General features: G+C 44.8%; 3 protein-coding genes across 6 annotated transcripts; 2 read left to right on the top strand and 1 right to left on the bottom strand.

The window, feature by feature from the left end:
- The first annotated feature begins 3,900 nt into the window (after positions 1–3,900).
- OSTN (osteocrin) lies at positions 3,901–21,302 on the top strand. 2 transcript variants are annotated; one of them, XM_009514622.2, is made up of 5 exons: positions 3,901–3,966; positions 11,402–11,500; positions 14,334–14,551; positions 18,152–18,248; positions 18,553–21,302. In XM_009514622.2, the coding sequence occupies exons 2-4, from the start codon at positions 11,402–11,404 to the stop codon at positions 18,234–18,236; spliced, it is 402 nt and encodes a 133-aa protein (XP_009512917.2). In that variant the 5' UTR covers positions 3,901–3,966; the 3' UTR covers positions 18,237–18,248; positions 18,553–21,302. The 2 variants fall into 2 exon arrangements, with proteins under 2 accessions (XP_009512917.2, XP_064311936.1); XM_064455866.1 differs by having other exon boundaries at positions 18,152–18,231.
- Positions 21,303–23,111: 1,809 nt separating this feature from the next.
- UTS2B (urotensin 2B) lies at positions 23,112–32,404 on the bottom strand. Its single transcript, XM_009514621.2, has 5 exons — positions 32,264–32,404; positions 29,910–30,011; positions 26,923–26,960; positions 25,464–25,557; positions 23,112–23,715 (listed from the first exon to the last, which is right to left on the bottom strand). Exons 1-5 carry the CDS (start codon positions 32,385–32,387, stop codon positions 23,690–23,692), a joined length of 384 nt encoding a protein of 127 aa, XP_009512916.1. The 5' UTR covers positions 32,388–32,404; the 3' UTR covers positions 23,112–23,689.
- A 12,496-nt stretch (positions 32,405–44,900) lies between these two features.
- On the top strand, positions 44,901–89,570 carry CCDC50 (coiled-coil domain containing 50). 3 transcript variants are annotated; one of them, XM_064457594.1, is made up of 12 exons: positions 44,901–45,113; positions 62,333–62,395; positions 63,706–63,835; positions 68,738–68,828; positions 71,852–71,969; positions 75,739–76,443; positions 79,136–79,242; positions 79,840–79,884; positions 80,428–80,532; positions 81,481–81,560; positions 82,557–82,654; positions 83,691–89,570. In XM_064457594.1, exons 1-12 carry the CDS (start codon positions 45,065–45,067, stop codon positions 83,705–83,707), a joined length of 1,608 nt encoding a protein of 535 aa, XP_064313664.1. In that variant the 5' UTR covers positions 44,901–45,064; the 3' UTR covers positions 83,708–89,570. The 3 variants fall into 3 exon arrangements, with proteins under 3 accessions (XP_064313664.1, XP_064313665.1, XP_064313663.1); XM_064457593.1 differs by lacking the exon at positions 44,901–45,113 and adding an exon at positions 47,276–47,333; XM_064457595.1 differs by lacking the exon at positions 75,739–76,443 and having other exon boundaries at positions 44,905–45,113.
- The last annotated feature ends 52,846 nt before the right edge of the window (positions 89,571–142,416 follow it).

A 142,416-nucleotide genomic window follows, 5' to 3' on the forward strand; every position in this document is an offset into this window, starting at 1 on the left:
TGACAAACGTGTGACCTTGTGTGAGGAATCGGTGATCAGTGGAAAGGGTGGTATAATTTGAAGGTAGAGTTCCCATAGGACACAAGTGGGAGATTTCCGTGGCTTAGACCACAGTGATCTAACAGTACTAGTACATGTTTTAGTGGGAGGAGAAAAAGGTTAAAAGTATGATACAGCAAAATGAGCAATCATGTGTTACCATATTCACATGTCATTACTAAGATTTTTAAAGATGAGGTCTGACAAACCCAAATATATTTTCCACAGGCAAGGCTGATGAAGAGCAAGATTGCTCAACACACTCAAGCGACCTTTGCTAACTCCTGTTCACTGAATAACAACTTGTCTACTAAAGGAATTAAGGAAAACATTGAGCCAGCTCAACTGATTTGCAAACTAGTGTTGAAAGAATGAAAGAAAATACTTGAAAGAGCATGAAGGCAGCAGGGAGACAAATTTGTCTTTCTCTTGGATGGTGACATAAAGAGCTTTGTGTCTTGTGTCCTTACCTCCTCCAGTTTTTTTGCTTTTGTCTTCAGAGTTGAGAAAATCACATTATGTTTGTTTATTCATTTATGTTTAATAATAAGGATTCCTTCCTAACTCTTGGTTGCCCTAACTTAATTATACTTTAAGTGCAATTAACAATAGTTGTGTTGAGGATGCCTGCTCTTTGGGCACTCTGCCAGCTAAGTAACCACCATATACCTTTTTCATTATAGAATTACAGAATGGTAGGGGTTGGAAGGGACCTCTGGAGATCATCTTGTCCAACCTCCCTGCTTGAGCAGGGACACCCAGAGCAGGGGGCACAGGAACGCATCCAGGCGGGTTTTGAATGTCTCCAGGGAAGGAGACTCCATAACCTCTCTGGGCAGCCTGTGCCACTGCTCTGGCACCCGTACAGTAGAGTTTTCTCTCATGTTTAGGTGGAACTTCCTATGTTCCAACTTGCACCCATTGCCCCTTGTCCTGTCATTGGGTACCACTGAAAAGAGTCTAGTCCCATTGTCCTGACACCCACCCTTCAGATATTTATAGGTATTGATGAGATCCCCCCTCAGTCTTCTCTTCTCCAGGCTGAACAAACCCAAATCTCTCAGCCTTTCCTCATAAGGGAGATGCTCCTGTCTCCTGATCATCTTGGTAGCTCTCTGCTGGACTTGCTCAAGCAGTTCCCTGTCCTTCTTGAACTGGGAGGCCCAAAACTGGATACAGCACTCCAAATGTGGTCTCACTAGGGCAGAGTAGAAGAGGAGGATAACCTCTCTCAACCTGCTGGCTACGCTCCTTTTAATGTAGCCCAGAATATTGTTTGCCTTCTTGGCCACAAGGACATATTGCTGGCTCGTTATCTGGGAAGCTTCAATATTAGTCTTCTCCAGGTGTCAAAAAGGCACCTGGAAGTTGTTGATCAATCTAAGACAATTTAGAGCAGGAAATTAAATGTTTACACTCTAACACTTTTTTTTTCTTTCCAGAAAAAAAACGTTCTGTGCTGATGATATATTTCCTATTTGAGGTCAGTAGCAGCCCATGAAGATGGCTAATTACTCAGATTCGAGTCTTTCACACCCAGTCAGAGATGATGATAGTTGTGTTATCAGCCTCAATTTCTGAAATATCTTAGATTGTATGTTTTTGTAGGAAAAGCACAGTGATAGATTTATTTTTAAATAGAAAAAAGTGTATATGAATTATCTAAAAGGAAAAGCTACACTCTCAGAGTGGATCCAGGTGGTACAAAAGTGGCTGGAGCGTTGTTATAGGATCACCAATCAGTGGAGGCCCTAAAAGCAGATTTTAGTACCAGATCTTAGACATCCTCTCAGAGTCAAAGGAGATTAAAATATTGCTGTGTTTCTCCTCCTGCTTTTTCTGCAGCCCACCATCCCACTCATTCCTGTGAGGTGCTCAGCTTCAGCCGGCTGAGTCTCGGCCATCCTCCAGGCTCCACCCGGTGTTGTGAAATACCAAAATGCCTACGTTACAAGCATTCAGTTGTCTGTTGTCAGCTTACTCACAGTGGCACAGCCCATGCCTCCTACCAGGCTCATCAACACCAAATGTGGTGGCACAGTGGAGCCCTACAGAGGTCCTGCTTTAAAAAGCTGAGATAGGACCTGTAAAAACTCCTGACAAGTTAAATGCCTTAGAGTGCTGCCTTGTGTCTTTCCAACAGAAAAAAAGAGAAAGAAACTGAGTGCCTAGGACTGCAGTAGCTGGTGAGCAGCACCTCATGGTCATATGTAGCAAAGGTACCCCATAAATCTAATAATAGCTAGTGGTTAGATCATGGTTATCTTTTTCCTGAGATCGTCCTTGCATGTTTTATACACATCAGTCAAATGCTGCTATATCCCTGGACTTCCAGCAAGAAGCCGCCCTCTAAATGCAGGTAGCACTATAAAACAGAGCATGGTTCCAGTTCTCTTCTAGTGGCAACATTTTGAGCTGTGTTTCAGCAGTCTGGCATTGTTTGGCTCTGCCCTTTTGGTTCTGCCGCAGCTCTAAGTAACCACAGAGCCCATTTGGACCTTTGCAGCTGCCATCACCGTTCTGCTACGCCCTGCGGCAGAAAACAGTCCCAACCTGTCTGCTCCAGCCTGATGTCGGTGTGGGTGCTCATGTGGCTAATGCATCCTTTTGCAGCACTACACTAGGCCATTCTCACATTTCTGCCTGTACTGAGAGATGCTATAGAAATACTTGCTTTGTCTCCCTTTGTTCTCTGGGGCTGTACATTTGTGTTGTGCTCGTGATCAAAACCAGCCTCTCATTTTCCATTAACTTTTTTTCCCCCTGATACCTCAGTCAGGGAGTGTGGCAAAAACATGTTTTGCAATGAACTATCCTGATTTGGCACTCTGTGTCAGCTCTGCAAAATTCTACGGCCATCTTCATCTGTGAAATGAGCTGTGTTACAATAGCATTAAACTCTTGTCTTTCTCTAATCACTCTGATCAAGACAGATTACGAAATCAAAGCATTTGCTCTCTGGCTGGCAAATTTTTCCCACCTATTGCAAAGCTGCATTTGAAATTTCCTTTTAGTGTCCATTGCTCTTCAGAAGAGCTTTTGGCAAGTCAGAGTAAAAACTATTTTGAAAGTATTGTGCCTATCTGTTTAGAGAATAAAGTTACTATGAATTAACTCTTAAGGAGTCTGCCCAGGTTAGAATTTTAGATCCCAAAATGGGTCTACAATTGTTGTGTGGATCAATTAAAAACTGAGATTAAAAAGAAAGGGCAAAAGAGAAGCTAGACTTATTCTAGCGAGGCAAACAGGGAAAGAAATAGGTCCTCTGGTACCGCCTAGGGAAGATGGGCAGCTTCATAGTGCACACTTTACAATCACTTCAGTAACTGAAATGAAGTGTCTGAAAGACTTAAGTTCTTGTGACTTGCTTTACAAAACACTCCTTTTCTAATGCGTATCTTACAATATCATTGGTCTACTAAAAATGCACTAATTAATTTCTTCCTGAAGTTAATGCAGTCCTTCTAAAGTTATTCCTGTTGTCCCTGAGAAATAAAGAAAAAAAAATTAATAATTCAGGACATCAGGTTTCTGTACTGCAGTTTGCAAAAGTGAGAGGTTAGAGGAATGTTGATGCTGCTGAAAATCTTCCTACTCCCATGGCTGTCTGAGTCTTGAAAGAGAAGAATTAAAATACAACAAAACCCTAGACCTTTAATTATAACCTAATCATCTTGATCAGAGCAATAAATATCACAAATGTGAGGCAAGTATTTGTGTGAGAGTGCAGGACAGAGAAAGGTTTAGGGCAAGGATCAGTGGAAAATCTTTAGAAATGATGTAAGAGAAAGCAAAGGCAGGGATTGGAGTTTGTAGCCTACAGCAGAGACTATAAAAACTCTGAAAGAAAGCTGAACATTAGGGATAAGTTAGGAGGAAGAACATAGCAGGACCATTAAGATTGGAATTGTTTGTATCCAATGCAAGGTAAGAGGAGTGAGGACAGAGATGGGCTGGGGATGTTTTGTGTCTTCTGCTCTGTTTACAGAAGATTTCTTCCCTTCTGTGCTTTCTTCCTTTCAATTTTTTTTCAAGTTTTTTGTATTAACAGGCATGCACAAGGTATACACATGCCCATGTCTAATGGGAAAAGCACAGCTTCTTTTTCCAGTTTGAGATTAAGATAATAAGATGCCTATCACCTAGTATTTTTGGTACTAAAACTGAACTAATAATATTCAGTGGAAACTGATTTCCTTCAGCTAATCAGCCAATATTTAAACAAGATGTGTCGGTGCATTTTAAAACAGTGACTAGTTACTTTCATGCTTCTGCAGTGCTTTGCAGTAAACTGCTGTCTGGTTATATTGTTATGGATTCTCCTCTGTATTTATTATTGTCAAATGCATGTTACCTCTTAAAATAAGCTGAAGAGCTAATACAGAATAATTCATTTGCATTACTAAATACTATATGTGGTAGACAGGTTTGCTGCATGTAATATATTGTAAAACACAAGATAAATTATTTAGGAAAAGTCTTTAATTTATGGTTCTGCAAAAGGGTTTTATTATATCCCATATTAGATAAATGTTGATCCAGATTCTGATGCATTCCTGCAATTATAGAATAACCCTGCAAAAACATTCCTACACTAACAGGGTAATTATCATTATCCAGGGATCTGATTACTTCAGCTTTGTACCACTGTAAATGAAGGCAGACTGATTCAGTGATAGTCATTGTCGTTTCTCCATTCTGGCTTCAAAATTATTTCACTGTTTCTTTTTGCCTCCCAGACGGGAGTTGTACAAGTAAATACCTATGAATAACCTTTGGTTTAGATGCCCAGAGGCTACAGAATCCACTAATTTTTGAAACACAAGCACAGAGTGCCATTAGCTTCCCTTAATGTTCTCTTCAACGTGGAATGACCGTACTCTCATGGGGAGTGTGGAGCTGAAAGCTGAGGAACAGCGGGGTTGTTTTGTGCCTCTGCCCACTGATTCACTCAGAAAGCCTGGGGCAAATTATTACATTTATCTGTCTCTGCTCACCTGTATTCAAAATGCAGCTCAACCCACTTTTCTTGTAAAATACTTTGAATATAATGAGGAATAACAGCCACAATAAACCCCAACCCCAAAACAGGCAAATCTATGGTGTAAATGATGGGAAAAACTGCAAAATATATCTGGCTGGACCAGGTATTCTTCAGTATCTATAAATACCTGCCACACTGATTTCAGCGGATTAGGGCTTCATTTTCACTCTTTGAATGAATGACAAGCGTACCTCTCTGGGCTTCTTACACAGCAAATTAAAAACTTGAACCAACAACAGTTGTAAGAACTCTCTTGATTGACCCTGACAAAGATTACAAGTGATTGCAGCTTTCCTTTTCAACCCAGAGAAACAGATTACTCTCTAATTTCCATTTGCAATGCATGTTCTTCAGTTAATATCCTTGATCGGAACATTTAAATGTGTTTATCCAGTAAATCAGCATGAGTGTTTGATTCTCTTGTTAGAAAATTCTAATGCCATTATTGTCTCTTAAGAGCTTGCCTTGAAGGCATATCTTGAAGGATATTTTTACTGGACTTTGAATGGCCTATGTCTTTGTATTGATAGCATATTCTGATAATATACTCTTCATACCAAGTATGAAGAGCTTCCACTTGCCACTCCAGTGCTGTTAGGAAAGGAGATGATTTTTTTCTGAATGTAGAAAACCACAATATATTTCTTGATTTTTATTGATAGAAAAGTTTCTTATTTTTACTTCAAATGCTGAAGATGGCACTCTAACACGAACAGTTTTTAGTTCTCCTGCTAAAGATGAAGGAAGCAAGCTAAATGTAAAGTTGTTAGAAACGTTGAGAGAAGTTGGCATGTTCAGTCAGTACATATATAAATAGTGTAAGGTTGAGAGTTTGTTGGCAATGAAGAATAGTCTAATAATGTTTTGTTTCCACTGTGCATACCAAGAATATGGTAGCTCGCTCAATTATCTCACTTAGGAAAGGTGGAAATAGGTTCTCCCCATTAAGAGATATTTTCTTACACTTCATAGCATCCTTCTTATTTAATAGTCCGTAGGCTTCTAGATGGATTTTATGACTTCTGTTTGCGTCTCCTACTTTTATGGTATTAATATGAGTTTGGGGTTTTTAATTTCTAAAATCTGCTGCTAAAAAAGGGTTTATTACACAGCGTCGTCAGTTTTGCAAGATGTTTAACTTGTCTCCTTTCTGCTCCTTTTAAGGAAAAGTGTCCCCATTTGTTCTGCACGGCCATTTGGTTTCATGCTCTTTATTCAGATGAAGAGATGAGGACCATGACTGGCTGGTCTTCCACAAGTGTTTGTTCACCTTTGTCAGTATATTTTTTCATGATTCGTGCTTGTGTCTGTTAAGCAAATGCACCCCAGCAAAGCTGTGTTCATTTGTACCCTTTCCATACTCTGCCACATTTTCAGCCTTTCTTCATACGAACTGTGCGATTCCTGTGCTGCTCCCACAAATGGTGCATCTTCCATGGCGAAGGTCAGTGCAGAGTCTAGTCAAGCCCTGCAGGGACTAAGCCATCACTGAATCTGTTTTATCTGAGTACAGACTGCAGGAACAGTTGTACACTTGAGCATCCTCTGACAGCACGTGTGTCTACCAAAATAGCTGAGTCAGCATTTACAATAGATACGTCAGTAAGATACAGGCAAAGATGACTATCATGGTGATATGAAACCACATCAGGATGAAACACTGGAAATCATATTGTTACAGTGGATGCAATCACTGAAATGAAGACTTTGAAAAATGGTGACTAATCTGAATTGCCTTCTTGAGAAACCTTTAATGAACTTCATTTTCAGAACGTGGAACATTCTTGGCCTTGAAATACTGTCAGACAACATGTTTCATCTGGGACACAGATATGCTTAGGTATTATCTCAAAATCACTTGTCTTATGCCTCTTGCATAAGTTCATAAATTTTAAGTTCTCTCTGGTTACATCAGATGAAACCTACCTGCATCTATTCATCTACATAGTTGGGAAACTGAAAATAGAGGGAAATTTACACTGAAGAAATTGACAGTGTCGGTACCATATATCTGATAAAATATACGACATTGTTAAAAAATCTACACCAACTCCAGGAAACATATTATTAATAACATAAAGAGCCTGGCACGGACTGCTTCCATTTCATTTTGCCACAATCCCATGCTTCAATGTCTTGCTTCAGTATCTTTTTAGAAAAGAGTATGTAAGAAGTGCTTCCTATCTCGTCTGTGGGATGAGAGCAAAACCACCACTCTAACCTATTTTTGGACTCTGCTTTTTCTTCTGAGGGTGGGTTTTGTTTCAATTTTTCTCCCTTTTCTTTGATATTTACATGACAGGAAATTACACTTGAGATATACACAGTCCCTTAGGAGTTTCTGAAGTCACTAGGACTGCTGGTATGGGCATATTTTTGGCTTTGGGGTAATGAATATGCTCAGAGGATCTATCCTACAACTTTCAGAAGCAGAGAAAAACTGTTGCAGCAAGAGCAGACTTATTCTCAGAGCTCCACACAAGCTATTTATAAGTTGTTCTTTTGGTAAGATATTCATCCATCATAACTTTACTGGTCATAAGGTAAATTCCCATCAGGTATCCAATCCAAGGCTGGTGAGGCCAATGTTAAGGCTCAGTGGTACCTTTGATTAAGGTAGGTAGCAGCAGTTAATTTTCTAGTTTGTGGCTTCGGAGCAACAACAAAATACATCAGTAACTGGCTTACAGACACAGCCGTGATTTCCCCCAGCTGGTTGGAATCTGCATGGTATGAGAGAAATTGATAGGGGCTAACAGGTGATGGAGGCTCACCAGTACCATCCCAGTGCACATACAGCAGAGGACTGAAGTCCTAAGGGCACAGCCAGGAGCTTCCCAGTGCCTATGGGATAGTTCTGCCTTGGCTCTGCATCAGGCCAGTTTGGGAGCATACAGCACAAAACCTCAAGGGCTTCTGGGTGCAGCCACACCGTGCTCATTGCAAGAGCAAGGTTCTCATTTGCAGGTGAGCTTGGGCTCATCCCGTGTTGCAACGAGCAGAGCATAGTCACCAATACATAGTGGCAGCTGAAGTGAAAGATTATAGTGCAAGGCATGATGTCTTGCCTCGGTTCTCTTGCTAACAGGCCAGCAAGAAAAATAAAGCTCTTGTGATTTATACTTGAGGAGTAATCTCCACAGTAATGTGAAATATGATAGTTCAAATGGGTAAGAACAATGACAGCTGTTACCATTTTTGACAGGCAATGGGTTTGGAGCTTGGTGATGTATTGCATGCTGTCTGGAGTTTGTTCAGCCCACTTATCTTCAGGATGTCATTTTGTTTTTTGTTTTTCTCTTTAAAAGAAAAACATCTTTTAAGTCCTTTGGTTTGATGTTGGAGACTTAACAGTTTCTGTTTGGTAAAGAATTTTGCTTTCTTGTGATCTTTTCTTGGAAAATGGCTCTGCTCAGATTCCTAAGAAAAAGTTTTGAATGTTTATCCTGCTTTGATAAGGTAAAATAATGTTCTCTCTTTTATCTTTATTTTTATTTTAATTGGACCTGCAACAAAGATAGCTAATTTTATGAGGAATTTTGCTTTTGACACATTTCAAGCTAAAATATCACTAAAACATAAATATGTCTGAATTTCAGACTTGCAATTACATTTGGAGAAGGGTAGACCATATTTTATGTCAGATAATACCAGACCAGACCCTGAGATACTAAAGACATGGAAGTATACCCCAGTCCCTTGACCTATCTCTGTGAAATTGGTGGTGAAGAGTTTTCTAGAAGAAGGGTGGAAACTCAATACAAGTGAGAAGCGTGTGTCTTGCAAAGTCCCACGGGGTGGTCAGAGCTTTATTTGTTCTCCTCCAGTAACAAACAGAACAAACCTGCTTCTTTCTCCTGCCTTGGTCGTAACAAGACGTGAAAATCAGCACAACAGGATCTTGCTGGACTTAATTTTGCTCCCTTTTAAACCAGTGACATTGCTTCTTAGCTACTCATTTCTATGGGAAATAGAGCCAAGCTTTAAGTCCTTACAATTTCCTCTGCTTCTAATTTCACTGGCGTCAAGTTCTAACCAGTTAATCAAATGTCTTTTGTGTTGCAGGTGCCTTAATGTTTATTTTGATTAGTGTACCAGTTGCTATTTTTAGGTCTTTGGTCTTTGGGTTGAATGAATGCCAGCACAGACCTTAAACCATAACAAATGTGTTTTTAACCTTGCCATTTATTTTTATGTCTCTATATCCAAATAATCAGGATGTGGTTACCTGTGAAGGTAGTAGACTACTACTTCAAATTTCAATGCACACCCACATATAAAAATATACATTATAGAGGGTTACAGCTTTAAAAACACCAGGACAGACTCTTGTCTGACTTTAATGGCTGTTGCCATTGGACTTGAGAGACAGTAGTACCACCTGGTTTACTGCTTTGTCCTAGTCCTTTGATTCCAGTGAATTTAGTCTGCTTCACCCCTACAGAATAACCATCAGCTTTCTTCCTTGCTGCTGATCCCTCATGGACAATATATAAATATAAAAAAAATTATAATGGGGTAACCAAATAACAGAAGAACATGTAAAAAGTATTGAAAAAGCCAAGCAAGAAACAGTTTCAAGAAACAACACTACAAATTTTATATCTTTACTTTTTAAAACTGGACTCCAAACACTTTTGTGGCTTTTTTCTTTTGTAATGTGGGAAAAAGTACAAATCCAAATGGTTTTTACCATGTTTTCTGCCTGAGCTAATGGGAAATTTTCTATGCAGAGGATAAAGCAACTATCGTACATCATAGAAATGTATTTATATATACTTTTTATTTCTGCTCTTGCCAAGTGGAGAGTCAGCAAAGAATGGCAGAATCAGGCTGGAATTATACTCTGGGGCAGGACTCAGAGACAGAGTTATCAGCAAATTAGCAGATACATTCAGCACTAGAGGCCCCAGCCTAGTTCTTATTAACATCAGCTGAAATATTCCCACCTGCATGAGTTAGAGTCACATCAGGTTTTAAGAGCTAGATCCAAACAAGGGCTTAAACAATGTAGCCTAAACCCACAGCCAGAGAAACTCCTGCAGGAAGCAGCTTCCTGAGCCTGTCATGGTTTAACCCCACCTGGCAACTAAGCCCCACACAGCTGCTCACTTACTCCCCTTGGTGGGATGGGGGAGAGAATCAGAAGAGTAAAAGTGAGAAAACTCATGGGTTGGGATTACGACAATTAAATAGGTAAAGCAGAAGCCATGCACGCAAGCAAAGCACAGCAAGGAATTCACTCACTCCTCCCATCAGCAGGCAGGTGTTCAGCCATCTCCAGGAAAGCAGGGCTCCATCATGCATAACAGGTACTTGAGAAGACAAACGCTATTGTTCCAAATGTCCCCCCTCTTCCTTCAGCTTTTTATTGCTGAGCAAGGCATATATGGTGTGGGATATACCTTTGGTCAGTTGGGGTCAGCTGTCCTGGCTATGCCCCCTCCCAGCTTCTTGTGTACCCCCAGCCTGCTCACTGGTGGGGTGGTGCGAGAAGCAGAAAAAGCCTTGACTTAGTGTAAGCACTGCTCAGCAGTAACTAAAACGTCCCTGTGTTAGCAACATTATTCTCATCCTAAATCCAAAACACAGTACTATACCAGCTACCAGGAAGGAAATTAATTCTGTCCCAGCTGAAACCAGGACAGCCTCCCAAAACTTCACCTTCCCTGCATTATTTAAAGGCTTTGTCAGCATCTGCAGTTCTGCAGCTGGGGAATGTGGTCAGAACATCACCTGAGCGATGGATTTCCATGTAAGATTTTCCCACATATGGGAGCTGGATAACTTTACTCCAGGTTCCCAATAAGATCCTGGAAGTTGTGGCTACCATTAACTCATGTTGAGGACTGGTGAAATGCAGCCTTGCTTTCGAACTGCTGCTGGGAAGGTATGTGATTTCTGTAATAGCTTTAGGTGCCTGTCCAGCATGTGGGAAGGTCAGGGGCAACCTGGGTGGTTATGAGCCAAAGTCTCCCTGCTTACAAGTGAGTGTCTAGTTCATCTGGTTTTAACACGAGTTTGCATTCATTAGTTCTGCCTCTGCAAGGACTGGCCCATTGTGCAGAAAGGAATTAAAAGATTTGGAGGGCTGTAAAGGAGCAAAAAGGAGGGAGCTGATTCTCCACCCAGAGGTGAAGGGCAGTCAGCTGACACTATCTGGTTTTTATGCAGTGACTCTGTAAGATAAAACATATTAACAGCCATGGGAGCAGAACCTGCCTTAGCTTTCACTTCTTAAAGATCTCTGGAGCAAGGTTCCTCTGCAAACTTGGGAATGCATCTGTGAAACCATTAATAGATTGTTCTCCTTTACAGATGCTGCAGTTCCAGCTTGTTGTCGTGCATTTGGCCCTTGCGACTACCCTGCTGCTGTGGCACTCTAGCTCAGTGCTCCACGTGGAGGCAGTGCCAGAGGTAGGTAAATGTTTCTGGTGGTTGTCACATAACCCTGCTCTTCCTCTGGTTGTTCTTGGCCACAGAGTGTGGAAGACACCATGATCTCCAAACTGTGTTGGAAGGTGAACAGTGGGTATTGACTCTCTGAGGGCAAAGCAGGAGCAGGACTTCCCCAGTGAAGAGTGATGCAAGTTGCATGGCTCTGGGAGGACAGGCAGAATTAAGTCTCACTCAGATTCATGCAACTTCCCCTGAAGCATCGTGGGATTTTCTGTGTGTTAAAACTGTTGTCCAGTGACTTTGGATAGCGAACTTCCTCAAGAGGGGAAGAAGGTGATGGGGTGGGGAGGAGCAAACTCTTCTAACACTGAAGGGAAGGTTTCCTCCTTCTTCTTAAAGACAAATAATGCATGAGAAGTCTGCAGCTTTCAGAAGCCACAAGGAGATCCCTGAGAGAACACCACCTGCACAAAAGTTACAAATTATAGGAGACAGAGAGAGAAAGAGAGGGAAGCAGCAACGTAACTTGCCTAAGCTTGCAAAGGAAAGCAGCAAATGTCTCGCATTTCATCCAGTACGATATGCAGAGGTTGCACCTGAAATTACTTCTACTCTATCCTCTTTTTTCATGTCATCTTGACACAAAACAGTTCTGGCAGGAACGTTATTTATGTAACAGTTTCATGCTATAAAAACATCAAGGATCTAAAAGTTTTATCAAAGTAGCACTGTTTGGCTGTAGAGTCTTTACAGAGGTTTTTAAGATCAGCTTAGAAGTTAGATGCGTAGTGAAGAATGTTGATGGATCCTTCTACCTTGCTTTCTGTCTTCAAATAACTATGCCCTGATTATACAAAATAATATTTGTAATAGAAAATAGGGCTTGGGGGAACCACTCCCCACATCAGTGCTGCGGCAGCTGCTGTTCTGATGCCACAGAGACCTGGCATCCTGTCTTTACCAATGATAGATTTTTTTTTTTTTTTTTTTTTGGTGAAAAGAATATAACAACAGAACATCTTCAGAGACTTTCTGGTCCAGAGACCTGCGCTGGACCAGGGCATGTTTTAGCTGCTGCTGAGTCTGAATGTCTTTGAAACAATTTAAAATCTTGGTATCCATGATGTCCTTTCGCGATGTGTTCCACTTCATCTATGTGCTGTGTTTAAAAAGTAGCTCCTTATATTTATTTTAATCTGCCATCTGATGACTTCACTGGGTGGACTGGGGAGCTATTTTTCTTGAGGAAAATATTACTAGTCGTTATTAACCTCTTTGCTGCTTGGAAGTTTATAAACCCTCCACTGTACCCCCATCCCCACTCTTAACTATTTGCTTATCTGTGAAGTTGTGCTTTGTTGTTGACCATAGGAAAACTTGTCTCCGACTATCATTTTAGCTGTCTCTTTAGTTTTTACAATTCTATCATATACTTTTTAAGACCAAGTAAGTGGGACTGCACAAAGTACTCAAGAGCAGAGGCTCGTTTTTACCTTCTAGTTTCAAATGTTATTGTAGATATTTATCCGCACTAACCAGAGGGGAGAGTTCAGTCTTTTTAAAGGCACAACTTTGTTGCAAACTTATATGAAAGTTTTAACCCTGAAAGGGAACAGAAAGGATTGCTCAGTGCATTTGAGGTTCATAAAAAGTAAAGTCAGAGGACAATGCGAGATCCTTTACAAAAGTATTAACAGTGCTACATCATTTGTGTGATCATTGTGGTCATATGCTCCTTGTTACATAAGGAGCACATTTTTATACACTCCATCACCGGTTATGTCACTCGTCAGTAGTGGGGAATGTCATCACCACAACTACAGTGTGGACCACAGTAGATACAAGCATATTACATCATCCATGTGATGGCTTCCTTTACATTTGTACTAAACCCACTGTGTATGAATAAGACGGGCAGTGGTGTGCTTCTAAAGAGAGACAAAAACATGCTTCAAGGCATATAATAAAAGTTTTAGTTAGAAATTTTTATCTAATTCCGTGAAGATCAAGTGGAGCAAGAAGGAAAACGTTTCAGCTGAAGAAAGAATGATTTGAGCTTGACACCTGCTTTTGTAGACTAGCTGCTGCCCTATATTTTTCTCTTATTTGCAAACCAACTATTTCATTTTGATTTGTTTCATTTCTCTCTTGATAGACCCCAATATCCTCAGCTATTTCAGATAGCAAAGTAGAGTTTGGCTTTGAAAAGGTGTTAAAAGGCTGATATCTTAACTAAGGTTCAAAATTCTGTGTCGAGTCAACATACTGTTCTTTCCTTTCCTTCTCCTCACATAGTGTTACTGCGTAAATTCTTTGAATGTCAGTGCTGAGCAAGTTTATCTTGGATATGTTTTGCGTAACAATTAATATGTCAGCTTTGGATGGAAAGTTCTGTATAAGTTTTCATTACTATTTATTAGCATTGATTTAAAAAATGAAAATCAGTTTTCTGAATATCAGGATGGATATTGGAGTCTAGTAATGGTGATTGCAGTTTTAAAAAGGATTAAATTACTGAGCTCATGCTATAAGTGATAACTAATAACACTGCTGACATAGGGATAGTGGGCTGGCCTACAAAAACAGGCTTTGTGAAGTAATAAATATTGATAATTCTTGCAATAATAATAAAGGCAAGTTCAAGTCTATGAAAAAAAAATCCCAACCTTTTATGGCAAACTCCTGTGAGTGAAAAATGGACATGTTTCACAGAAGGGACTTTGTTTTTAAACATTGGCCTACGTTTAGTATCCTAGTGATTATGTATTTATAGGACTGCTGCTGTGACACTGGTTGAAATGGTTTTTCTGGAACTGGAGCAGCAAGCAAACATACCTCCTTTCTTTTGCAGCCTTTGGAGCCTTCTACTGCTCTGGGCATGGGAGCACATCCTATTGCCAGTGAAGACAAGTCAGCTACCAACCTGGCAGCCAAACTATTCCTTCTTGATGAGCTGGTGTCTCTGGAGAATGAGGTGACGGAGACCAAGAAGAAGAGAAGTTTCCCAGGATTTGGCTCCCCAATCGACAGGATTTCTTCGACCTCTGTGGATGCTAAAGGCAAGCAGAGGTAAATTCTTAGATGCTCCTACCAGTGATAAAGTTAGAAGTAAGGCTCTTGGTAGGTGTCCCAGATACATCTGGGTTAGCTTTAGCCACCATCAGGTTTATTGGTCAGTTGTGAGGTGCTTGTGATCAGGGTACCAGAAACCATTCTGGTTGCATGGTGTGTAATCCTTCAGCTGTGAGGAATAATACACGTACTAGTTCATTTATCCCTGCAGTTCCATACAGCTAACAAAGAACATTCAAGCATAGGGGGGTTTTTTGGTATGTTTCTTTCCACTCATGTGAACCAACATTCAGTTTAAAACTGCCATTTTGGTCATGAGATTATTTAAAGCAAAAATATGCCTGTGGTTCAAAAGCAGAGGGGGCAGGACTAGGTGTCCCCAAGGCTGGGGTGAAGGGAAGGTATGGTGGTGTGCACGTCTTGAATAGCAAGATGAAGAACATGTCATGAAAATGGGCAGTTAATAGAATGGGTTTGAAGACCTCAATCAACTTATGATAAACCAGAGTTTAATCAATACAGCAGTACAGCAATACCTTCACAGTACACATTTGAAGATAACCATGATTATAACAGGGCTAAGCAGTGATGTTTGGTATGGCTGGGTGAGCCAGTGAGTTCGGGGCAAAGCTCAAGGGGCTGGTCGCTGTATCTGAAAGAGCTTAACTGTCTTGTTCCCTTCTTCTGGTAACTGTCTTCTTTTGGATGGAATCCCCAGTGCCACAAAGTATTTAATAACATGCTTAAAGCTTAATCTGGAAGTGGAAAGTTTTTGCAAGAGCCAGTCAACATTACAAGTATTTTTTTTTTCAAACAGAGTTTTGCAATATTTTCATATTGTTTTTCCATTTATCTACCCAGTCTGCTACTAGGACTTTTTGACTGCAGCCAAAAGTGATAAAATATGAATTTCTTAAAACCTTGAGTAGAGCTATTCTGTTCTGTATATCTCTTCAAGAAATCAGAATCAGCTCATTCTTTGTATGCTTTTTAGCATGTTTTCCCCTTCCAGGGGAAGAAATACAAGGTAATTCTTGAAGCTGCAGTGCACTTTTTATGAAAAAGTACATAGTATTCCCGATTTGTTTTGTACTTTTTGGGTGGAAATCTTGTTGCATTCTATATGCAGTACAAGGAAAAAAACATGAAAAAGGGAATTGTGAAAATTATCCAAGTTTTCTAACAGCTTGTCTCTGAATAATAAGCTCATGCAAATGAGTGACACATTGCACAAAATTCCTCCTTTCCCAGTATCATCAGCACAGTTTGCAGTTTTGCATTGAGATTATTACTTTGGGGGAAATGATTAGCTTTTGAGTTTGGGATTGAATCATTTTTTACAACCTCTGAGCTGCCTTGATCACTGCATTGATAGTCAGATACTACCATCAGCACAGACCACAGATCAGATGAGTGCTACAACACAGTAGAAAGGCTGTACCTTTAGGGGGAAACAGGCAGAGGCCGCTGCACTTAGACGAGTAAAACAGAGGACTGTCGCGCACACAGTAGATAACAGCCCTTTTCTGTACCAGCTGAGATGGTTACCTTTAGAGACCAGGTAATGACTTTTGAAGTGCAAAAGCTGTTCAATAGATTCAGCCCCCTGAATTAATACAGTGTGTGTGGAGCCTGGCAACACAGCAGAAACTTTTGGAAAAGAGCAATTCAAATATAAGTCCACTTAACAGATTGTTGTGGCAACCACCAGTTACAGGAAGGCCCAGATCATAATCTTGCTCATCAACATTGATTTATAAAGCTTTGATAGCATGGGAAAAGCATGCAAGAAGACATGAGTCCTCAGAACATGTAGAAAGATCTACAGACAGAGGGAGAGAAGGAGACTCCAGGAATCTTAGAAAAGGCTATTTTAAATAAAGAATATCACTTTGTCTCTAGAAAGTGCTGAAATAGGCACAGTCTGGTTTGGAAGATGGAAACGGTGCAGCAGGCTGGGGAGGGAGCAGTGGCTGTCCTGTTGTGGCTCGGGATGGCCACGAGAGGGGAAGCTCCACTGCACTGCACTGCCTGCCTGCTCAGCCTTTCCCCTTGGCTTGAGGTTACAATTTCCTTCTCTGTTAACTACAGAGCACGATGGTACTACAACTTATGACACAGAATCCCCCCGCTCCCCCATCATAAGCCAATCATCGGAAATTAATTCCCGTCTTTATCAAGTCAGGTTCAGTATGACTCCAGCAGCCCAAGTCTCCCACCTGCCCCTCACCAGCTTGTGCCTACACCAGGGGGGAAGAGAGTACTGCCCTGGGCGTTCTTTCTCTTTGCTTTCTCGGTGGCTTAGCGCAACAGAGATGTTTGAGGAAGGGACAGGGAGGACTATACAAATGGCTCCCCTTCATTTGTGATGTGCTGTAGCTGCTCCAGCATGACTGATGTGGTGGTCCCTACATACGTGGTAGACTGTCAATTCCCATTTCTTGACCTCATCTGAAAAGTAGCTAGAAAAAAGGCAGTGTGAAATGGGCTGCTCATGCTGGAATGATGCCTCTGGGCTTCAGCCCATGTCAAAGAGGTGTGAGGAAAGGAGACTGCTCATATGAGCCATGGACCAGACAGATAGTCCTGGGCACGGTGTACAGAGACCCCAGCGCCATAGGCTCTGTAACCATGGCAGTGCTAGCACGTAGAGTTAGAGTGCACCATAGCATGCTGTCCTGCTAGTTACTTTGCATTTGCCAACTTGCAGAACAAGATTTCTTGTTATTTATGTTCCTTTATGAGGACAGAGAGACAAAAAAGTTCATCTTCCAGGGCTTTTCTTAGACTTGCATTTCACTAGCAAGTAGTTCCAAGGGTGAAAGTTGAGGTTATTCTCAGCTGCAGAAAATCTCATTTCCACAATTAATTACAATTTCTGCTGGTGGAAAAAATGCTCAAAAAATGCTGAATTAAGATGGGAAAACTTCTTTTTTTATATAAAAAAAGTAATAATATATTCCTGCATATAACTTCTTTCTCACTTTTCTCATGCCCTCAAATCATCACGAAATGTACCATATGGAGGAAAAAAAAAAACCCAAACCAAAAAACTCCCATTTTCATTCTCATCAAAGGGTTGCTACTATACAATTTTGAGAGCAGTGCATTGCAAGAGACACTGCAGGAAAATCCTGCCAGGGCTCCTGTGATTTGTCCCCTCTGTTACTATGCAGTATTTTCTACCTACTTGCTTATCATAGCTCCAGCTGGCTCTGGAGATTCCAGGGAGCCAGGCTAATGGGTCACCTGAAGTATATGATACTATGCATGAAACAATTCCCCTTTATACATGCAATGTATCTTCTTTCTTTTATGATCAGCAGTTAACCTGTGAAGTTATTTGCTGATGAATAAAAACAGTGAGAGTGGATCAATATCAGCCAGTCTGCAAAACAGGTGCAAATCCTGCCTATTCTTTTGTAAGACAAGTGAAGCATCTTATTTTTAAACACTCACATCTTTGGCTGCTCCTGCACAGCTGTTCTGTCTGAACAATAAGTTGTTAGTGGGATGAGTGGAGGAATCAAAGATGTAGTAACACTTTGATTATTCCTATGATGTCTTTCCTTCCTTTGCTTTTTTTCCCCCATGCAGGAAAGTGGTTGAGCTGCCTAAGAGACGGTTTGGAGTTCCTCTTGACCGGATTGGAGTGAGCCATCTTGGCAACACCAAGGGTTAGCAGTTCCTGCAAGTAAGCCAAAGTTCTCTGGGTGTGGGCAGGCTCAGAGAACCCCACCTGTTCTAAGTTACATGGAAGTACTCAAGTCATGCCGGTAGGCTTGGAAAGAGTGCCTTGGGGAATGATAGCTTCTTGTAACGTGGATTGTGACTGTCAAGTTAGCTTGAATACCCTAAATTACAACTTAGTATCCCCCTACAAGAAAACAAGTATTCCTAACATTTTCATGTCCTGTAGACCACCTCACAGTGTCTTTGTCCAAGCCTTGCATTTCTGACATGGGAAAATGTAACATTTACTGCTTTTCTGCCTACAGGTACTTCTGCTCAGAATGACTGATGCTGTATTGAAAACATTAGAGAAATATGGAAGATGCATCACTGCATGTCTTGTCATTGACTAATGATACAACACTCAAGGAATTGACCTCCTGCAAAATCTGTTTCACATTACATTTTACAAATGTTGCATTTACAAATAACAAATTCAGTTCATCAGGTCAGAACGCTCTCACAGTTGTGCACGGTGTCACTGATAGGAGGGAACAGAAAAACATGTATATAGTTTAATTGCATGGCATTTATTTCTTAAACTTGCAGCAGTTCATTATCCTAGCAAGGACTGTTAGAATTTTTGGATTGAAAATAAAACTTCCAGAGATACCAACAGCAGTCCATGAAAAGCAGACAGTTTGCTTTGCACATTTCTTTCAAGAGGGTGTGTGTTTGGTAGATGAAGGAAAGATATAACAGATATGGGACAAACCTAGAATTTATTTGAACTGCTGTTTGGGAGAAGATGTCTACTGACTTCACTAGGAGTTAGCCTAAAAAAGAACTGTGGCCTTAGACCTTAGTATTTGTCCTGATGTTTTTAGTAGTCTTTCTCTTACCTCTGTACCATATTTAGACATGTTTTCATCATGTGGCAGATCCTGAAATGTGGTGAGACTTCTAGTTTCCTCCTTTAAGCTGAAGAATACATTTCACTCCTCGCTGTGCATAACATAGGATAGTGTCCAAATATGAAGTCATCTGCTTCCTAGGCCATCTGCATCATATGCCTTATTTTAGCCTCTTGATATGTGCATGGGGCATAATCAGACATCCGACTCCAGAAGTTCAAGTATTTCTCTCTCTGGTAAAAAGTAAACATGTCCTCTCCATTTCAGGGTAAACAGGTTATCTTAAATCCTGTTTCATGCTTTTAACTTCTTTCCAGATTATAAAATACAGCTGAAAAGAGCTGTTTGCTGACATCTCAATGCTCAGATTCCTAGCTGATATTTTCTAAACCTCACATGCTCCTTCTTGGACTTTGGTCCACGTCAGCTATATTCATTGGATTGCTGTTCTTGGGTATAAATCATCCTTAGCATTGCAAAAGAAGATCCATTGAGAAAGGGATTATGCAGGACTAAGGAAAAAAAATTTTGTTGCCAAACACCCTGTGTTAGACAGAGAGTAAGGCCGGAGTTAGGAATTACATGTTAATTTCCTAATCTTATATGAGGCACAAAGCACCTGGCCTTAAGCTAGCAAATGGGGAAAAATGTAGTTAGCTTCTCAGTCAGCTACAGGAAATGAGTTGGAAAGTCAATGAATCTTTGAAGTTAAAGCTATTGTGAGGAGTGGGACTTTGGGACAATTGCCCCAGTTCAGGCCACAGTGGGAGATGAGGCTCTTACTTGGAAGGGCAGGTAGCATCCAATTCATGTCTGAGAGGGGCAGTGCTCAGCCATAGCAGGGGCCCTTCTCATTTTCCTTCTTGCTTACAGCCCTGCCCTGAGACCAGGACTGGTCCAGCTGTAGAAAATTTTCAAGAAACTTTGCTCTTCTTGTCATCTCCAATATAAGCTGATGCTGCTGAAAGCAGCTGCACAAACCAGTAAATAACATCAAGAGGTGCCCCCATCTTTCCCATCAGGTAGAGCACTCTCTAGCTGAGGTAGGTAATCATTCCTCTCTTGGTGGGTGAGTTGTCAGTGCTTGCGTGTGAGGTGAAGCACTGCAGATGCTTCCCAGACCAAGTTCTTGAAAGTCATAGAAAGAAAGAAGCACTGTTAAGTCCTTATGTGGTCATCGCGGGTTTTTGCTCCCTGCTTTTCCCCTGGTTCCGCTGCTCGTTTTCTGCCTTTAAGTTTGCAGGTGAAAGCTCTGAGAGCTGGGCTGAGTGGGTGCATGTAGACTGGCTGACTCGAGACAGGATTTTCTGTCCATGCTACAAGCAAGTCTGCAAATGCAGTCCCAGAGAAGCTCTGACCCTGTCCTCTGCAGTGCACTGCCACTACCTACCCTGAGCCTGCCCTGCGGTTTAGTAAACAGTTATCTTGCACTGAGCTCCTCGAGACAGTCTGCAGATAATCTGCTTTCAAGGTAGCCATATGTATGGGGCATGGGCAGATTATGGAAGTGATGACCTGACCACTCATACAGCTGTCTGTCAAAAGCAGCCTGGACAGTCATTGCATGACATGTTTTGGGAGGCTCAGATCAGAGGAATCCAATGCTATCACAGCGGCTTTGCAAAGACACTGCTGGATCATAAAAATATTTAACGCTTGGCAGGTATTAGCCTGGGCTTCCAAATAAATTGGGGTTTTTAAAGCCTGTAAATTGTGTGCAGAAATGCCCTCCATCTGAGGGGTGATGTGAAAGCAAAGCAGGACAGAGGTGTCTGTGGTGGTGTTGCTTGGAACTGGGAGCTGGAAGCTTCAGTCCTGCTCTTGGCTTCCACCTCACTGTCTGGATTACTTGGGAGAAAGCAACAGCCATTCTGTTCCTCTGCCCCATCCACCACAGAGCACACTGAGACCTCCTGTGGCTCAAAAAGCACTCTTTAAAATCCATAAATTGGCAGGTTTAAAATTGGCTGTTTAAAATATGATGATGTCTGAAAATCTGAACACCACAATTTGTTTTCAGAGGCAATATTGGACAGCTTCAGTCATTGTGCATAGCATGGATGTCAACAAATGTGAAATAAGGCTATACTGCAGCATTTGTTGCTCGCTAGATTTGCCCTGTGCTGCCTGTTGGCAAATCCATTCAGATGCCTGTGAAGATTTTCTGCTAATAAATCAACATGGTCTACTAGAATGTCTAAGGGAAATCCCTTTAATTATTGCCTGTGGGTCATTAACTTTAGCAAGAGTGACTGCCCAAGCACGGATAAGGTGTGAGCAGCCACGACGTGGAGATGGCACCTGAGGAAGAGAAGAGTTTCTGTTCTGTGTGTTTAAGGACAGGACCCCACAGTGACATGTTGAGGGTGAGCCCAGGGAGACCATCACTGCCTTTGCTTCGAATTAGTAAATGAATTGCATTCAACGCTTAATTATCATTCTGGCAGAAGCAGCTAACACAACAACATAGAGTGCCTGCGAGGCAATAATGGGGTAGTTTGGGTACCATGAGCACTGAAATAACTGTGCTGATAGGATGTAGCACAACGTGTGAGCTAAAAATCACTGCTAACCAGCATGGTGCATTGCACTCCAGGGAATTCCTGTGCCTAGGATCAGAGCAAGCTGTTAAATAGGAAGCAAGCTGTTAAAGGAAGACACTGTATTCCTTTTCCTGACTTGGTGATGAGTTGTCACACCGGGTCAGGAAGGCATGGCTACAGCTAGCAGGTAACAGATGGAGCCTGCTGCTCTGGCCTTTCATTGCACTGGGGTTTCCTGCAAGCTGAAAGCATCTGAGCTGAAAACCAGCTTGGGGCACTCAGTGTAGCTCTTGTAATACACCTCCCTTTCAGCTGGAGCACCAAACTCTTAAAGAAGAAGAGATCATTCTCTTGGCAATAGGCTCTAATTTTTTCCTGAATTTGGTGCTGTTGTGAGGGTATGTGAAAGTATGCTCCCACATACCTTTTCACTAGCACAAAAGCAACAGAAAATAGGAAGTGTGTTCTGAGTCACTACCAAGCAAATAACAAAGAAGTAATGTTAACAGCAAACTCTACTTTGCATGTCATTAGACCTCGCTGATATAATCAAGCTGGTTTTATTCCATAGACGCCGTCTTTGGCCTGTAATAGGATTAATAGATCTCCTGTTAATGAAGTGCATACAAAGTACTGCTGTGGTAAGCGTGCACTTCTTGCCAGAGCCCACGGCAATGAATGTGGCAATGGTAATCACAGCTTTGGGAGAGGTGAAGTTTTGAAGAATACATAGTATGCAAGCTACAGTTAAATGGCATGGCTCAACAGGGCTGGAGAGACGGTTCAATTCTAGTTAAAATCAGTCTACACATTCACAGTTGTTACCAGATTCTGCACTCATTTACACTGTTGGAAACCTCAAAGTTATTATCAGGATTCGTTTTGAATTTACACCTTTGGGAACATAGCCCTTTGTTTTTTCAAATAAATGGGCGTAACATGACTTAAGATGTGTATGTAGGAACGACTGATGGATTGTGACCTCCTCCTTTTGGACAGGGGCAGACATAATTCTGCACTAGAAAAAGCCAGCTAGCATCTGCACTGACCGGTCAGATGAGCCAAAAATCTCTGCTCAAAACACCTCTTTGAGGGGAGTAGGTGGAAATCAGTGGGTCTGGTCCAGTCCTATGAGGATGGTAGCCCACACATAGCCATGAGGAAGACCCAACTCTTAGTCTCAATTCTGGTCAAAAGGAAGGGCCTCTTCCACAGGCACATGAAAACAGGCCAGTGTTGCTATACCAAGGTGTTTAATGGGAGCTTTTTTTTCCATTGTAAACTTCACATGAACGATTAAGGTAATAAGAGCCTACATAAAGAGAAACATGCTGCCCATTGGGCCTCTGAAAGGGGTAAGAAACAAAACAGCATATGCTTCTTTGCAACAGAAAATCTTTATTGGAATGATACCCAAAGGATCCAGACTTCTGTGCCTGTCCTCCCCCAAACCTACTGTGTATGCTGACGAGACACGACAAGGAACAGCTCTGGCTCAGCAAGCTGAGGCAGGCAGCCCTGAGCCCTTCACGTTACACTCAGTCTGCCTTCCTGTCCAAACAGCGGGTGTTAGGTCATCACAGACCTGCTCATAGGAGGCGACAGGAAACCCAGACACCTCTGTGAGCAATGTCTGCAGATGTGGGCAGAGACCCAAGCTCGGGGGAACTGAGTTAGTGTTTGGTGCCTCAGGGGACCTCGTGAGAAGGGGAAGAGTGTACAGTGGCAGCAGACTGAATGGCACACATAGGACAGCAAGGAAAGTTGGGAAGCATCTTCCAAGTGGCAGATCACAGTAGGTTAAACCTGGAAGGAAGGAACAGTGGAGAGTGGTAGTGGGCTACCAACTACTGTCATGGTCCCTGTTAGACTTGGCTGTGGTGTGGTCATAGAGGATGGCATCCAACTTAGCAGCATGATGAGAGAACAGAACAAACCCTTAACACATAACCAAGCAAGGCAGTTTGGGGAAGGGCTCATCTTCATCCTCCAGTCCTGGCAAGCCTTCAGATGCAGTATTTCCAAAAGCAGGCTGGGAAGGGATACAAGAGAAGGATATTAGCATCCAAGGGACTTTTTCCAGCTTCCCACTCTAGCCCTGGAGTGGGTTTCAAAAGCCCCAAGTCTTGAGAGCGCTGGGGTGTGAGGCCAGCGTTGAGGTTCCCAGGCACATCTCAATAACCAGCTTTGACTTCACATGACACTTCTAGAAGGTGTTTCTTTTAGCTGCTTATAGTGTAAATAAGGGGTCTAAAAGTTGTTTCTGTGTTGTTTGATTTATAAGGGTTTGCTTTTCCTTTTGCTCTACTTCAGCAATATCAGGAATCAGCTGTTTCTTTCCTGTTTACTGGCCGGCAGTTTTGCTCCCTCAGCAGTGTATGCAGGGTTTTTCACCTGTGGCTGACTGGAAGAGCAGGATACTGACTTTGAGAGACCAGATCTGATCCTTACAGTTTTTTTAAAAACCCAGTCACTCTATCACTCTGCAGCTAACTGACCTCCAAACAACATTGATCTCTGTGAGATCTTCTAAGAAGACTAGATTAGGCAAGGATGCATGTTTTGGTGTTGGAAAAAATAGCTGTATCACCAGCATGCCCTGTTCTTTGAATCCTGAGTGAGTCTCCTAATGTCAAGTATGAGAAGAGATTTCTACCTCATTTTTGAAAGCAGGATCTTGGGAGAAAGCTTCTCCCAAGCAGTGCTTCTCTCAGCATTGCTCATGCTGAGACATGAGCTCCCCCCAGACTGGAAGGACTTTAGATGAAGACAAAGATCCTCTGCTTTAATTTCTGGCAGAATCTGATTTAATCCTGGCAGAGGGGAGTAGTTTTATCTACCTTTGAACCTCCCAGACTGGTGGGGGCATGAATTAGATTAGTCAAATTAATGATAGCCTCCAGGGTTGCTCAGAAATTGCAGATCGTCTAAGGATCACCTAAGCACTTAAGCAAGCCTTGCATAGCGGGATTTTCTCTTGGCTGTCTGGCAGGTTGTCAGCTTACACAAGCACAGAGCATGTGGGGTAAGGGCAGAACTAGCTCTTTTGTTTTTAGGACGGATCTGTCATCAGTGACTTCTGGTCTACAGCTGCCACTGCTTTGTAGAGGAATCCACTGAAAGCCAGCATGAACAGCTTTGGCCATGTGCTTGTCAGGGGCAGCCTTGCAGTAGCATACACTCCTGAGTCACTGGATACAGACTGGACAAATCTCGAGACCAACCGGGGGACCTGCCAGATCTTGGTTCCCTGCATCCTTTGTTGATTTCCACATCTTTTTTAGATGCTTTTCAGCAGCACAAACAAGTGCTCCTTCTTCCTCTGTAGGGAGACAGTGACCTTGGCAGAGGGGAATGCATGCAGTCCACATGCCTCATTATGCCTTCAGCACTAGCTTTGTGCCCAGAGCAAAGCGATGGGTACACTGTGGGGACACGTTCATAGAGAACTCACCCCCTCCAGGACAAGCACTTATTGCTCATATAACCCCGTATTTGTCTCTGAAAAGAGGGATGTGACACTGACGGCCTCCAGTGAAGTCCTGGGTGTGCAGACCCAGTGTATCTGCCCTGAGAGCAGACAGAGCTGGGTACACAGTTTTCAGCAGCTGCCAAACCAGTCAGCCATTAACAAGAGAGGGCAAGGACTGCTAGAAAAGCTGCCAACCTGTTTTTCACTGTATATGGGGCATGTTCACTGTCGGTGTCTTTGCTGCAGAAAGGAAGCCCTGGAGATGAGAGCTGGTCAGGATGGCTGCAGGGTTCTAACCTAAAACCTACCACGTTTTTTGGGCTGGGATGCTGAGAGACTTTCCAAGGCATAGGCCACCTCTGACCCTTCCTCAGTTGAGAGCTGATCCTTCAACTTCTCCAGCTGTTTAAAAACAAACACAGCAGTAAACAAATGTCCCATCATAAGGAGCTCCACGGTATACTGGCAAGCACAGGGTGGCTCAGATACAGAAGGAACAGGCACCCTGGCTGACAGCGTCACTGGGGTGGACAGGGTTTTCCCTGGAGCAGCACCATTCCAGAAGGATCTGCCTTTGGAGCACTCACACCTCCTCATGTCCTCCTCCATTAAGCTGCTTGTCTGGTGGCAGCAGTGCTGCGTTCAAAGTCTCTGCTCTTCCCCACCACCCCAGGGTGCAAAACCCTGTGGAGAGGAGGCAGTGTAGAAGGATATCGCACCACTAAGAGTCAAGTCAGTACTGGGGCAGGAGGTCTCCAGCCATCCACCCACTGCAGCAGAGAACATTGCTTCTCCATTGCTCTGGGCTGTCCCTGCCCTCCCTTCACCCCCAGCTCTTGCTAATGTCCCTTGTTTATAATGTGGAAAGTCCACAATATTTCTTGTCCATCAGTAGCTACAGGAACATCTACGGCCATGATCTAGACTTCTGTTCTGGCAGTATTGTTCCCAGGAAGCCAGAGCTTACTGTCCCTCAGCACTGGAGCGAGGGACTTGGGTAGGGTCTGGCAGTCTCTTGTCTGGCATGTCACACTGTGTTTTTTCAGTCTGAAGTGAAAAGTACTAAGTGGAACCCAGCAGAACCTCCAGGACCTATGCCAACAGCTGAACCTGGCCTGAGAAAGTGTAAAAGGGCCTTCCACTGCTTGTGGGGTTTGGGCCACAGTGGGACCCACGTCAAGGTTGCTGCACACATTTCCCTATTCCTGGAAGCTCAGTGTAGGATGGGGCTTCCTCTTGCTATCTCTGTGTGTGTGCACTCTGCACAGTCCAGCAGGGCTCTGACCCTGGGTGGGGCCTCCCTTCCTAGTAAAGAACCCGAACAAAAATCAGTCTGGATTAGGTGTGCAATGGCTATCCCTCTAGCTTCAACCCATCATCAGATGCAGCCAGCTGATGCAATGCCTAGGAAAGCAGCAAGACCTCCCCTTCTCCCTCCCATTTCTTCCATGGAGATTTCCTTTGGTATCTATTTTTTTCCTGGCTTAGCCTTCACTGGCCTTTCACTGGTGGCAGAGGCAGGAGCTGCCTCAGCCTTCATTGCACTAGTGTGTAGCTTTGCTCTCTTTTTATCTTTTCCAGCTAGTGCAGCTTTTTAGCCCAAGTTCTGCTTTTTACTTTGTGTGATACATGCTTACATTATAGCAGCAGAATGAAGAGTAGCAGGATGTAAAGGTAGAAGACTAGGACATAAAGAAAATATGCACAGTTGTTTAGCTATTCATGCGAGAGTATGCGGATACGTGTCCGTGCATTTATTCCTCTCACCTGTTCAAGCTCTTCAAATTTCTTTGCCAGCTCCCAGTCTGCAAGAACAGAGAGAGTAACATCAGTATCTGCATTGCTTCCCAAAGGTCAAATCCAAAGCCGTTTCTTCATTTATCCTCTTCAGTAGTTGACAAAAAAAAAGACCTAATTATAATTTATCATTATCCTGATAGTGATCTCCAAAGCTATGGTAGCAGAAACAGTGACATAAAATCAGGCTTCCTCTGCTGAATTCTATGAGACTTTACCCTAATCCTTCATTATGAGGGAGGCTGCTTTATTGTTCACCATGCTCTAGGGGTATTGGCCCAACAAGGTCATGTACTGTGTGATACCAACTCAGGTGAACCTCTTTGCTGCTCTTTAATTTTCAGCCTGATGATAACAGCAAATCCCTCACGCCGGCTTTGCTGTCACTGGCCTTTTATATGAACCTCCACTGCTTCCTTTAAGACTTGTTTACCCATACATCCCCCATACAGGCAGAAGTCAGAAGACACAGATTTAGCCTAGCAAACTTACTGCTTTGTACACGAAAAGTAACATAGCAGTGACTGCACAGGTTTTGTGCTTCTAAATGTTAGGAGAGCACAGGGGCCTGGGGACCAGCTTCATAGATCAGACATAGAGATCTCAAGGCTGAGCAGTACTGTGCTAGACGGTCAAAAAATGATGCAGAGGGGTGAACGAGCTGCCCTGAGATACCCCATCCAGGAGAAAGGGAAAGTTAGGTGCCTATCAACGGAATCTAAAACCACCGGCTGAACTGGGAAGGGCCTGGACTAACAATAGGGAAATCTGCAGGGAGGGATGGGGGATTTCAATCTCACTCCTCCTGAGGACTGAGGACTTATTCCAGATGCAAACTGATGTCACAGACAGTTGTTTTTTTTTAATAAGCTAGATGAAACAACAGAAAACACAATGAAAAAACAAGCTCAGTCAAAACCGATGACTGGACTACAGTAAGTTCTCCTGGGAAGGAAATGCAAAGTGATCAGCTGGTTTTAAGTGCCAGTTTGGGAAAAAAAATGCACTAAAATAAGCAGAAGAGCCAGGAAAGAGCTAAAGAATGTCTCTGCTGGGCCCCACAAGAAAGCCAAAAGGCAGCCCTGGAGCTGCCTCCTTTGTCTGCAGCAGGCATTGGTCTGCATCTCCAACGGGATTTAGGACATAATTCCCCCTGACTTCAGATAAGACCAGCACACAGACATATCGCCAGACTTGGGCTTTTTTTTTAAAAATGTTTGAAACTGAACAAGAGGGTGCCAAAAAAGAGCTTACTGCTTTCTCAGTTTCTCCTTTACTTCAACTGAAAAATCCTGAATATTTTCTGACAGATATTCATCCAACAGAAAAAGCAGCAGTCCCTAAGCAATTCCATTACATCAGGGCTTGGTTTGAGAGATGGGATGGGGATGGGGATGGGCTGGGAGTTAGGCGGTGAGGGCTCTGTTCCTGGCACTGCCAGCAATGACCTCAGGCAGATTCCTCTCAAGCAAGTTTTTACATATCCATAAGGCAGAGACATCCAGGCCTGCATATCTACAAGTGAAAAGTGCCACTTAAGAGATTATTATTATTAATATTACTATTGTTGTTATTATACACATTTTTACCTCTTTCAGAGTTCCAAGTGCCTATATTGGCTCGACTTTCTGCAAACCGTAAGCTCGGCCAATGACTGCTATGAATAGAAAATGAACAGTGGTCGAAATTTGGAACAGATTATCTCAGGCAGGAGGAAGGAAGTTAATTTATGGATGAAGCCTTGAGAAACTGCCTGCTGTAAATCCTCTGTCTGTGCTCTGCTCAGAGATTCATTATATTCAATTGTCTGGCATAAAATGCAGCCTTTCCTCTAGGAGTAATAAGTGCAATAATCCATAAACCAATCATAAAAATGTTATTTCTTGAATGCATCCCCTTTGCAAGAAGAATGCCTTTGTTAGTATAAGGACTTGATTTATTTGTGTTTATTTGTCCCAGGATTGTTTAACCACTGCCTCACTGCATTAACAAGGGGCTGGGGAAAAGCACTGAGTGATTTTGACGAATGGATTTTCATAACAGCATTTTTGCTGGGCCCCGTTCTCAGCTGTCTTCACTGGGAAGGGCAGATTCTTGCCCTGGGACCAACACATACGGCCCAAACCCTCCCCTGGCTGTGGTGGCTGTGGGAATTACTGACCCCTGTAATCCATATAGTGCTTGTAGTGTCTGTGCGTAGTAGCATGGAAAGCCCAAGTTTCTCTGCAGCAGGTCTGAGTTAGGAGGCTGTTGCAACATGCGGGTGGCTTTAAATTTGGTGCCTGTTCACACAGCACAGACAGGAAAGGCCTCCACGTGGCTCATCTTTGGCCTCTCTGCTGTGTGGGAAAAGTCTGTTGTCTCAACCTCTTGCAGCAGGAGCAGGGGCTCAGGCTCAGACGGGAGCTCCCACCACTGTTGTCCCAACCTACACCTGACCCCAAGGGATCTCAGCAACATGATCTCTGCAAAATCTTGATGCCGCTCCACTGCCCTATGTGCTCACAAGATACTGCTGGTTTTAGCAGGCAAGCAAGACACCGAGCTGTTTCTCAAAAGCACATGCAGCTGTATGGGGTGTGGGTTGGGGAGGTGACCCCCAAGGCTATCCCATGCCCCAGGTGCAGTACACAACGTCTCAGGGATAGCAGGGCCCCAGGGTCTCAGCAGTATTTCTTCTTGTTATTAGTTATGTACTCACACACTCCCTTGGCAGCTCAGTGTTGAATGTCTGAGGATCTAGGATGCATGGGTTTGGGCAGCTTTACATCATAGTGCAAAAGCAGGTCCAAGACCCCCATGATGTGGAACACCTGACATTAATCACATGTAGGCACCATACTGTGTACTTCCACTTTCTGACCAGTCAGAATTTCTGAGGAACTGGAGGAGCAGGTTGCTTATATTAATGCAAACACAAATTCCAGAAGCTGAGATCTCCATTTCCCTTTGCTTACCAATATTTTCTGGTCTCTGCCATGCAAGCTTCTTATTAAGAAGGAGAGTCAGCAGGGTGTCCTCATGATTTGAGTCTCCTCTCTCCGGAAGCACTCGGTTCTCTGTAGCACATAAAACACACTTTTCTAATGACAAAAAGGATGGACCCTCCAGCCCCCAATATTAAAAGAAAATTAAGAAGGCTAAGAAGTGGAAGGAAAATGTCTCCCGTCAGCATTTTGTCACTGTGGAAGGAGCTTGGGGGAAGAGGAAGATGTGTGAGCACAGAATGTCCACACAGTGAGGGCTGTGCAGTGAAAGGGTGCAGGACGGGGGAGCCCGCCCTGCCAGCTCTGGGCTGCTGGCCAGTCTCTCTGCAGCCGCATCAGCATGGCTGGCTGCAGAGAGCTGGAGACACCACCTTGATTTAGACAGTCCTGACCTCTTCTCTAAGGCAGATATAGCAGATGCCTCTGCAAAGCCAGACAGCAACCCACGAGAGCCTCTCTTCTCAAAACTGCAGGTGCTCCCCCCTCACCCATCCATCTTCCCAGGGCTGATAGAGGTGAGAACTTGTTCCTCATGATGGCTGATGTGTGGGTAACATAGCTGAAAAGCCCTGCAGCCCTGTAGTCTATTCTTGCACTCACTCAGCCGTGGGGCTGCGTTATCTGATTGCCAGTGGTATTAAAGAATGTCTCCTGAACAGAGCCAAAGCGTGGAGAAGCTCAAAGAGAGCTGCTTTATCCCCAAGGAAGCCTCTTACTGTAGCTGTAGGCCATGCAGAATTTTTCTGTTTTCTGGGAAAAAGCCTCCCCAAGCTGTTGTCCTAAAGCAGTTTGGGCCTCTCTATAAGGACCCTTTTGGGAACTTTCTCAGTGGTTTAGCTTTAGTGGTTGTGGCTATGCCCTCAAATGAATGGTTGTGAAGCTCAAGGGTTCAGCAGAAACCAACAGACGTGGGGAATGGGACTAATCAGAGCTCTGAAGGCTCTCAGACCCTCCCAGCTCTTCTGAGCAGATTTCCAGGATCATCTGAAACTTGAATGTTTCATTCATTTTTGAGAATGATAGAATGGGAGCCAGACTTTACAGGGAGAATGACCATTCCCCAAAATCTTTGGTCTGAACACCTCTGCCGCACACCCAGACCCTGAAAAGCACTAGAAGATGCCTACAGTATACATGGAAAATGAAAAAAAAAGATGCAGTGATGCTCATTTTCTCTTCTTCCAGCATCTTTAGGATTTCTGCTCACTCCCTTCAAGGAATTAAGAAAGGAGAAAATGGTCTCGTATAGCCATCAGCCCTACATATCTGTGATGGCATGAGTGCAATTATTTTTGCTACGCATGAGACAAAACATTGTACCAGATGAGCCTCAAGGATGCTCAAGAGTATGTGGGAATTAGCTCCATTAGCCAAAGTCACATAAATCTGCAGAAGCAGAGAGACCCTGGCAAAGTGCTGCTCCAGGTATTTGCCCGGACTCAACCCTGCCTCATGCTGCGGCTGAAGCTGCTGGTCCTGATTGTGATCTCTAGAAATAAACCCGAGGGATGTAGCAGAGCTACACGCTGTGTAAAACTTGCAGTTAGCATGGAGTGCTATAAACCTCGTTCCTACGTCTGAAAGACAGTTATGATTTTAAAATAGCTACTTTTAGTCATTTGGGGGATTTGCTACAGAAAAAAACCACTATAAACACTCTAGTAAAAAATAAACAGAAGCAGTATTTAGATAGAGTGGCCTCAAGAATGTTTTGGTTGTCATTACAAAAATAAATAGGTGATATAACAGGAAAAGTAATATGAAATGTGATGTTATTTTCAAGCCTATATATAGCTGCTTTTTTTTTTCTACTGCCAAGTCTCTTTAAGAAAGAAGATTAATGATTGACATTTCCCTGCGGAATAAGTTCAAGCTAAGATTAAATTAAATTATGGGAAAAGAACACATAAAGAAGTTTTGTGAATAAAAAAAGTTCAGCAGCACCCTACTACTGACATTTATGAGCTGTCAAATCTCATATGGTGCATACTGGAATTGCTACTCTTTGATATTTTAATGTTTTTTCCTTGGAAATTTTCTTTTGAGAAAAAAAGAGCTACCCTTACCAGTTTTCACCAGATCTGATATTTTTACTGATTAGCAGAATGTGTCATACGACCAGCTGCAGACCAGAAGGACAGCTTTAGCTCATGCTAATATGAACAAGTCTCTGGGTAGCCCATCTTAACTGATTGTTTAGTATAGCTCAGGGTTCATTTTATTTTCTTTCACAGATAAGCAAGTGTTGCATGGCCATGCCAAGCAGCAAAGCAGAGCAAAAAGATACCCACCTACCTGTGTCATCTATCTGTATTCCAGCTTACCTTGTAGTAAAAAAGGCTCTCCATGTGTAGATGGGACATACACAGTCATGGTCAAGATGGTTAGCACTCCAAGGGACAGCTGGATAGACCACATCTTCTCCATGTTCCCACCACCCAAAAGCATTCTTCCTTCAGGCACGGTGGAGGACTTCAATGCAACCCAGTGCCAGATGAGCTCACTTTTAAGAGGCAGTGGATGTGCCGTGATTGCAAATGGCCTTTGGAGGAGGGGAGAAAAATATCTCTTGAGATATAATTCAACCTGTCAATATGATTCACTCCTTTGGGAGTGGACAGAACAACCCAGTAACAGACGTCAGATGGAACCTGTTCAATATATCTCATATCAGACTGATCTAATGAATTCTGATGTTCCCACCGGCATGCACTGTCCACGCACGTCAATATACATTCCATACATAGATATATAAAAAATATTTTTTTAGGGCTGCTGCTTTAATGGAGTTCAGACATGAGGACTCCCACATTAGCAAGGAAGATTTGTCTAACGTACAAGTTGCCGCATGTCACCAGTTTGGACAGAATCAGGTTAATGGGTTTTTGTAATTTATCATCTCACTTCCTAGTGCCTATATTAATTAATGTGAGATATAATGAGTGCTGAAGTGGTGGAAATTGGGGGGGAGAGTTCTTTTCATTTAACTGATTGGAGGATGTTCAGCGTTTCTTGCTCACTGTGATTTATGTCTTTGTCAACGGGAAAGGCATCACACCCTATTTTGGGATTGTGTCTGAGTGGGGGAGTGCAAATTTGGCAACAGATATGGAATACATCAAAGATGGGCAACTGTCTTCAGTTTTTTCTTGGGGAAAAAAAGAAGTGGAAGGTCAGGTGCTGGTTCTGGCTGCACAGCCATATTTTATTAGTTTAGAGCAAAATATTGAGGCAGACAGCATATATTCCATGCCTTCTCAGGTCATGACTACATCTTGGTTTGGCTTCTATTTGCTGCCTGTCCATCACTATTGATCAGGGACCTGCTAGTAATTTTCTATTACAACCTTACCAAGAAAAATGTTGTAATAGTAACAGCTCTAAACTTTGTTCTTCACTTCTGCTTCTTCTGCAGGACTGAATCATCTCTACTACACTTTGGCCAAGCTCTGACTTGTACATACTCCTAGTGACTCACCTCGTGTGCTTTTTTGACACCACATCATGCCAGATTACCCAACATAGCTTCATCTGATGGTACCTACACTTCATCTTAACTAAATGACAATACCATTTCCATGTTTGGGCTTTTGGCTTCTGGACCCCTGCTCTCCCTACAACTTGCTGTTTACCTTGGATAGCTATAGGGTGACTAGCCTTTTATTATCCCTTTTAATATTTACTTTTTACTAAAAACTGGGTGGGGAGAGGCTCAGGGTTTTTTTGTAAGAAATGCCTTTGAAAATGAATGTGATGCTTCCATTAAGGAATACTTCTCTACCGAGGAAATACTCCAGAATCTTCCCTGCAGATAAAATATGTACAAATAAACCAAACATGTCTTTTCTCTCACTCTTGTGAACCAGTGATCAACCAGCTGAAGTACTCCCCTTTCCTTCTTCACAAAGTTCTGTTTGGACACCTAAGTCCTAGGCCACACTCTGCCAGCCACCTCTGTCTCCCTAAGCTGCTGGTTGCAGGCTGATCAGTAGTGACCAGCCCCCATGAAGCAGAGGCCATAATTTGATGAGCACCACCTTGCACAGGAGTCCAGGGTGGAAAATAGTTGCTCTGACTCAAAACCATATTCTTAGGAGAAGACCAAGTCTGGTTTTACTTGGTGTTAAAGGTCTTTCCAGGTCCCTACTAGACTGTCCTGAGACCTGCTGTGAAATTGGGTTTGCCTAGATAGAGATGGTGGTTTTCCCTGTCTCATCAAAGTCTATGCAGAATCCATAGATCTCAGAATGTTTTTTCCTACCCTTGGCTGTGAGGCATCATGGGCTATTGGCAAGGTCTTTCAGGAAGATGAGCTATTCCCTGGGATTTCCTCTTTCACTGTGTACAAACTTCAGTTCAGGGTCACTGCTACAGTTCAGCCCTGAAAGCAACTAACATATACAGCGTGCCAGTCCTTTCTAGTGAGGGCTGTAGTGAAGGTGAAGGTGAAGGACTGACATTCTACATTTACATGCTAGAAGGGAGATTACTGGATGCAGTGAGCAGGTGGGTGGAGAGATGCCTGACAGCCGCTGCCAGACGCTAGTGGACTTTTTGCATTTGTTGCCATTATGAGAGGACTGATTTGAAGTGTTGGGCTTCTGTAAGACTGCCACTGGAAAATTCCTTTGCTTTTAGCCCAGCTACCTGGGTGTTGGAAATACTATAGAATTTTATTGTTCTTACATATTTTATTCTTCACAGAAAAAACTACATAATCTCCATATTCTCCCCATTACTTCACTCAGCACTTGTGTCTAGAGCTCAGAGACAGCGAGAACATGAAGATGGGAGCTTCACCTCTACCTCCCGTGGTCCTAGTCTGTCTAAGCCTCTTCATGTAGAAGTTTCTCTTTTCATGAAGCTATGCAGACTTCAGGTAATGAAACACAATCAAACTGGAAAATTTACACGGGTGGACAAACCCAACAAATCCAAAGGGCAGGAATGGAGAATACTTGGCAGCTGAGATGCCACTAAACTCAGCTGTGCCAGCTCTGAGAGGGAGAGAGATGAGTACATGTGTCAGGGCCCTGAGGGTGTTAACAGTCCTGAGCAGCCTCAGGTGGGACCTCCACCCACCCTCTCTGCCCATAGGCTGAGAAGCCCCATTTCAGCTCAGCCCTGGACCACCTCTGTTTCTGCTTGAGCTATGTTGGAGGAATGCTTCTCTGCAGCTCAGTTATATCTTTGTCTGCCCATGGTCCCTACTGTCTGGACCTAGACCTGCAGGTTGACTTCCTTCCTTGACCTCAGACATATTCCATCAGTGTGGACCTGTCTGGTGTTCAGAGGGCTGTGTTTGACTCTGGTTAGTACCATCAGGCCTGATTCTGACTAGTGGATTGGCTTACAGCTTGACCCTGGATCTGCCCCATCATCATGGGCTTCCCTGATCATTGGGACTCTTGACTGAATCTGACTGCTGTCTCTGGGTCTGCCCTGCTTGCACCCCTTGGGATAGGTCCCTGTCCTGCTGGCAGCATCACTACATTTGGCTCCCTGTTCCCTAGGAAGCAGCTGGCCCTTGCTGCTCTTGGACATCTTCTTCCTCAAAATGTTCAGCTTCTTTCTGTGCAGACACTCCTCTCTCTGCCAGGTAGACTAGTAGATCTTGGAGCAGTGAAGGCTTTCAGGTGTGTTGTATAAACTCCCAACTTCTCTGAAGTCACTCTGGGCTTTCCTGTTAACTCTAATGAAGCTAGGACTGCCTCTAGAAGAGATGCAGTCCCCAAACAACCTAACCTTAGTTTAACCCCAAACCAGTAATACTTAGTCTTTCAGAGTAAGCATCAGACAAGGGGAATGCAATATGGGTTTTGGGTGGCTTGTAAGATGCAGGAGGCAGTGCTGAGCTGCTGAAAGCAGGAGAACATGAAAGTGCTACTTTCCAGAGCCAGCTTGGAGTGGCATGTTTCCAAACCACTTTGTATGCTGTACATTTGGGGTTTGGAGAGAGGAAGGATACTTTTTTCTTTTCCAGAGCTTCCTGAGGATTCATGAAAATATCATATGTGTCATGTATTTCAGGTGAGCCTCAACAGCATCCACAGGCTTTGCTGTGGTCTTATGGTCTCCACTTAACCATGGTTTTCTTGGTCCCAAAGCAAACAACCTGCTGTGGGAGGACCTGTCAGGGAAGAGCCTTTACTTAAGGTTGGGAGAAAGGGCATATGAAGTGTCCTGCAACCTCTGCACCAAGGATGGGACCTGGCCACAACTAGGTAGTCTCACCTGGTAGAGACAGGATTTTATACTGTGCAGTACATATGGGGAGACTCACGTATCGCAGTTTTCTTGCCTAGAGTGTTTCTAAGAATAAGATGAGAGTGGAGAATTACAAAAAAAATCAGAAATGAGAAGGGGACATGCCTTGTAGAGGGAAAGGCAGGTTGGGGTCTTGACAGCCCCAACAAAGCAGGTAGAAGTTGGTGAGCTTTTAGAAGGCAAGAAAGGGGAGCTGCCCTCACAGCAGAGGTGAAGTGAGCTTCATATGCAATGTCAGAAATGCAGGAGTCGTCTTGCTCCCCATCCTAGGCAGGGACTTACAGTGCACCCCTGCAACCCACTGTGTGTCCCTGTCACCACTTTCCATTCACATGTCCAACAGTTTCCGTCTTCTGTAGCCAAGACCCTTCCACAGTGTCTGTCTTTCTTGCCTGTATCACCATTACAGACCTGACACCATTTGTCTCTTCTGTCTAAATTCCTATTACATCTATGTGGCCTCTGTGTCTCCAGCTGTGTTTCACCTGATAGGAATCAGAGTAGAAGGTGCTGAAAACCACCATGTCCTCTTCAGCGTTACACATTTCATATCTGATTTCTCCTCTGCCTGTGTCATTTCTACCCTGGGTGACCCTGAGAGAACAAAACCCACTCCAGTCCCATTATTTAAAGTACCACTGGAAGGCGCTCAGATACTCTGCTGATGTGTGGTGCAAAGTCCCTGACAGAGCAGCTTGGCTGTGCAGAAAGGAATTAAAATCATGTGCACGTAAGCCAGGAGAGCAGCCCCCCTCAGAGCTCCGTGAGAGGAGGGAGTACATAATGGGAGGGAGATGTAGTTATGAGATTCTCTGTTCCTTAGGGGACCGTTAAAACCAGTCAATATTTATGAAGCTTTTAGTCTGACTCATGCAATTTGTTCCTCCTTCTATGCGCTTGTCTTTGGGACTCAGCTGTTGCTTGGCCTGTTACTGACATAAAATTAGATGTTATGGTTTAACTGTCTCCTTGCTTAGAGAAAAAAAAGGGAAAGGTCCAAGGTAGAGTGTAAAGCATCTCAAGTTGTCACCTCACTGCAAGTAACCAAGGGAGCACACAGGGAAGCATCACCGGCTCCCATCAGTTGGGCATTGTACTAAAAGGAAGCAGTTCCTATGGTTAAGACAGTGGAGGGGAAGAAGTGCAGCTGGGATGCCTGCCTGGATTTCACATCCGCTCTGGGGGCTGTTAGGAAACCATTCAGCTTCTTAGAGAATGAGCCAGCTCCAAAGTGTCTTCCTGGAGCAAGGGCCTGAAAGAGTAATGCAGGAATGTGAAAGCATGGGATGTGGGAGGAGGCAGTCGTGGTATCATTCTCCCCTTTGCTTCATAATCCTGAGCTGAAGTACCTCCCCATAGATCAGATCTCAGTCTCCCATCCTACTAACCAGGGGTTACTTGGTTGAGGTTTCTGGTGAGGAGAAGAGGGCAATTTAGAAAACCTTTCTGCTTTGAAATGTGCTGTGACCTGCTGGTCTCAAAGTAATTTTCAGTGATGGTCCTGAATGGTAGATATTGGTGTGGCTGTGGAAGGACTAACCTGACCCCTGTGCCAGGAGAGTGTCCTGAAGAGCCATAATCTGGAATGACCTGGTATACTGTCAGATTTACCCTGAGCTTTATCCCACTCTGTTCTGACTCACCTGCAGGCCCTGAGTCCATCCTGGATGATGAGTGTGAGCAGTGCCCCTGAACTTAGGAGGGACACACTAAGTGATGCTGTGGGGTGTCCTTGCAAGAGTAGCATCACCCTACGGAACCTAGTCTTCCTAAGCCCCCAGTAAAGGCAGGGAAGTAGTAAGGCTGACAGTGATTTGGAGCAGGAGCCTGCCTGGTTTTCTGCAGAACCTCTTCCGTCTGCATAATTTATAGGACATTAGAGAACAGCCACTTGTGGAAATGGTAACTGAAGTAACAAAACAGTACATGGCCAACAAGAGGTGATTTCTAGAGCTGGGACTTGCCCTTGCTGTCACAAGCCCACTGCCCTGTCAGTAGTGGCAGACCTTGGCTCATTTATTCTTTCTAGAGGTTGGATATCAGTGGTCATTGTCATTTATCCTGTGAGCACACAAAGCCAGGAGGACCCAAAGTGGTGGTCTGGCATATAGCTTCTGATGGAGATTGCCACTACCTAGATGGAGAGGAAAAGTAAGGGAAACCAAGCATGAGATGTGTTATCTCTACTGAGTAGCAGCAGGCTGTGCTGGGCTGCCTGAGCTTGTCCCTAGGGACCTGATGCGTCTCCCCAGTGAGGTCAAGATCCTAGCTTGTTCACCAAAAATCTATATGTGCATATTAGTGTGGCACTTGGAATAGGCTAAATAGCCCGGCTTCTGGGTGAAACTGCCAGAGTAGCTGTGCTGGCTCTGGGGTAGCTTCTGCAGAGCTAGCACATCTCCACAGGGCACTGCCTGCCTGCGTGGAGTTCTGTCTTCAGAAAACCCTAGTCCCCTAGCGCTTCCAAGGCTGCTGTGGTGAGGCACTGTGTCCTCCAGATGATGCTGCAGCCATCAGCTGGTAAAATTTGCTGGCTGCTGTACAAGCTGACGTGGACTTGGTAGCTCCCAGTGTGACCACAGAGGAATGAGCTGCCCCTTGGTTTTTCTTGTTGCAGATGTTGGGCTGAAGATGCTCAGTGTTACCTACATGAAGGGCATCTGCAAGGATCATTTGGTGTGGTCAGCAACCATGGTATGGGAATGAGTGTGTGAGCCCATCTGTCTCTGAATGTTTCCCCTGAATTTTGCACACTTCCTTCTACTTTAATTAGCCACTCTCAGTAAGTCTAAATTGAATGTAGCTTGTACATGTACTACTTCGGGTAACATGGCCATATAGATACGGCTGGGTGATTTCCTGCTAAAAATGCTGGTTGGGGCACTTCTAAGGTTGTGGAGGTCAGCCTTGTCTGCCAACTTTCATGCTGTCGTTCCCCTTTCTCCTTCTTCCTCCTCTCAGTTCCCATCATCTGGCCTTTTGGTTTACTGAGAAATGGTACCCATTTTTTGGAAAACTCTCATTACAGTTGATCCAAGGAAGGGCTTAGAGAGTACACAGATTTGTTTTGTTTTAGGAAATTTGCAGAGACAACCATAATCCCTGCATTTCTGAGAGCCTGTCTTCTTACCTATCTTTTCATTTGCACCCAGAGCTGCTCACACTCTGGTAACTTCTGCACATGCAAAATAGTGTTCTGTTGAGTGAACACCAATGCTTGGTGGATGTAAACTTGCACAAAATCATGACTAGAAATGAGGGATCTAACTGACACTGTAGGACATATCCATCCCTCACCTTTTGGCCTGCTTGACACTGTGCAGCTTGGGAAACACGGCTGGCAGAAATGATAACACAGGATTTATTTTTTTTTTAACCAGAAAAGGATGAGCCAGTGGAAATTAAAAGAGGTGACTTTTGGGTAAATTTAGTAAAGTTTCAGAATGGAATATAGCAAACTCACTGCTAGGCGAGAACAGCACTGACTTCAGCCCCCACCAAACTCCCTCTAACAACATTGGTGTGCTGAAGTTTCATGTAGGAAGTAATGACTGAATAACAGAACAGGCCAAGGTGCTTCACCAGTCCCTGCCACTTTTGTTGTTGTTGTTGTTGTCATTATTATTATTATTATTATTATTATTATTATTATTATTATTATTATTATTATTATATCTCCATTGTGTGGGCTTGCAGGTAGCTCCCTGCAGAGCACTAAGTGAATCACAAATACCTGCTGCAAGGTGGGTCTGTTCTTCTGACCTGCAAGAGTAAAGGCAAGATGCACAGTGGATGAGGGAAGAAGAAAGTAACAAATATACAATTTCTAGTGTTACTCCTTGCTTTCATTGGTGAAGGAGATTTTTGGGAGGCACTTGGTCTCTTTTGCTGATGTGAAACTTAACACTGTTTCACTTGGGAAAAAAAATCACCAAAACTGCAACCCTCGCAAATGTATATGTAAAATTGCGGGCAGAGATACAGAGCTAATTTGCACCTTGCAGTTTCCAAGGTAGCCTATACAAACATCTGATCTGTGCATGTAACTGAGCATGGGTTCTCTCTCCAACTTGAAAGTCCACAAAAGCCCTTGTTCTGTATATGCACAGCTTGTGATTTTCCCAGTGCCCCTCATTATATTACATGTAAGCACAAGTTTAGTTTTCTCTTTGTTCATTCTTTGCAGTCACCCCGTTCATTACACCTGGTGTGCTTTATAATTCCTTAATCTTTGCAGACTCCTGCTCTCCTTGTCCTTCAGGGAGCCTGAATTCCCACAGGCACCATTTAGCTACCTATGGAAATTGCACACCTGCTTCTTGGTACTCCTTGCCAATGCTGTAATATTTGCTTCCTCTCATTGGCCTCTTCTGGCACAGGTCTTCAAACCTCTCTTAAAGTGCACCTTAGCTTAGAAAAGCAAGGAGGTTAATGACTGAAGTGGATCAAAGAGGAGAAAAACAAAAGCATGTGTCCCCAGCTCAGGTTAAAAGGAAGTTCAGTCCCCTGGCATCAGTCACCACTGACCCACAGGTTCTGGACATGGGTTTGTGCAGCACCTGGTATCATGAAGAACATCTAGAACCATTTTTTCCATCCCTTTGCGTTGACCATTAACTGATGCACACATGCCTGCCTGCAGGATCATTATCCTCTGTGTCTATTCCCACAGCAGCCTCATCAGCTGGAAGTTAGCCTTGCTGTCATTAAGGAAACTTTAACAAAGACTGTTCTGTTGAAAGTGAGCATCTTGATGAGGCCTAATTTATTTCACAGTTGTTGTTATCCTGTTGACCTAAAATGACAGCAGGACACTTGGCGATGTGCCCAGTTTATTTAAGAAGCAAGCACAAAATTGTCTCTTCTCGACTGCAGGAAGAGCTTAGCAGCGTAAGGCACTCCTAGCTCCTGGTCCCAATGCTCTACCCTGGTGTCACCAGGGTGACAATGTGGGTACATTCCAGGAGTGACATGTATGTGAGGGCAGGATCAGATGGCTGGGTGTAGGTAGGGGAAGTGCCCAGTACTGGGGCTCCCTGGGGTTTAAGACTTGTGTAGTGGCATGGTCCCAGCTGCAGTGCTATCTCTGAGCCCCTGCTCACAGCTGTCTGCCAGAGCACATTCCTTGCTGACTATGGTGTGCCTAGTACACAGGGTCTGCCACGGAGAGTGGCTGCTGGAAAGCACAGAGCCAAACAAGGTGACAGTGCAAAGACAAGGGGCCGGGGTCGCAGGTTACAGCAAGGGGAAGTCCACCTGGATATCAGGGGAAAAATCACAATGTGCAAAGAATGGAACAGGAGCTTAGAGAGTTGGTGTGATCACTAGCCTTGGAGATTTTCAAAACTCACCTGGGCAAGGCACTGAGCAACCTCATCAGATTTTGAAGCAGTCCTACTTTGAGCAGGGGGTTAGTCTAGAGCTCTGCAAATTACCTCCTGGGTGAAGTTACTCCATGACAGAAAAGTTAGGGGCGTGTGCTGTGCACTTCAGCTCAAACTCTGCATCAGCTTCCTAGTTGCTTTTGCCCCGGGAAATGAGATAGGCTTGTCTTCCAGTAGAAGCTCCTGTGAGATTAAGTACCTGCCTTTATAAAAGATTGAAGTGGCATCTTATTATCTTGGTTGGTCTTTCCAGCTGTATTGGGATTAATCTACCCACTGCAACATATACCATTTGTCAAGCTAGATGTTGTACAATTTGTGCAGGAAAAGCTGATGTCAGTCTGGCAGAACAGACAGACACCTTCCGTGCTTTTTGCCTAGAAGCAGCAGCTTTTAGACACAAGTAAGAGTCTAGAGGGTGATTTGATATCCACCACAATGAGAAGCCTTTTGTGAGCATAAGATGTGATGCTGCTGCAGTGCTAGCATTACATCAGTAACTCATTCCCTGGATCCTGTTTAGTTCCCTTTCATGCCCAGTCCCCCTGTGGCCATTTTGGGGTTTTTGTAGCTGTCTTTGAAAGAGCTTTGAAACCTTCTATAGCCTTCAAGTGATTCATGGCATCTTCCAATTCTCAGAGATTTCATCTGAATACATCTCAAAAATCAAGGAGAGGGAACTCCAATGTCAAGAATGCAAAAAAAAAAATGTTTTGTTTGGTGTGTAGGACCCTGCCTTAAGACACATGGTTTCGCTGGTGTTACTCCTCCCAGCCTTTCAGTGCTCTGACAGCTAGAGATGTTCCCCTCATTTCCAGTGCCAAGAAAATAATATCACTTGCACTGTCTGCCTGTAGTTTCCTTGGGTCTAGAAGAGCTCACCATCCAACTGCTATCACTGAGCTTCAATAGATCTTGCAAGAACAGATACATTTGCACAATTAAGGGACGCACAGGAAGGTATGAGGAGCCACATAATTTGTGTAGTAGAAACATGAACCCAGAAACCTCAGGAGCTACTGTGCTGTGACCCTGAGCATCAGGTACCAGGTCTTGCTTTAGTGAAGCTACAGATAGCCAGGCACATAGTTCTCCTTTAACAGCAGCCAAAGACACATCAGTCCAACATGGTATCTCTTGAATACAGTGCAGATTATGACTAATTTTTATTGCTCGCTTTGGATCTAGCCAATGTAATATGATACAAATGCATTACTGAAGACTGGAGCAAAAAGCTGCGTGCATGGAGTAAAATGCAGGATCACTGGGATGGACAGATTAAAAGTTGTGTTGTGAAGTTGACTCCGTCACGTTAAAGCTACTGTGTAAATGTGAATGGTTCAGGCTTTCAACTTCTGCTGCTTTGTATCTTCATAGACGCATAGAATGGTTTGGGTTGGAAGGGACCTTTGGAGGCCACCTAGTCCAAACCTCCTGCAGTGAGCAGGGACATCTTCAGTTAGATCAGGTTTATACCTTATACTGAGGAGAAGTGCAGGAGAAAACTATATTCCGGTTTTGGAAAGTCAGAATGGTACCTTTTGTGCCACTTCTGTACCTTCCTGGTTGCTTGGCCTCTTCTTTTGTCCTCACTTTTGTCCAATAATAAATGCTTATTTGGCAATCAAAAAGCTTGATTAGTAAAGGGTGAAGGATGTCCAGAGGAATATACTGACTTCAGGAAAACCCAAGTTTAGGAGAAACTGGGAACAGACTTCAGACCCTTCCTCAGCATGGACCTGGCTGTAACTACCAGGACTATCTGTGAGCAGTCCAGTTGTACCACTTGTGTGAATGGCAGGGGGATTAGAGGGAGGAGCTGGGACTGTCATGGAAGATAATCTGCGTGAGCTGCCCCTTGGAGGGACAAGACCCTGTGACTAATCCCCATCTGTATGAATATGCGGAGTACCTGAGTGGTGGGGGTCATCCTGTGCACCACTCACCTCTCAGTAAAAGGGCACAATGGCCTTCTAGGCAGAAGGCTCATCAGCTCTCAGCATGTGTTAGCACACAAGAGGTGTGCTAGGTGCATGTGAGGAAGGATTGTAAATACAGATAATTCAGTGACTTTTTCTGTGGAGAGGGCTGAGTGGTTGAAGGAAAGGTAAAGGCAGTCAGATTAAAAACACAGTCCATGCATACCTGCTTCGGGGATGATGAAGCATCATTTGAAAGGGACAGAACTAAGGACAGACAGTTCCTGACTTTCAGAAAACAACTGGAAAATTCTGGAGTAGCACATGGCTAACCCTCTGGAAATCAATTTTTTTTTCCCCCCACAATCAGTTTCTTTAATGTTTTCACTTTTTAATAAAACTGAGATTATCGTTCACTTTGCTATTTCTTCTGAGAGCTCACATCCCACTATGTCTCCCTCTGAGCTTCTGTCCCAGTTACCCAGGGCACAGAGCTCCCTGGAGCCTGTCGGAGAGTGTGAGCGGGGGGCGGGCTCAGCCTCCCCCTCAGCCCTGCTCCCCCACACCCGCCAGTGGCACAGGGGCCGTGGGACGGTACAACGGAAGCTGGGAGCCACTCATTTCAAATGTGGTGATGTTGATTTCATCTGCTTCTTGCGTACTGCTGAGATACATGCTTATTTGTGATGAAAACACTGAACGGTCTACATGAGCGACTGTGCTGAGCACAGCCCGGAGGAGCTCAGACGTCCCTAAGTCCCAAATCCTCTTCCTTTTATCTCCTCCCCTTTTCCCAGAGGACATCATCTTGTGTTGTTTCTTCGCTGTTGGGAAACAAAGGTGGACCGCAGCTGGAAGTCCTCCCCATCCCCGCTGGGCTCTGCTGAGGGCTGCCCCTAAGCCGTACGCGGCAGCGCCCTACTGGGGCTCAGAGGCCCCGCAGGGCGCTCGGGGCCAGGCGCCTCTCGCCCTCCCGGCGGGTCCCAGGCCCAGCAGCCGGACCCGCCGCACGCCGCTCGCTGCCCCGCGGAGGGCGGGCGGCGCCGGCGGAACCGCCGAGCCGTTGCCTTGAGCATCGTCCTGGGCGTGCTGGCGTTTGCCACAGCCGAGCGCTGGGTCGGGAGCGGAAGCACCCGGGTCCGGCACGGGAAAGCGCCGCGGGAAAAGCCGCGCCGGTGGTAGTAGGGGATCTCCAGCCCCCCCACTCCCACCCCCCCCCAAAAAATTAAATAGTAAAATTAACGATAATTAAACTCGCTCGGACGCTGCCCGTCCCGCTGAACTCCGACTCGAGAGCCGCCGGAGAAAGGGAGGGTGAAACGACCGCGTCCCCCCGCCCACCCCCCCGGGCCGAGGGGCGGCGAGCGGCCCCGCCCCGCCCCGCCCCGCCGCTTTCTGTCCCCTCTCCCGCGCCGTACGGCCGGGCGCGCCGTCTCCATCCGCTGGCAACTTTGTGGCGCGGGGCGCGGGCGGCGCCGCGGCTCTGCCCTCACCGGGGGGCGAGGGGCGACGGGCGACCCCCCGGGGCCCCGGCGGGCACAGCCACCCGCCCGCCATGGCCGGCATCGGCATCGACCACTCCAAGCTGCCCGGAGTCAAAGAAGGTAGGGGTCACCCGCGGGGGGGGTGGGCGCGGAGCCCGGCCCCGGGCGGGGGGAGCCGGGGGGGGGCGCTTCGGGGGCTATGGGGGGAGGGAAGGGGAAAAACTCTATTGTCTTGTTTTAGGTTTTTTTTTTTTTGAAAAATTATTATTTTAATTTTTTCCGGCCGCGGGGACGGTTTGCGGCGCTCCCCGTGGAGCCGGGGCGGGGGGTGCGGTGGGGGGTGGCTCCGTGCTCCGGTCGCGACACGGACGCGCGGGCTGCGTGGGGCCCTTCGGGGTTTGCGGGATCCGTCCCGCTTTTCCGTGCGCCGCGTTCGGCGGGTCGGAGGGAGGGGAGGGCAGGGCAGGGCAGGGCAGGGCGGGCCGGCGGGGAAGGAAAGCGGTGCCAGCTGGGGGGCAGCGGCGGCCGCCCTCCCGCCCGGCCCAGGGCTGTGCGGCGGGGAAGCGCCGCTTCTCCCGGGGGGCGGCGGGGAGCGGCGGCAGCCCTTTGTCTGCGCCGAGGCCGCCGCTCCCGCTCCGCTCCCGCTGCCCCGCCGGGCCGGGCCGGGTGGGAGGGCTGCGAGCCCGGCGGGCCGCGCTCCCGCTCCCACGGGAGGTAAGCCGTGCGGGGAGTTAGCCCGGAGACCCTACGGCGTACCGGCGTGCCACCGTGTTCCTGGCGGTTATGGCTCGGCTGGGTTTGGAGGCTCCGCTCAGGGCACTGGAAAATGGGAGCGGAACTGTGAATATCCACAGATTCGGTGATTTGAGGGGGACCGGCGATGTTGAGGTCCCAGTTAAAAGTACTTGGGTCTACGGGGTTTTTGTGAATACTTTACCCTTCGTTGAGCTTTGGAGCACCGAGCGGCCTCTTCCACCCTGCAAACCCCACTGTGCACCCCAAGAGTGCAGGGGAAGGGTGGGCTGTAAGCGGCCCCGCTCGCTTTTGGGGTGTCCAGCTGCAGCGGCTGCCTGTGCCTGCCAGCTGAGCCCGTGCTCGGGGCACGGACCCCTCCACGGGCCAGATTGGCCTCGGCTTCCCTGTTAGGAGAGTATCTGCTTCACATCTGTGCCTTTAAGCTTAATTAAAGGTCCCCTGGAGCTGCTTCGGGTTTAAAAATCTTTGTACGAAGTGGAGCCTGTTCTTTCTGACAGTGATATAAATCTGTAGAAGCTCTGTCAAAATCAAGTTATTTTAGATTTATGCTGTAGTAATGGAAACTAAATACAACCAAAATTCCTTAAACTTGTTTTCCTTGCCACTGGCAGTTTCTTTTTCTGTTTTTAAAAATCAGTTCTTGCAAAATAGCAAACGTGCATTGGATGATTCAGAAGTAGAGTAGAAAGTGTCTGTCTGTGTAGGGAGCTGGAGGTTCCTTTTGGCCTCTTGTCATCTTTTAATGCTTTGCTTCTTATCGCTACTGGTAGAAAAGTAATATCCATGTGCTGAAGTTTTAGGGGCTAATGTTGGTCCTATTAAGTCATTAGCAAAATTGTTATCGGTCATTTTAGCATGGCCAAGACCTCGTCCTTAGCATCTGTCCACACATGGTTACTCAAGAAAATCAATCCAATTAACTTTTCTAGTAGGTTCTTTAAAGTGAATTGAATCCCTGTGTAGACACTCTTGTTCAGAATTTAAGTAGCCTTGATTTGATTTACCTTGATTAATTTTTGGAGTTAACAAACTGGACTGAGTTAAGGTCGCTTACATGCTGAATGAAAGTATGTTTACAGGGTTGCAGTGTAGCTCAACCAGTCCTTGGTAGATTTGCACCTATGGTTAGCGTAGATTAAGTTGCAGGAGTGTCCTGGTGTGACAGTCTGTTGTTACCTGATAGCAGTTGGATTAAAGTAGTGTCCCAGAGCAGCTCCGACGTGCAAAGTAGATGAGGCCTGAGCCATGTTCCGCAAAGCCTCAGGCACGTTTCACGCTTTTAGTTTAGTGACATCATTTAGTTTTTATTGTGGAAAGTGTTGAAACCAAGCTATGCTTTGGATTAATTCTTTTCGTGGTCGATGGTAATGCCAACCAAGGCAAGAAATTATTTGCCTTCCATACCTAGGGAAATATTTATTGTTCCTGATACAGAAATCACTGTTGATCCTTCTGGAAAAACATTCTTCGTTTTGGGTAAAGGTCAGCTTAGTCATTCATTAACAGTGAAGAACATTATTATGGTTCTTTACCACCTCTGCTTTGGGAGGGGACGTGTGATGTCGAGGTTCTCCCTGGCCGCAGGTAGCGGGTAGCGAGTCAGCATCGTTGTCCTCTTCTGGTGTGGTCTCTTCTACAAATGAGGTCATTTCAGTGCAGTGATGGCAGTGAAAAATCTGATAACTGTAGCTAGGTGCTGCAGGAAGCCTTGCTTCTTGTGTTTACTTTCTTTTTTTTTAATCTTTAATAGCGTTTGTATTGGCTGTAGGCCTGATTTAGGGGGGCGTTCTGCTGGTGAAAGCTGCTTCAGCCAGGACAGTTTATTTTATGGGCAGGGGTTTACTGGTGTAAAATACACCCTCAAAACACTCCTTTTCTAGTATAAACTAGACCTTGGTGCCGCAGGCTGATGTTACAGAGCCATTTTTCCATGGGCAGTGAAGTAGATGTTTTGACCGCTGTGGTCAGTAAAGCTCTTGTAAGTTATTTACTGAAGGTTTTGGTGTTAGTTGCAATCTGTGGGCAGAGTTTCTCTGCCTGTATTTCTATTTGCCTCTCAAGTGTCTGTGACATTTTCTCTTTTCACAGAGCAGCTTTTGCTGTGTGTTCTTTTGACCCACCCCAGGGGACTGCTCAGCTCTGCGTGTAGATCTTTTTTACTAGAGGTCTCATTTGTGAGCCTTCTGGGGGCAAAAGCATCCTGGAAATATTATTTTAATTAGTTACTTCTAAAGCAAATATAAGAAACTGGCTTAGGCTCTGCTTGATCTCTGTCTCTCATCTCTTGTGGTCTGATGCATTACTAGCAGCTAAAATTAGGAAGGGCTACACCCTCTCCTTGGCTGCCTGTTTTAAATGAGCTCTTCGGTGTAGCTCCCCACGCCATCTCAAAGCACTGTGTATTGTCTCTTGGACCTGGGAGGCACCCCTGCCTGCATGCAGAGCTGCATGGGGGGTGTTCCCTGGGTGGTATTTTGGAGCTGTGCAGACCTTACCTCTCCCTGGAGGATGTACCTGTGGTCCTGTCTGCTGTTGCTGCCTTTGTCGCCTTTGCCAAAGGGCTGAGGTCTGTGGCAGTAGCTTTGCAAAGGGGATGCCCGTCTGCTAAGGCTCAGTCCCTCATCCAGTGCACGCTCTCTGAGAGCCATCAGCTGTTAGCAGTGCCAGGTAGAACCCAAGTATGGGCTTTGTTGTCGGGGGCTCCTGATATTCCTGCCAGTTTGAACCCTCTGTGGGGAGAGAAAAGGAAGCGGTGGAGGAGAAAAAGAGGGACCCTGAACTCTTCCCCAGCAATGTATGGCTCTCTAGAACTGTGGAATATTGCAGTGGCCTAAGTGTTTTTATTTAATTTTATTTTTAGTAGTACTATAAAGAAGTATAAGGGCAGTACATCTGTGCCAGTCATTAGAACCAACCCTGTGACACTGCTGTCCCTTGAGCTCCAGCCTTGACAAAGGCTGATTGTGCCACCCATGCTTGGGGAGACACAGCAACAATGCTCGCACTATGGTTTCTGCTCTTCATTAAGCATCTGATTTGAGTTTATGAAGCTCCTGAGCTGCACGTTCAAATGATGCAAGTTGTAGTCTGCTGCCAGAGAGGCCAATTTCCCAAACGCGATAGGAAAAGATACACCTCTGAGAGCGGCCTCAAGGAAACAGGAATGGCTTGAATCTCTATTTTTCCGTCTTGGCAAGGTGTTCTCTGGGGCAGGCAGCCTGGCTGGCTCTCTTTTGCCTTAACATAAGTTGAATAAAAGTTTGCTGTAAGCATCAGTCTTCCTCTCAACCACAGCACCTTTCCCCTGACCTCTGCAGCTTAACATGACCTTTGCTGAGACCTCTGCAATAAAACTGCCTGGCTGCTGATTTTCCAAGTGACCGGAGAAGGGTGTCGGCTCCGAGGTGCAGTGTCTCAGGCTCCCATGGAACCAACTGATGTTACTGGCTTATATCGGGGCTTTTGGTGTCTGTGTGTGCTCGGCAACACGACAGTGGACAAGAGAAACTTCATGACTGTCAAAGGTGGAAGTGGGTTCAGAAAGTGTTGATGGCTGGCATGGTGTCTGGTGAGGAGGGATTCTGCTTTGGGAATTTTCAGGGGGCTGGTGTTGAAGGATGAGGTGACAGCTGTACTCGTGTGAAGGAAGGGTTGGCCTTTAACTGGATTAGTATAATCAGGGCAACAATTTTGAGAGCAGCTGAGGATCAGCCAGGTCACTGTGAAGCCACCTGCCCCATGCCCTTTGGCTCCAGCTGAGATGTTTCCTTGCAGCATGTTGTGCAGTGTCATGTCATGGTTTTCTGCTTCATGACTTCCTCCAAAAAGGGCTCTGAAAACTTGCATGCTGGATTGCTTGAGGGCAAGGAGGAGGTGGAGAGTGATGGGTCATAGATGCAGGCTTTTCTTTCTAGGTCACTGGTTCGTGTCCAGCTCTTCTGAGTAATAGGAGGTCTGTTTTTCCAGCATGCATGAATTCAGTAGCTGAGGCTGTGGTACTCATTTCACTTCTGGTTAAAGCTGGGTGAAAGTTTTATTATGCATTCAGTTGTTCTGGGTCTGCAGTGCTTGGCAGAGGAGATGGGCAGGATTAGCATATTTCATGCTCTTGGCTCCAAAATGCAACTCAGCAAGCAGGTCTGCCTCCTCCCATCTCTTAAGTCCTTAGCACTTATCCTCTGCGAGCTGCCGTGGAGGTTGTACCAAGGCAAAAAGATTGCTCAAAAAGCAGTCTTTGGCAGAGTGGGACTTCCAGACTCACATTGATGCCTTCTGCAGAGATGCTTCCTTAGTTGCTGACAAGTTTTTGGACTGGGATAAGAGGGGGCACAGGTTTTGCCCTCTTTTTCACTGATTTCTGGGGATGTGGGGTGGGGGGGGGGGGGTAGAAGGGCCTTCCCCCATTTGTTATACTGGGACATGGGCCATCACCTGTTGCTGCTCTCAGAGTAATGATCCCAGCTGAGCAGTGTGTTGCAGATGGCATTGTGTTTGCTGTGATCACGGGCCTCTGTTTAATCTTTAATTTCCTGTGGCTGTGAGCAACGTCAGAGTGCACGTGTGCCAGGCAGGAGTTGGAGATGGCTGCCTTGAGGAGCAGGAGAGGCCAGCTGTGCTCTCTCTGGGCACAAGGAAAACCTCGCTTGGAGAAGCAGTGGGATGTGCCTTGGGGCTGTGTGAAAATTCTCTGTTTTGCAGGAATAAGCTTTCTTTTTCTTGCTCAGAGCCATCCAGTTCACATGAACGTGTGGTGATTTATAGGATGAAGCAATGTGGTCCCTCCCTACTTCCTCATCCCCTTCCCAGAGTGTCCCCAGCTGGCTGGCATCCACTCACTTGCTGCTGCTCCTCTGTGTGGTGCTGGTTTGAAGGCTGAAGGACTGAGGAAGGAGGCTGGTCTGTTGGTAAGACTGCCTTAAAACTCGAGACGCTTAGGTGCAGTTTCTGGTGTGGCACTTGCTGCTGGCTTGTCCTTTTGTCTTCCTCCAAAGGGTGATAAAGGTATTTGCTGTTCTGCTGCTGGTGGTGGGAGCAAAGGCATTTGCTGGGCATTTCCACCAGGAGAGCAGGGCTGCTGTCTCCCCGGAGGCTGCTGTGTGTCAGGGATGCTCCATGGTCACCTTACAGTGCTGGCTTTTCCATGGGACATATGATGGGACCTTGTGGAAGTCCCCTGACACTTAATTTATACTTCCTTTTTAAAAATAGGATTTGGAGCCTTCCCACTATTTTCCTTCTCAGTACATGAAAAGATACCACATAGGTTATTGAGTGCTATATGGCCTTGGCACCGTATGGCATCTGGGAGAGACTTCTAGCAGGAGTGGAAAGAGAGCAGGAGAGAGCAGTATCACACTGTACGTATAAGAGATGCAAGGCAGGGCTGTTATCAGCCTTGCATTGCACAAAGGGGACTGGTTATGCCTGGATGCTCATAAACTCTACCTTGTAACCCGGGGCACCTTGTGAATTAAGCTTGCCAGAAGCGTTACTTTTCCTGGGGAGAAAGGTGTGGATGAAAGTCTGCTCAGAAGCCCGGCACAGCCCTTCTGCCCCTGCCCAAGGATTTTGTGTCAGGCTCTGGAAGATCAAGTGATGATTATTTTAATTGCACGCTAACCCATGGTGCCACTGCCATGATGCTCTGTCAGCCAAAGAAAAATAGTGATATCTTTTTGACTCAGACCTGGGTTGGTAGGGGTTTGGTCTGGTCACTCTTGACAGCCCTGCCTGTGGTGAGTGCTGTTCAGGACAGAAAGTCGAAGTGGGTTTGCAAGTGAGTTGCTCTTCTTCACTTCCCTTTTTCAAAGGAGGTGTAAAAAGCTGCATGAGGTAAAACTTGGAGTTCCTGTGTGTGTATGGGTATGGTTTGTTCTTTTCCTAGCCCTTCTGCAGAACCAGGACTCGGTGGCTGAAGGAATTGGCTTAAGAGGAAATGTGGGCTCAATATGTGGTATTTGGTAAGTGATGACAAAGGGGAAGAGGACATAAATGTGCAATTATTTGAAGGCAGTGAGAGACGTGCAGGTACTTTAAGGACACTGACAGGGTGGCTGATCGGAGAAGTAATGGGACAAGAGGGAGGAAGGAAGTTCATGCAAACAGGAATATTTCCTGGCAGTGAGAAGCGTGGGGGTTTTGGGGTGTGTGTGTGTTTGGGGTTTTTTGGGTTTGTTTTTTCTCTTTCTGCAGAAACCTCTCCAAAACGCATGGTGCATATAGCTTTGGCCCTTTACAGCCAGACAGGACAAGAGGCTGAAACGTGCCCCTGCAGGGAATGTTCCCTTTGGAGGAACTGTCTCACCTGAGCTGGCACACGGGCTGGGGAAGCGCTGGCCTGGCTCAGAGCAGTCTTTGCCGACGATGGAAAGCTGCTTCCTCTCTACTAGCAGAACAGCTTTGCATTGCAAAAGCACCTGATCTTATCAGCTCAGACAGCTTTCTGTTACGATATGGCTAACATTGCTTATGGGATCCTGGTGGGGAGAAATTTTTTCTCCCTCGGTTCTGAAGCTAGCTTTATTGCTGGGGTGCAGGCTGGTGGGATGGGAGGATTTATGTCCTAAATTCACCAGTGCCTCCTGGTGCCTTTGGCTGTGGTGCTGGGGGCCGGTGTGGAGCAATGGAGGACAGCAGGGAAAGATCTGGGAGCTTTCCAAGCCACCAGGGTGTTGGCTGTTCTGTGGCACGCAGAGAGTGCTGCTGTTCAGAGCTGTGCGCTCCTGCCGGCGATTCGGTCGGCGCCAGGTTTCCGAAGGAAGTTGGTGTTGGGAAGAGGCTGGGCTTTCCTGACCTTATTTGCAGCACTGGAGGGGCTGGGTCCTTGGCTAGGTCTGCACCACCCTGCCCGCATTCTTCACATCCCTGATACAAGGTGGAAAAGGCAGATTTGCCTCCAGCTCGATTACAATGCTCAGTTACCTGGTACTCCAAGCAGCTGACATTGCCCAGAGCATCAGCTCTGGCCATGTAACAGGTCAACTTGTTAGGTCCTTTTTCTTAAATTTTTCCTTTTTTTTTTTTAAAATGCTGTGAGTATACAATATCACTGAAAGGTGATTTAGGTCCCAAAGCAAAAATTTTACTTCTGCCTGACTTGGAGCTCATTTTGTGCTCTCAGAGAAGAGGCATTTAAAAGGCTGCCAGCCTGCTTCTTCCTTGTGCTTTGCAATGCACCTGAGCTGTGGGCAGAGATGCCACAATGCTCCAGGTTGGCACTGGGACCTCTGCCTCTCTGCCCATCAGGCCCCAGGGCGAGGGTCTTACTCTTCCCCCCTTATGCCACTGTGTTAAATCTGTAGTTGCTCTAAGGGCAGCGTGCCAGCACAATGCTGTGATAGGAAGGGGGATGTGTATTGTTAGTGCTGCAAATTTACTGATTCATAACTCTTGTAGATGGATGTGAAGCTTTGACTGATCTGGGGCCAGCTTTGGTACTTTGTGTTCTCCAGAGCTGACTAATAAACCTGGAGAACTTTAATGCTGGAAGTGAGGGGGTAGAGAGAATACCTGTGAGGAGCTGGTGGAGCAAAGAGGGGTTTTGAAACAAGGCAGAGCATCCTTGGTTGGTTAGATGGAGAAAAGTTGTTGTTGTGGAGCAGATTTGTAGTGCTGGCAGAAGCGGAACAGGTGGCAGACAGGAGTCCTCGCAGCTTAGCAGCTGCCTCTCTAAGAAAGGGGAAGCTGGTAGGAACCTGTGCAAGAACTGAAGCCGATTGCAGGATCAGTTCAGACACCTCCAGCTTCAACTGCAGCAGCTGGCCAGGTTTCCAAGCAAGCCTGGGAAGCTGCCCTGATGCCTATCCTGCTGGAGCTTTGCTTCTCTTGGTATCTGATCTGGATCAGTAAAATGGGGCTTGTTCTCCTGTGCACTCCAGCTGCAGTTCTGATTTAGCTACAAGCCTTGGAGCTATCTCAGGCTTGGCTCTAGTCACCCAAAGGCTGAAGAGAAAGTGGTACCTCTGAGGGACTCTTTCTTCTGCTTGTGCTCTCCAGAGATGCTTGTTCCTCTGAACGACGCTGTGTCCCTGTGATTTAAAACCACACCATGGGGTTTTGAGAGGAACTAGAACTTTTTTTGGTACCTGGCGCCTTCTGTGTGGGTGTTGGGCTTTCAGAAGTCAGCCCTGCATGAACAGTCACCAAACTGAGTCAACACATGAACTTGGACCACAAGGGCATTGAGATCTCCTTTTCTGAATCCTGTGCCCCTTGTATTTCACTACATTATCTTTTAGGATTAAGCTGGAGGAGAAGCCTGGGAGAGCTGACACTTCGAATTATCTCTGCTCCCAGCTGCCTGCCTGCCTCTCTGGAGCTGCTGTGTGAGCTTATTCACCACAGCCTGAAACTGAGAGCTTAGAAATGCTAGTGAAGCATCCAAGATCCAGGGTGCCACGGTTCCTGTAAGGCACACTGAACCACAAAGTGGACCTGCCCTGCAGAGAAACTACTGAACTGAGCAAGAGATTTATGCTTGCATTTAGCCAAGAACAGAATTTCTGCCTATCTGGGAAACTCAGCGTGTCCTTCCAAGAGTTTTGTGCAGTATAAAATTGCCTAAAATGCTGAAATGAAAGCTGAAATAAACAGATCAAAGCAAAATAGGATGATCGCTGTTGAGATGAATCTTGGAGGAAGGGAGCATATATAGTGCAAATCTCTTGAGATACAAGCTCCATGCCTGAGCAGTTTCCTGAGTGGGTGGCTGTTTTGAGTTGTGCACGAAAGGTGACTATTTTTCACTCTCCCCCCCACCCCACTGATTTAAGTTAGTGGTGTTGTGTTTAAAACTAAAACTGCCATGACATCCTGTCTGCAGAAGAAAAATGCCTCCAGGAAAGGGCAGTGTCATATGATCCATGGGACACTGCTGAAGGCATGTTTTGCAGCTACAGTAGTGCTCACAGGGACAACTTGGAGCCAGGGGTTTTGACCTCTCCTGGTGAAGGTAACTCCTGCCCTGCTCTCCACTGACATGTGTGGTGGTTTGCCCTTGGGCAAGGTGAGGGCAAAACACAGCTGTTGGAGGCAGTGTTTATTTTGCTATGTGTGATCCATGGTTGGGAGGCAGTAGTGAAAGTTGACTGCTAGGAAAACTTCTCCCCGTCTTTATTGTTGATTGTTCATTTTACACATGTGGTGTTAGCTGAGTCGACTGAAGCTGTGTCAGATGCTGGGGAGGACAACTACAGAAGCAACTTTTGTTCTCATTGATGGTTAAGATTAACTTCCTCTGCTTACAGACCCAGTTATGCCTCAGATATTGTCAGTGAAGTGTGTTTGGCTGCCTGGGGTCTACTACTTGGCTTGTGGTGTCAAACTATGCAAGCCATCCTTGACCAGTATATCTACCTTGAGGCTTATACCCATCCACCTGTGTGTTACTGATGGGTCCGCAGTGCAATGGCTGAGCTCACCAGTGAGCTTTTGGGTCTAGGCAGTCCTGTACAGGCTGATGGACACTGGGGCACTCAGGAAGGAGCTATGGAGATAAATGTTCTAAGCCTGGCAGGTAATGGCTCACAGATACTGAATTATCATAGCTTATATATCTGCTTTCTTGTTTAAAGTGGGAAAATACTGTATGTATTCAGCCCCTCAGTGCACTGACGCTTCTGGAATAGGAGGCAGCAGCTGTGGCAGCAATGTTGGCTGTGGGACTCGGGCGTTTTGGAAAGTTCTTGTGACTCAGTCAGTGGGGATGCACCTGCACCTGGCTGAAAAGGCTGAATTTTCAAAGCATGGGCGTCAGTACTCCTTAAGGTTCAAAGCCATTTTCAAGCTTCAAGTGCTTCAACTCGTCTTTTTCTTCTGGAAGTCAAAGACATGGTCTTTAACATTCTTGATCTCTGGGTTCTGTTTTAAGCTTGGGGGATAAGACAAGTTGCTCCTATTCAGAAAGATTGCAAATGAAGTGATGTAGGGTGCAATTGTCTGATGATGAAAAAGATGGCAGCCTTCTGTAATAAAGGCAGAATGATAAATTTGATCAAATTTTGTGGCTGGGGCATACTATAGGATGATCTTTTGAGATCCTTTGTGGTGCTAGTTTTTTGTGATCTTGGGTATCTCTAGCTTCCTGCTTGTACTATGCAAGCACATCACCTTCTGCTTTGGGGTGTTCAGCAGATGCTTTCTCAGCTTGAGGACTGCTCTACAGTACAGTTTGCAGGCTGTACATTCTAACTTCTACAGAAGTTAGAATGCCAAGTTAGTAGCCTCAGAGAAGGTATTTTGTGAATGCTGCTGATCTCTATTTCAAGATAGGTTAAAAAATAGACTCATGTTCTGAGGATTTGGTTCCAAAATATAAATAGTCTTCCTTTTTAAAGCATTGTTGGGCAGGTAAGAGCTTATTGCTGGAGAATGATGCAGACAGAGCACAAACCTTTCATGGCCTTGACCTCAAGGCGTTAGCTCAGAGCAGAGAGGATAACCTCCTTCCCAAACCCCAAGCTGTTCTTAGCTTCCTGGGCAAGACTGCCAGTAAAAAACCCCATGGTTCTGTGGCAATACTTTTTTACTTGGCATGTTTATGGTTTTAAGAATTAAGCTGAGACCCCTCAGTTGGTTTCCCCGGGGGGCAGCCCAGTCTCCTTGTGATGTCTTGTAGCTCCCAGCTACGTGCGATGCTCTGGCTAAGCAGAAATCATTCCTGTCCCCAGGCTGCCCAGCCCTGCCCTCCACCTGGGAGCTGCCTTCTTGTGCAAGTTTTCTGATGTCCTTGGCACTGACAGTACCTGGTGAACAAGGTTCTAGGAATGCCGCCTGTTTAACTGCAGCTGCAGCAGCTGATATGTGTCCTGGCCAGCCTCCATTGGCACCCATATGTGGTAGCAGGAGCTCGGGAATCTCCTGGTGCAATGGGAGAGGCAGGATGGAAATGAGAAATTCTGAGGTCAGGCCATGTATCTTGCAGAGCAGCTTTGCTGGGAGTGAGAAGGAAATGTCCCAGTTGCAAATTTCCTCTGGAAGCGACCCTCTGGGTAGCCTCTCACCTCCGGTTGGGTGGCTGCTTAGTCGTGTTGGCTTTGTTTCAAGGAAACGATCTGCAAATTTTGGAAGGCTTACCTGGCTTGGCATGGCCTGGCCAGTCCCTGCTGGTAAGAGTTTCTATGAGGTCCCAGCTTGTTTTCTAATCTGCAGGGGTCTTCATAACTCAGCACCTTCCTGAGACTGTTGGCTTGTAACAGGCTGCACTTGCTGCTTGCCAATTAATTTGTCAGCTCTGTAGGCCCTAAAAAGTGATTTTTAGCTGATAAAACCATTTTTTCCTGTGTCACTTTTGTCTTTCCTCTCCCTCCTGTCCTTCAGTTCAGGATTCAAAATCTGCAGATGCTCTAAACTAAGCATGACTCACACCTTCTAGTTTATTTTGTGAATTATCCAGCACATGATGTTGATGGGAAAGTCTTGGGAGTGGAGGGGGTGGGGAGCAAGAGATGGTTTTCGAGACCCAAAAGGAAATGCTTGGAGCACGCATGTGTGATCCCTGGGTCACTGAACTGGCTGATGTCCAAGAGCACAGCATAGAGGCCATGTGAGCCAAGGGGAGCCCTTGGGCCCTTCAGCAGATGTCAAAGCATGGTCTAAGACTTCAGGCAGAAGTGTTTGTGTGTGTGTGTGTGTGGGGGTGTTCTGCTGTAAGCCTTGCTTGAGAAGCCAGTGGGGTTTGGTGTCTTGCAGAGACAACGCGCACTCATGCTGCATGTTCCTGGACGTTACCTGCCTCTTTGTCACACACCTAAGTATCGCTAGCAACATCTAAGGCTGCCTTTGCACCTCTGTTGTGGTTACCTCACTCACTTTGAAGCAGTTTGGTGTTAGAAATACTGAGCTATAGAGCTGAGGTAACGCTGGAGAAAGCTAGTGAGGCAGGTGGCAGAATATAAAAAGGAAAGATTATTTAATTAAATTTTGGAAGTTGTTGTACCTAGAGACATTCTTATGTCAGCCATAACCGCAGGGCTTGCAACTGTGCTTGCAACAGCCTTACGTGCACTGATGCTTAGAAAGGCATATTTTCAGGGTGAACTCCTACCAGTGGAGAAGACCTGTATTTGGAGCTTGCAGAGAGGCTCTTCAGCATCCCTCAAGCAAGAGAGCTCCCTCTTTCATGGCACTGCATGGATTTTGCAGCCTACCACCATTGCAAAGGATGATGCTTCCAGCCATGCTTCTGCCCCTGTCCTGCCCTGCTGGCGCCTGTGCTGGCTATGGCAGTGGCTGGGATTCCTGGGCTGGCATTTCTTTCCTTCACAGCTGTGTCAAAAGTGCGTATCGCAGGCCTGCTTCCTCCTGCACCAAGGCAGATTGGCTTAATCAGACAATGGTAAACCTGTTGTTAATGTTTCACGCTTCACTGGACTTGCCAATCGTAGCTGCTGTGATTGCCCCCCTGCTGCCTGTTTGACTGTCTGATGGCTCACAGCCAGGGCCCGGAGATGGGAAGTCAAGTTAATTCACAGCAGTGAACGTAACATTAACCTTACCTTTCATTTTTCAGGCATACAGTTAGGGAATACGGAAATAGATTTCCCATAAATACAAAGCCTCTTGGAGAGGAGGAATTGTGAGTCTGTTGTCAAGCCGGGCCGTCCTGTTTCTCAGACCCAATGGACACAATACCTAATAACGAGTGTGCTGCGGCCACACTGAGACTGGGCAGGGGATGAGGACTAGCACCAATGAACCTTCATTTCAGACCGTGCCTGGCTGGTTCACATCTCCAGTTATTTCCTAGTTGCCTCGCTGGACGCATGTCTTCAGGGATGGAGGGTTGGTTTCCTTGGCCTCGTTTGCAGCTGCGGTCATGCTTGACTCAGTGCCATGGGCGCTGGGTCTAGGCTTGAGGGACTGCTCTGCACTTGCCATTGCCTCCAGGCTTGTTAGGGAGTTGCAGGTGTCCCCATCTCTTGCCACCTGGCTGGCTGACAGTGCTTCACTGTGTTTGTAATGGGATGTTCTCATCTTCCTTTGCACACTGTTCTTGTGCTGTTGGGACTTGGGAATGATGAGTTCCCAAGTCAATGATAACTTAGATGAGTTAGAGGCAGTCAGCCCAGCCAAATTTCTGACAGTGATGAAAGGTCTTCTCCTGCTGTCTGCCCTGCCAGCAACTTCAGCAGCACAAAGAGGGCTGTGTGCTTGAGCTGTCCGTTCGTGGTTTGTAAGAGCAGCTTAGTGGAGTGTATATGCGGCCAAGTGGTGGCTTCAGCAGTGCATGAATGAATCCAAACACACAAGCAAACCCTTGCTGCTCTCCTGCCAGCCTCCTCTGCAAGGTGCCCTCTGTGAGATGGGGACGCCGTGGAGCCCAGACACTTGGGAGCTTCCAGTGTGCACATCATGAGTAGCCATCTGGTTTCCTTCTCTCTGTACTGGATCTTGATGTGATAATCATCACTGTTTTAAGACCCAGACCCTGCATTCATGTCTGACCCCTGAAACTTGGTGGCTCGTCCCAGGTCATTGTCCCCCCTTGCTTTGTCCCTGTTTGCTTAACTTCAGAGACCCATGAACTATTTCCAGCAGATCTCTGGAGCATCAGGTAGAAGAAGCAGGCCCACCTATACAACACAACAGTATATGTACTTGGCCTTTCTATTTAAGGAGTCCATGCTTTCTTTAGGAAGATTTTAGTGGCCCATCAATCAAAAAGGGTGAAACAATCATTGCTACATTGTAGGAATCAAGCTCACTGGAGGAGATGAGACTGTTTTCGGGGCTGGTGCAAGACTGAAGAGAAGAGCAGCAGTGTTCTACCACGGCCCTCCCACTTTCTCGCCTGTATGCCAAGCATGTTTCTGTCAACATGTTTCTTCCCAAACAAAAGCGTGTCTGGGTGTGGGTGGAATGGAGTAATAAAAACCTCTGCACTAGTGCCTCTCTGGGGAGGATGGAGTAAAGGTCGGTCACGGTACTGCTGGTGCTGGCAGACAAGGAAGAGCTCGAACACTATAGGGATCAGAACAGTCTATGAGCCTGTGCAGAAAGGAGTTGGGAAGGCTGGCATGGAGTTTCATAAGCAAGCAATCTGTATGCAAAAAAATACGCAGCTCTGAAATGTTCATCCTTGCTCCTGTGCCGCCCGCCTTGCCTTTCTAGTACAGCTGTTCAGGCAGCTGTGCAGTGGACTTGCAGAGACCTATTGCAGTTGAAAATAACAATTCCCTCCCCTTCCTTTTTTTTTTTTTTATTTAACCTGTAAGGAGCAAGTGCTGCTTCATGAATATGTGGTGGTAAAAGCACAGTGCTAGGTTTGGGCAGACTGTGACTCTGTATTGAGGTGTCTTTGCTTAGCTCTGAACTGATAATAGGGCTCAAACCTCTGAGCTGGATGTGCCCTTCCAACAGGCCAGATGATGCTTGTTGTAAGCAGAAGGTGGCTGTTCCACAATCGTGCTATGAAGCTGAAGTAATTTCTGGGACCACAGAAATAAAGTGTCTATGGGCAAAATCCTGTTGCCCTGTCCCATAGGCATGGGATACATGTCTATGATCATGAAACATGTCTAAGATTATGAAACATGTTCATGACCGCCAAGCACCCTGATTATGTCACCTGTGAATAGCACCATTGCCTGCAACTCAGCTGTGGCTTTTCCGAATACGTGGCTGAAGGCAGTGTTCCTTTATTTATACACAAATGCTCACTGGATGTGTCTCAGTACTATTTAGTGTTTTGTGTCGTTTTTCCCTTTTCTAAAAGAAGTTGCAGTTTAAAAAAAAAAAAGCAACAACAAAACCTTAATTGCACCATCCAGAATTGTACAGGCTTAAAGTGAGTCACTATGGGATCATATAACTGTACTCTTTGTCCTCATCTCCACCCTCTGCTTGTCGATCTCCTTCCCTGAAGCACTGCTGTGGCTGTTGGGAGCTCTGTCATCTGTAAAAAGGCCTCCAATGCAGAAAGACTCAACCAAAAATTCTGTTTAATATGACAGAGGATAAAGTGATTATCTGACCTCTCAGTACACGCAACTAGAAACTCTTCTAGATATTTTGTGAAGATACCTGGGTGCAGAGGAACATCTTGATGCTTCTCTAGCAGAGCATGTGTGTCAATGCGAGGAGAGGGAATGCTTGTGGGACTGTGCCTTGGGAAGACATGGCTGCCTTCTCATTTCCTTGTAGTATTTTCCACCCTTTGTGGTGATGGAAATGTTTCATCTTGTCTGACTCTGAACCATTTCGTAAACGGGCTCCTCATAAATTTCCCTTGTAGTTTTGGTATGTTCTGGGGTTTTTGGTGTTATTTTCACTTTCTCTTCTAGGCTGTTGCTGTGCTCTGCTAAAGAGAAACCTTGGTCTTCCCCCAAGGTTTCACCTGTGGAGTGCAGTGACAGTGGCTCGTAGAGAGCTCCCTTTGCAGCTTCAGAAGCACCTTGTAGTTCTCTGCTTTGTGCTGTATGTTTCAAGTGGGAGATACTCCCCGTTCGGGTCCTGTTAAGCAGCTTAGCTTGTCATATTGAGGGAAAAACAAGTGACAGATCTCTTCAGTGTAAATTTTTCAGTGCCCCTGCCTTACACTCCGCTTGAAGCAGATGGGAACCCTGGGTATGGCAGATGTGCAGAGTGGGGCCCCATCCTGCGTTTCAGGGGCACAGGTCACAGTTTGTCCTTGGTTCACTGAGAAGCTGATGTGTACCTACCACCAAAAGGTGGAACCAGTTCCTGTGTGTCCCTGTCCCAATATGTATGTGACTTGTGTTTTGTCCTGCTGCCTAACATAACAACTTAAAAATAAACCCTGGTGTTTTTCTACAGTGTGGGTAGAGCATTCGTTTAAAAGTTCAAGTGTGAAAGTGATAGGCATTGGCAAAAATCTGCTCCTTTCAGACTGGTGCTAAAGGGAGCTCGTACCCTTCCCATTTAGCTTGTCTTTGGGTCATCTGCAGCATCTTTTTAAGAAGCTGTGGTTTTCCCTGCCAGTAACACTGTGGTTGATCCTATATCTGGGTTCTAGGTACAAATCCAGCATCTGCACTTGAAAAAGTCAATGAAGCTTACAGAAGACAACTGTAAAATAATTCCTGAGCTGGAAGAAATACCTTGCAGCGAGAGCCATGGAGCTCAGTCTGCTCAGCTCCGCAGAAGTGTCAGTGTGCATGCATCTTTGTGCGGAGAAAATACTATTCTCAGACTCTTTAACCTAGCAAAGAAAGTCATAGTAAGCACAAAAGCTTGACCTTGGCTTTAGCTGAACGTACTAAGTGTGGGTGGTGGTATAAATCTGGCTGGAAATACAGGGTTTTGTATAAAAGATCTGATCCGGTGGTGGTGTGGGCAATTCTGGTCTTAAACTATGAAGCAGAGGTGAGGGGAGAGGGGAGAGTGGAGAAGGCTGGTTATGCAAACAGGGACAGAAAAGTAAGTGTGCAGGAATAGCCACAAGTGCAGAGGGGGGGGAAAATGTACAAGTCCAGACCTTGGCTGGTAGAAAGCAAATGTGTCAGAAGTCTCTCTGCCTGTGTGTTCCCCTGACCCCTGTAGCTCTTTTGATGTTTTGGGTTTTTTTTTGTTGTGTTTTTTTTTGCTCCTGGTGCTAATTCTTTTGGCTTTGTTTCCCTGTCCAGTGTGTCGAGACTTTGCTGTTCTGGAAGATCATACCTTGGCCCATAACTTACAGGAGCAAGAAAGTAAGTAGCAATGATTTTTTGGAACAAACTGAAGCAAGTTTGTCCCAACAGATATCTGGCTTTGGTTTTGCTAGAGAAAAGTCCTCCCTGCTTTTATTTCATTTTTATTCTTTTTAATGGAGTATGGCTCGTTATTACTGTTTTTACTGTCCTGTAACACTGCTCTGCGTTCTGCCCCAGCTCACACTGTACCCTGCAGATAGTTGCATTTCATGTTTCAATTTTGTGCTCTCCTTTAGAGTTGAGTTTGTAATTTATGACAAAACTGCATGTGGGAGCGCACTTGAGGTTTTGTTGCTGAGCAAGTTTTTTAGAAATGACTAGCAATTGTGGAAGCTTCAAGTTTTATAGGCTGACCTGAGGTGCAACCAGAAGAGGTCTGTTTATTTACTTATTTCAGAATTGCTAATGCCTGCCTCTTGAAAGGAGCCTTCCTTTTAACACCATTTTGAGGTAGGGCAGCTGTAAACTCTAGGGTTGAAAAAGGAAGAAAAAAAGTACAGCCAGGAACTTCAAAATGACTCTTTTTTTAACATCCTTATCTGTTACTTGGGGTATGTTTGCATTGCAGTTTCAGGTGTGGTGGCCTCTCTGCTTTGCTGCGTGCCAGGACCATTGGTGTCTATCAGTACTAGGTGCTAATACTGCTAATACAGTTCCAGGTACTCTACCAAGTGTGCAGCTTGCGCTGAAGTTGTGCCCTTGTTGCTGGAACCTGAGACCACTGAAGTGGAGTTGGCTCTCAGCTGCAGCTCACGTAGCCATCTTTTCCTGCAGGCAGTATCCATGTATGGTAAAGGACTCGCTGTAGTACTCAGTTGCTCTGTTGCTAAATATAAAGGTTGTGAGATTCTGGAACTGATTATGTTGAGAGTGAGAGGAGTTTCTTCCTCTAGAGGTTCTTGAGAACAAATTAGGGAAGCATCCATCAGAAGTGGTTTAGGTTCAACTCATCCTCACTGGTCTCTGGTGGTCCCTTCCAGCCCCACTTTATTAATCTAGGCTAATTTCCTGTGCCCAGAAAATGAAATTTAAAGCCTAAATCTGGATGTGATTAAGGTATGCAGATCTTGGTTTGGTAACAGACACATGTATACAGCCTTGTCAGTGCTGAAATGTCAGAGCAATCTCAAGCTGCTAGCTTAATTTCAGTTCAGGACTTCCCCACCTTTAGAGATGTTACATGATGTTTCCCTACCAAAAACTGCCTTCCTTTCTGGCCTGGAATCTCCCTCCCACTTGCTTTGCCTTGTTGACACTGTGAAGTTCTGCAGGCTGATTTGGGGGTTCTTGTCTGTGTTTATTTTCAGTTGAGCATCACTTGGCAACAAACGTTCAGCGTAATCGTCTCGTGCAACATGACTTGCAGGTGGCCAAGCAACTGCAAGAAGAGGAGGATCTGAAAGCACGTGCTCAAATCCAGAAACACCGAAAAGACTTGTGAGTTTGGGATGGAGCTGTTGAAATGTTAGTCCTGTTTGATCAGAGCACTGAAATCAGCTGCTTTGATTTCAGTTGACTGACGGTATGTAGGGTTCAGGTTGATCAGCCTTTTGCTGTTGTTTCCTTTTTCCTTTGGCTCGCTCTTGCCATAAAAGTATTGATACTAGACTCGGACACAGAGTAATGAGGACAGAGTGGGGGTAGGTGCCCCTGGGGCCTGTCCAAGCCCCTGGGGCTTGGATTCTGTTGCCTGGCCACGGGAAGAAGCCTTCCTGTTTTGCTCCCTGTTGGCAAAGTGGGGTAACTTGGCCACTTGCATTGACCTTGTCCTTGGCTAAAGTTTGAGAAAGAAGAAACTGCACCACAGAAATACGCAGTATGACAGTGAATTCTCTCTCTTCTGGAAATTGCAGATATTGGTGTGTTTGCATTGTGCCTGAGTGCTTTTGAGGAACTGGGCACAATGATTTTTGGTGTTCTCCTCCACTGAACAGCTGACAGCCCCTGCTTGCACTTGCAGATACTCCAGTGTGAAGTGACCTGGGCAGAGGAGCTGCTGCCCCAGGGTCATTTGGTGGAGATGGGTGTTGGGGGACAGGCCTTCTCTTGCAGTCACTGACTTGCATAGCAGCTGTGGGAGGATGTTTAATGAGTGATCCAGTTTGCTCTGCAGGCGTGCCCAGGCTCTACACACCAGATCTAACCCTGTGACCTATGACTTGCCTGTCTGTGCGCCATGGCTCTTAGGCTGGCAGAGCTGGTGTAGAAATGAAACACGGTAATGCAGGGCAAAACAACTGTACTTTCTAATCCAGAGTTGACATTGGTGCTTTTCTTTGGTTGTTTTTTTTTTTTTCTGGTGTCCCATGTCATGTGTGTCCATTTCCCCCCCCCCCCCCCCCTTAAATCTCTTGCAATGTGTGAAATGTAACAAATGGGTCCTGTGAGAGGGCTCAGTTAGATCCTGATGATGAGGGACAGGAGCTTGCCTTCTGATGGGTCTCCCTGCAAATGCAGGGTCTGCAAGGCAGGGCACATCTCCGAGCAGCTGTGCTGCCTCCCGGCTTGTGTCATGCTCTGTGATGCCACCCACCAGGTACGGTTGGTGGTGGATCGCAAACCCTGGGTGGCTCATCTGGCAGAGGCAGCAATGGAGTAGAAGAGCTCTGTATTGCAGATGTGTGAGATATAGGACTGGCTTCAAAGGAGCTGCTCATAAAAGATTTGAAGCTGGGGCGTGACAAATCAGCCACTGTTTTCAATGTTCCCAGCGTACTCAGGCAGCACTGGTTAAATAAACGTGTCTTTCTCAAGTCTGTGCTTTCTTTCAACAGCTTTCTTTTCAGTACCAATTAGAGATGTAAGCATGTAAATAATGACAAAAATTAATTTTGTAGGGCAGAAATTTTTCCTTTTTGTTACTTGCTGGGAACTGCAAATGATTTTCTTGTTGCAGGACTTGGTAAAATGGGATTTACGAACTTTGTAAACCAAGTTACAGGCAGAACTCCTGATGCAAAATGTTGTGTCAGCAGCAGTTCTGCTCCTGAAAGCATGAGCTCTTCTGCCAGAATAGTAAAAAAAACTTGGAGACATCCTTTTGTAATTGGATCTTTTACTTCCTTAACGCTCTCTATGTTCCCACTGTCTCTTCCTTGTACAAGATCAATGTGTTCTGGCAACAAAATGAACCTTGCTGTTGTTGCTTTCTGTATTGTCTAGGACAGTTTGACACTGCAAGGTGATGGGAGGAGTAAAGGGGGAGGACTGGGTGGTGTTTAGGAACAGGGAACATACTAAAGCTCTTAAAATTTCAGGCTTTCTTCTGTCCTTCAAATCCTAAATTCTCTTGGAAGGATTTTGTGAAGATAAATGAAAGAATAGAAATAGCTTTAATTCTCTTTTTAAGAATTCAAGGAAGCATCAAACCTTACTTTCCTGCTTCTTTAAAAGCATCTCACATCTAGCTGAGCAGCCTGCACAGTGCCAAGCATAGTAGCAAGGTTGCTAAAATAACTGTTGGAAATACCACAAAAGTATGCTCTTCCTCATTCTGCTCCCAGTGCTGTGATGGTTCTGTTACACTAATATGAACAGTTCCTTTGAATGGTTGCTTTAAATCCTGGGTTTTTGTGTTTGTTTTTTTTTTCCTCCTCATCTGGCAACAATTATTTGCTACAGCCAATGTGAACAGGAGCTTTCTGATCACACTGTCTTTTTTTCTTCTCTTTTTTCCTAAACTGATGTAGAGTTTCCCTGACACTTAACACTCCTGGCTGCCCAGGAACAAAGGCCATCTAGGTGGGATGTTCAGGCATGGTGCTGTTTATGTTGCTCTGGCTGATTTCTCAGGACTGATGGGCACTTGAACTCACACTAAAGAAACTGAAGGACAAGAAGAGCTGTCAAAGTTCTTTAACCTATTTTCTTATGCTCTTTGTTTCAACTTGACTAGCTTATGTTGAATAACTAATCAACTCTCAGTATGTAATTGCCACTGAGCAATAAATCCCAGAATCTAATCCTTTGTTGCTGTTCAGTGATTCTTAGGGATTGATATGATGTATTCCAAGCTGCATGTCATCAGGAACAAGAAAATGCTCCTGCTTTTGCATTACTGCTGGTGTTCTTTGCATATGGAGAGGCAATGACCTTGTTGCCTTGGCTCTGAAAGACTATTAGCTGTTTCTGTCTCCTGTTTATCTGCAGTAAGATGTATTTTAAGCATTTAGCAAGTCAGTTGGTGTTGATGAACTTGGCACCTTAGCTGTGCTCACCGGTGCCAGGGGAACTGAAGACGTGTAATGCCTTGATATGTCTGACCTTTCTAACTTATTTTCTACCTGGATTCATGTCCTCTGAGGCTGGGGTTGTAAGGGATTCACTATCTAATGTCCACTGACAGTCTGCTCCTCAGTATTTGCATATTCAGCTATTGTTTTGATGAGGACTGGTTCTCTACTGGTACCACATTTACCAAGGTCCCTTTTTATATGACAGGTTAAAGGACTCGTTTTCCTGCTGTGCGAGCTCATGTGCCTTTAGACAGGTCTGTCCTTGGACTCAAGTGAAATGTACGTAGGCACATGCACAAAATGCCAGGTTTTGTTACCCGGATGAAAGGAACTGATCTCTGAAGGTGTTTGACCTATTGATAACTCCAGCCCTACAAACACTGAAATTCATGGGTGCCTTCCAGGACATCTCTAGACATGGGTCAATTTAGGAATATGCACAAGTGTTTGTGAGCGTGGTGGTCTGGAAAAGGGAAGAAAATGTCGTGTTGTGACACTGACATTGGGTTCATATGAATAACATGCCATGCCCAGTTGCAGGTCTGCTTCTAAGGAGCATTCGACAGAAATAAAGAAGCTTCTTTTCCCTCTTGCTGCATATTCCTTTTCCTTCCCTATTATAGGTTAGTTAATTCTTGGTGGCATTCGTCCTCTAAACCCTGTTCTTGTTGCAGTGTCCTTCCTCCCCATCCTAAGCCACATATCCACTCTTTCTGTGTCTCTTATTCCTCTTCACCTTCCGGAAAAGAAAGCTGTGTGGTGCCACTGACTGCTGCAGCCATGCCACTGCTGTTTTGCTACCAAAAGTGCTTGTCTGCACTTACTATTTTAATTTCCTCTGCTCATGTCCTAGACTTTTTTCCAGTTCTTTGCCTCCAGGTTCACTAGGTCATTTATGCCATGATCCTTGCTCAAGCCTAGAATTAGTTGCTCCAGCCCACATAGCACAGCTTTGACATAGCTGAACCTGGTTCTCTTGAAATATTTGCTTGACTTCCATAATATGCTCTTGGTAATCCTCCCATCACCTATCTAATCATTGCCAGCATATTCTTCCGAAGATTGTACTCTAAAAAAGCAAGCTCTGCCTGTTGCTGTTCCCATTCTCATCTCCTATGTCTTGCCTTTCAGTAGTCTCAGTTGTCGAGATAGCTTAGATTGATTTTTCTGACCTGTTCAGAGCTAGTCTTCGGCGCAATTTCAACAGTGCTGGAAAAAAAGCTCTTAATCTGTCTTCTCAAATCCCCCAGCCCTTTTCTGGGTTGCCCTAAGCAACCCCTGGCTATTGTTCCAGCCTGTTTGCCAGGCATCAGAGTGTGCAGCTGAGTACGGCACAATTCTTGCAGATGCTTTCTGTATGACGTCCCTGAAATACGGCCTTCCTGGTCTATCTGCAGAGTCGGTACTCTTATTTCAAGTCTCAATTACTCTGGTATCTCTCTGTCCCCAGTTAATGCAGTCTTGTGTTGCTCCCACATCCGCACTGGTACTGTGACTATGGCTCCCTTGCTCCTCATTTTGATGCATGCTGCTCTCTTGCCTCTTGGCATCGGTTCTGCTTTTGTATCTCATCCCACCTCAGCAGCATTTCTCATTCATTACTGAACTGCCACCTCCAGCCTCTGCTTGGCCTACGTACTGCGTTTTGCTATCAGCATTTCTGCACTTTCTCCTTCTTGGCTTTCGCATGAAAACCACTTCCCAGAAATGCCGGCATTAACCGTACCCCTGAAGCCCTCTTTTGGCACAGTGTGTACAAAAACTCCTCAGCAGAATTAGACTGTTTTTAGAGACTCCTGTGCACTACCTTGGCCTGCCCTATCTTGTGGATCCTACCTCCTGTCTTAGCAAACTGCCGGTGAAACTGTTCTCTCTTGCTTTGTACTTCGATTGTGAATGTTTTGGGAGGTCTTTTATGAATTTGGCCAGCAGTAAGTACAGGGAGTCCTGGTCCCTGGTGAGGATTCATAGGCTCTGCATTAATACCAAGAAATAATTCTTCTGTGTAAATCAGGTGGGTTCTGTAGCTCTTTTATCCCTTCCTCCAGGCTGGCTGATGCCTGTGACTTTAGCTGCCTATAATCCTTGTCTCCTTGCCTTCTAGAGAACGACAGGACTGCGAGATTGCTCAGGAAATCCAAGTGAAGCTGGTATTTGAAGCAGAGCAGCGCCGCAGGCAAGAGGAAAAAGACGAGGTAACCTTTAAAACTCCAGGGATGGCAGGGCTATTTGCAGCAGCCCTTTCAGTGTAGGCATTTCTTGGTTGTTTGCCACAGGACTTGGCTTGCATGGTGCCAGTCCTGGTCCTCATATCTTGGTGTGCACAGAGATTTTGTGGAGTCCTGTTACAGGAATAAGATACAGTCGTATTCCTCATGCTTGAGGGTCACAAGGGTTGTTCATGCCAGTAGCCTTGCAGACAAAGAGGGCAAGGAATAGGTGGGTCTTGTTGGGGTATCATTGCCCTGGTGTAGGAAAGTGTAATTGTTTATGCAACCTGAGATCTGCTTGCAAGGAGACAGGTGCTACTTTTGGGAGAATCCTGGGTCATGATTGCTTGGTCTTTGGTACAAAGACTTCAGCAGGACACTCAGCCCAGCCATCCATCTCTGTCTTCTCCATTACTTTCTTTCACCTTCAGTTTAGTCTTTCACAGCCTGAACACCCTGGTGCAGTTTCTTGCTAGCAGATTCCATTTGTTATTGCAAAATATTGCTCTGCTGCTGTTGCTTGAGAGTGGACAGTGTGGCTTGTCCCTGGTGTTCAAAGGATTTGTTTGGCTTGTTGACCACTTTATTGTGCTGGCCTGTCAGACTGTGTGTTCAAGAAAGCCACAGAGTGGAGGAACACCTGTGTGAGCCTGGAGTGTGGCCCCATTTTTGAATACAGTTCCTAGTTTCCTGGGAAGTATGAGTAGTCTAGGATGCTCAAGAGGTACCTAGTGGTATTTTCTCTGTAGGAAGGTCTTGATCATAAGGCTGTGTTTCCTGGAAGAGCCTAGAATAAGAATCTGTCCTTACCTGGCAAATGCATCAGTTTGCTTGTGCAAGACCTTATTTTCTTCCTATACCATTAAGTTCAAGCAAGTACTTAAAGGTGGCTCAGGCAGACATGGAAGGGCTTCCAAGAGGAGCTTGTGGTAGCGGGGGTGGGAGGAACACTCCAGCTAAGGGATTTGTGCTATAAATGTGACCATCTGTCTCACTCTTATTGGGAAGGTAAAGGGGATGCAATAGTAAGTTGGCTCTGGGAATTGCACCTTTCCTTCCTGCTTTGTGTAGAGAGCTGCTGGGATGTCAGCAGTCTGACAGCAGGTCCCTGCAACCTGTCAAACCAGTGTGCTGACCGTCTTGTGCTGTTGGGAGCAGCTTTCAAATGAACGTGGCTCAAAGCTATGAGAAGCTATAAATATTCTTTATTTTCCTGCTGGTGTGTGGGAAGTTCTTAAGTGTGGCTGAAACGTAGCTGTGGACTGAGCTAGGCTGCCGCTGGTACCAGGGTGTGGCACTACTGCCCATCCTTGCAACAGTACTTCTGGAGAGCTTGAATTGATCCTGCTTCCCTTCCAGGGTGCCCCCAGTGTTGTTTCTTCTGGGTGGGCTTCTGTGCTGATGCAGAGCCTGAGCAATGTGAGTGAGGCTGTGTGGTGCCCCAGATGTTTGTCAGCTGGCAGAGCAACACCAGAACCACTTCTGTAGTCTTCGGCACAGCATCTGTACATGTACCTTGCAGGACATCCTGTAAGACACCAGTACTGGCCACACACTGAGCTAGTCTTGTATGTCTTACATGAGGGTGATGTAGCTGCCCAGCGTACGAGATAAGTCTCTTATCAGCAGTGGCTAGCAGTGCTATGCCAGTGCTGTGCTTGAGACAGATCTAGTCTGGTGCGCAGGGTGTTTAAATGAAGTGGTAAGCCTACCTGCTTACAAGTCTAGTTTGTAGGAAATGGTTTGTGTGGATTTGCAAGTCCTGAGGTGTCTCAGTCCTGGAGATAACATGCTTAAGCCCATATATTTGTAGACTTACTGTACTTGCTAGAAGAGGTTAACCTTGTTAGGGGAAGGAAGCTTTTGGGTTTTTTTTTTTTGTAGAGAGTCTGTGGCATCCCCGGGTCCTCCACAAAGCTGGCTACTGAGTAGATCTGATCTGAATCCTGAAATAATAGTTTGTACTTGAAAACCCATCTAGTGTCCTCCAGTGCTGGCTTCGCTCTGGAGGGTGTTGGCTCTTAGTGTGCATTTCAGCGATGACTTTCCTGCCTGCAGTGTACACTTTGCATGGCTCTGTAAAGGTCCTGAGGATTAGGGAGGCTTAAATGAATAGCACCCAAAGGGCTAGCATGCCCTGCTAGTATCTTCCAGCTTCTCTTCCTAGTGTCAGACTAGCTCCACTGACTCACAAGCTTCTGGGCCCCATACGAGCAAGCCCCAGGGAGCTGTTTGCTATTGCTAGATCTTGTTGATCCATTAGTCATCTCGAAAGAAAACCAATTGGGAAAATGGAGTGCTGTTCTCTTTGGCATATCTACCAAAACTGCAACAGAAGACAAACAGCTGCAGTCCCCGCAGTGGTCCTGCCTTGTGCCGAGCCCCCTCCTCTTCCTAATGTCGCTTTCTATTTTCTTTTCCTTCAGCCTCTGTCTGTCAAATTGATGCATTTCCCTGCCTGGCATCCTACAGTCCCTGTAAATTACAGCTGGTTTGAAGCGGGTTCATGACTTGCTCTGGGAACCCCTTCCAGTCAGAAGTGCCTTTCGCTGGAGACCGGCTTTGCCTCTGTTTTTCTTTCCTTGGCAGAGTTCAGGGCAGAGGTCCAGCCCACTTGTGTGAGTGGGTGTGCATTTGTGTGACTTCCAAATCCTTGCTGAAAGCCCAAGGTTGCACGCGCAGTCCCTTGTGCAAAGCCCTAATGGCCAAAGCGTGGCAGGCTTGTGAGCAGGTGGAACAGGAACCTGCAGGTCTGCCATGGGGTTGGCAGCTCAGCGGTGGGCCTGGGTGAGGTTGGATACTGGTTGCTGAGATGGTCCCATGTGTCAGCCACTAAGTTGGAAGCCCCATCCAGCCCAGGGGTTGAATTTGAGAGTTACTCTGTTGTTGCCATGTCTGAAAGATTAAACTGTCAGGATTTTTATAATTGAATAGAGAATATGAAGAAAAGAATCTGGAGATATTTTTCAGAGGGGAAAGGTAATGTCTGTTTTCTTGCATCTCTGCAGGACATTGCCCGCCTCCTACAACAGAAGGAACTGCAGGAGGAAAAAAAGCGCAAGAAGCACCACCCAGAATCCCAGGGACACACAGGCTATGAACACAGCTATTATGCAGAAGATGGAGGTACGTTTCTGCTGGATAAAGGATCAAGATCATGGCAGTATAGGTGAACCTGGCAACTCTGGGAGATTTCCCTTATCCTACAGTCCTGCATTCAGTACTGTAGCATTACATCAGCTTCCAGGGTCAGGATCAGACTTCATTCTAGAATCAGGAAATACTTAAGAAAAAAAAAAAAGGAGAAAACAATAATTTTTCATGTCCTAGAAGATTGCCTAAAGGACAGGGATGGGGTGTCTGTATGTGCAAGTGTAAGCACACCCATGCATGCATATTTTGAAAGGCCTTGTGGAAAAAGACAGTAGCTGATGGTACTGATAAGCCACAGTTACTTCTGTGTAACACCACAAGCGTGCGGGGGAGAAATTCAGATGCAATTCCATACTTGCATTCAAAGAGAAACAGTTCTGTGTGCTCATCTGCGGTGCTGGCACAGCTATGTCTGTAATGGAATAAATGCTGGTTCATGGAACAGCCTTTCAAAAATAACTCCTTACAGGTATGTATCCAAGCGTTCAAATTAGCACGACTGCTTTGAATGACTTACTGAATAACAAGGTCATCTCCACAGAATGTCCCTGCTTTAATTATCATCTGAGACTGTATGTTGTGGAAGAGATAGGACCCACAGCACTGTATTGCTTTCTCTTGGTTGGCTTTTATGATTAAATACAGACCTTTAAATTGGGAGGAGTGAATCAGGGTGTGTTTAATTATGGAGCAATTTGGGGATGGCTTTGCTGTGCACTGGTGGTGGTTCTTGTGTTCTTTCTTCAAAAAAAAAGGAGTGGTGGGGAAGAGACAGGCTGCTTTTGATTAACAGATTGTGAAGATGAAGACCAAACCTCTTATTTCTCATTTTAACGTCAATGCCGTTGGTGATTTTACATGTCTTTTATTTGAGCTTACACAAAATATTTTAGTTTCAATTCAGAAGTTCAAGGATGACCAGGAAAACACAAAGCACAAAGTGTGAAACAGTAACCAAGAGGAAACCATGACCAAAAGTCCTGCTGCATGTACAGAGCTGAGATCTTGGAGTCTTGTGGCCAACCCACACTCCAGTTTTTCAGAATTAAATGGGACAAATCCCTAAAATAATACAATATAGGTAATAGTGTTGCCATGCAGAAGTGGTAGGAGAGGATGGATTTTGTAACAAATCAGCTGACAAAAGGCTGTGACTCTGAACTGCTACCGTGGTGTGGACTTGGAGAGCAGGGTATCTTGTGGGTCTAATTTTTCTTCCTGCAGTAACTAGTCTCAGAGGTGATGTAGAAGGTGTTCTGCCTGACCATTCACAGAATCACAGAATGGTAGGTGTTGGAAGGCACCTCTGGAGGTCATCTTATCCAACCCCCCTGTTGAGCAGGCACACCCAGAGCAGGGGGCATAGCACCATGTCCAGGGGGGTTTTGAATGTCTCCAGGGAAGGAGACTCCACACCCTCCCTGGGCAGCCTGTTCCACTGCTCTGTCACTGTTCATAGTAGTGTGGCTCTTAATCCTTGCTCATTAAAAACTAGAAAGGGCTGGAGTGGATTTTGATGACTGGATCATCTAGTCTGTTGATCTGGAACCTCTTAAATAATTGGGTGCCATTTGATTAGGCTTCAGCATCCTCTGTTTGTATCATCTTCATTACTTGTGAACTTAACCCAAACAAAGCCGGAGTTTTTTTGGTTTTAGTCTGTCTTAAGATTGAGTAAAAATGTATCCACATTCAGGAGGAGTGTGGATTAGGGTTATTGCTCCAGGGCAATCTGAGCTCTTAAAAAGTGGAAAAATAAACATGAAAAGAGGCAGACTTCCTCCCAGAAGTGTCTGTGCCATGAAAAACATTTCTGCATTCGCTCAGTCACTTGCTACTTGAGAGAGTAACACCAGGTCCTAAAAAGAGTGTTTATATGGCCCCTGTGGAAGGTGCCTCAGGAACCGGTGCCTGCTGAGGGGTTAATAGCCCTGAGATATCCCAAAAGCAAGCCGTCTGCTTGGGCTGTCTGGCATGGTTGTGTTACCTGCAGCGATCCTTTCCCAGCGAGGCTGTGCTTTGCTCTTTCGTGATCTGCTCTCTGCTGCTGCGTTTATTGAGTTTTCCTTAATGACAAAATGGAATTAATTCTTACACTCTTGTTAGTATCGTTCAAAAACTGACTCTTGCTTTCAGGCTCTGGTCTCTGTTGTTCAGTAAGTCACTTAGATTGTTTTACTGGATATTTGTTTTCTGTAAATCATGTGAACGATATAAAACCGAACAGAAAAACCTACCAGTTAACAGGAACTGCTGTGGTTACTCTTACAGTTCTTGGATTTTTAAAAATATACCTGTTCTGGATAAAAGTAACACAGAATTGTTTTCAAGGTGGATTTTCTGTAGGGTATATTTTTGCTGGCTCTGAAAATATTTCTTCTGAATAGAATGACTTGAAGGGAACATTCAGTTTTGGTGTGGGTTTTTTTTTTTTCCTGAAATCTGGATGACTCTAAGGAAGGGAGAGCTATTTAGTAAAACAGAATGCAGTTCATGTGCAGTGAAATCTATATTTAATATTTTTAGGTACTGTAAAAAACTCAGCAGTGGGAAGGAAAGTCTTACAATGCTGGTTTTTTGGTTTGTCTTTTTTTTTGTATAGTTCTGATTCAAATCAGCCTGTGCTTCAAGGAATTTTTTTTTTCTTCAGAAATACACCTTCATTCTGAAAAGCTGCTGTGGAGATAATAGTTCACTAAGTGCAATGGTTTTTCTTAGCAAATAGGTTGATTAGAAAATAAATTGATCAGCAGATTGTATATAGGCAGACTGCTGCATCCTCATGGTTGTCAGGTTGTTTACTCAAACTAAAAGCAAAGAAAATTTCCACCTGCTTTCTGGAAAGCACAGAGGAAACAACCCTGCCAAACTGCTGAGTAAGCAGCTTTTCCAGCTACATTGCTGAGGTCAGGAGCCCGGGTTTTGTGAAGTCTTATCCCACCCTTAAATTTCCCTAGCCCTGTCTACAGTCAGAGCCCAAACTTTTATATAAGGCAATGAGTAAGTGTGGGCCCTGAAAATTCTGGGTCTGCAAGAGATATGCGGCAGTCTGTGGTGGAAGATATTTGGATGCTGCAACTATCCATCATCTCGTTCTTGCTTTTTTTTTTTTTTTTAAAAAAAATCCTATCCCACTTGTCTCTTACTCTTCTGCTTTATGTGGGCCTTCCCCCTGTTAAGTGAGGCTGTTTTTTCTGATGAAGAACCTTGTGCCTGAAGCCAGGGCAAGGCACCTGTGCTCATAAACTAGGATCCAACCTGACCCTCTGCTTGGCCCCTCCTGGCCTTGTGCCCACTCCCTGCCGTTGCTTCCCAGCCTCACCTGCATCTTGCACCCTCCTTTGCACGCCTTTCTCTGGTGGTTTTCATATCCTGCAGCAGTGACATGTCACCAGGAGATGAGGTGCTCTGGCTGGTTTTCAGCCCCAATGGCATCACTAAAAGTCCATCTCCATGTTGACTTGTCCTAGTCTTAGAAGGTGCTCAGACAAGCTTTCGGGCTGGACCTGTGCTTTCTGCTCCAACTCCGTTGCCTCTCATGCTGCTGTTTCACTCTGTCCTGTTATATCCTGCAAGCAATATATCCCATTATTCTTCTTTCTGATCCCATCGTGCTTTGCCTGTATTTCCAGCTTCTGCTTGCATCAAGCTCCCTCATCTGCATGCTGTGAGTCTGGCCTCGCTGAACCACAATTAACCCCCACACCACTAACCCACTCATTTGTCCCCCTCCATCGCTCAGAGCACCCCTGGGGTGACCACAGAGAGCGGGTTTCTGAGCCTCGCATGGCACGCAGTGGTGACCGGCGCATGCGCCAGCAGAGAGAGCACCGAGAAGCGCCCTTGCCTTTGTCCAGTGGTGCCTCTAAACACAGGCATTCCACCTTGGGGGATCATTGGACATCTCCTCAACTGAGTGAAGCCAGCAATGGCCATTGGCAGGAGTGGAAATCGGCCAACCAGGGAAGATCCAGGCGACACCCCAGCCTCGACTTGGAAAGAGAGGCTGAGCACGGCACCTACGGCCACAGCGATAGCTGGGAGCTGCGGGAAAGGAGAGCAGCTGGCAGGGAGAAGGCTTGGAGACCTCCCAGTCTTGACCTGGAGTCAGAGCATGGACTCACAGACCAGGTGCAGTGCAGCCGAAAGTCAACAAGACAAAACAGAGAAAAGCACCTTCCTCTTTTTGAGATGGAACTGGAGGCTGAGCAGGAGACCTGGAATCGGGGCAGCAGTCAGCCGGTGCACCCTGAAAAACACAAATCTCGTCATCAGGGCTGCTTGTCACACAGGAGGATGCATGACGAGAAGCTCCATGATGCTGAATCTAGAGACGATCATAGGAAGGGTGAGAGGAGAGACTGCAAAAGGGCAGGACACAGGAGACGTTCTCCCTCCCCACACACTATGAACCAGGGGAAGGTTGGAGACTGCCAGCGAGATTCAGGTAACCAAGCGATGGGGAAGGTGTATGTACACGGGGGAATGGACCTTTGTGTGCCCCACAAAGCGCACATCTCTGTTTCCTTTGAAGATGCTTATCTCTAATATCCAGCTGCAACGTGTACAGGGTGAATCCTGCCAAGGTTCCTCCCTAATTTAGTGAGATTCTTCTTATCAGTTAATGTTCTTGCTCTTTTTATTTCCTGACATGTTCCATGACATCAGACAGGATAAATAAGAAGGTATTGTTGGAAATGGTGCCTTTGGTATTCTGTATTTAAGGAAAAAAAAACACCAAAAACACACACAAAAAAACCAAAAACCAAACAACCAACAGCAAGCATTTGTTTTTATGATCTATTTTGTGCTGTGGTCTCCCTGAACAGGAGAGAAAAAAAAAAAAACATAACAAAACCCCAAATGTTATGATTACACTTGAATTTTGTTGATTCAGGATGCAGGACTGTGAGTAAGGACAGTTTGCTTAAGCACTAACAAGACAGCAATTTCCGTCCACTTATGGAAAACCTGCTGGTAACATAATCAATTCACTTTGGGCAAACTTCGGTAGTGGCAGTAGGTGTCCAACTGGGCTCTATTTGTAAGATGGAGTTCTCGTCAAATTCTGTACAAGTGAGTTTTTCTGGGAGACATGTACCTGTGTAGTTCTTGTTGTCCAGTAATACTTGGCTGACTGGTGGGCTTTAAAGGTCCAGATCCATCTTTCTGCTTTTAAGACCACACTGGGGGAAGGGGTGACCTGTCTCTTAGTGAAAATAGGAGTTTAGAGACTTGGATCTATGTCTGTCCCAGCATGGGAAACTTGTGCTTTAAGCCATCTAACTGGTCTTCGCTTGGATAAGGCGGGGATGATAGTATGTGTCTGTCTCTGGAGATGCTGGGAGAATTATTCTTCATCATGCAAAGGTTTTCTTTGGGGACATGGAAGGTGTTAATCAGGTCTTTATATATAATCAGGAGGTTGTGATTTGCCCTGATACAGTGTGACTCAGCCTTCCATCGCACTGAGTCAAAATAGCCAGAAGCTCACATCATCTTCCTGTGGGCTGTGGTCATGGTGGGCTTTGTGCTCCCCTGAGTGTGGGCAGAAGTGATGTGGAAGTAATGTTTATTGTTGTCTTCTGAGCAAATAAGGCCTGGCACCAATCAGTGTGTGAAGAAAGCTCAGCCTCGGACTGGCCAGCAAACAATTCCCAGAAACTTATTTTTATTCTTCATAGACGTTAATGCTGTACAGGAGCCTGTTGGCTGCACTGTTGTTCATTCCAGCATGGTAAAATGGTGTTTGCCTTGACCTTGGTACTCTGAATAATTTAACTCTAACCAAGCTGGTGAGTTTCGGTGCTGGCCAGAGATTGCAGCTCTTCACAGCTTGGATTGGTCAAAGCGTGCTGGGTGAGGCCAGGTCATACACTTAACCATAACATGCCAAAGCTGAAGTTTTCTTCTTATGCTGAGATGGTTTGTAAGAGGGGTGTTAATTCCTTAAGACCATTGATCAGTCGAGTCAAACAAAACAAAAAGCAGGAAACTCCATATGCCTCCTTTAATACCTGTAGAAGTGGTGGTTTCCTGTTCCAGGGTTTTATTCCGGGTTGATGCATGAGGTTTCTGGCCCTCTGCAGTTTGAAATCTTCGGGATGCTTGGTAGAGTATGATGTTAGTCTGCTGGTAGATGCACAGAAAGTTTTTCGAGGTCAGTTGCTTACTTCGTTTTTCCCTTGGTCTTACGAGATGGGAAGGAAACTGGTAGGTGGCCCAGTAAGATCTAACAGGTATTTATTATAAATGTGTAGCTGGAGGCATGAAAGTTTTGAGTGAAACATTATGGGTTTGAGGTGGAAGAGACACATCTGGAGTTTTTGTATACTTTAGACACGAAGCAGAAAGCTCATTTAGATGTCTAAGATGTCTGAAAAATACAGTTCAGAATGCAGATGGAAGGAGAAGGCATTCGTTGTATGTGAGTGAAGTCATGCATTTTATAACAGGGATATAGTGAGACTCCTTTGGGCTGATGCAAATAGACTATGGAGAGACTCTCAAAATGCAACATTTGAAAGCACTTGGAGATGGTTTGTCTTAAAAATAAACACACAAATAAAACTCTGTACTCATACAAGGTTCAGTTCTTGCTTTGAACTTCAGAAATGTTTACTTGGCTGCTTTCTGACTGTGAATTGTAAAATACATGGGTCAGCCCAAGGAAGAAATTGTCTGAAACGTCATGTGAGCCTGTCGCAGGCAACCTTTGCAGCCTGTGTCACTCCAGTGGTGTGTTCACAGACTGCTGTGCTCCTGACAGGTGCTGGGCTGCTCTCTGCTGCCCTGTTTTGCCAGTGTATTTGTATCAACGCAGAGTGTGGAAAAACTACAATTCCTTGCTAGCATTGCTGGGACAGCAAAGACTGCTTCAAGGGGCATGGCCTGTTCTGCCATGCAGTTGCATTTGTCATATAGGACATGGTGTATCAGGTATTTCTATATCCCTCCCTAAGGTGTGTGCTGCACCCCAGTTAAAGGTACTGTCAAACCAGCAGTCTGGCAAGTACACTGTTATGGCCTCTTGTTCCCTTAGGTGGGGCTTTTGCAGGTAGCTGAGGAGATGGTGGGGATTTCCTCAGCAAGCATTTGGAAAATGGTTGAGTTGATTGTTTTCTCTCACAATTCACTAGGCACTAAGTCGAGGGGGACAAAGCAAGCCATGTATGATACACCCCGAAGGGAACAGGAGTTGTCTGATGAAGAGATTGCTAGGAAGCTGCAGGAGGAAGAGCTCCTGGTAAGTAGAGAGGATGCATCAGTCAACTCAAAGGAACTGAGCTAGCCAGTGATGACAACTTGAATTTGTAAACCTTTTGTATATGATAGTGACTTTAAGACCTAACATCTTTCTGCTGTGCATTCTGGTAATTAATTACCTTTGTCTCCCATACACACACATATGGAGTAACAGCTGGCATCCAGCCAGTAGAGCCCTATTGTCTGAAATAAACACCCCAAAATTAAATAGTTGAAGCAGAGTGGTATTAAATGAACATTTCTAGGCAGGTAAATGTGGCATGTAGTCAGGCTGTCTCACTTCTGGGCTGACCACACTATCTTTGGAGCAGGACAGCAGGGTGGGCAATGCATTGTGGTGTGGCCTGGCAGATAGATGAGGGAAATACTCAGCTGAAGAGCTGAAATGACAGTTTGGTGTTGGGTAGTGAGGTAAGTATTTGAGGTAGCTAAGTATATTTGGAGAGGATGGCGGTGTATTTGTATAGGCATCTACTTGCCCAGCCCAGGAGGTTAATGGGTATGAATAATTCAGAGGCCTTACCCTTTTTTTCTCTTTTTTCTTCTCCCCACCCATCCCCCTTTTTTTTTCTTCCAGGCTAATGAGGCAGATCAGAAGGCAGCTCAAGTAGCCCAAGATGAGGTGAGCAAGAAGTCAAATGTTTGCGGTATTCCTTTACTTGTGGAAGCTACTAAACCCCACTTGTCCTCTGTGACCCTGTAGTTGTTCATTTCACCACTTAAAAGGGAAGCTCAGGGCTCCAGTGGGGTTTGCTAGCTGGTTTTCATGTATATGCTCAGGCTGGCCAAAGAGGGAGTTGTGCTGCACGTTGCAGCCATGGCAGAGGAAGAAAGTTCATGGTGCTGTAAGAGCATCTCTTGTAACTGAGCCCCAAGGGAGACTGTCAGAGATGCTGTGAGATGAACACTACCACTGAAGGAAAATGGGATAAGGACAGAAAGCCTCTGCAAACAAGTTCTAGCAAATCAGGGATCAACTGGGCATGCTGCATGTAGTCAGTCTTAATTCTGCCCTGTCACTTGATCTCTGATCATAGATGGGTGAAGTGCTGGCTTTGCCTGCACCCTTCCCATTCAGCAGTTGTCCATAGGAAAGGGTTTAAATAACTCAAACCCGCAAGAGCAGTAAAACCATCTGGCACACTCTCTGTATTTTCCCTTCTAGGAAATTGCTCGACTCTTGATGGCCGAAGAGAAAAAGGCTTTCAAGAAAGGGAAGGAGAGAGAAAAGTCTTCCTTTGAAAAGAGGAGGCATGAACAAGACTGGAAGGTAAGTCAAGCTTCAGGAGGCACCACAAATGAAGTGCTGTAATGCTACTTGTATTTCCAGAGGGAGGTGAGGGTGTGTGGTGAGAGCAAAAGGAGGGATGCAGACTCTCGCATCCCAGAGGTCTTGCTGCCCGTTATTCAGCTGCTTCCTAAGCCTTTTGGAGCCACCTCCTTTGTTCGATGCTCTTTGGCTTCAGCCTAAAGCAAGGTAAAAATTGGCCTCTGGCCTTGGAGGTTGGCACTGAATGTTACAGCAACTTGTGGCCTCCCTCATGCACTGTCAGTCATCCTGGTGCAGGACCTTGCTCTGCTGAAATCCTGACTAGCAATAAAAGCAGTAGTTGGTCCTGTTTGTGCACCACAGGTATAAGGGCAACACAGCTGCTCCAGTTGTCACTCTGCTTCATAATGAAATTGGCTCTATAATGAAAGTATGAGTGTATCAAGCGTAGGTTTTTGCATGAGTAATACTACAGAGGCTTGGCTAGCAGATGTGGAAGGTGATAGGAAACAGATTTCGTGGTCTGTGCTGGTAAGGTACTAAAGGAGACGTGTGTTAATCTTGGGGCCAGCTGGAGGTAGCTCTGTTTTCAGCCTCCTTATTGTGTTTGAGTGGTTGCAAGAGCACAGCTGTGTGCAGCTCATCCCTCGTGCTCAGCCCAGTCATGTGCACAGTCATTACACACTGACTGCATTTGACCCCAGCTTTGGGACGGGTTCCCTAGCGCTGTCTCATATTCAGAGCAAAAATTGAGTTTGACTCAGCAAGGCTGATGAATTTCATTTACTGGATACTAGTCCTGATACTGCCGCTTGCACGTGTCTGGCTGTAGTTAGTTTTGTGTATAAACCAAGCATGAAAGGACTGCATGGAGCTATGGCAGCCTCAGTGTGTTGGCTGGTCTCTTGCAAGGCACACAGGTGAGCTGCTTTCCGTTCTTCCCATCAGCATGATGCAAGCGAGTCCACGCGCTCAAGGTCAAAAGAAGGGCCTGAAACTCAGCGACACAAAGGTGACAGGTCTTCAAGGTGAGCTTGAACTGGCTGGTAAAAATGGGGAAATGGAGTTGGGAAGCTGCTCAGAAGCTGAGTCCCAGGGAGAAGGGGCTTGGTAGAGAGCAGAAGTTTTAGCACTGAAAAGAGGTGGAGGGCACAGAGCTCGTGAGGTGTTCAGTGATACGTGTCGCTCGCTGTGCTCGTGGCATTTGTCCATATCAGTCTCCCTGCCTGGTGCTGAGGGAGATTGATGAGCTTGTGCAGTGACATTTGTTAAATGGCAGAGAAACATTGAGAGAGTTAAAGAGCTTCTGGGGATGTGAAACCAAATGTCATCTCTGGGCAGGAAGGAGTAATTGCGATGCATTTGTACAGCTGCTCCCTTGGGTTCTTGCTCCCAGTTAAGCCCTGTACATTGCTGCTATGTGTGGACACCCCCTGTAAGCAAGTATGTTGTGCTTTGGGGTACCTCATCCCAGAGCTGATGGGAATGTGCTGTAGTGCAGTGCTGCTTCTGAATCATTGGGTACCCTGGCCTGATGTTCCCCATGAGGGAGTGAACCCTGGAAGCGACCCCAGTGGCTTTGATTTCTAGTCTAGATATAAGACTAGAAATTCTTGTTGAATTTGCAAAAGAAACCACAAGTGAGGTGTGTAGGTGGAGACTGAGAGATCTTATTAAAATATTCTGGGGATAAATCTGAGCAAGTATTGAACACTTTACAACGCTGCTGTTCTAAGTGAGGTTTGCATCAAACTTCATAATGGAAATTCTTTGTTTCCTGACAACTTGAAACCATTATTAAAAGGAAGCAATCCACAGAAATAGTAAATACTGTGCATTTCTCACTGCAGAAACAGTAACAGCCTGTGCTCAGAAGAGCTCTCTGCAGGTGGGAAGTCTGGGCCAGACACAGGTTGCATCAAACTGACAGAGACAGACCAGGCAGCTGAGATGTTACTTTTGCAACACTGTTATGCCTTTGAGTATTTTTTTTCCCAACACTTCTTTCTCATTATGCTTGGCAGGTCACAGCCTCTCCTTGATGACTTTGAGCACGCTCGCTATTACACAAGCCAGCCCAGCCCCTTGCGCCAGATCCCCAAACCTGAGCACTCTCCTAAAGGTAGGATTAAGCCCATGGTTGCCCTGGCACTTGGGTTACTGTGGATTTTTTTCCTTACATAAGCAGCCTGCAGGATAGGGTGTTTGAAAGAGATGCTAGTAGAGAGGAGGAATGGGTATTATTGCCCCAGCAGGCAGGTGATGCTAGTCAGAGTTCAAGTTGTACTTGCTGAACACATTGCAGGCTGAGAGACCAAAAAGCTGAATTGGTTTGCCTTGAATTTGTCACGCTCTCTGCCTGTCTTCCATGATCTCTTAATGATGAATGACTGTAAATCCAGGCAGCAAATGAAGGAGAAATAACGTGAAGACAATGACATGATGTATTTTAGGTGACTCACTAGTATCAAACCATCCAAGACAAGACAAAACCTCACATCACCCGTCTGGCAGGCAGAAGGGATGATCAGACAGAAGTGTGTCCTAAGAACAGGCTTGTTTCGTTCCTGTAGCATCTCAGCACTGCTTTTTTGTCTAGTTTCCTGAAATCACTCGGCACAAGAGCAGTGTGGTTAGGGTCGCCCTCCCAGTTTTTTAAATCTGAATGCCAATTGTCTCAGTTATCTGTAGAGTCTCTGGGGGAGGAAAGGGGCAGCCAGAGTTCAACTCAGTTGTTCAGATTTCTTCCAGCTCCACTGAGTGTGACTTAAATGTGGACAGTTTACTTCCCAAAATTTAAAGTTTGGGAAACTTTTGCTTTCTGTCTTCATCAAACAAGCTGGAAAGTTGATGGTGCTTTATAGAGTCTGTAAGCCCAGTGTTCGCTCCGTTCTCTTTAGTGAGGCTGTGTAATGTGGCTGCAGTGCCATCCACAGCCTAGAATAAATGCAGATGTCTGCCTCTCTTGTGGGCTTATCCTTCCTTTTGCTTGAGTAATGCAATGTACAGTTCCCATTTTGATACTTGACTTTACCAGTACTCTGGAAGTCACACAGACATCCAAGAGGGCAAGACAAGTAAAAGATGACTGCAGGTAGTATTTTCTTCACCAGGATCTATCCTTACAGATTTCTTTTTCTTTCTGTTTTGCTTTCCAGGTTCCCGTAGGAAGTAGTAAACTCTGCTAGCCTTTGCTTTGGTACTGACTGTTCTGTAGCAAACATTACTGGAATTGCCAGCCAAGTTTCTCAATTCCTCACCCAACGGGAGGTGCAGCCTCCATACCCAGGATCTCCTCTTTAAGTGTCATCATATTAATAAGGAACACTTGTTTGTTTCAATTTCTTACTCATATGTGAACATCTAAGAAGTGCAGTATAATCTAGCCGCAACTGAGCCGTGTAAATTAACTAGCTGACTTCGCAGCTCACTCTTATATTCTTTTGAGGCTTTCCTTTTATTTTTACTTTTATTTTTAAGCTTTGGCTGGAGTTTTGACAAATAGGACAAAGAGAAATGCATATTATGTACAACAGGGAGGAAAATCCAAGATATGAGCTGGATTATGGCAATGCAGCAGAACATCAGAAGTACAAATCCTTTCCATATTAGGATGACCTAGCAAAGTGAGTTATAAGAGGAAACCTGTTTCTTCCTGTGCTGGGTAAGACAGCTGAGCCAACCTGACAGTCATACCATCTTGCAGGAAGGAGAGAGGATCTTCATAATATATGCTAGCAAAAGCCAGAACCTGGGACTGGTGAGGGAGAAATTGCCTGCAGAACAAAATTTCTTAACTGCTGTATTTGTTTCTAGAGTTTCCAGCAACGTGGGTAGAGTGTGTAACCAGGCATTTAGCTCCAGGATACAAGATAGAACAGTTACGAGGAAATACAATTTCACCTGAAATTAGATCTTGTGTGTGTGACTTTTAAGACACGCCAGGGAGCTGATGAAGCTGTGAACTGTGAATTGGGAAGAATCATACGAACAGGTTTAAATGCCTGAAGGGACCTCTGTGGTCACCTACCTTGAACTCTGGTGTGGTAGGAGCCAAGGAATTTCACTGAAGCCAGGTAGGAACTACTGTAACTCCTGGCTCAGTTACTGATGCACTTGAGTACAGTAACTTGTGCCTGAACCTGCATATGTCTTGAAAACATGGGACTGAAGAAGGGCCATATGGGCATTGAGCGCTGAATGCAAAAATCTACTGTTACAGGCAACTTTGAGCTAGACATAGAGTGCCAAACAGTCCACACCGGTGTCTGTGCTAACTGCCTCCCCTCTACACTGCTCTGTGCAGCACCCAGGCAGACTCCAGTCAGGGTAAAACTTGCTCTCTAGGGCATAGTAGGGTCTGCAAGTTTAAGTTGTCTGTATAGATTTGCCCATGCAGTGATTTCTCCCCCATGCTCCCCCTGCCTTTTAATGGCTTGTTTTCCCTCCAGTCTTTGAAAATAATTCTTCTCTTGCACAAACAAGTAGCTTTTACCCTTGGCCCCTGCTCATTTAAATTCTTTTGTCTTTTTAATAATTTTTGTCATCACTTTTTCAAGTGCATTTTTAAACAACAAAGCTGAGCATCCGGACACTGGCTTGGAGTCTGTTCAGACAGTACAGTCTAGTTATTTATTTGCCAGTGCAGTTTACAGCAGCAAGCCTGGCTGTGTTGCCCCTGCAGCCCAGCTTCCTTATTGCCTGAGACTGAGTCAGTCCCACCATGCTTTGTCTTCTGCTGGCAGCTGCAATTCTGCTGCTTTGCTGAGGAGGGGAGGCAGAGCCATGACTGTACTTGCCCTCGCCACCAATCTGCCTGGGAAAGGAGCCTGACAGCTCTGTAGAGCCTTGTGGAGAGCATGTGCTGGTGTGGAGCACCAACAGGAGATCAGAAGAGATCATGGCGCTCTGCTCTTGCACTAATCCATAATTCAAGCGCCAAGGGAGCTGTAAGGCTTTAAGCTTAGCTGCTGTCCTTGGTCAGGATAGTTACAGAAACAAATCACAAGGCAGACAAGGCATCTCCTTCTTCACCTAAGTTACGAGGGCATGTTTCATACCACAGCACGAGCCCATGCCTTGCCTTGACCAACAACTCAAGAAACTTCCATCTCCTACCCCCACTGGGATGTTGGCAGGAGTTCACTACCTGTGAAGAACCCATTAACCACCAGTAGACCCCTGCTCCAGGCATACACCAGCCAAAAATGTAATGTAGGACTTTGCGCATTGGCAGCATCCCATTAGCTGCGAACCCTTGCTTCCAGACTGTGAGCTTGCACACCTGCATGAACCCTTAAGTGACTTGCAAGCTGTTGGTTGCTTGCTACTGCTTCTCAGGAAATATCCCAGCCAGCGGCTAGATTTTACTGTCCTTGCCTTGTTCCCTCTTCTAGTTCCATCTCTGTCCATTCAGAAGTGTTACTGTTGTTTCAAAGGATACGGGGAAAAAACCCAACATAGCCCGTGGTGGTTTTTTTTATTTGATAACTTGGGCCAATGTGGCAACCTCATCTGCAATGATTTTGTTGGAAAAATTTGTTTTAGTATTTCATGTAACAGTCAAAACTTCTACTGCTGAAAGTGCCATTTTTTTTTCCTGTGGGTTTTCCCCCTGTTGCCATCAGAGTATTTATTCTGAAATGGATGCCTGATGGGGTTTTATGAACTAATACTTTGTCAAACACCCCAGTCTAGGCCCTGCTGCTTGTATCATGTAGTGCACTTGTGAAAACTGGATGGGGAAAGATCCTGCCAAATCAGAAAGTGGTTGTGCTTTGTACTGCGTGCATGGGAAAAAGTGGTGACCTGCTGCAGAAGGCAAGGAAGAATCACCATCTAGGAATTCAGCCCTGCCTTGGCCTCTGTAGCTGGCTGTGATGGGCTTTCGTGCACTACAGTCAGCTGATGTAAATTCTGTCTTACTCTGATCAGAAAAGTTATGAAGGTCCTGAGCCTGCTGACATTTGAAGAACCTATTAACTCAGGAGGGATGCTTGGGAGTATCCAAGTTGTTGGCCTCAGTGGGAGTGAGCAGAAATGATATGAGAGAAAACTCCAGTTGATTTTATTTGGAAGCTGGGTAAAGTCTGAAGAACACCTCGGTGCCTACTCTGTGGAGTTTCAGGATCTCCTTCATGGCCTCCTTGGGCCAGCCAAGCTCTCCAGCCATGGCACCAAGAGGCAAGAGCCTAAGGGAAGGATCCCAGGAGCATCTGCTGCTTCCTTGGATGTCTTCAAGGAGTGCTAAATGCTTTATGGGCTCCTTTGCTCTATATCCATGCATAGTCCTTACCTTTTAATTCTTACTCCCTACCTTTATTCATTTGCTGTCCCTTGTAATGTTTCTCCTGTTTTATTTTTCCACAGCCTTTGTGAAAAGGGGGTCCTGAAGTTTTGTTAGAAGGGGCTGACACCTATTGAGAGAAGCAGAAGTGCTAGGAATGGTAGCTGAGGAAAGCATGTAAATGGGGTACAAACAGGGCAATTGTTCATCTAATATACCTTGTGGGCCTCATGCAGTCAGCAGGTTAGACACTTCTTGAGGCAAAGGTTGCAGCTGGACTTGTGTGTTTAGTAACTAGTTTTGGAAGGAGATTCCGTGGTCCCATTGAAGACAAGAGTTGAATTAAAATCATGGATGAACAAAGAGCCAATTCATCTTGAGGCTCAGCAGCCACAGTTCTGAGAGTCAAGAAGATGCAGCTTGTGTAGGCGAGATGCAAAAGCAGCACCTTGCACATGTGTCCCTGGAAAGAGGCACAGTGAAGTTGATATTTTTAAAAAGAAACACTCAGAGCAATATTTCCTTTCTATGACAGAAAAATGTTTAACTTTATTTTTCCCTTGTCTTCTCTTGCCGAGTTTCAGTAGCTTTGCCTATGGTATTGCTCTGGCTTTAATAGCATGTTGGAGCCCTTGTTGGGACCCCTGCCCAGGTCATTCAGGTCTTGCAACCCTTTCTGATTCTGTGCATTAACAAGGCAACAGGCACCACATGGAAAATTCATCACCGTGAAATCCTGGCACTTTCTAATACTCCATAGTAGGCACATCTCACCAGCAAGAGCTCTCGCCACCTCCTCGCCTCTGTCCGAAGCACAATGGTCTGCAAAAGAGAGGTCGGGCAAACCCGAGCGATCGTGCCTTACGTGCAGGGATACTCAATGTCTTCAGCAGGCTGATCTGAGTCACCTTGCTATGAAACACTGTCTTAATGTGGACTGTACAGCTTCCTGCAGCAAGAAGTGGTTGTCGTCATGTGGATAGATCCAACAGGTTAATCTCATCTTTTTTTAAAGAACTTAATGGTTTTGGATTTAGTGGGGGTGGGAAAATATCAGCTGTTCGGGGATAGATGAAGTCTCATCATTGAATTTCTCCTCTTGGGGAAGAAGGACAAAAGTTACAAATGCTGCAGCCTGCTTCATTCTGTAAAAGGGATCCTGTATGTACAGTATTTTTATATCTCTGCATTCCCACCTTTCAGGATTTGAATCAGGATTAATAACATTCTCCTACTTAGGGAAAAAAAAGCATTTTTATTTTTACAGTGCTAGACCTTTGTGCATTTTTATTTTGTGCCAAATTACAGTCACTGTTACATTCTAGTGTTCCAATTCAGTTTATTGCTGTTGATCAATGTGTATATTATATATTTTTATTATCAAGGTTTTAATTTTAATTCATATTAACCTGTATGCAAACTAACTGTGGATTGCTAATTTATATATAAAGGGGAGCACCTGGAGGCAGTGTGAGGATTCCCCTACTTAGTTTACACTCTTGTAATCTAGTGCAGCCAGTCCATGAAACTCATCACTTCTTCCACAGAATGGTCTCCTGGGTGTTTCTCACCCTGAGCAGATTGCTGCTGCTGTTCCTCCAGGCAGCGCTGACGCTGCGAGGCAGTGTGAGATGCAGTAGGAAAACGAAGCACAGCTCAGAGCGTGGACTGATGGGTGACTGAGCTCTCTGCTGTCCTGTTCCTGGCAGTGATGCCAGGGAGAATGCTGCAGCAGGAATCCCCGTCTGAGGGTTACTCTGCCCTATATCCATGCTCAGCTGATGGACAGTTTTGGTTTTGCCCCACTCTCTCAAGATGCAAAATACTTAATTTTGCAGTTGCTTTGGGAGGTGGGTGTGGAATATAGTGCTGAGGCATAGCAGTGCCCCTTGCATGAAGTATTCCACAGGCAAGTGTTTGGTTTTTGGTTTGTTTGGTTTTTTGTGTTCGTTTTTGTTTTCTTTTCAGTTCACTATACTCTTTAAAATACACGCTGTAGCACATTTCTGGCTGTGCAGCGCTGCTATGGAGGCTCTGGCTGTGCTGCACACAAGTGCCGCTTGGACCGCTATGCCCAGGACAGGCTCCAGGACACAACTTCTCTGTTGAGAAGCTGCACTGCCCTCAGCTTCTGGGCTTGGAGATACCAGCAGCCACCTCCTCTCCATGAGTAGCACGTCGCAAGGCTTAGCTGCGCAGTTTGTGCTCTTCCAGGAGAGTGCAAGAGAGGACAGTGGCACACACAGATGAGTATTTTCTACTTCATGGTAAGCAAGTTCCACTGTATCAGTGTTCACTCTAAGTAGACTCCACGGTGTGTCTCCAGCTGCATCTGTGCACTGCAGTACAGTTAGCTGCCTCAGAGAAGTAACTACAGTTGTCTCATTTAATTCTTCAGGATAAACTTTCAGCCTGTTGAATCTAAATATTGGCCATGCGATGAGATGGATTAGTCAGAAGGTTTAAATTCTTCAGAGCTGCAAGTGTACCCTGCATTGCAACAGCTAATCCTTAAATATAAATTGCGCACTGACAATAATCTGTCTATGCAAGCCTAGGGTTTTTTCTTGACTGTTCGCTCTATAATTTTATCAGGTTTGGCATAGAACTTCTGAATGACATTTAACCAAAGCATCGTGTCCCTGTGTGTGTAGCATGTTTTGCTTCATCCTCCTGAATTCTCATTGAATGTAAAGGGAACATTGCCTTGCCCTATTTTGTTCAATAAACCGTTGTATTTTGTTATCCACCATGTGCTTTGTCCCTCTGTGTGCTTTTCTGGGAACACTAAAGTGGATTGCACGAGAGCGGGAGAAAACAGTGCTTTGTTCCACCCTTGGCTGCCGGAGCTTAGCTGCTTCTACCAATAATTATGTTCTTCCAATGTAATAGATGTAGCAAAACAACAAATTTATATTTAATTTGATTATTTTGTGGCCAGAGAGATGGAAAAAAAGCTGTGTAATATCTTGGAAAGGGTCTGGACTGTTTCATTTCCCAAGACTGTGATACTGAAAAATAAAACAGTGTAATTATTTGCAAGGGTAGGATAGTTTGGGGTTTTTTTTCTTTTTTGATAACATAGCTTTTTTGATTTGCAAAAAGTCTCCTTGAAGCTTCCCAAGAGCAACTCACGTCTACCGTGGTGGGATGGAGGGCAAGGAGGAAACATGGCAAATGCCCTGTGACTGACTACGGTTTCAAAGGCATCAGCTGATACTGCAGCCACATGCAGCTCAAACATGAGGAGACACGAAGCCATTTCCATGTCACGAATTCAGTTGGTGACAGAACATGCTAAAGTAAAGGGGAGGTTGCTAAATATAAACTCCAGATCTAGAGTCCAAACTGTAAACCTTTCTTAAATTTTTATTTACTCATTTCCCTCTGCTTGTCATAACCACTGCACAGTGGAGCGGAGAGCCCTTTTGCGCCCCGCTGCTGGGGCTGCATGAGGCTGTCCCTGCATCTGCCAGGGGCTTTCCTTCCTGGGGGGCTGGGTTGGTGCAGGAGTGCTCTGACTCCGACTGACTTCAGTTTTGGGCTTGATTGGGGACTGCATCACAGCACTACCCCAGTGCTTTCGAATGTCTTTACATCTTCTTTACCTCCTACCAACTCTATCTCAGAGTCCCTTAGGTATTAGCAGGGAGTGGAGGTAGGGACCAGCAAAACAGAAAATTAAAAATACTAGGACATGGTTAGGAGTAGAAGAGCCTGGCTGTAAAAACAGGGCACTCGGAATTGTAAGCTCTGCCAACTTACCACTTATTGCAGTTCCTTGTCTGAAGTGACTGGGTTGGTCTGTTTTCTTTGAAAGGCTTCTTTCATGTCAGCCTTGGCACTTGGTTAAGTATTAGGCTGTGGTGGGAGGGGGGCCAGCTGGAGCCCTGAGTAGTGTCTTTCACCTGCTGCAGGGATGTGCACACAGAGGACTGTATGTGGGAACCACAAAAGGAACATTGAAGAGCCCCTGGGGACACTTTTTTTTTTTTTTTTTGCTGTAACAGAGGAATTGCTGATCTTTGGGTTTTCAAGTCACATGCAGCTCTCAAACTGTGTGGACATGGGTGGTGATCCTGTTGTGATTTTGGTGATGGATCCAGGTTTCCTAGGTATCCTGCAACCATGAGAGAAGGTAAGCTGGCAGAGACTGCTCAAAGTCAGTATTGTTCAGTACCCAGTAGCCTAACTGCCTGCTTGGCTGCTCCATCCTGCAGCGCAAGGTGGGAGTTGCAGGTGGCAGCTGCCATCTTCCACCTGTGCACGTGTCCAGATGCTTGTCTTTCACCCAGGTCTGTGCTGCATAACTGGGGGCTTTGCCCAGAAAGTGTGTGTCACTCATGGTTTGGGAGGGCTGAGCCCTGCTTAGAGGCTGCCTATGGAAGGAACTACAGGGCTGGGGTGCTCACACATAACTGTTAAATGGCTTTTTCACATCCAGGTGGACAGCCAGGGCTAAACTGAGCTGTTGTGTGTTGGATCACACTTTGCATTGGGAGCAGATGCTGGTGGGGAAACTTGATTCTCTTTTCTGGAACTGATGCTCCTTTTGTTCACAAGGCAAAACATGGCTGCAGAGCAACCCAAAGCCTAAACGAGCTGGCGTAGCTGAGATACAAATGCCTTGGTGTACTACACATGGTATGTACGTATCATTCTCAGTTTGTTCCTGGAGACCTGGTGGGTTACAGTTTGCCTGGAGGTAGAAGGCATCCTTCTGCCATGTGAGACCTGGGTTATGCCTGAGTCTTCCTTCTCAATCATGATATTGAGCAAAACTAGGCCTTACATCCCAATCCTTTGTGCCTTCCTGCTAGCAAACAAGCATAGCTCCTGGCACTGTTCAGGTATCTCAGGTCAGAGGGAAACGTGTCCATCACTATGATTTGTTCTTTCAGAGACAGTGATCCTTGAACAGCACCCTGAGTCCATCAGTTTTATCCTGCTTCACCCTGGCCAGATATCCTGACGCAGACAATGGTAAAACAGAGATACAGTAAATGAGATCTAGGATCAGACTGCAAACCAAGTTTAAAACAAGTACAGAACTTGAGCCTAGCAGCTGGGTATTTGTGGAATGTCCATGCTTTTCTGACCCCAGAGAGCCCGAGACAAACACCCAAGCAGCCGTGCCAAAACCTACTCCTGTTTCATGTTGGTGTGCAGCAACTCTGAGCACTGACACCTCTGTTTTCACAAAGTCTCCTTTCCCCTGGCACTGCTTTTGCCTTAGTAATAGCTCCTCTGTCCTGCCCTTTCCCCCAGAATGGACATCCTAACTCCACCTCGCTGACTCACCTCATGGCTTTTTGAGGCTGAGCTTCAAATACAGACACAACTAGACCCTAGCTGGTGCTGGGGCTCCAGGACCACCACATGATTTCTATTTATGTATAAACTGCGTAATGCCACGTCACAGGACAATTTTTCCTGGCTATTTTAGATTTGGATGCAGTTTCATTTTTATTAAAACACAGTTGACATATGCAGCACCTAATTATGAGCCAGAGGAACACATGCATATCTCACTAATAGGGTTTATGCCTGGGTGAGCAGTGCAGAAGCACACCAGTGTCCCCTTCTCCGGGCTGAGCATGCGGCTGGGACAGGCACTTACCCAAGGTGGGCTCCACACCATGGCCTTCCTCCTCTCTTCATCCTTTCCAGGTAGAGGCAGTGTCCAGAGGGCGATGACACGGCCAAGCAAGTGAGTGTCATCGGAGGGGATGTGTGGGGTATAAGCTTTGTCCCGGCAAGGCTGGAAAAGAGCTGATTTGTAGTTTTAACTGTTACAGATAAAACAGTTGGAGGTTTACCAGGGGAAGGTGGTGTCTGGGGGAGGATGAAATGTCTGGCTACACGAGGTATTCCCACTGCTGGCTGCCACACCGTACCCTGTCCTGAGAAGTTGTGCTCAGTCTGTGAAGGGATGCACCAACCCCACTCTAATACTTCACTTGTGTGCTTTTATTTACTTGTTAATTACTCACAACTGATGAACCACTGAATGCCAGCCTGAGGGTGCACGTTAATGTCCAGGAACATCCCCACCATAAAGCGTGCAGGCAGGTCTGGAGGAAGAGATTGCAGTCTCCTCTGCAAAGGCAAATGGAGGCGTCAAGAACAAGGCTTTCTCCGTGAATTTTACAGTCTGCTAGCAAACCCAGCCAGCTCATCCTACTGGAAAAGTCCTCAACTGGAGGAAACAAGTCCTGTGCCTGGACAGGGCTGCCCCTGTTGCCACAGTGAGCCTGGGAGGGTCAGTGCAGAGCATCCCATGGGAGAAGGGGATGCAGCATTGCAGCACCTGAGGCCGAGAGGACCCACAGCTGCTTTGAGTATGGCCATGACTGCAGATCAGACAGCAGCTGTGTCCTGTTGACATCCCATGGGATAAGAGGTACCAAGAGCAGCAATACAGGCAGCTGGGATGGGTAGGTCTCTCTTTGCTGGGGAGAACTCTAATGTCCCAAAAGCAGCAGCAAACCAGGTCGTCCTGGTGCTTGCTCCTCTGAGAACCTAAGCCTGTTCTCCTGATGCCAAGAGTTAATTCAGCTCTGCAAAGGTGCAAGTTAATGCCAGCTTGCCTCATCCCTGAGGATGCTGAAACAGCCAACCAAAGCTGACCCCCCCAGCCCTGCTGTTCCCAGTCTTCAGCACTTTTAGCTGGGAAGAGACCAGTGCCCTCGTGGGTCCTGGCTGACAGCAACGGCTCCCGTCAGAAGCAGGTAGGCCAAGAAAGGATGGCTTTTCTTCTCTGTGGGACAGATACTAGTAGCTGGTCTCAGGAAGATGTCTGCTTGCAATCAGGATGTGCTGCTCGATGGGACCCTAGGACCAGTCACTGTAATTTGGAAGGCACTTTCTGCTCAGACGAAAACATTTTGTTTTCTCTATTCTTCCAATTTGCTGAATTGCAGGTGTGCAAATAGAGCAAGTATTCCCGTAGGAGAAAATGAGATAAAATCCCCAAGAATGGGAAGATTTCACCACCTGGGATACCAAACCCTGTGACCAAGTCCAACCCACCTGAATTTTAAACAGAAATCACTCAAAATGAGCTGCTAACCCTACAAATCATAGGATTGGAAGTTCTGGCAGAAATAAACCAACAAATTATCTAAATACAAATTATCACCCTAGTAGTTGGTTAGTGGTGTATTCATGAAGGCAGTATGAACCTGGATGAGAAGGAGAACATCAGAAGGGAATTATGCCTTGATCATATTCCCTGGGTACCACACAGCACACAGACTGAAGTTAGTGCTGATCACCCTGTGACCCTAATACGTGCAAAACATAGCTCTGTACAGGTTTTGGATTAGTCCCAAAAGCAGTTCACTGCATGAGCATGGCTCAGGGCTGGACCAATGCAACCGAGCTTGTCAACAAGGCAAATACACTCAAACACTTTGTTGCACTAAACTGCGTGTACTTTCAGATAAAAAGTCCATCACAGCTAACGCTGATACCTCTGCCCTATGAAAATGAGTCCCCAGCTCCCATAGATTATTTGATATCTCTACCCCACATTTACTAGGTCTATTATCAACTTCATGTTCCTCACGTGAGAGACCCTAACTCAGTTTCGGTACCAGCCATGGTGTGCAGTCCCATCTTTCCTGGTGAGAAATCTTTTCCCTCAATAATCTTAAGAATAGATGGGAGAAATACTCATCAGTGTGCCTACTCCTTCTCCTCCCAACCAGCTCTCCCTTGGGAAATGAAGAGCAAATTAAAAACAGAGGCTTGAAAATAAACTTGGATTAATAAAGTAATAATAATCTTGAAAAAAAAAAACCCCAATGAAGGTCGAAAAGTGCTTTGTTTCCCTTTTAAGTGATTTTTTTTTTACTGATGACTATTCGAGTGTTCTGTGCTGGGCCCAGGGACACTCCAGAGCAGGACATTTTGTACCATGGCTCTCTCTAGTGGCCAGAACACAGACGAGAAAAAGACTACAGCAGCTCAGTGGCAGTGCTACAGCTGCATCTCATGTAAGACACGTGTAACTGCACCAAGGGCGCTGGGGTTTGGGATGCTGACACCCCACAGCAGAGAGCAGTGAAGCTGTAGGGTCCCCCCTCGCAGATGTGCCTCCTGCATGGACTGGTGAGGCCACAGGAGCAACCGGCAAATGCAGCCTATAATCCTACCTGTGAGGTGTGCCAATGGAGGAATAAAATCTAGGACAGATGCACTGATGGTGCTTCAGACCTGCAAAACCCTCGGTGAAAAAGTGGAAGTGGGCTTTGTTGGATGAAGCCATTTGAAACCCTCCAGAAGTCAAAACATGTGATGGATTGAGCATCGCTTTACACAATAAGATAAGGTCGGTTATTCACGTTATAGCTGCATCATACTGGTTACGTACAGATGTCACAGTCTGAGAGCTGTACCATTGCCTTGCTCATTTCAGCGCACTGCAGCTGGGAACTGACAGCAGAGAGGATTCCTCCTCTAGGTTGGCCAGAGGTCTTTGAAGGCCTCTAGTTTTTTTATATCATTTGGCAGCATGGTTGGTAATAACCATTGGCACCTAAACTATCGATCGCTTGCAGGGGATGTTTGGGCAATTCTCTTATTTACAGTATTGCACATCTTGTATTAATTTCATTACAGAAATTTTGTGCCAAAAACATGGATTTAAATAATGTCAATTATGTGGCAAAGCCAAACACTCAAAAATTAGGAAATAGCAGAAATGAAATAGTACAGATAATGTTAATTTAGCCCCTTTGCCAGTACACAGTGTAAGCCAGGTAAGATCAGGGTTGGTAGTTTTCCCTGGACTCTTACCTCAGCCCCAGGGCAACCTCACTGGGCGATGAGCTGTGACTAGTGCTGCTTACTGGCATCACCTCAAACTTTGGGTAGCAGCCACAGGAATGCTGCTCACTAGCAATACAACACACCAGCTACAAGGACATTAAAAAAAAGGCCAAACGAGTATTAAATAAAGACCCAACTCTCCAAAGAACAGCAAGTTCTGCTTCTTGACAAATAACCAACCACCCACAGCTCCAGCCAGGAGCCAGAGTCTCCACCACCTTCTCTCATAAGCTCTTAACTCCCTGAAGCAAGTGGCACCTCCCTTCTATAGCCAGCCTTTCTCAGCTTGATCTCCTGGGAACAGGCCATTTCACACTTTGAAAGATGTTTTTCCCCAGCCCTCTGATGCATTTGAATTTTTCTCTGCTTTTGTTGTCAGTATTTTGGTTTACTTTTTTCTCCTCAGAGTAGAAATAGGCTCTTACATGTTAAAATGAATTTTCTAGCTTATCATCCCATGTTTATTTTAACTATTGGTGTGAAAAACTTCCGCTTATGGTTCAATGGGAGTAAATGGTTTTCTCTGGCTTGCAGTGGTTTTTTGTGTTTTGGAGAATCTCGCCTTACTGTGGTGCAAGCAAAACCTCAGTGAAAGCTGTGGCTGCTGCTTTGCAAAAAAGCTTGCAGTGACTTCTTGATGTGTAGTGCTTTTAGAAAGCTATACTGGATACCCATATGTCAAGCAGTCTGTCAGAAAGTTTGGCCTTGCAACCTTCCCTCAGTGGCTTCCGCAGGGCTGGAGGGTCTGGGTGTGGTACAGGCTGGTACAGAGCACTGCCCCAGGTCCTGCAGCCATGCTGTAGTCATGAACTGCCAGTTACTATTTTAAACCTCCTAATGAGCCACCATAACCTGTGGAAGAGAGCTGTTCTGCAGCAAAACTATCACTTACTGCTGTGAAAGAGGGGCAAAAGTAGTTAAGGACACCTTCTTCCTGCTAAAAAGTTCCCCTTTTTGGTGTGCATGAAGGCAGAAAAAGCATCACAGCTGTGAAGAATATTAGGAACTTCCATCGCAGGAATTACCACTATGTTGGTGCTGAACAAACCTGAAACAGAAAAACAATCCTTACTCCAAATTGCTTGATGTACGCATGTAGGGAGAGGCAGTCTAGCTTTAAGAATAGCAGTTCACTAGTACTGGTTCTTTCTGCTGTTCCTGTCCCTTGAAATTTTTGGATCCAAAAGCACAGTTGTATCTATTTGCCTGAATCCCAGGGACTTAAGCACATCGCTATCCTTGTATCTCATCCTTTTTCCTTTTTTGCATTCTGGGCTCTGGGTTACTGAAGGCTGCTTGCTACTCAAAAGGCATTAGAGAGTTGCATTAAAATATTTATGTCCAGTGCATTACTTCATTAAAGAAATGATCTAAAATGAATGGAGATTGAATTATGCCCAGAATGCCCTATAAAACTGAATGCTGACTGATTACTTAATGGTTCTCCTGATACGTGATGCATTAGAGGTCTATGTTGCCTTTAATTTTTCATGGGCTGAGCTAAGTCTTAAAGCAACCTTAGCCTGTCGGTTAATGGCATTTACTTGTAACAGAGAGTTTCATTTCTTCGTTTTCCTTGACATACGTGGTGTTTTCATGATATATGAATTGAGGTGTCAAAGTATGTTTTGTGCTTAAGGATGTAATCGAGGTCACTAAATGGATGACTCCCATTTCACTGCTAAGAAGGAAACCTGTTCAGAAAACACACCTGCAGCTCAGGAGAGTCCTTGTGATGTGTTTTGCCTTTAGCCGTGTACATGTAAGCTGTCCCACAAGCATACCGGTGTGTGGTAAGAGAATGGTTCCATGGTCAAGAGCTTAATTTGGTGCTAATCACTCAACAGAATATTTAGACAGCAGAGAGCTTTTACCTAACTCTTTAGTTGCAGGGCTTTTAGCAAGTTTAATTTGGTCTTCAGTAACAGAGAATGAATTCTTCCAGTTGACACCAGCTAATGTAAATACTAATGCAAACATTACAGGATGTAAAGAAACACTGCAATAGGTCTTTTAGACACTACTGTCCTCATTTCCAAGCGTGTCATGCATACACCTTTCTGTTCCGGAGTTTTGCTTCTGTTCGTTTCATTCCCCAGGAAAATCACTATGTGTTCCTGTGACGGAGAAGCTCCAGCCTGTGCAGACTGGACAGGGCCCAGAGTGAGTCTGGGGGCAGCAGAGCCTGCAACAGTGGACCGGGACCCGGCGCGTCTGCATTGCTTGTAACACTCTTGCTTGTAGCGCTCTTGCAGCAGCATTCCTGCTTCTCGTGGCAGATGTGGCAGGACCAGCCTGGACAAAGCTTGTTTTCCAAGGCCTGTGCAGTGCCCCTTTCAGTGCCTGGGAGGGATCTAGTCACCTACATAATGGTATTGGCCTTGCCTTCTGCAGAGCAGGGGTTCTTTGAATCTGTGTTTGCACAAAGGAAAATGTCTGGATTTAACAGAAATGCCTTTTAATAACAGATGTTGGCTCTGTTTCCCTTTTGGCCTGACCCTTAATCTCACTGTCTCATGCACTAAGGAAATCCAATCCTTGCAAAGTTAATTTTATTAATTGATGCTTATTGGATTGTCTTTAAAATCAAATGAACTTTAGCTGGGTGAGCTGGAAAATAAAGAACACGCACAGACTTAAAGGAGATTCAATTCAGTAGAATCCCTTTGCTAGTAAAAGGCAGCTCCTGCAGAGCCTGCTTTCCCAAAACGCTGGAGATTCCTCCACTGTGAGGGACAGTTGTGGCAGAAAATGTGAAACTGGGACTCAGGAGGGTTGAGCGCATCTTGCAGTTTAATGCAAACTCCCAGTGCAGTGTTGGCAGGGTTGAGGGTACCAGCAAAGGACTTGAGCTCTGCAGCAGGAGCTGCCTCGTGCCCAGCAAGGAGTATGAAACACCTTGCCAGCACCAGACATCTCTGATGGAAATCTGGTATTTTGGAAGTATCATTTAGAAGATCAGTATATTGACACCCTTTGGGCTATTCATCAGGAAATGAGGCAGGTGTGTGTGGGGTGCCTGGCTCAGGCTGACATCTGCTCTCATGGCTTGAGGAGACTAAGAAACCCTCCAGGCAACATCCACTGCACTAGTGTATCAGTTTTCTGCATCCAAAATGTAGGTGGTTAGCAAGTTGAAAACCCATGTTTTATTCCGTCTGCTCACTGACGTACAAAGCCATGTCTCTACTGTGCCAGGAGAGTGTGCTGGCTGCACAAGTTTAGTATAAGACCGTGCTCTCCAGTCCCTGGTGCTCTGTGATGAACTAAGCTCCCAGGGCCAAGTGAACAGTCCAAGGGGGAGCCTTAGGTGTCCCTCAGAAAGAAGGGAGCCCTGGATCAGTCCTGCTTCTGCGGTGATTTAGGGATTTGACACTGTCATTGGCTTAAATCCTGAAACATCCTGGCTGTCGGGAGCCAAGCTCGGCACTTACAGGGTGCACAGTCCTGGGGTAGCCCCACCTTGAGTAGGTGGACGGAACTGGTGTTTCTGTGGCTTCCAAGGCTTGTTACTGGGTGCGCTCAGAGGCTTTTCTGGGCACTCTGGGTGGTGGCAAGTAGCGAGCCTAGGAGCCAAATGGCTAAGGTGTATGCAGAAGCCAGACTACAAGCAAATGTGCGGTAAATAATTGCAGGGAGGTGTAGGGGAGTCAGGATTGTTGTTGAGTGGGCATAGGGAAAAAGGACACAGATGCAAAGGAAAGCAAATTAGCATTTTTATTGTTTTTTTTTCTAGAACAAACTGGGGATTTTGCTTTGCCTTCCTGGGTAAATGGCAATATCTACTCCCTGTCTCACAACGCAATGAAAACCCAAAGCAAATCATCTGACTCCTGACAGCTTGAGGTTTTTAACACAGTAAATAAGGCAACATCTTTTTTCAAAGTCAAAAAAGGACCTGGGGTTTGTGACAAAAGTTATTAATAAAAAGTGTTCTCTTGGGCAGTGAATTCAGAGGTTGCTTCATCTACAGTAATTATCAGCCCAGCACCACCATTCCTGAGACAATTGAAATTTAGCTGCCTGACAAAAAATTGATTTTGAAGATTAATTGCCCCCTGTAGCACAGTTTTAGACCAATCTGAAATACAGAGAGGACAATTGTCCTTTGGGTTTAATAGAGCTGTCTCTTTGATATTCACAGAGCTAGAGCAGCTATATGCATTTTTGTCCTGACTTAAAGCTGATATGAGGAAGGCAGTTTCAGAGAGGCGCTGCTGCCAGAAAGGGAACAACCACAGGTGACATCTGTTCTATCTGCACTCCCACTTCCTGTGCTGGACCAAGGGTATGAAGCATGCTGAATTTGAGTTGGGTATTGAACCTCCACAGGCAGCAGTGGGATGCTGAGAGAAGAGGAGGAGCTGGGTGTCAGGAGGAAATCTGGCACAATTCAGTGGTTCAGGACTGCAAGGGCTGCTGGTTCAAGTGGGTGCCTTAATGTGAAACACTGCTATCTTGGCAGGTTTAGTACAGGTTTTCTGCAACAATCCCTGTCTGTACCCCATCATATGTGCTTTTCTTTCGTAGTGGCAAACTTATAGCAGGGTGACTGAGACCTGAATTAGCCATGTGCTTGGTGTCTCCTGGTGTGCAGCCTATCCTCTACACTGTGGCTGGGGCAGTATTCCTTCATGACTTCAGCCTGGCCTCTCCATTCAGGTGTCCATAGTCTCTGTCCCAGCACTTTTCCTTCTTGTTCCTTCTAGGCAATGGGAAACTTGTAGAGAGTTATTTGCTCCAAGCAGGAGGGGCTGATCATATGTCTCATTAAGCTGATACCAGGGGAAACTGCAAACCTGAAGGCATGTCTTCACACCTACCTGTCAACCTCTGGGCATGCTCTCAACTCTTGCGTTGACCACAATGAGAAGTGCTTGGGAGTGGGAAAGCAAAGGTCTCCTCTAGAATATTGCTGCAGGGAGCAGTGTTTAACAGTTGGATCACAGGAAACCTGTAAGTTTAGCTTGAAAAAGCTGTAATTGTCCACCTCTTATAGCTGCACACAACACATGTCCCATAATTCCTCACCTTCTTAGCTTCTGGTGTGAGAGAAACCCTCTCTGAATCAACTTATTTAATACAAGATTTAGTAAGCTGATTCCCTGCTGCCAAGCTCCTGACAGCATCATTAGCTGGGGATGGAACCTACCAGCATCTCTGGGGCTCCTGGACTTGCTGCTGAGCTCCCCAGCTACAGTCCCTCATTATAAGAGGGGAAGGTGTGGGAAGAAGGAGCAGCTGATGGGAGCTTTGGGCTAGGATTAGCTTTGAAATGTTTTTTCAGCTCCCTGAGAGAAAGACTTCTCCCATGGTACTGATAATGATTTTAAAATGATTTTCAGCTTTTCCAGCCTCTCTTCCATTCTGCTTTTTGTTGCTGATAACCTTACAGCAGGGATTCGGGGGATGGAGGGGGGGGGGAACAAAACAATGCTGATTTACTTTATAGAGGGAGAAGGAAAGGGCAAAATCAAGGAAATAAAAGTTGCACGACCTGTTTATTTACCTTGAGGTCTATCTTGCCTGAACACAAGCTCCAGGCCCTGGGTCTCCTTTAGCAGATTGGGCTGTTGAGGGGCTTTGTCCTCTGCATGGGCAGTATCTGTGTGGAGTGGCAGTGTATGTACAAACTGTTCAGTCTTCAGAGATCATCTAGTTTCTTTTCTGATCGTCTTTTTTACCTTGTTTTTGCCAGGCCTATAATCAAAAAAGGGAAAGGAAGAATAAAATTAAATAATAATTCAGTAAAGGCATGGAGAAAAACTTTTTGTTGGGCTATGAGTGGCCCAGTTTTGCTTAAGCTGAGATACCCCATTGTCCCCTCAAACCTTCCCCCAGCAAAGTCTGCAGTCTCTGTAAATGTGCAATTAGACTATTCGGCCACTTGATGTCTCTGTGGGTTGTGGAGAGCGGTGGGTAAATAGAGGTCAAGCTGGAACTGGAGCTGGGTGGAAGCAGCAGTGGCTATAGGCTTGCCCCTCAGAGGTGAGTCCTGACAGAGTAGCATGCCAGTTCCCCTCCCCTGCTTGTTTCTTTTAATAAGCTTCAGCTTTTCAAACGAATTGGAAAGCCAGGAAGACTTGGGTAACGAGCTTCCAGAGGGAGCTGCTGAGGATCTGCACCCATCAGTGCTGCAGATATAAAACGTGCCATAGAAATGTGAGACGAGGGATCCTGGCCAGTCCACAGCCTTGTTTGCTTCCCCACTAGGCAAAATCCAATGGCAGAAAGGAGCCAAGATGCCAGACTGTTGCAGTGTCTCCATGCAGGTGAAAATGAGGCTTAGCAAGTATCAGACCAAAATCCTCACCATTGCCTGATGGAGTCTTCCACAGGGGAATTGCCATGTGTTGTCAAAACCAAAAAACCCAGCTCTGTGTGGGTCATAAGGAGATCTGGGCTATTCCCATGGCTTTGCAGGTGTGCCAGGCTGTCCTCTGAGACTGATCGCCCTGTGACACTCAGACACAGGCTGAGGGTTACGATGGGACAGGGATGCTCCTCCCAGCCTGACACCATCACAGTCCTAAAGATACTATCTGCCTCAAGCCTTTTGTTTATGCATGATGAAAATCTAGATTAGCTTTTGATGGAGCCAGACTGTGATATCTGTGCCTTAGGTTGTGGAGAGATGGTTGGGGCTGAGATTGCTTTGGGCACAGTGTAGATAAACTGGATGTGATTACAGCCACAGTTGCACATGGAAATGCCTCAGGAAAAGAGATTTCCCATAGTCATTTCTGCTGGTGGTGCTAAACCTCACTGTGATAGTAGCTGGAGGATCCAGTTCTCCCGTGCTAAATGCTGTGCATATGCACAGTTAGATTTTCTTTCCAATCCTTCTAATCCTAAAGAATTTGAAATCTTGATTCTGCAAACCTAGATCTGCCTAGATTCAGGCTTTATCTCATGGTGATTCAGCAGGACTGTTGCTGTTTCCTAGAAATGTACAGAGCCATACATAAATCTGGTACAATTAAAAGAAGTTGAATGGCTTTTTTCCAACCCAATAAAAAAGTTCTGCTATGGTTTGTCTCAAACAAGCAGCTTTAGCTCACTGCATGCATTTTCAGTTTGGACCTTTTATAAAGCTTCTGCCTGCAGTGTATCCATCACCTTTCTTAGAGCCACTTCAGAGGGAGGTGAGCTTTGTGTTGGGAAGACAGTGACTGGGTAAGCATGCATCTCCAGCAAAACAGCTTCCCTGAGCAGCTTCCCAGCCTCAGGGCACTTGAGCAAGATTGCACACAAGGCTCACACTACAATTTGCTGTTACTTGTGTGGGAAGATAAACTTGAAACAACTCAATCTATCTGCTAAGCTGCAATTTATGAGCTACAAATGGCTGAATCTTAGAGAGGAATAACAGATTTGAACCAAAACTCTGCCACTCTGTCTCTGGAAGCAGACACCAGTGGAAAAATTAGCTGCCTTTGAGTGTAGTGTATGGATTTATAGAGGTGACAACAAGCCCTCCCAGGAAATGGCAGCAGTGCCGTGGGGTCTGCGCTGCAGATCAAAGCAGCTTGGGGCTCAGAAGTGATGGGATTAAAGTGAGGGGCAAGGGCTTGGTGAGGAAATGGTCTGGGAAATACACAGAAATAGCAAAGGCTTCTGCGTTTGTGTACTCTGCTCCTGCACAGTTTACAAGAGAAAAGGGGAGAATTTGTTTATTAAACAGCTTTCTGTGACTTATTAATTCCATTCATCTGAGGATAGAGCAGCTCCCTCCAGAGTGCTTGTTATTGCTTGCCTGGAAATCAGTCAGGGTCTGGCCATGAAATTATGTTCTGCTTGAAACTCCTTGTTCAGTCAGTAATTTATGCAATTGCTAGGAGACTGCTCAGATGGCCAAATGACTTCTATTAACATAACTTTAATTCTGTACTTTTAACAGCAATAATTTATGCTTCTTGTTTCTTCAGGACCCTTTATTAGACTTCAAGTCCAACTTCTGGGGAAAGATCAAAGTTTTGTCTTTCCACCAATGATTGCTTCAAGATTTATCATTGAGGCTAGAAGCTGCTTGAATTTTCTCAGGAGCCAGACTGGGAATATGGAACAGGTCTTGGCCTCTTATGTTTTCTCAGGGAAGTGTTTGCTGAGACTTAGTTACACAGACAAGCATGGCCAGGTTGGCTTCCCCAAGTGGGTGCTGGTACCTGCAAAGTTAATCAATACTTCTAGCAAATGTTAGAGGTCTTGACTTCACTTATCTACTGAAAAATAAAGACGTTTGACTGACTCTAATATTTGCTGTGGTCTCTCCCAGTAAATCTGATAGTTGTGATTTCTTGCAGTAGCTGAACCAGCTGGTGCCCTGCCATGTCTCCATTTATCCCTATTTAGGAACTGAGGCAGTTGCCTATGGTAGGTTATGGCCTGACAGTGAGATCTAGATAGGAAGGAAAAGTGCTTTGAGAATTTAGGACAGAGGGTACCATAGCGGAGATTAGCAAGAGCTGCCTACTGAGCATACAAGGTGGGATAAACTAATCTGCAAACTGTTTTATTAATGGTGATCATTATTAATACAAAACAGCTAAATGTTGCATAAGCTACTGAGCAACAGATGGGGGATCCAGCTTTGTGTTAAACAAAACCACATGAGCACACAATTGCCAGTATGGGAAAATTCCTGAAAACATGTTCCTTCCATCATCTCAAAGGCGGTAGTTTTAATTGATACCATGGCACCATATGTGAAAGAATCCACTTGGAGCTCTTTGGCTAGATTACTTTGTAATGCAAAAGGGGAAAAAGTCTATCTCCAGTTATGGAAATATATTCTGCCAGCCTGCACTGATGCAGTGTTGCCAGGGTAAGTCTCTAATCATAAAAGAAAAAGTTAGTGTTAATGTGGTTTTTGTAGGTCTCCTAAGGGAATGGCTTATGTCCTTCCAGGAGAAAGGCACTGTTGAATAAATCATCAGGCATTCCTTACCAATGGGACCCCGCTAAGTATATTGTACAAATGAAGATTATTTTCCTGAAAGGAGAGGTTATTCTCCTCCAAACAACCCACCAGGCATGCTGGCAGCAGCTGCTAGGAGGCATGTGAGCAGCTGAGGTTTTTCTCAGGGAACGCTGCCCAGATACCTCTGCAAGTTAGCAGTGTGGCTGATGGGCTAACAGAAGCATCGTGCAAGCAGGTCACTGTCCCCTTTGCAGTGATAATAAAGCCCAGTGGCAGACACTTTTGGAAACTAAGCTGGTTTGCTCCCCATGCATCCTTGCATCTGGCTATTGGGCTTTCTGCTTTCTCTGCCCCTGCTACCCTTCTTTTCTTTTGGCACTGCTGCAGAACAGTATCCAGACAAACTGCAGAAGCATCTCCTAACCTGCGGGGAGCTGTGCCTGGGGCAGCAGCCAGGATCTCTCCCTAATAGGACTGCATTAAGCTGCCTTTCTCTGCAGCAGCCAGGTAGCAGCTATTGAAATGGGATTTCAGTGCAAGTGGTCTTCAGCCACAAGGCTGTGATAAGGCTTTGTACCTGGGCTTTCAAGGTGGATCCCAGCGGCCCAGAGCCTGTTTAAATAGACTGTCCCCTCTTGTGGGCATTAGAGCTGGGAGGTTCCCACTGACCTCAGGGGTAAATAGGTAAATGATTATCTTTGGTTCAGGATTTTGGGTGCTGGTCATGGAGCTCACCCTGCAGGGAACACGTGCAGGCTGCAGCCACTGACTGCTGGGACAGATATCTCTGTCCAAGCTGCTGGCAGCCATGGAAACCCTTCCATACCCAGCCTTGGCCCTGTCACTGATAACCCTTCATCTCTGTCAGGGAAACTGGCTGAAAATGGAATGGGTGATGACTGCTCTCATGGCTTAGAGCACAGGCTATCAGATGGGGTTTCAGTCACTTTCTGCTGGGGACTGACACAGGCTGTCTGAGCGTCAGGCAGGAGAGGGAGGGTTAGCAGAGGCTGGTAGCTGGTGAGATGTTGGGCTGCCCGGTGGCACTGCAACACTGGTACCATATTACACCCAGCACAACCAGAGTGTGAGGACACTGGGGACACCAGCAAGGGTATCTTCCACCCACCAGGCTCTAGGAAACTCAAAAGAAAGCTCCCTGAATACAGCCTTAAATGTTTCATTGATGTGGTGCCTCCCTCCAGTTCTGGAGTTCAGCTGCAATTTTAGGGGCTGTTTGAAGAGGGCTTGGGAGAGTTTTGGGGTTCAGACAAAACTAATGTCCCCTCAGTCATCTGTGTCCTCTCATCCATCCCTTGGGTCAAGGGCAGCAGACCCTATTGTCATGAGCAAAATCCTAGTACTTCTCTGCTTGGACTTCTGCCTACTGACAGTCCCTTCACATCCCATTTTGCAAAAGCGTGTTCTTACTCCTTGACCATGTTTCTCACCAGCACACGATAAGGATGGGAACATCATAGCAGCTAGTGCTATGTCCTAAGGATGGGCAGGATCCGGATGCAACCCCTTGTTGGACAACCTAGATAATCCCTAAACCTCCCATGGCACCAGGAGCACCACCCAAGACCCAGCAGCTCCTCCTGTGAGAAGCAGGAGCCCTCACAGTTGTTGTACTCTTTTTTCCCCCCTTATTCAGTACCTCACATAGAGGTGGGAAGAACTTTGGTCTCCTGCACGCTCAGTCCTTGGCTCTGCTGAGGACACAGTGCAGCTAAGGTGGGGTGCAGCCTATCACATTTATGCTCACTTGCTTCAGCCTATTTTGTTAAGTCTTCAGGAGGTGAAGGTGGAAGCACAATCCTTATCCCTTTTTGGCCGAAAGGCTCACACTGAGGTCAGGCAGGTTGTCTTACTCTAAGTTTGCAGACAGCCAAATTTATTTCTAGGGCTGTTTTGCAGGAGCATAAGGTCTAACCAGTGTGTTGTCCTGGTAGGCTCTGCCAATATGCAGCCTACATCAATTATACTGTCTAAAGAAGCCTTCCCTGGGTGGCTTACTTTGTTCTGCCCCTTCTCTCCAGCTCTGTATAAAATAAACTACCTTGGAAAAGTCAAAGAAATACACTGAAAACTTCCTGGCTGGCTGCTCACAAATACTCCATGGCTGTCCCTTGAGAGTTGACAATGTCGAGTGAGAGCGTGTGGAGTAGCTCTGGCTGTATCTAGCTCAAGGGTCCAGCACTCCCCTGAGATGCTTCCTGCAGACCAGTGCTCTCAGCCATGAAGTTGTGTGGGTGGTGGTTTCCCAGGCTGCTGGGGCTGAGTTGTCACAGCAGGCAGTCCAGGGAGCGATGGAGTTAACGCTAACCAAGCTGGCTTCTCATTGCTAGTGGCAGACTGTGCTAGAAAGCTCTTGGTGCTCTCGTTCTTCATTCACGCTGCCAGGCAGGTCTCCAAGTACACGGACAGGGCTCAGGAAGAATTGAAATAATTATGAGAAGGAGGGAGGAGAGGGAAGCTGTTTATGGGTTGCAGCAGCAAGATGAGTGTTGGGAGATTTCTACCCTGAGGTCAGAGAGGATCTGGCAGTCCTGATGCTGAGCTCAGGGACATGCTGGATGCCATGGGAAATGGGAGCCAAGGGAGAGGGCTCAGTGCCTATGTGCCTCATTGTTTGCATGCAGTGATGTGTTCAGAAGACAAATACCAGCCTAAAGCTACCTGTGCCTTAAAGCACCTGAGACATCCCACCTCCTTCAGTACTGCTGTCCTGAGGCTGGAAGTTATGCTGTTCTTCTGCTGATCTTTGCACTCAAGTCCAAGTGTGAATTTATTCTTCAGGCCACACAGATCTTTGCTCAAAGAAAACAGGGAACATAAGTGGTGGGAAAAGTTGATTTACTCTGGGAGTACTGGGACTGGGTGTGTAAGAGTTGGGTGTCCTTGTCAGGTGGGGCAAGGTGAGGTCTCATGAGTAGTCAAAATATTCCGGTGTGCAGCTGCCTGAGAGAACTGCTACATGGCAAACAGCAGTTCCCCACAGTAGGAGGGGAGTGGCCTGGGCTGCAGTGGGTGCTCCGCAGGTGCCCTGGGTTAAACATCTGCTGTGTTGCTGTCTGAGTAGAGCAGGCAGGACCAGGTAACCCAGGTAGTTTGTTTCAGTCTGATTTATTGTTATTGTTATTGTTATTCCCTCTATACATTATCAAAGCTAGAGCATCAACTAATGAAACTTTTATCTTTGAAGGAAATGGGTAAAGCCCCCACCCAGAGCTGAACAGAGAGAAATGCCCATCCCCTACAGAAAGGATAAGAGGGAGGAGCAGAGGCACAGAGCTGCCGAGGGCCTTTATACAGTGGCTGCTTTGCCAAACGTCCCCATGCACACAGATATAGCTCCCCAGGGCAGGCCAACCTTGCAATCCCCCTCTCGGCCGTGTTCCAGTACTGCCAGCCCCCAGCTACGGCAGCAGTGACATTTGTGGTTACTACAAACCCCATGAGGGACTCTGGTGAATAGTCAGCCTGTGTCAAGCTGTGCATGCTACTGGCCCTGGCCAGGCTGTGCCAGCTTGTCCTGTCCACACAGCCCCTGAGGACTCAGCAGCTCTGGTTGTGAGACACCGGGTGGTGAAGCTGGGGAGGGAGCTGCTTGAAATGGGTGGGACCCATGGGTGGTTTGGCTTCTGCACCTAGCTGGAGACCACTGGGACTCAGCAAGCCAGCACTGGGGACTCTTCAAACACTGTTCCTCCCCTTGGCCTATGCTGTCACCTCTTGGTGCTTATCCATTAACTCTGGATAACTTGGGTTAGTCATGTTATGTGACAGTGTCCCAGTGGAGACAGAACTGGAGGATTTGGGCCGTTTACTTTGAACAGAAGAGCAACATCCGATAAACCAGATTTTAACTAATGTATAGTTGCTTTCTTGTTGCAGTTAACACTGTATGACAAACCATGCGTGATATTAAACAGGTGTTCAGTAAAGGTTAGCTATAATGTACTTTATCTCTGCATCTCCTCACTCTCCTTTCTCCCAAAGCACCGTTCATGTTTACATGGTTCTTTACATTTTTTCCAAAGTGCTCTCTGCAAACATTAACTAATTAATCCTCACAGCCCACTATACATATGCTTTAATTAATTAGCACTCAAACACTTAACTTGCACTGTCTCATTAAATATAAATTGAATGTATGTTTGGGAACTTTAACTAGAAACATTACTGGGGATTTATGCAAAGCATGAATGCAAACTATGCTAATAGTAGCTGGAGGCAGCAAAATTCAAATACCAAAGCATTTAGTTGAAAATATGTTGTGGTGTCAGTGAGCAGAGTCAGACAATTAGCTGTTCCTATAAAATGCATATGTTGTCATGGCCTTGAAGTCATAATTCACTCCGTGTTGTTACCATAGTAACCCTGATTATTTGCTTCCCATAATGTCCGTCTACACACTTTGTTCTGTTAGTTTAACTTTTCAGACTTGCAGAAGCCCAGTACTCTGTGGGCTGGCAGCTTGCTGTGAATTACTTAGACCTGGAGTGTGCTGATACAGACATGTAAATGCTAATGCTTAGACTTGCTACAGACACTGGCCAACCTTCTGCATTATTATCCACCAGTGAAGCAGTGATGAGACTGGTAACTGTGTTACTTGTCTCTTGATAGTTCTGTCTGGAGGCTGTCATCGGCCGGAGGGGTAAAACTAAGTGTGTCTCAGCTTCCCATTACGCGCCATCACTCTTGGTGAGGACAGAGCATTTACTGCCATATGCTGACCGAACTCCGCCTGGATTAACAGCATTGTCACAGCTCTTTGCAGCTATTTAGGGCTGAACTGCCATGGGTGTCAGTGAGAGTTAGAGCCAAAGTACCCCTGAGGACTGGGCTTCTTTTGCCCAGGTATAATTCTCTTGGCTGTGTCTCTTCTTGTTGCGTCCTCAAGCTCTAAGCAGTTAAACAAGCGCTGCCTGCCACCCAGGAGGCAATCACAGCTCAGTGATGACTGAAGTGTTTTCCTAGGAATAAATTTGTAAATCAGAAGATGAGGAGTTAAGAAAGTTTTTACAGGGTTATGAGTGTTGTTTACATTGCAGAAGTGTGACTAGAAATAAAGCAATATTTGTACACCTTAGATTTGGGTTAAGCCCTCCAAATCCCATTGTATTTATAGAATATTATTGTTTGAAGTCTTGTGGATTGTTTCACCTTTTTCATCTTCCCATACCTTGGAGAAATAGTGGGCCAGAAATTTGACTTGTCACCAGGAGGCTGCTCCAAAAATAACTGATCCTTTCCTCCATATGAAGCGCAGAGATTTAGCTCCTATATTCTGCTCCCAAAAAGTCAGATGTGTTTTACTTCCCTTTCTTTTTTACTGGCCTGTGAATAGCTCGCTCTTTGTATGTAAGAAGTGATGAGTAATTAGCCAGTGCTGAATGGTGAGGGATGGAAAGCTGGTAGTTCCTGCTCATCCTATAGAGGCTGGTTGTTGTATGAACAATAGCAGCAGTCACACTTCAGTTTCAACAGGGTTTGTACATGCCATCGCAAGTCTGAATGTATGTTCATTTGATTGAGATGCTTTTAAATTAGTAAGAGGTTTCCATGCATAAACAAGCTCTTAGTTATGACTGATCTTTTAACTAGAAATATGTGTTTTCTTACAAGCTATGTGTTAGCTTGTTATCCCTAAGAGCTATCAGGACTTTGAGAGCGATTCTGGGTCTCCTCCTTCCCCTGACTTATGTTTATCAAGAAAATTCTTGTAAGCTGAGTACAAACTCCTCATGCAAACCCTGATGCCTTCAGGAAGGCTTTCTTCAGATACTTGACTGAGTCTTTGCAATCAGTTTTCTTGGTCACTCACAGGAGAGGGCAAAGTTCTCCATTTTTCAGGGCAAATGAGTTAAAAGGAGCAGAAATGTGTTCTGTTGCTCAAGCCAGAAGATTTGTTTGAAGACACAAGTAAAGAACAAGCATGTGTTTTATGGCATAATAACACTTCACAGCAAGTTTCACTCAAAAGCATAATGAGTACATGGCATGACACCAGAGCAACTACTGGAACAAGAAGTATGACTGCAATTTGGGAAGGACATTGTAAACATTGCTTTCAATTAAAGCTTTTGGAACAGTAGTGTTTCTTGCTCTCCCATTTTTATCAGAATACTGAAAGCAATCAGTAACATTATTTCCTAACCTTGTTTTTCCTCCCAGAAATCTTTTGTCTTGTCCAAAAAAAATCTTATAAGAATGTAAGAATAGACATGCTGGATCTAGCCTGCTGTCTCATTTACAGCAGCATACAGGCAAGCATAGTGGTAGTTTCCCAAACACTCTTGCTTCCAGCAGTTTGTGGTGCAGGGCTTTCATAAAACAAAGGCAGTGTCTGTCTTTGTACATTTTTCTTCAGTGAAGTTTTCCAGTTTTTAGCCCGTCTCAACTTCTATCATCCACAATATCCAGATCAAGGATTTCCTTGGCTGCAGTACACATTTATAAAGAACCACCTCCTTTTGATTGTTTTGAACGTGTTTTTACGGTTTCATCTGCTGCTCCTTAGTTCTGGTTTGGAGAGAGTGTGTGCAGCCTGTACCTGTTCCCTTTCTCCATGCCACTCCTGATTTTATGGATATTTTTGTACTTCCCTTAGCTGCCTCTTTTCAGGATTGAAGAAACCTAACCTATTTATACTGGAACCATTTCAACTATCTATGACAGCTACCTCAGGATGAAGATAGGAGTACATGGAACTGCCATTCAAATAAACTCACTGGCTTGTCCTTAACTTGTGTGAACAGGTTTACTGAAATCAGTGCCATTCTCAGAAAATGGATCTTTGGGTTACAGGTTTTCAGACCATTCACCAGTCTGAGGGCACATGAATCTGGGGACTCTGCAGGATTTTGTTGATGTTGTTCTTGTGACAGATGAGTACGAGGGAAAAAGAGCCAAAAGCATTTTCCTGTTTTATTTAAGATCTTTCTGGTGGATTGCAAGCCTGCAACATCACAGCTATGAGAAGTAAATGAAAAGGATACTTCTTAGAGCACTGGAAAGAATATAGGAGGATTGATTATGCTGTTCTGTTTAGGATGATAATATGGGTTTGGAAGAGATGTGGAACACATTAAGATGTTAGGCAAGTCTTCCTGGTGCTTTTTAATTTTCACTTTGATAGCTAAGGATAATTCATTTTGTTCCAGCTGGGAAGGTGTCTAGTGAAAAGGGTAAAAAGTTGAATTAAAAACCTCTTGAGACAGTTGCAAACAGAATAAACATTGCCTGAGAAGATGCACTTTGTTGGCCAGCTGTAAGTCAGCTGCTGCCAGTCCCTTTCTCCTGTAATATTTCAGACTCCTTCCTTGTGATTCATCAGTTCATTACAAATATTACTGTATCAGACAGATTATTCAATTCTCTTGAGTAAAGCTACTCTAGTGCTGTCTTGAGGTCTCTTGTCTCTTTCTGCAGTATGTCATTCATCTTGGGCAGCTACAACAGCCCAGCATCCTCAGGAGAACCTGCAAATGGATTTCTTGGGGTCTTGGCTCTTAATAACTTATTCTTTAAGTGGCAGCATTTTTTTTCCTGTAGTCTTTATTGGAAAATAATGAGGGGAAACCAGTAGTGATTAGTATGCTCTGGTCCTTGGAGTTCTCCTCTGAGCTGCTGTGAGATCCTGACTGCACTAGTAAGACCTATGTGTGCATGTATCTGTAAGACACCAGTGTAAAGGCCTATTTATCACTGTACCAATAACCTCCTGAAGGAGGGACTTGGTGAGGGAGGTGTGATGTAAAGTCCTCAGGTTTTGTCTGCACGAATACAGATTCTATTTTGTAATTTACTTCCCTGACAGCTGGAGCTCTTTTCTGGGCTTTGCCAAGCAGTGAGAAGACCAGGTGAAGTCTGATAGCTTCACCAGTCATCCAAGACATGGGTGGGTGGGAGGAGAAAAACATTCCAGCTCTGCCTAGCCCAGAAAATAATGTGATTGATGACTGTGCTTACATGTGAGTTTTCAATATCCTCCAGACTCATTAACTTTGTTGGGAGCAGTTTAAAAGAGTGATGGCAGACAAACTTTCATGTGGCTTTGGTTCCAGCCCTATTCCTGTTTTCTTCTGTTATAGTTCCATTTGCCTCACTTAGTGCTTTTGGTCCTTGCCAGAATTCTCAGATCAATATTTGCAAGAAGGATTTTATGTGGAATCAGCTAGAAACAAACACACAATTGTTTTGTGTGTATGTGTGTATATAAAAGTTTAAGACCATTCTTCTTGACCAGCTGCAGAACACATAGTCAATGTCTGCAAAGAATTTGCATGATGAGATTTCAGAATTAATTCAGCCCCAAAGAAAAGCCTCAACTCTCAGCTTCCTTTAGGAAAATCTGGCCCCCAATTTGAATTTGGCAACTCTCTTCTTGGAATAAAGAAATACATTATTAAAAACCCTTGCTTGCTGCAAACTGTAGTATAAATGTAAAATGCTTGAATAATCCATCTGAAGCTGCTACTCATGAGATTTTTCTGAAGCCAATTTTGCAGCCTTCAGAAATACCTGAGCTGAATTTACCTGAGAAGAAAATTATTTTCTGCTTACTTAAATCACCCCATATCCACACCAGAGTTTCAACTGGTTACAGGACTCTGCTATACTTCAAAGCCTTCATCAATCTGCGGTATTAATCTGGGTTCTTAAACACACAGGACCATGTCCTTCCCCAAAGGTACCTTGATGAATTCAGAGATAAACAGCTCCATAAAGCCTGTCTGCTGCTCCTCCCTTCACCTCTTTATTTTTCAGTGGGGAAAAGAACATTTTTAGTTATTTTCATTTCAATAAGAAAAGCAATATTGCTTTTTTAATGAATTTGGGTTTTTTCCTCTCTGCAGAAACCTCATGGGAGAATGTGGTTAGGAAGAGATGACTTGACTGTTTTTCTGTTTTGTGGGAGATGGATGAGAGGTGAATGGAGAATATTCCAATTAAAATCCTTTTTTTCTCTGCTTTGTCTTTGGCAAAGTATGTTCAAGGAAGATGACAAACTCTTCCATTTTAGTGAGACAAGTACTAGCAATAGAAGTCACAGGAGTTGCAGAAAATTGAGTTGGAAAGGCCATGAGCCTATGCCCTTCTTCCTGTTTAGAGGCAGGATTGACTCACCTTGCTGTGCCCCTGACAGATACTTTTCTAAACCGTTCTTGGAAGATTCTTATGGCTGGAGAATCCAGATATCTCATGTGTGGCCAATTCCAGTTCTTCTCTGTCCATTTTACATGGTTAAAAATTAAGAATAGTTTCTGAATTTCCTCTACTGCAGTCCAAGCACATTGCTTCTTGCCCAGACCACCACAGAAGAGCTGATAACTTCTTTTCTGTAGTAGCTTTTTATTTGCAGAGATTAAGAGCTTCCCCTCTCTTTTTTTTTTTCCTAAGCTGAACAGATCCTGTTTCATCCTTTCTTAGCACACTGAATTTTCTGTACCTCTGACCTTTTTTGTCTGCCATCTGTGGTTCCGGAACTGGACACAAGACTCTGGTAGAGCTGAGAAAAGAGGAAGACTTTCTAACTGTGTCTTCTGGGCAGCACGGGAGTTTCTTCAGCCCTAGACAGTGTCTGCCTTTTGGTTTTACAGCAGCCCTCTAACCTCCCTAACTCATGATCCTCCTTCCTGCTTCAGCTCTTCAGTTTGTCTTGATGCCAGCAAATTATTCCCAATGAAATTCAGACTTTGTTTACTTGTCCTTTATTGAATTACATTGTTTAAATCTTTCAGTAGTTTGTCAAGATTATTTTGAATTGTTTCTGTCCCACAACTCTTCTGAGCTTAGCTGTATCTGCAGATTTAGTAAGTGTGTTTGTCCCTTCTTTATTCCCTTCTGTACTGGAGATCTCCAATGGTGGCAGGCCAGGACTGCTATCTGCAGATACTGCCTTTGGATTTGTCAGAAAGCCATTGGAAGTGACTGTTTTTTCCATCCTCTTCTGCCTCACCACAGCTCGACCTGTTCATGTTTCCATAACTTGTCTATGGCAACACCAGTGGGACAGTGATGGACACTTCTCAATGTCAGGATTCGTTGATACTTGTACTTCTTTACCTACAAGACTTTTTATTGTTCCATTAAAAAGAAATTAGAATGGTTTGAAGTGATTCAGTTTTGACAAATCAGTGTAGGGGGTTACCCACCTTGCATCGCTCTGTAATTTTTAGGTGGCTTGGTGGAAACTGGCTGGTCTCTAACACCACAGGTCCTCCTTTAGCCCTTTCACAAACCTGAGCTCTCTGCTTTGCCCTGTGTAGAGAGCCAGACCCTCCAGCATCCACCCCAGTACTGGGGGGGTGACACTTCATCCTGTGCTGATTCACTTGAGGGTATTCTCACAGGGGCTGGCTTCCCCAGAAAATGGAAACAGATGAAAAAAAAAAATCATTTCAAATAAGGAAAGGATGAACAGTTCCAAACTCAATAAGATCTCATTGTTTTCCTCTTGTCTTTTTTCCCCTCAAAGGAATACATTGCTTTTTCTTTCTGACCTACTCCAGGCTAAGAGGGAGTTGAGGGACGAGTGATAAAGGCTTGGCCGGGAGATTCGGGGAGGGCAGAGGAATAAGAACAGAAAAGTCAACACGGTTGAATTAATACCTGGAGCTCTGAGCTCATCTTCTTGAGTGGGTGTTGCATAGTGTGCTGAAGACTATTAACTGAGATCAGTGCTCCATTCCCTACTGTTGCATATATGTGGGTATGTTACTTCCATGACTCAGTTTACCCTCTTTTAAAGGGAGATGCATGATCCTGAAGACCTTGTAGAGCTTTGAGGGCTACTGGTAAGGAGAGCCAGGGATTTAGCCCCCTTGCTCTCCATGGAGGTTACTGCCTAAAGACCAGGGACAATTTACCTGGATTGCCCAATTCAGACCATCGGGGTGACAGTTGTGCTCAGACATGTCTCTCCGAGGCTGGCAGGTAGCTGCCTTTCAGACTCAAGAGAAGGAATTAGCTCACTTGTCTTTGTTTGCAGGTTCTGCACAAACCAGGACTTAAACTAGGTGGGCGTAACTTGGTCAGAATTAGACCCCCAAAGGTGCACACACGTGCACACATACATCTGTGTGAGTCATCTTGAAGGTCAGAATGGTAATATACAGCCAAAGTGCTTTGGTTACCTAGAACATAAGGATTTTATACCAGAATGACTTAATTTGACTTGCTTCTAAGGGGTGGCAGACTAACCTTGCCAATCCATGGAAATATTTCCTATTCCTTCACACTACCGTACAGTTTTCCTTTTTTCCTATGCAGCTGTTTCCATTAATGTGTCAGGGGATTTGTCTTGCTGTATTAGTTGAATCTATTTTCTTTCCAAAGCAAAAATGCAACTGATATGAGTGCCTCATATTTCTTTTGGGCTAGAGCCACCTCAGAGCTGGGACTGAGCAGCTGCTGCTGTGTCATGTAATAGAAATCACAGCCCTATTCTTGCAGCTACCCAGATGAAACCTCTGGCAAATTAAATCAACCCCCAAACTCTTTATACCATTGCTGCGCAGCCAGGGAACATTAGATAATAAAATAGGGAGAATAATGGGCTTGTTCAGAGCTATCCTCCACCCCACCAAAATCCCACTTCTGAGACATGCCTGGAAGTACGAGCATCTCTCCCCCTCAGTGTCGGGAGATACCTGTGACCTGTGTTCTGCCTGCACAGAGGGTATTTCTGAAGGGAAGGAACAACTCCTTTACTTATCTTTTATCATCAGTTTTCCCTGGTGTGTAATGAAGATCACACAGAGCTCCCCTGCAGTCTGGAGAGAGTAATGGAGTGGTCTGGACAAGTGCCTAAATCTGCATTGCTGTCTTAAAGGTCTCCAGCTCTCCCAGGAGCTGTCAGTGATGGTGGCGGTCACACGCTGGTTGGGTGATGGACCTGAACAGGATTGATTGCTCTCAGGTAGATCCTTTAAAACCAAGTGACAGACTAAACTGTTGTTTCAATCAATAACATAAATACACTGCTCGCTTGGCCCTGAGAAAGTGGGAACTCTGTGTGGAAGAATAGGCATTAAGGTTATTTATCATCACATGGCACAGAGGTAAAATATTGGGCTTCCCCAGCAGTTTGGAGGCTTAAAGCTCATTTACACCCACTTTAGAAATCTAATTAAACTGGGACAAATCTCTCTGAACACCTTTGCTTTGGTGTAAAAAGGCCTTATTCTTCACCTAGGAATTTATAGCGCTTTGGTTACCATAACACAAAGGCCAAATTTGCTTGGTAATCAGGCACAGGTTATATTGCAGAACCATAACATCTTCTCATTTCTGCACTATATTATTAAGATGAACACAAATAGCCCAGCTAGGGAAGAATGGAATCCTGCAGCAGCAATCGTGAATGCAGGGAGGTAACTGTGCAAACAGAGACTTTCCTCAGTCACCGATCATACCCGCTTGAAGAGTTTTCTGTAGTTTAAGTCATGGCAGATGGGGGTGGTAGCTTGCACTGGGGAAGCCTCATACTTTAATTGCAGAACTTGCAGCTAGAATAAATTCTGAGGTGTTATTGGATGTGCGCCCCCAGGTGTCACCCCCAGCATCTTGGCATCCAGAACTTATTCACATAGCTCTCCATTGGTCCTGCTTCTTCTCTCCTTGCTTCACCATGATCTAAAAGCTGGGCTGGAAAAAGGAATTTCACCTGTTACTTAACTCAGTCTTATTTTGTTCCCTTTTCCTGCAAGGTCTCCGCTCCCCTAGTGCTCACCCTTGCTTAGCCTGCTCTTCTCCTTCCTCCCTAGGCAGTCCCAAACATCCTGGCTTCTCTCTGAGATAGCAACTACCTCCCAGGGGTTGAAGTTTTACAGGGAGCAAGGTCATTTCACCTTCCTTTCCCCTGCCGGGGGTTTAAACAAACATTTATAAGGACTTGAGTGCTTTCCTTCCTTGGCTGAGATCTGCTGCTGAAATATCTGGTAGTCCAGCTTGTTTATCTAGCTGCTGGCCTGTGAAGGATGTGCTGCCACAGAGTTGTCATGAGCACTGCTTGCTGGAGCAAATGAGAACAAATGAGAGGCAGCAAGATTATGGCCTGAGCAGCAGCAATCCTGCCCAAACTTGGCCCAGTGTCCAATAGCTCTTAAACTGTCTAACAGTTTAGACTAAGGGAGGTGCCTCACAACGGGTACCAGCAACCAGCAGCTCTGCCTGATTCACCTTCCAAGGGCAGCTCTGCAAACTGTATTTCCAAGATGCTGCAGCCTCTGAGCAATAAAGCAAAGCAAGCAATGCACTGCTCTCATCTTGTGGCACAGCATCACTTGCCTCTATGCCCAGGAGAATGGTATGCCACCACCTGCAGGGATGTTTCATTGTGTAATGGGTAAAGAGGGCTAGTGATGGGAGCAAGAGGAAGGTGATGCCATCTGAAACCCCTCCTGCATGGAGGTTGTGAGGAGGGGGAGACCTTGGCCAGGGGACCTCAGCAGCTTTCAGTCAGTCTCTTGCTTTGGAGAAATCTTCAGGCTGAATTGCAGCTTCATGAGAGGTGCTAGGGCTTTTTCTAAGCCCTCTCTTTGTTAGAGGATGGAAGGTAAAGCCTGGAGGAGAGGAATGATGGTGGGATCAAAGCCTTTAAGCAAGAGTAGGGATCAGCTTCCCAAGGGAGCTGCCCAAAGGGAAAGAAAGATTCTCCAGAGAGGGTTGTTTACTCTGCATGAAGGTCCCTCAATAGCAGAGGTTGGTGCCAACCCTTTCTATAAATTTCCTGTGTAGGTATCTCCCTGAAATGCAGAGTTATAGTCATCAGGATTAAGCAGATAAAACAAAGGTACAGGAAGGGGAATGGCTCATCCAGGGCCACGTGGCATGGAAATGTTAAGATGTGGTCTGGTTTCCTACTAGCACCCTGAGTGGCCAAGGTGCCATAGAGTTCTTGGTTTAGTCCATGGAAAGATTTGGTTTACTAATGCTATTTCCATCACAGGGACTCTTTGGTGTCTTTCACAGGTTTTAAAATAAGAAAAAGTATTTATAAGACAACTATAAAACCAGAATTCCCTAAGTGAGGCAGGAAGCTCAGTCTCTTTTGTGCAATTTTAGAAGATATTTTTCCATTAAGTGTAACACAAAGTGAGTTAGCCTCAGTGAAAAGAACTTTTTTTAAACTGTTACATTGTCTTTCAAATCCACCTCCCCTCCCAGTGAGAGGAGATCAAAGGGACACAGTTAGCTAAGTGCCTGAAATGGATGAGTTCAGGTAGCTTGAAAGTTTTTTAAAATGTCTCATTATTTTGGTATAAGCACTTAAAGCCACCTCAAGGAAAGCGAGAGGAAACCTATGTCAACACTCAAAGACTGATGGAAGCAAACATGAAAGAGCATGCATTGGTTTCTTAAACAGACACAAAAAGGAGAAATTAGGCTGTTCACAGAATATTTCCCTCTTTGGTTATTAAGTAAAACTACCTTGGTTCCTACCTCTTCCTCAGCCTCAAGGTCACAGCTGTGTCCTTGAACACGGGATGTCAGGGAAATAAAGGATTGGGAACTGATGGGAAAGCAACAGCCCCTTCTGGATGTGGCATAGGGAGCCCAGAAGGAAGGAGGAAGAAGAGGAAGAATTATCAAGCTCTGCTCTCTCAGCCAACCAGTTATTTTTATTTTCTGGTATATCCTAAAAGTCATCAAGGAAGTTTTTTACTCTCCCACAGCACCCTTCTCTTCTTCCTAAATAAATAAATAAAAAAACTTTAGAAAAGAACAGAATGAGGAACTGTAGCTTCACAAGGTCATCTTATCTTAGACAGGTGAAGGTGATGAAATATCTAATAAATGTCTTCTCAGGAGACCTGAGCATGTACCAATGTCCACTAACCTTTAATTCCAATATTCCTGAAAAGCAGGTCTATATCAGTCTTCCCCAACCCTCATGTACTCTTCATTTGACAGTCCTGTCTCAAAGTGTTCTGAGAAGGGTCAGGAAAAGGAAAGAAATGTATATTTTTTTTGTTGGTCAGTGATCACTTAGTTTTCACCTTACAAATAAGCCATCTGTTTGAAGTTAGATTCACTTGCTGGTATTGCTCAGAAACTAATTTCATAAGTTCCACATTTTTCAATGTGTTGGTAGATAAACATGAAAGTAATTGATAAGTCTGCAAACACTTGTGATAAAACAAGGGGTAGGTTGCATGAATGTATGATGGTGTAATTCCTGATGAGCTGAAATCTGGGGGAATCATGTATGATGGGAGATATACAGGTCCAAATAGCGTAATTTTTCAATGTTCGAGTATACTCTTTCTGAATGAAAGCAGTGTGCAACTGCCTTGCAAAACAGTTTCTCCATCAGAAAAATATGTAAATTAGAAAAGCAGAAACAATAGTTACTTTTTGCTCTGCATCCCTAGATGTGGTAGAGCAGTGATGAGGCTGAGAGGACAGGTACCACTCAGTAAGGCTGCCTTGCACCTGGGGCGTGAGGAGGCATCAGCACAAGGGACAGCTATGGTGGCTGGATGATATCCTCGGCTGGAGGCTGACTTTCCAAAAGGCTTGCCACAAAGGGAAAAGAAAAGAAATGAACAGAGCATGTTAGGGCAGGTGAGGTTCCTGATTTTCTTGAATGGCCGATGTTTGCTTGAAAACTCTGTGTGCAATTTTATCACCACAGAAGCAACAGAAAAGGCAATCTTTCTGTCTTCAGTCTGACTCCTATTGCCCTGGGGACAGTCATTCTATACCTGCCAAGCAAACCGTTTGATTAATTACGGAACTTGATAAAAAGTAAATAGCCTATTTAAACATGTTAAACAACCTGTCACCTACTTAGATGCTAGTTAAACATAACCTATTTAAATATGCCTTCATCTAAGTCTATGAGAATCTTGTTTCATGCCACATACCTTGCAAATGAAATGCCTTATAATAACAAAAATGATGTGATAAAATATGAGAAGAACCACCTGCTTTGCTTAAAAAATGCTGTGAACAGTGACATGGGGTTTCAAACACATTGTATTGCCAGTCTGTAGTATACGTTAATGTCTGAGAGAGAAAGAAATTCATTAACACAGCTCCACAGGTGGCACCTATACTGCACTACCATCAATGCTGTTTGTCAGAGACTTTAAAATTTTGCATCTCCTGTTCATTTCACCATGTGCCTGAATTTGTATTCTGCATTATCTATTGAGTTCAGAATATGTCTGAGGAAGGAAGCAGGGACATTTTGTTCACTTCTCATTTTCTTGCCCCACATTCCTATATAATCCTTGTGCAGACCAACAGGACAATCCTATTCTGCATCTCCTTGCACAAGGAGGGGCTGTCCTGTCCCACTCCCACCCTGTTACAGGTATAAGTTCAGAAAAGGTGATGAGCTTTGCAAGTTTGGGAGGTGGCAGTGAGTTCCAGGGATAGTTAGCATTGCAGCCAGTGAGTCAGTAGGACTGTGTCCAGCTGTGGCATGGCCTTGCCCTGTGATCTCAGGCAACCATTTAACTTGGGTTTTGCCACTTGTACTTTGTCCTTTACATTGAGTTCCTAAGTTCTTTTTGTTGTTGTTAGGGTCTGTGAGGGTATCTAGTGCAGTGGTTTTGTCCAGAGCAGTTAAATGTTGGTATGACATTGCTAACAATGCCACACAAAAGACTCCACCGGCATCTTCTCCAAGCTAGGTTGAAAGTGCCTTGGACCATGACTTTTGGTAATGCTGTGGATTCAAAATTGAGGTTTATGTGAAGAAGAAAACTTCTTTCCCTTATCTTATGGCTCCTCATGGGATTCCAGACAAGCAGATGGTCTTTGCTCTCTGTAACTATCTGTACGAGAACATGAAGGGTGATTTACTGCCATTTCCATTAACTATTCCTAATGTAAAGATGAAATGTTAGTAGTCTCTCCTCCCTGGAGGAGAGGTGATGCTTGACCTTCTGTTGAAGGAGGGAATGAAAGAGGAAAAATGCTAAGAGAGGATGATCTGCTGGGATGCTGTCATTGGTAATAGCAGTGACCTTTTCCCTGTGGTCAGCAGCTGGCATCACAAAGACAAACGACTTCAACTTGCAAGTTTAAAGATCTTCTTTGTACTGAGCAAGAAAATTTTTAAAAACCATCCAGAAGTCAAACAGTATTTGCAACTTCATTTAATGCTTTCCAATTCCTTTATGAAAATAGTTGCTGTGCATAAACATGTGAGGCATCTATAGTAATTTGACACCTAGAACAGGCTGGTGATAAATGTATTGTAGAGGCTTCTAGTTGCAGGGTTAAACAAATCCTCTGTTATTCTAGTGAGGATGAAAGCTACTCAGAGGATCCGGGCTCTCCTGTCCTTAGGGGCCACTGAGCTCAAAGCAAGCAGGGGCTTTTTTCCACTGAAACTTTGAGTTGCTTTAGGAAGGATAATCAGTGGCAATACATATGGTTGCACTTCATCCATGCCCGTTTTCAATTCTAGCACTATACGGTCACTAGTACCTTAAGGTCAATATAAAATAGAGTCTGCAGAATTGCCATGGCAATAACCGCAATTCCTCCCCTGTGGTTCCAGATGACCTGGGAGGGCAGCTCTGGCAGGTACTTTCTAATTTATTGCTCAGCCTCATTTTCTGCCTATGGAATTTATAGGGAATGTCACTCTTCGCATGTCATTTCTTTAACCTTGTCCTTATTCTCTTATTACAAAATAAAAATGGGAGCAAATTATCAGGGGATGTGAGAAGGGGAAAGAAGAGCAAATATTTTTGAGCAGCTATGGGCCTTCTCTTGTTTTAGATGTTGGTATTGGGTGCTGGTTGGAAAATATCTATGGGAATGTGGACAAAGATATGGGAAGTAGGACATCCGGTCAAAGGATGTACACACGGAGTACTCAAATCCATTGCAAACCAGTGCAGTCCCTATCATTAGCAGCTTAGCAGCAGGCTTTGATCTCTAAGGAACAATACGTTTGTTGGTAATTAAACTGTGGTGTGTGTAAGTTATCATTGTAGTGGAGCAGATCACAGCGGTGGGTCACCAGGTCCATCCTAGCTGAGACTGACTCTGCAGGTGTACCCCAAAATGTGTCTACAGGGAGCTGAGTGCACTAAGCAGAGACTTGCACGATTCTCCCTGCAAATGGGGCAAGCCCAGAGCTCAGGGTTCAGCTCTGGGCAGCTCAGAGATCCCTGTAATGTGGTAGGAGCCCTTCAAGTGAATGCTCAGTCTCTGGTGTCTCATACTGTGGGATGATAGCATTGTAAGCGCATCTCCAATTTCAAACTTGCTCACCTTACTCACGCCCTATAAGTACTCCCTATAGAAAGCATCCTGTTAACTTCACCAGTCTGAATTATGAGTAAGAGAGACCATTGCCAGCTGGCCAGGTTAGGTGGCTGGCATGCAGACTTCAAATCTGCAATATGCTTGGATCTGGGGGCTTGAAGGGAAGGGCTGTACCTCAAGCCCGGAAGGAGAGGGATCAGTCAAAATCATCATGCTTGGAACAGGCTACAAAAGAGTTCAGGTGGGGCTCCATGCTGATTCCCTCACCTCTGTACCCTCCCACATCTTGCCTTCAGCTTTACATACTTTTGCGTTTCTCGGTTTATTAGAATCAGTTGCCTTAATGTTATAATACTTTCCAGAGCCGAAGGAGTTAACTTTACATTGAGGACAGCGTGTTCTTTTTTTTTTCTTTTTTATTTTTTTTAAGTGTCAGGGAATACTCTGAGAGTCACAGAGTTGATATTTATCTGGTCCTTAGTCCTGAGGCTTAGGATGCCTCCAGTGCTCTGGGCAGTCAGTGGCATTGCAAGGGTCACAGTGGGAGATGGATTTGGCAAGGGTCACAGTGGGAGATGGATTTGGTTCTCAGGTTTGAGGTGAGATATGGATGATTTGAATCCTAACAGAACAAAATACATGGGAAAGAAACCCTCACGCTTTAAGGGCTTTTATATGAGAAGGCAGAGCCTCAACAGGACAGTCTAGCTGGCCATGATGAGGATGATGTGCTCTCCACGTCTCCTGCTGGTCAGGAGTACTCACCATCTCTGCAAGTATTTAATTTAGGAAACAACTTGAAGCTGAAATGCATGCAAAGGTGGATTATGTTAGTCTTCATTGCTGAGTTGTTTCCCCCAGCCCAGGGAATTATTCTTCTTATAGTAAAACAGCCGATCATTCCCAAATACATCACTTGAAAGGTCTTAGGCTGCGTGCCAGGATATTGGAGCTAATAGGGAGCTCCAGGATGAGGATGGATGGGGTTGGCTGCAGCCTGGAGATATTTATGTGTATGTACATGCATTATTTCAGAGAGAGTGAAAGCAGCATGCTCAAACTAAAATTTACCATTGAAAGGCTCTAAACCCGTTTTCAAACTGCAACATCGTTTAAAAGGCCTTGCAGTCCCTGGGATGACTCAAGCAAACCTCCTCCCTCCCCCCTTTCCCTGCATCTCTCACATCTCACCTTGACTGCAGGTGGCTGGATGTGACTGTGCAGGGAGGAAGGGGACAGCAGGGGATGGCTGCTGCGACTGCAAAGGGACTGCTGGAAACAGGGGGGCTGCAGTCCTGGGGCTTCTCATCAGCTCTCCCCAGCTAAAAGAGCCAGGATCGGCTGCAGGAACCCCAGCCCCTGCACTGGGAGGGGAGGCTGGGGACAGGTTGCTGCGGGGTGTCCCCTTTCAGGTGATGCCTCCTGCGCTGTCTGCCGTAAGCTGCGGCTGCGTGCACTGCTCGGTGCTCGCTAACTTTCTCTCAATGAGCACTTGTGCTTCAGTGATGAGAAAAGCAATTTCTGTACAAATCTGTGAAGTGTCTTGAGGGACTGGTTATATCGAAGCATCTCCTGGCGCTGCAAAAAGTGGGACAGTCTTCCTTTTCCTGTTAGATTTTTACTGTGAATGGATTTTGAAGACAAAAGCTGTAAGTCAGCCCTTTTTCTTTCCTGTTTAGTATATAAAGATCTATGCTGTGTGTGAGAGTCCGGTCTGTGCAGGATCCATTCCAGTGAAGGGAACTTGGCACACGTACTGCAGTATCATCCCTGTTCTGCAGTAGACGGTGTTGTAAGAAAATGAAATTCATTGTCTGTTCCCAGCGGGAGCCTGTCCATCCATCTGCTACCTATCATTGTCTGTCTGTCTTAGAAATTTAAACAACCACCTTCCTCTGTGCCTGCCACATAAAGGCAGTAATAACAGTAGCCTTTGACACGTCCATCGCGTTCTCTCTCTTTTCAAGGCTTTGTTAAAAGCAAGGCTTTTCTGGTGGGGAGAAAGAAGAATAGACAGAAACTGTTTGGACTGTAAATTACACTTTTCAGGGAAAGGTTTTTCATACGGGGGAAAACCATCCAGGGGAGCTGGTCTTCTCTAGGGGGTCAGTCCCTACCCAGCCCCCTGGCTGGATAACCCTTTCTCCCCAGATCCCACAGGTTGCACTGGGGTCCTCGGGGTCTGCACTGTCCTAGGGCAGCAGAGCTGTTGTGAGTGCACAGTGTGTGTTTCACAAGGGGAAATACAGGTGTTGACATAGGCACACCTTGATCTATGGATTTTTTTTTAAATTAGGACCTCCATTTCAGGATGGTAGCAGGGAAGGGACCCTATTCCCAGCTCTGGTGTGCTCAGGGCTGCCCAATTCATGAAGTGGGCAGACAGCTATGCTTCTCACCAGCTAGTGCCCATGTGTTGCAGCGCTTTGGGCTGCAGCTACAGCCTGTAAGAGATGGCTACAGTAACCTGGCTTGCAAGGGACAAATCAACCAGAAGTTATAGCCCTGATGGGAAAATGGGTGTTCAGTTGCTCATTCATGTGGGCATCTCCTTATGCCAGCACACAAGGCAGGGGTCAACCTGCAGTTTGACTTGATGCTTCCCATGGCAGGTACCATCTCCTACTTTACTGCTTGCTGGAAGGCTATGGCTGGACTTGCTGGAAGACTATGGCTTCGGTGTTGCAGTGGGGAGTACCAGGGGTACCAGGGCATAGAAAAGAAGTGGGAGACTAGAACTTAAAAATTGGGGAAAGCAAATATCTCCTTAGCATGCCCTGGTCTCTATGGTGAATCCTCTCCTAGGAATTAATGTTTTCTTAGTTTCTCATCCAAGAGGACAGGAAAGTGGGGGTGAAAAATCCCAAGTCAGAAATCAAGGCTTTCTGCTTATTACACTCAGCAGGGAGTCCTGCTGGACCCCAGTGCTTCTTGGTACTCCAACCCGTGTGGGCTATGAACTTTGCAGGGGAAAAGGAGAAATTTTCTTGGCTGTGTCTCTGGAGTATGACCTACTCCAGAGTACCAACTATTCAGCCTTGCAGGGGTTCAACCTCAGCCAATATTCTTTATCCAAAAGTTAATTTCCTGGGTTGTTCTGGCATTTTAGAAGTGGTTGCATCACTTGAAAGTGAGGCTTGTTGCTGAATTTCATAGGCACAGTGCTGACAGCTTGCTCTTGCTCACTCCTAGTAGAGGCATGCAGAGAGACAGGGACCATACAGATCCCCCTGGGAGGTGACAGATGAGCTCTTTGCTCAGTGTGTTGCCTGAGCTTTCTTTCTGAAACCCTGAAGACAGCACACTAGCAAGAATACTTGCTAAAAATGTGGCATCGTGGAACAGCTGCCAGCTTCATGGGGAGGCTGACGGTGAAGGAGTCTCTTGGTTTTGACCATTGTGGTCTTGGAGCTTAAGACACAGAATGAGACTCAGGACTCCTGGGTTTACATCCTGTAAATACTTGGCTGCCTGTACATCTCATAAGAGACACTTAATCTCTTTCTACCATTTAAAAATAAAATATATGACTATAAGAGTGGTAGAAGATCTAGGAGAAATTACAATGTTGGCTAATAAGTAAACATTTCATCTAGGAAACTGAAGATTGAAGAGGTTAGAGAGACTTGGTCTGGCAGGTCTGGCAGTACACATATCGTATGATAAATACTGGCTAAATGTTAAAAAGATTTCCTGGCCCAAAAAGCTTATTAAAACTAGAGACATTGATAAGGAGCCCTGGTTCCTTTGTGAGGTAGTTAATCCTTAGGGTTGCTAAATGGTGCTAAATAAAACTGTTTAGGCAGTTTGGAAAGACAATTCCATTCCAAAGAATCCAAGAACAGCATAGAATAATGCCAGTATTTTTCAGCTTGTTTTACAGAACCACATCAGTAATATACTGCACTGTGGCAAAGTGACAGTGAGAATGGATATTAGGTGGGATAAGAAATACGCTGACCCCAGCTGATACTCTTACCTTCGGTGAGGTCTTCCCCAAGAGATAATTTCACTTAGTCCCTCTGAGGAACAGTTCATCAATAAACAGGTTTGCAGCTTGGCTCTGGCTCCATTTTTCAAAGGGCTTCTGAGATGCTTCTGTAAAAACTGGGCTTGAGGAATTGCACACCACAAACAGCTGTAGGCAGGCACAGTATAACACCTCATGGTAGGTCAGGCCATAGTGAAGCTGTACTTCTGCATCTGGAAGCCCTGCTGGGCATTGCTTTAATTTATAGAGAAAAGCTTCATACTGAGGCAGGCTTGCAGTGAGTAAAGCTTCCTTTGGTGGCTTGGAGCCAAAATACCCCACTGGCTTCAGTGTCTCAGCTTTCACTGCTCAAGTAATGTGTGACTTTCTGCACAAGTCCTTGCTTCGTTTGCTTCTTACCTTTGGAAGATGCAGTTCCCCCCATGACAGGTCCTGCTCTTGGTGAGATCTTGGCCAAAGCTTGCACCCGTTTTGCAAGACCCAGCCATTCTTCATGAGATCCTTCGGACATGTTCAATTCCTAGGCTACCAAATGTGTTTCGGTGACCCTGTCCATAGCAACCAGTGAAAATATGGATAATCTCTGTTACTGGTAACCACTGGACATTGTGTACCTGGGAGTGAATAGAGATTTCACTTATTTAAGCACTAAGACAAAAGCTTTGCAAGGATCACCATTTCACTGCCAAATGAAAACTGCTTAAAAAATATATTAAGGACATTTGAAGAGCTTTGGTAATAAAATAGAACATTTAATAAAAAATATTTTGCAGTTCTGTAATGTCTTTCAGCAGTGGAGATTTACCATCAAGGTGCTGCCTGGATATTACAAAGAAGGGTTTACTAGAAATACAATAGATAATAAATTAAAGAGATTAAATCTCATCCCCATGTATAGGTGTTAATAAAAAATCCCCATAATACTCCTGAAATACAGGAAGTATAAAAGATAATAGCAAAGGTAAGCAGTGGAAATAAAATGTTGCAAGTGACTAAACTAATCAGTGGATTAATGCATGACCGGTGTGAACGGAGCCCTTTTGGCAGCCCATGCAAATCCCAGCAGAGCTCAGTGTTGTATATTTAGAATAAAACTGACATTGATATGCAGGGCTGCAAAATGAATGCACTTCCCTGAAATATTGTGCATAAAATAAATTCCATCATTAATAAATGACCTTTATTTTGGATTATTTAAACCCATATATTGGGGACAATAACCCCCTGATGTTTTCCATTCTGATGAACCTAACTCATCTTCTGGGAACTCACTGACCAAGGAGCAATATAGTTTTCCAGAAGAGAACAGGGAAACTGGAACTGCATTTTATTGGTACCTGTTCTTTTGATATGCAGAGGGTAGGCGTAGATCCACAGCAATATCAATCTTTCTGGGAATTTGACATCAGAAAAAGCTTAGATGCCTTAGTACTTGTAGATGCCTAGCTCAAATGTATTGTCCAAAATAGTTGTCAGAGGATAGAAAGCTCATTCTTTGGCCTCTAACAGCCTTTAACCCTTGGTTTTTGATTCCTCACAGAGTAAGGCAACTGGAGATTGCTCTGCTTGTTCCTGACAGCACATGCTTTCTTAGCAGTCTGTTTTTCTGGGGCTTTCAGGCATTTGTGAAATGCTTCTATTCTTAACAATGCAATATATAGAAATGAAAAGGGTTTCTTCCCAAATTAATCCATGAAATCACTGCTACATTTTTCTTAATTTTCTTCCATGTCCTTTCGGATATATTTTGTCTAAAAGATGGGCATGTGCACATGTACGTACAGACACGTATATACAGAATCAGAGTCACATATATAAAATCCAATCTGGTCAAATGAAAGTTTTAAAAAATATCAAGTCTATTACTCAGAGATCAGAAGAAATAACATATGTTATTTTGAGTTGAATGTATACTTGCTTCAAGCGGCTCTGTGCAACCACGGAGATGAGAAAATTACTTTAAGAAAATGAAAGCCGGAAATTTTTAAACAGGACGATTCTAGTAGCTGGGGATGCAAATAGCACATTAAGAAGTCTTGGAACTTTTACTGATGCGGCAGATTTGACAACGGTGAATATTTGATGAATGAAATAGATTTGCAGAAGGCAGTTGTGTGACCCTGGTTACCTGTCGGCCAATGGTTTGCAAATTCCCCTGTGTGGCTACGAGCTGGCTGTATTTCTTACGTCTCCCTCTTATTCTGTTTTATATCTCCTAGTTCTTGCATAATGGAACAGATGAAAGGTTTCTCGTTTTCTGCTTTTGAGAGACATATCTGCAGGGGTAATTCACTGATAAACAAACCAGGATAGCCTGGAATGAAACAAGACCAGAGCACTGGTATTTCACTGGGGTATGGCTGCAGACACCAATTATTATATCAGCTCTTTAGGAGAGCACAGATCTAGGAAACTCAGACAAACATAGGTCACAGGACCTGAGGAGAGGGATATGATTTCAAAGCAAGGGTGTCCGTGGTTAATATCAGAGGCTGTCAAACATTGGAAAAATCTAATCAAGCGTGTAGAGAGAGACTCTGCGATTTGGCATTTAGGGGGTGTTTGCTTCATGACTCTGACTGGCAGGAGAGGATCCCAGTGGTCTGTGGGATGCTCACATCAACCCGGAGAGCATCCCCACTGTAGCAAAGGAACCGGAGCACAGGCATTCGTGAAGGGTGTCTTACCTTGAATCAGAGCAATTTTTTGTGCCAGGTAATGGGGAATTGTGTTTAGAAACTTCCAAGTATGTTAGAGGTTTCTGAAGAGTTATGCTCTAAAGTGCAGGAGATTAATGAACTAGGAAAAGTAAGCTTAAACCACTGGTGAATTGGAGAAATCAGGGGCTGTCTTAGACCATCTAGTCCTATTTCTGCAAAGCAGGAAGAAGTGTCTTCAGAAAACATGCCTGAGAGAGCAGGCTGGGGCTGGAGAGCACACCTATGCTTCCCAAGGAGGGAAAGGAGACCCATGACCCTACCACCCGCAAGGTGGAACCTTGGGCTTCCAGCCCATGCCAAAGGTCTGTGGGTGACTCGGTGGCTGTGCCAGCTCCACACCAACTCTGCTTGTTTGATGCTGCTTTTGGAAGGCTCCCACAGAACTGGAGTGCTATGGTGCTGAAAGTACCAGCTCGCTATGAATATATAAGTAGCTCAGAGCATTCAATTAGCAAAAAATTTGTTTTGTCTCATTGCTGAACAATTGCAGTGTGGAAAAATTTAATTTTATGGTGGCTGAGATCCTTTTGTGTGCAATGACAAACTAAGGAAACTCCAGCAGTAGAACTATCTGTCATGGAGCTATTTTACAATTCCTTCTACTATATAAGTGACACAGTGAAAAATTCCCTTATTAGTTTAGATGGCAACAGTTCTCTTTCACTTACAATAATGGATTGAAATTAGTTGTACAGTCCTTCCACTACCTGGTCATGATGGAGGGTCTTCCTCCCAATTAAGACCAGGAAATTTCATAAAAAGCCATGTTTCCACGTGTCAGGATCATCAGCCACTCCCTAGCCCTAGTTCTTAGCAGAGAGAAGGGTGCAAGTTGCATCTAGTGGGGTGATTTGTTCTCCTGTGTCTATTTCCAAGACATTGATTGGGAGACCTTTGGTTTCAATGAAAGAAATATGAAGTAAAAGGGCTCAGGTGGAGTGCGATGGCTGAGGGAGCTGAAGATGCAGCAAAATTTTCTCATTTGTCCAGTCCAGCTGTTCTGTCTCTGGAAAGTACTTGCCTTCAGCTCTGCAGTTCTGGAAGAAAATAAACCCTTTCACTCCAGGGCTTCAGCAAATCATGAAGTAGGTATGAAGAAGCAGCTTGCTTTCTGTGAATTTCATCCCATTCATGACTCCTGAAGTTTCTTCTGAAGTTATTGGTACTGACTGCCTTCCTCAGCACTTATATTGGTTGTTGTTAAAGACTGGATAATGTCTTGTGGTTACCTTTTTCAATACTATTACTGCAGGTGTGGTGCACCCAGGCAGGGGGAGCACTGAGGAAACAGGAAGATTTTCCCAGCACTTTGTAAGTCATTTCTGTAAGTAAGAGGTATTACCCTGGATACCAGTATCTAAAAGGAAAAATGGTTTCATTTGTCTTCCCTAGTAGCACTGTGTACAGAAAACAGCTCTGATCAGCACTAATGGTTTTTCCTTCCTGGAAACCTTACCTTAAAGGTGAGGCCATGGACATCAATCCAGCCTGCAAAGTTCAGATCTAAAGTCTGCTGTCGGGGTCATAAGTTATGGCTTTTTTTCTTATCCTCAATGGACCAGCCTCAAAGTTTGCCATCGGAAGCTGTTGCGGATCTCAGCTTCCCCCGACGCAGCAGCCGTGCAGAGCTGGTGTCCATCCACAAACGGAGAAAGAGACGGAGGATCAGAGGGCTGTGCCCTGAGATGACACTTGCAGGAGAGTGGGAAAGACATCAGAAAAGCTCTGTGGGGAGTGTCTGTACAGGTGGAGTTTGTTCTCTTTCTGATATCCAGCATTTAGAAACACTATTCCAAAGACAGCTTGTACAGGAATACAAGCAAGAAAAACCTGACTCAAGCTTAAAATTAAAAAAAAAAAAAAGATGTCAGAGGTGATGTTCTCAGAGTTGTACAGGGAAAGATATTTTCTGAGAACAAAGGCATCACTAACTAAGCATGTAATATTTGGTGACTGGAAGATGAAGACATAAATTCCTGCTTAAATGAAAAATTTATCTGGAGATGAGGAAAATCTTATGCCTTGGAAGTTTTACATGAGCTCAGTTATGAGGCACTGGGTCGTCATGGGTATTCTGGGTGATTTTGCCTTTTTGTTGGGCTGCAGGTTGGGGCAGATGATCACAACAGCTACTTCTGCCTGGGAGTCTTGTGCTGGTATTGTTAATAGTGCAACAACTCTGTGGAGAGAACTTTGAGTCTCCATGGCTCTCAACAGAGCACTTCTGCCTAGCAGGGAATGTACTTTAAATACACACTGAAGAACAATGAAGGTGTCTTCTTGGCAGTGCCTGATATATTAGTCTTTGATAAGGGATGCAGGTCCTTTAAATTATTTAGATGAAAAGGGACGTTTAGTTTGTCTGAATGTCAGATCTCCTGGGTGAGAGCAACTGATTTATTTATAAAAAGAACTGCACTTAGTGTGTCTAGAGGGAATATTGATTAAAGGAAATGTTGGAAAGGAGATACAACACAGGACAGGATGGGAGATGACCGACAGATTAACATAGGTTAATTCTGAAAGGGAACAAACGATGTGTTCCAACTAATGAGCAGGAATGGAGGAAACCAGAGGAAGCTTTCAGCATTCTTAGATGTGTCATCTGTATCTCAGACATGTTGGGCTTTTCCTTCAGAGATATGACACCCTTGAGTGATGAATGGGGAACCTCCAGAGTTTTGAGGGGTCTTTGAGAAGAAGCCACAGGAACTTTCCCAAGCTAGGCTTGAGTGCTTGTGGGAAGACCCATTCTTGGGAAGCAAGATGTGGTTAAATGTGGGGTTTGGCTGTGAGGGAATGTGAGGATGCAGAATATATACCATGACATTTTGAAGAAACTGGGCCAGTCTATGAATTTAACTTGCATGACCCCTTTAACTGTAGGCTCTGAGGCCTTAAAAGTCATCCTGTGTTTATCCTTCCCACACCTTCCTGCAGAGGCTGAGAAGTTAAGTCACCCTGGAGGCCTTGGTGGGCATCTGTGGCATAAAGCGGCTTGCTCCATGTCATCCAGCTGATGGTTATCTGAGCTGCAAGTTAGAACCCAGGTAATCCAACCAGAAGGTGACACTGGTGCTATTGAGTTCTGAGAAATGGTAATTTCTGCTAGTTTCAGGTATGCTTTCTATACCTTTTGGACATCACTGGTTTATTACCTTTCTCCTAACACAGTCATATGGCTCATCAGTGATGAGCAGGATGGGACAACAGACTTCATATGTCTGTCCAGTTTTTCTTTCCCATACGTGCTGGATTTGGCTGGGATGGAGTTAAATTTCTTCATAGTAGCTAGTATGGGGTTATGTTTTGGATTTGTGCTGGAAACAGCGTTGATAACTCAGGGATGTTTTAGTTCCTGCTGAGCAGGGCTGACACAGAGTCAGGGCATTTTCTGCCTCTCACCCCACCCCACCAGCGAGTGGGCTGGGGGGGGCACAAGGGGTTGGGAGGGGACACAGCTGGGACAGCTGGCCCCAACTGACCCAAGGGATATCCCACACCATGCTCAGCACGTAAAGCTGGGGGAAGAAGAAGGAAGGGGGGACATTTGAAGTGCTGGCATTTGTCTTCCCAAGTAACTGTTGCATGTGATGAAGCCCTGCTTTCCTGGAGATGGCTGAGCACCTGCCTGCCCGTGGGAAGGAGTGAATTAATTCCTTGTTTTGCTTTACTTCCATGCACGGCTTTTGCTTTACCTATTAAACTGTCTTTATATCAACCCATGAGTTTCCTCACTTTTACTCTTCCAATTCTCTCCCCTATCTCACTGGGAAAGAGTGAGTGAGAAGCTGGGTGGTGCTTAGTTGCTAGCTGGGGTTAAACCACAACACCATATTTTATGAACTCTGAAATCTTAGAATTTTAAGGAGTGTTTTTATTGACAGTTTAATGGAAGGCTCTATTTCCAAGCAACCACAGACGTGGTCAAAATCAACACCTTTTAAATAGTTGAAATTTAAAATTTTCAGTGGAGGAGGAACATTTTCCTTCTGGAATTTCACATTTAGTTCCCTTCTGAGCCAGTTCTAGGCATTTATAAATTTTCACTGCATGGAATCCATATCTGTAAAAATATTCCTATGAGAATATTCTTTCAGGGAAATAGTCTTTTCCTCTCTGACGACTTCACAGAATGATGTCCTGAAGGTGCCAAGGAAATCCTGACCTTTCAGTTTCCTTCAGGAAAAACTAAAAGGCTGAGACATTAGTCTGTTAACTGGCGCACGTTTGATCTCTGTTGCCTTTTCTATGGATTTGTGGTCCTGGAATTTTTTATGATCTTGTGTATCATTTATACAGTTTTACAGTAAGAATGTAATTTACTGAGCCTACTTCCTCTGCAGAGCACCACCTGTTCCTGCATGCCAGGAGAGAGTAATCTTTATGTGAATTACTTTGGAGGTTTTCAAGCTGTGGTCCATGGAACCCTGTTGATCTAAAGATTAGGTTCTACAAGCCCATGGAAAATAAGTTGGAAAAACAAAAGCTTCCCATCTGTAGACTGGAATTTGTGGCCCCAGGGGGCCACATTTCCATCTGAGCATTTTTAGGAGTTTACAGATGTAAAGAATTTGGAAACTTCTCATGCAGAGTGATCGAAATGGAAGTTTAGAAAAGCTGGTTTACAATTGTAGGAAACTTGCTAGAAAACCTCTAAACCCCAAGCTCTGAAAAGTTCTGGTTTACATGTTTGGTAGAGCCGGGATGACCGTTGCACACAGATGGCTTTATGAATAACAGTAGGTGTAGAATTAGTTGCATTTTTCTCCAAAACTTTTCCCCTAAAATCTTTTCAAGAAATTAATTAACAACCTCTTGATAAGCAGGAATCATGGATTAAAAGCTTCTGAGAGCAAGGCCTGATTGTTGAGAATTTGTGGTCAGTTCTAAATACCTTTCATTAAAAAAAACCAAACAGCAACTGACTTCAAAGAAAGACTTCCAGAACTTCTTTCACCTCCCAAAACAGCAGCCCCTGAGGCAGGCCATGTCACCAGTGTCCATGCATGATGAAGAAAGTATATCCCGGTATGCTGTCATGACCATCTATGATGTGGGGTGATCTCATGACACCTGGAACATAATTACTGGAGCACCTTTGTGATGGAATATAGGCATTTGCTGTCTTGTGGAACAGTACGTTGCACACAGGGATACCTTCAGTGATTAACATGTAAGATGTAATATGTGTATGCACATAATCAATCTGTATTCATGAAATGACACATATTCTGATCCTTGGATTCTGATTTTTCATATATATTAGCATAAATCTTCAATAACTCAAGAGATCTAATTCTGATCTTAGTGACTAAGTATGGATTTGCTCTACAGATGGTTATGAAGTTACTATGGTTTTATATCATTTTGACAGAAGAATCAGTTAGAGTGAAATTGCGTTTTGTGTGTTTCTTGTTGTCTGCAGGGCGTATTTTCAGTGAATAATATTATACCCAGACTAGGTGGAATACCAGAAGCAGACAAGCATATTACTAAACAGGATAAATGAGGCCCAGTGAAGCACTGAACTAACATTACAATCCTGTTTATACCCAGCTAATTCACTGCATCATACAATATATCTCTGGATGCATGATGAGATTTTGAAGACATACATAGAAGCAATTCAATAGGTAATGTACACAAATTTTCAGATGAGTCTGGATGCTTAACTGATATTAAGACCTTTGAAAATTGCTTTTGATATGCTGAACAAAAAGTCAAAGAGGGTATTTTTACTTTTGATTAAAAATTGACTGAGCAGGTGTAAAGATATATTGCCACTAGCTGAAGGGGAGACATTTGCCAACAAAGCTTACAAAGTCTTTCTTTGGTTTTTATTTATTATTCATCTTAAAGGTTGCAAGAATAGATGGGTAGAGGATGAATGTGTCACTTCATTACCTGAAGTTAATCAGATTGCCCTATTCTCCTCACCTTGAGGAAAGCCAGTTAGCCAGCAATGCCAGGAGGGGACCTGGGACCTTTGTTCTTCTATTTCTGAATGTCTGTAAGATGGTGCTTAAATGCCTGTTTCACTTGTCACAAACCCCATTAAAACCAGCTTGATGAAAGCAGTGGTGGGAAAGGCAAAGGAGGGAATACAGATTTCCTTATTTTGGCCTTCTCAGGTAGAAGCTTTGCATTGCCCTATAAATCAGCTGGACAAGCCATAAAGCAGCAGGGACTTCCAGGGAGACCAGAGGGAGCTGGCAGCTGATCTGGAATATCATTAAAAGGGGATTGTGTTGTGGTGTCACATATGGGCTAGGAAGGATAACTGAGAACAACATTGAAGCAGACGGGGTTGGTGTGGCTCATGTGAGGATGGCACGACTCCAGGAGGGAGAGCTGTCAGAGGAATCACAACAAGCTGACAGTTTGGCACTGACCTACACATCTGAGAAAGGTTCAAGACCCTCTGATGTGAGACAGCATGTACTCCTCAAAAGGTGTCATTCTCATGGTGGTCTAAATCCTGAGGTAAGTGGGTTTGTGCTTTCTAAAATGCTTGTTTTACAGCAACTGTTACCCAGGACTTCTTATAATTAAAAACTTATATTCTTTCTTTGGATTTTATTTCATTCTTGGACTTCACAACTATCATGGCACTGACTCATTCCTCCTCTATAAAAACACACCAGGATGCATGCTTTGGCCCCTCTCCACCTTGCTTCAACCCTTGAGTCAGGGCCATACTGGTTTTCTGTCTGTCTCCTAACATCTGAACTGTACTTGTAAATACACCATTTTTCCCTGCATGGAAATTTTCCATATAGACAACATGTCACCTTCCTCTCTATTGCCTATGTGGTGAGATGAACACCTCCAACCCTCTTTGGGAGCACTGGGTTTGTAGTCATAGTCCCCATGTGCAATGTGTAAATCCAACAAGGAATCAAAGTCTTAGCAAGGATTTTCTTATTCAAAACCACTTTGGTCTTAGAAAGAACCAAGGGAGTTATAAATGTGTGTATGAGGGAAATAATCAGTCTTGAACACAACCTTTCAGCCTGTCTCGGAATTGTGCTTCCAATCTTTACCTGAAGGTGAAGAAGCTCCCTCCTTATTTTGTTTCTGTCTATCTTAATATTTTAGTGTGTTGATGGAATGACCCCTATCAAATGGTTTTTAAAGCTTTTCTTTTCTCTGATTCTGCCACGTGCTTGTAAAAAGGAAATTTCAGCTTCCTCATTCTTTGTGTAGAAACGTGGGTGGCTGAGAGGTGAGTGGCTCTGTAGCAGAGAGTCCATCTCAGCACCTCAAACATGCAACACCCAGGGTAGTACCTAGTGTAGCAGAGGAATAGTACCAGGTAGTAACTGGTGGCCATGTTTTGCCAGTCTAGCATTAGCAGTTAAGGATATGAAAAAAATCACATACTCTAGCTGGTATAAAAATGTCGGCCAAAACCCGGCAAAGACATAGGTATTCCAAAAGGAGATTCCACCAGCTGTCATGTGGGGAACTGCTTTAATTAATCAGTGGTGTGGCATACCTGCTCAGGCTCAGGATCAGCAGTGCTGTGAAGATGAGGGCTGCTTTAACCTTCAACAAGGGTCAGCCCAGGACAGGACTGATACACGCTGCAGAAGCAATGAAATGGGGTTTTCTCCATGTTTTACTGGATCACATTCATATTTGGGGTAAGGACAAGGCCTTATTCTCCTGAGACCTCAGTCCAGACCTTGCATGTAGTAAGAAATGAATAAAAATTTTTTGCTAGAAATATGTCATATAAATGCTAGGAATTTCATCCTAGCTGCTCCTCACTATAGAAAAATAGGTTAGTGATCTCTTGAGAGGTCCTCACTTGTTTCTTCTACTCTAGACCAACCAATTCTCTTTTCTACTGAACATTGTTGCTGCTGACAACATTTATATGGGAAGGAATAAAGCAAGCCTGAAGGGACAGGGCAGGCAGTTCTCATCTGCATTCTTCATAAGAGTCCCCTGCCTCATTTTTTTGCTCTGAAGGAAGGGATTAGGCACGGGATACAACAGAAGTAGAAAAGTGCAAAGTGTGGCCTCTGCTCCCAGACCCTTCTCCCTGCCTGGTGAGAGAAGGTGGAGTGCTTAAATCAGCAGAGCCATGAAGAGCTGGCTCTTTAAAAATGTCTTAGAATCCTTGTCAGAGCAGAGCATCTCTGCAGTGAAATGCTAGTATCAGGTCCCTTGATGTTGCTTTATTTTTGTCAGTTGGCACCTTCTGGTGACTACTTCAAAACCATCCTGTTTATTTTTATATAAAGAAAATCCCAGGAAAAGGGCATAGAACAGGAAAGCAGCTATTCTGCAGACCCTAGAAAGTAACTTCACTTGGGTTTTTTTTTTTCGCTTTTGAGTAGCAAAAAGTCTGTACCAGGAGAGATTAGAAGAAGAAAATTAGAAGGTACATTTAGTGACGGTGACACTGGCAATTTTAAAATAAGATACAAGAGTTAAAAAAACCCAGGCAGAGCAACTTCGGAAAGCATGGGGGAGGAGGTGAGAAGAGAAGTCAATCCTAGAGCAGGGACTGAAACATGCCACAATCGGATGAGCTTTGCTTGGCTTCAAGGCTTAGCTGAAAACATTTTGTATGTATCTCTCTAGCTATATTCTTCTTTTATCGCTTGCAGGGTAGGACTAAAACAGGCCACTCTAAGGCAATATGTTTTTAAGCTACTCTGGGATCAAAACAGGGCTGAGACACCCCCATTATTCCCTAGAAAGTCTCATGCTGATGTCTGGAGCTCCTGCCCATGTGCAGAAGTCATTTAATATCTGCAGGGTGCCTGGAGGGCTGTTTGATCACAGGTGCACCTGGGTCTCCTTGCAGCCATTGGCATGGTCTGTCCCTGAAATCCTTCTGCTGCTGAAACAAGGCTAAAGATATGTTTGTAGATTATAGGGTGCCAGAGCTGAAAAAAGGGGTAGCCCATGGGGAAAGCAAAGGGCTAAAACAGAGTGAGGTAATAAGGACAGGCAGCAAATAACACAGCAACACTCCTCAAAATCCCACTGTTGGCATCCTCAGCACTGCACCCCGGGCTAACTCCCTACTCCTCTTGAGGTCCAGGGAGCAGCAGGACCAGGTGGACCATGGATATCCCTAGGGAGATACAGCAAATATCTCACAGCCAGAAACAGCAGTATATCAGGACAGGATATGAAGATTACAGTAATCAAATGAATATCAGAAACTGGAATGTTTTAAATAATGTCCGTTGTTTATGGCTAAATTAAAAGCCTCTCATTAATTCTCTAATCTGGGACAATGCCAGAGTATGAAAACTTAATGGTTCCCTCTAAAAATATCCTATGCAAAAAACAATTAAGGCACTATTAGTAGGTATAGAGAACAATAAATAATTAAGGCTGTTGATTTTAATGCTTCTGAGTTGACAGCTGGAAATGGAGTGTTTGCAAGCTGAGTGAACCGATATCTTTAAAAGAAAAGACATACATATCCCCTGTGCAGATTAATTCTAAGCTATTTGCATATTTTGCCTTGAAAAGCAATCTGAACAGAGTCGAATATGATGCTCATTTCAAAACCTTCTGAGGAAAAAGAGGGAGTAGAAAGTGGTGGCTGCTGCTGCTACCTTTCACAAATAGCAGTATCCCCAGGGCGCTTTGCAGGCCACATGCCCACAGATCTTTCAGCAGATAATGAAGAAGCACTATGCAGCAGTGAAATGAGCAGATGTCCACAGTACTGAGGCATTACATGAAGTTTAGATAAGGTGACAAGAATAACTTCACTCACTGCCTTGCAGACTGTAATTTTAGGCAAGTACAGCATAATTACTGGACAAATGTTGCAAACTAAAAAGTGTCTATTATCATTCTTTAATTTAAAAATGCAATTACTGTAGCAATTCTTATGAACCTTTCGTGTTCATATTCTACTTTACTGGCAATAAAGTTTTCAGTAAAGTAAATTTTAGAGTTACACATACTACTAAACTGAAATTAAAATTTTCATGAGGGTGATTGTCATCCCCTTTCCCGAAGACACAGAAATCATATTGTGGGTAGTTCTGTGTATTTGCTACAAAAAAGCACATCAGAGTTTCGTGGATTTTGAACCCTCATGGTTACCTGCTTCCGAGTCAACCATAAACCACATACCAAGAAATGAAATATTTTAGTAGATGCACTGAATAGAACGGAGTAATAAGTATATATGAAACAATTGATACCAGATCACAAATAGCCCTTGAGAAGGAAAAGTAGCAAATGCCACTCTATAAACTAATTATTGCAAGTTATTTAGTCAGCTCATGAATTATTAACTTGGCTGGAATTTGGCCAAGACATGATGGGTTTATTTGTTTGTTAGAAGACAGGCAGTGGTGATTATGGCTTTGGCACTGGAGTAAGTTGGTCCTCTTAAGTAACTGCTGCTTTATCTAACTTACTCTTCAGTATTTAAAATGGCCTAACAATAATGCAAAAAATGTACAACGCAAGCAATACATTGCATCCAGAAGGTTAGAAGGATAAAACCTCTTTCCATGCCAAAAGTGTCAGTAAGCCCTTATTGACAACTAATCCCAAAGCAGCTGACTATGATCTCATTTTCCCATATACCTCAATAGTCAGAGAGTTCAGCTGATATTTAGGGAACCACATGTGAATTATGGTGTTAGAAATGAGCAATGTATGTGAATCTGATCAAACAAGGAAACATCCTTGGCAGGGCCCTATGTTGTTGCATTACAAATGATCCAAAACTAAAGCCAATTCATCCTGGGAGAAAAATCCTCATAACTGGATGGGTTTTTTCCCTTTGTGTTTGAGGAAAAGAAAAACAAAAGCTGACCTTCTGAGATTTGGGACTTTCTCACACACACACCACACACACCACCATGATTGTACATAGGTTTCAATTCTGTCAAAAAGGATATCCTATATCAGAGGGGAAGGGTTATCTGGATTGTCTGACCTGTCCTGACTTTTCTAGTGATTCTCAGGGAAAACTGGCATCTATGAAGCCACTACACTGAGCTATTCCAGCTGCAGAGGCCCCTCTATCTGGCACCAGAAGTGGCAAAGACCAATCCTTGCCTGGACTCTAGGATCCAAACGCTTGTATTTCTTTCCACTGAAAAGCAAGTTATATTATCTATTTAGTTCAGATCCCTAAGTTTAAGTATCTAAATTTAAGTCAAAGGGATCCCAGTCTAACAGTAGCCATGTTCCCAACCAGAAAAAGGAGACAAAAGGGTTGCCCTTATTTTTCCTGAAAACTTCAATGAGAGAAAAAATAATTGACTATAAAAGCTGCCAAAATTATTTGAAAAGATGCAATTTCAAATCTCTTGAGCAATTCCTTTCTGAAGGACTGAGTAGGTCAGAATTACAAATGTGGGAATATCTTCTCTCATTAAAGTCCTCCCTATTCTTCAAGACCCTGCATATGCACAATTATATATTCAATTTGCAATTGAATTTAATTTACATGTTTAATGATCCAGAAACACAAGAACACAGTTATAGGCAAATAGGAAGTTTGGCAACATTCACAAAATAAAGAATGGTTAATCAGTCAGATGCCTAGGTTATAAAAAAGAGAGATAAAATAAAGTCAGGCAATGAGTGTTGATTCAGAAGCAGAGTATAGACTACTCTGAGAGCAGATAATCAGCCAAAAGGATAAGGGAGAAACCAAATGATGCCTGAAAAGCAATGTCAGGTTCAAACCTTATATCTGTTGCAGGTCTTTTTTCAGTATAACAGCTCTTGACTCTGCTGTGCCTCCGTTGCCCAGTTTGAAACTGAAATAATTACATCTGTTTCAAATCTTGGTTCAAGAGTTTTATTATTTGGTTCATCTCTTTGAACCACAATGCAAATATGGTTCAAATAATTTTATACAAAGCCTGGCACACATACGTTGTTTTCTGGTTAATTTTGCAATGATGCAAAGCAGTTAGAAGTTTAGCAGCACGTCCTGTGGAAACACAGTTGTAACACATTGCGTGAGCCATGAGGCTGGAGGAATCTGGACCATAAAGGAAGACACTGAGTAGGTTGCTCCGGTCGAGCGATCAGGGAGCGAGGAGTCATGGCAACATCTTCAAAATGAGGTTTGCAGCAAGGACACATCCACAGAGCAGGTCAGCACATGCAGGGTGTGTAACCTGAGCTGATTTTTATTTGTTTAAGGAATTTCCAGAAATAAACATAAGCAAGGAAGAAGAATTTTGGCTGGAGATCTGAGTTGTTTACTAGATGACTATTGATGGTGTGTGAGAATATAGTATTGCTGCCCATTGCAAGAGTAATTTGTCTTTAATTTCCCATTGACTAAAGGAGAACTTAAGCTTTTCTTTATTTTGTAGCCTTCGAGACTGGAGAGAGAATCTTTTAACAGAGAGTTCTAAGGGTTAAAAAGCCAGGAAAAGATTAAAATTAATCTACTGTTGTGACAATTTCAAGATTTTACAACCCAACTTCACGTACACTAAAACGTATATTTTGGATATTTTGGGGTAAACAACCTTTGCAAGAGCTGAAATAAATATTTGTAGTACAAAAGTTCACTTCAGTCTCGGTCCAGCGATCTGTGGACCATTAGTGTCTTCCCCAGGACCATCAACTCACCCAGGAAACTCTGATGAGAAACTGAGGATGGGATGGGAAATCCTTTAGGAGTGATCCCTGAAGGACAATACCAAGATATAGGAAGAGGAGAGTGAGAGGGAATCACACTTTATTTCTGCTTTCATGCACTAAATATGACTTTATTTTCACTTACTGATTTTAGAAAATGAAGTCCTGATATACTCTGGCCTAAGTGAGAAGAATAAAAAAAGGATTTCTTACAGCTATGGAATTGCTATGCTGTAACTTTAAGAATGCTGTGTTTGATCAGTGGCATAAAGTT

The sequence above is a fragment of the Phalacrocorax carbo genome, chromosome 7, assembly GCF_963921805.1.
Source record: "Phalacrocorax carbo chromosome 7, bPhaCar2.1, whole genome shotgun sequence".
NCBI lineage: Eukaryota > Metazoa > Chordata > Aves > Suliformes > Phalacrocoracidae > Phalacrocorax > Phalacrocorax carbo.

Bases quoted from the DNA above. Each gene is read 5' to 3' on its own strand.
- OSTN (XM_064455866.1), top strand. From the start codon at position 11,402: ATGCTGCAGTTCCAGCTTGTTGTCGTGCATTTGGCCCTTGCGACTACC. The intron at 11,501-14,333 runs GTAGGTAAATGT...TTTCTTTTGCAG, and splicing joins ACGTGGAGGCAGTGCCAGAG to CCTTTGGAGCCTTCTACTGC. The intron at 18,232-18,552 runs GTTAGCAGTTCC...TTCTGCCTACAG, and splicing joins CCATCTTGGCAACACCAAGG to GTACTTCTGCTCAGAATGAC.
- UTS2B (XM_009514621.2), bottom strand. From the start codon at position 32,387: ATGCTTTTGGGTGGTGGGAACATGGAGAAGATGTGGTCTATCCAGCTG. The intron at 25,558-26,922 runs GTGAGAGGAATA...GTTTTTAAACAG, and splicing joins AATTTGAAGAGCTTGAACAG to CTGGAGAAGTTGAAGGATCA. The intron at 23,716-25,463 runs GTAGGTTTTAGG...ATCCCTTCCCAG, and splicing joins ATCCCAGCCCAAAAAACGTG to CCTGCTTTTGGAAATACTGC.
- CCDC50 (XM_064457594.1), top strand. From the start codon at position 45,065: ATGGCCGGCATCGGCATCGACCACTCCAAGCTGCCCGGAGTCAAAGAA. The intron at 76,444-79,135 runs GTAACCAAGCGA...ACAATTCACTAG, and splicing joins AGACTGCCAGCGAGATTCAG to GCACTAAGTCGAGGGGGACA. The intron at 80,533-81,480 runs GTAAGTCAAGCT...TCTTCCCATCAG, and splicing joins GGCATGAACAAGACTGGAAG to CATGATGCAAGCGAGTCCAC.